General features: G+C 45.2%; 3 protein-coding genes across 4 annotated transcripts; 1 reads left to right on the top strand and 2 right to left on the bottom strand.

Moving 5' to 3' along the window:
• Nucleotides 1-1,193: 1,193 nt before the first annotated feature.
• LOC115125571 (leucine-rich repeat-containing protein 3-like) lies at nucleotides 1,194-2,285 on the top strand. Its single transcript, XM_029655086.2, has 2 exons — nucleotides 1,194-1,540; nucleotides 1,715-2,285. Exons 1-2 carry the CDS (start codon nucleotides 1,194-1,196, stop codon nucleotides 2,283-2,285), a joined length of 918 nt encoding a protein of 305 aa, XP_029510946.2.
• A 6,434-nt stretch (nucleotides 2,286-8,719) lies between these two features.
• Nucleotides 8,720-91,559, bottom strand: LOC115121638 (collagen alpha-1(II) chain). 2 transcript variants are annotated; one of them, XM_065004204.1, is made up of 51 exons: nucleotides 91,248-91,559; nucleotides 86,886-87,095; nucleotides 83,458-83,474; nucleotides 81,417-81,449; nucleotides 80,421-80,453; nucleotides 79,473-79,526; nucleotides 75,442-75,543; nucleotides 72,787-72,864; nucleotides 68,403-68,447; nucleotides 66,859-66,912; nucleotides 62,398-62,451; nucleotides 58,306-58,359; nucleotides 56,656-56,709; nucleotides 56,406-56,459; nucleotides 56,165-56,209; nucleotides 55,851-55,904; nucleotides 54,712-54,756; nucleotides 54,424-54,477; nucleotides 51,399-51,497; nucleotides 50,372-50,416; nucleotides 48,814-48,912; nucleotides 48,537-48,590; nucleotides 47,391-47,498; nucleotides 45,137-45,190; nucleotides 42,879-42,977; nucleotides 42,564-42,617; nucleotides 41,538-41,636; nucleotides 41,210-41,263; nucleotides 40,725-40,778; nucleotides 38,466-38,519; nucleotides 37,404-37,502; nucleotides 37,190-37,288; nucleotides 32,104-32,211; nucleotides 31,775-31,828; nucleotides 29,947-30,000; nucleotides 29,678-29,731; nucleotides 28,633-28,686; nucleotides 28,377-28,484; nucleotides 28,188-28,241; nucleotides 24,385-24,438; nucleotides 23,367-23,528; nucleotides 21,969-22,076; nucleotides 21,555-21,662; nucleotides 21,113-21,274; nucleotides 19,853-20,014; nucleotides 19,571-19,624; nucleotides 19,317-19,424; nucleotides 18,682-18,970; nucleotides 18,195-18,382; nucleotides 17,281-17,523; nucleotides 8,720-10,978 (listed from the first exon to the last, which is right to left on the bottom strand). In XM_065004204.1, the coding sequence occupies exons 1-51, from the start codon at nucleotides 91,336-91,338 to the stop codon at nucleotides 10,832-10,834; spliced, it is 4,473 nt and encodes a 1,490-aa protein (XP_064860276.1). In that variant the 5' UTR covers nucleotides 91,339-91,559; the 3' UTR covers nucleotides 8,720-10,831. The 2 variants fall into 2 exon arrangements, with proteins under 2 accessions (XP_064860276.1, XP_064860277.1); XM_065004205.1 differs by lacking the exon at nucleotides 86,886-87,095.
• Nucleotides 91,560-119,602: 28,043 nt separating this feature from the next.
• Nucleotides 119,603-122,913, bottom strand: LOC135572960 (uncharacterized). The gene is made up of 2 exons (XM_065021951.1): nucleotides 122,860-122,913; nucleotides 119,603-121,507 (listed from the first exon to the last, which is right to left on the bottom strand). Exons 1-2 carry the CDS (start codon nucleotides 122,911-122,913, stop codon nucleotides 119,603-119,605), a joined length of 1,959 nt encoding a protein of 652 aa, XP_064878023.1.
• Between the last annotated feature and the right edge of the window lie 21,266 nt (nucleotides 122,914-144,179).

Here is a 144,179-nt window from a genome sequence, read left to right on the forward strand (position 1 = left end):
CCATACCACCGTTGTTATTGTTTTTGTTGCAGAACTGAAGAGCATCGTGCAGCATGGTAAAAAAAATACTGTACATATTGTGCTCTTCTATAAAACAGTGTTCATTGTTTGCAGTAACTTCTTTTGTTGTTCTAATATCGCAGATGTGGCTGTTTCACCATTTTGGAATCCAGCTTTAAGTTGTTATGTTCTAAGTCCTAAGGTCTTACTGACCTAAGGGTCGATACGTTATAACCATATAGCCTGTTAGACCCTTGGGTCTTCATGAACCTAAGGTCTTAATAACCTGAGGGTTGAATCATTGCCATAACAAAGCCAATTGTTATTTCCCTGGGGAGTATTTACAGGACATTGATATCTAGCTCCTGTTTTTTCCCGTGGATGGTCTTTCAGTGTAATTTCCCTTCTCCACACGTGGATGTGGGTGTCCATGTACTGTGAGTCGTTTTCCCGTGGAGGTTCTTTCTGTGTGTTCCACTCACTGTGGCTGTGTCCTGTGTTGTTTCCCTTCACCACACGTGGATGTGGGTGTCCATGTACTGTGAGTCGTTTTCCCGTGGAGGTTCTTTCTGTGTGTTCCACTCACTGTGGCTGTGTCCTGTGTTGTTTCCCTTCACCACACGTGGATGTGGGTGTCCATGTACTGTGAGTCGTTTTCCCGCGGAGGTTCTTTCTGTGTGTTCCACTCACTGTGGCTGTGTCCTGTGTTGTTTCCCTTCACCACACGTGGATGTGGGTGTCCATGTACTGTGAGTCGTTTTCCCGTGGAGGTTCTTTCTGTGTGTTCCACTCACTGTGGCTGTGTCCTGTGTTGTTTCCCTTCACCACACGTGGATGTGGGTGTCCATGTGCTGTGAGTCGTTTTCCCGTGGAGGTTCTTTCTGTGTGTTCCACTCACTGTGGCTGTGTCCTGTGTTGTTTCCCTTCACCACACGTGGATGTGGGTGTCCATGTACTGTGAGTCGTTTTCCCGTGGAGGTTCTTTCTGTGTGTTCCACTCACTGTGGCTGTGTCCTGTGTTGTTTCCCTTCTCCACACGTGGATGTATTCTATAGTCTGTTCTCATCCCGTTTTCTATTCTGTTCCATCAGGCTCAGCTGGCCCTGTCGTCTCCCTCTGGATCTGGGGTGGGTCTGGGGCTATGGTGCCCCAGCGGAAGGACTGGATGTCATGGTGGTGCACCGGGGAGAGGGATGGAGATTACTAGGAGAGAGGGTTCACAGGGGAAATGGATGGGGACAGGGGAGTGGAGAGAGAGATGGCTGGAGCCGAGCCTGGGGAAAAGGCTGGGACCGAGCCTGGGTCGAGGCCTGCAGAGAGAGTTTGGAAGCTGGCTGTTCACCCTGCCTTTACTGCTCCTTCTCCTTCTCCCCCCGGTGTTCCCCCAGTGCCCTGACAGCTGCCACTGTGTGTGGGAGAGCAGCATGGTGCTGTGTACGGACGCTGGGCTCCATGAGTTCCCCCAGGGCCTTCCTCTGGACACCGTCATACTACACCTGGAGAGAAACTACATCCGCTCGCTCCCTGAGGGAGCCTTCAGGCAAGGAAGATAACAGTTGTGTTTTAATATGATTTTTTATTCACCCTGCATGATGTTATTGTCTTTTATTAATTCATTCATTAATTCATTACAATTCAAATCTGGCTCCCAGTTTGTCTTTAGTTCTGGGTAATTATGATGTTTCTAACACTTCCTCTTGTTATTTACCTTCAGGGAGCTGACCCACCTGAGGGAGCTGTATCTCTCCCACAACCACATCAACACCCTCTCCTCCGGGGCCCTGCGACACCTGAGCTCAGAGCTCCGTCTCCTGGACCTCTCCCACAACCTGTTACGCCAGGCCAGCCGGGACGAGTTTGGTTCCACGCGGGCCAAGACGCGCCTCTACAACAACCCGTGGCACTGCGACTGTACCCTGCAGGAGCTGATGGAGACGTTAAATCTAGAGCCGGAGACTGTCAACGGGATCATGTGCGAGAGCTCTGTGAGGAGCTCCGGGGAGGGGAGTCGCTGGGAGGATCCAGGAGGGGCAGCAGAGCACTCCGGTCAACCCCTGGTTAAGCTGCTTAACTCTGGGGTAAACTTCTGTAGTCTCCAGAGGAAGACAACGGATGTAGCCATGCTGGTGACCATGTTCGTGTGGTTCTTCATGGTCATTGTTTATGTGGTCTACTACGTGAGACAGAACCAGGCTGAGACCAGAAGACATCTGGAGTATCTGAAGAGTTTGCCCAGTCCGAGGAAAACACTCACGGAGACAGACACGATAAGCACTGGTCTCTGAACTATTTATTTATTGCCCTCATTTAACAAGGTAAGTTATTGAGAATACATTATTTTTAACAAAAACAACCAGACCAAGAGAAGACCCAAGAGAAGGCCTAAGAGAAGGCCCAAGATGAGGCCTAAGAGAAGACCTAAGAGAAGACCTAAGAGAAGGCCCAACAGGAGGCCTAAGAGAAGCCCTAAGAGAATGGCTAAGAGAAAGCTCAACATAAGGCCTATGAGAAGGCCTAACAGACTGCCTAAGAGAAGACCTAAGAGACTGCCCAAGAGAAGACCCAAGAGAAGGCCCAAGAGAAGGCCCAACAGAAGGGCCAACAGAAGGGCCAAGAGACTGCCTAAGAGACTGCCTAAGAGAAGGCCTAAGAGAAGGCCCAAGATAAGGCCTAAGAGAAGGCCCAAGAGAAGTCCTAAGATACTGCCCAAGAGAAGACCCAACAGAAGGCCCAAGAGAAGACCCAACAGAAGGCCCAAGAGAAAACCTAGGAGAATGCCTAAGAGAGCTCAACATAAGGCCTATGAGAAGGCCTAACAGACTGCCTAAGAGAAGACCTAAGAGAAGTCCCAAGAGAAGGCCAAACATAAGGCCTGAGAGAAGCCCAAGAGAAGGCCTAAGAGAAGACCCAACAGAAAGCCAAAGAAAAGGCCCAAGAGAAGGTCTAAGAGAAGCCCAAGAGAAGGCCCAAGAAGAAGAGAAGGCCCAAGAGAAGGCCCAAGAGAAGCCCTAAGAGAAGGCCCCAAGAGAAGGCCTAAGAGAAGGCCCAACAGAAGGCCCAAGAGAAGGCCTAAGAGAAGGTCTAAGAAAGCCCAACATAAGGCCTAAGAAAAGAGACAGCCAAGAGAAGGCCCAAGAGAAGGCTCAACATAAGGCCTAACCTAAGAAGGCCCAAGAAAGCCCAACATAAGGCCTAAGAGCCCAAGAGAAGGCCTAAGAGAAAGCCCAACATAAGGCCTAAGAGAAGGCCTAAGTGACAGCCTAAGAGAAAGCCCAAGAGAAGGCCCAAGAGAAAGCCCAAGAGAAGGCCTAAGAGAAAGCCCAACATAAGGCCCAAGAGAAGACCCAACAGAAGGCCCAAGAGAAAACCTAGGAGAATGCCTAAGAGAGCTCAACATAAGGCCTATGAGAAGGCCTAACAGACTGCCTAAGAGAAGACCTAAGAGAAGTCCCAAGAGAAGGCCAAACATAAGGCCTGAGAGAAGCCCAAGAGAAGGCCTAAGAGAAGACCCAACAGAAAGCCAAAGAAAAGGCCCAAGAGAAGGTCTAAGAGAAGGCCCAAGAGAAGGCCCAAGAGAAGACCCAAGAGAAGGCCCAAGAGAAGGCCCAAGAGAAGCCCTAAGAGAAGGCCTAAGAAAAGGCCCAAGAGAAGGCCTAAGAGAAGGCCCAACAGAAGGCCCAAGAGAAGGCCTAAGAGAAGGTCTAAAGAAAGCCCAACATAAGGCCTAAGAGAAGGCCTAAGAGACAGCCTAAGAGAAAGCCCAAGAGAAGGCTCAACATAAGGCCTATGAGAAGGCCTAAGAGAAGGCCCAACAGAAAGCCCAACATAAGGCCTAAGAGAAAGCCCAAGAGAAGGCCTAAGAGAAAGCCCAACATAAGGCCTAAGAGAAGGCCTAAGTGACAGCCTAAGAGAAAGCCCAAGAGAAGGCCCAAGAGAAAGCCCAAGAGAAGGCCTAAGAGAAAGCCCAACATAAGGCCTAAGAGAAGGCCTAAGAGAAAGCCCAAGAGAAGGCCTAAGAGAAAGCCCAACATAAGGCCTAAGAGAAGGCCTAAGAGACAGCCTAAGAGAAAGCCCAAGAGAAGGCCCAAGAGACTGCATTCCATTGCAACAATTTAGGGCTTCTGTCTGTGGAGAAATCAATATATTGCACGTCTCTGTATTGGATTGGAGATGGTTGTACTTACAATTGTTACTTTAAAATGGCCTCTCAATAACAACTCTGACTTGAATGAAATAATTACAACATCTTATTTTTGTAACTACTATCTCACTGAACAAAAAAATATAAACGCAACATACAACGATTTTTAACATTTCACAGTTCATATAAGGAAATCAGTCAATTTCAATAAATAAATTAGCCCCTAATCTATGGATTTCACATGACTGTTGGAGACAGATACGGTAAAAAAAAGGTAGGGGCATGGATCAGACAACCTGTCAGTATCTGGTGTGACCACCATTTGCCTCATGCAGCGTGACACATCTCCTTCCTATAGAGTTGATCAGGCTGCTGATTGTAACCTGTAGAATGTTGTCCTTCTCCTCTTCTATGTCTGTACGAAGTTGCTGGATATTGGCGGGAACTGGAACACGCTGTTGTACATGTTGATCCAGAGCATCCCAAACGTGCTCAATGGGTGACATGTCAGCTGAGTATACAGGCCATGGAAGAACTGGGATATTTTTAGCTTCCAGGAATTGTGTACAGATCCTTGTGACATGGGGCCGTGCATTATCATGCTGAACCATGAAGTGATGGCAGCGGATGAATGGCACGACAATGGGCCTCAGGATCTTGCCATTGATAAAATGCAATTGTGTTCGTTGCTCATAGCTTATGCCTACCCATACCAAATTCAAAAGAATCTCGCACATCTGAGCTATCTAATGTGCAGGTGCATGGCAACAATTGAACAAGATGAAGGAAGAAGGAAACCGCACACTGCTCTTGATAATATCACTGATATTTAATAAGCTTACGTATCAGCCTCACGGCCTTCGTCAGAGCTTTTACCCATACCATACTGCCACCATGGTCTTCGTCAGAGCTTTTACCCATTCCATACTGCCACCATGGTCTTTGTCAGAGCTTTTACCCATTCCATACTGCCACCATGGTCTTCGTCAGAGCTTTTACCCATTCCATACTGCCACCATGGTCTTCGTCAGAGCTTTTACCCATTCCATACTGCCACCATGGGGCACTCTGTTCACAATGTTGTTATCAGAAAACTGCTCGCTCACAAGACGCCATACAAGTTGTCTGCCATCTACCCGGTACAGACGAAACCAGGATTCATCCATGAAGAGGACACTTCTCCAGCGTGCCAGTGGCCATCCAAGGTGAACATTTTACCACTGAATTCGGTTACGACTCCAAACTGCAGTCATGTCAAGACCCTGGTGAAAGCATGTGGATGAGCTTCCCTAAAACGATTTATGACAGTTTGTGCAGAAATTCTTTAGTTGTCTCAGATGATCTCGCAGATGAAGAAGCTTTTTGTGCGTATGGAAATAAACTTTTGTGCGAATGGAACATTTCTGGGATCTTTTTTTTCACATCATGAAACATGGGATCAACACTTCACATGTCGTGTTTCTATTTTTGTTCAGTATACTTTCCAATACTTGAAATATATTTTTCATTTATTATTTAGAAATTACAAAAAAACACAGCTTTAACAGTGACACAAAGAAGAAAGAAGGAGCGAAATAGCGAATTGCAAAAAAAAAGTCAATATTTATTGGCACCTTTCATCGTCAAATAAAGGTTGGCATTCATATTCCATTAGACTCTTAACAGAGAAAACAGACCTTGACCTAATTAATTTTGAACGGCAGATAGCAGATCCTTACAAACCAAAAGGCTAATCAGACGGTCTGTTTCTACTCTATCCATCAGGTTCAAAGGGTATGTGATGTTGATTCATATTCTGGATCATTAGAACTAGCTATTCTACTCCAGGCTTTGAAGGGCAGTGAAGGCCGTTTTAACCCCCAAGCGACAAGGTCACTGAGTCCCAACCAGCTAGTCATCTATATTCTCAATCCCCACGTTGATTACTTTGTGCTGTTCTAAATTTACCCTGACTCTACGAAGTGGTGGCAAATCAGTTTCTGGTCATCAAGTACGCAGCAAGCAATCATTTCTAAATTGGCCGAGGGTATCAGCTGGCTCAGAAGCAGAGAGTAGAGTAGAGTATGACGGCAGGGTATCGGCAGGGTATCAGCTGGCTCGGCAGCAGAGAGTAGAGTATGACGGCAGGGTATCAGCTGGCTCGGAAGCAGAGAGTAGAGTATGACGACAGGGTATCAGCTGGCTCGGAAGCAGAGAGTAGAGTATGACGGCAGGGTATCAGCTGGCTCGGAAGCAGAGAGTAGAGTATGACGGCAGGGTATCAGCTGGCTCGGAAGCAGAGAATAGAGTATGACTGCAGGGTGTCAGCTGTCTCGGAAGCAGAGAGTAGAGTATGACAGCAGGGTATCAGCTGGCTCGGAAGCAGAGAGTAGAGTATGACTGCAGGGTATCAGCTGTCTCGGAAGCAGAGAGTAGAGTATGACTGCAGGGTATCAGCTGTCTCAGAAGCAGAGAATAGAGTATGACTGCAGGGTATCAGCTGTCTCGGAAGCAGAGAATAGAGTATAACGGCAGGGTATCAGCTGGCTCGGAAGCAGAGAATAGAGTATGACGGCAGGGTATCAGCTGGCTCGGAAGCAGAGAATAGAGTATGACTGCAGGGTATCAGCTGCGACCCGATTTAGAGTGGTTTAATAATTAACATGATCTTTGTCAAAAATTATCAGAGGAATGACACAAAATGGTTTTTCAGAACAGCTCGTTTCTGTGGATCCTAAATGGTCTTCTAAGTGCAATTTTAAAGCCTGTCTGTGGGGTTAAAGGGACACTTTGGGATTTTGACTTTGTCTCCTACCCCAAAGTCAGATGAACTCATGGATACCATTATGTCTCTGTGTGAAGTTTGAAGGAAGTTGATTAACTAGTGCTAGTGTAAGCCTATGGGTATCTGCTAGCATGCTAGTAGATACCCATAGACTTCCAGTCATTGTGCTAACGCTAGCTAGCATTGGCTCACTAAACTACCTCTAACTTCCTTCATACTGGATGAAGAGACAGAAAAAATGGTATCCACAAGTTCAATTGACTCTGTGGAAGTCAAGGGCCTCATTGCCAAATCCTGAAGTATCCTTTTAAAGTAATGGTCCTCTATTTTTCTCCTGGACTTTCAAATTGTGACTGAAGTGAGTTTAAGAGACAGTTGTCTTTGTGCACAGCGAGAGCAGGCCATTGTGACATGTGATGTAATAAGGCAAGTTTTTAGCCTCTCAAAGTTAGACATTCCTGGACCACATCATTGTTATAGCGATCAGAATAGGAAGTGTCTCATGAACAAACTGGAGTACATGTTCACCAGCCCATCTGTAATGAGTTTCCTGTGAATATCAAAACCTGATAGATATTTCTCTATTCCATTTGTCTCAGACACTGTGTAGCAACATTTTGTTGTGAAACCCTATATTACTTTGTATTGCATGTGTATATCGTTGTGATGTTCAGAGATCCATTCTAGTACAGGTTGTGGTGTTCAGGGATCCATTATAGTACTGTTTGTGCTGTTCAGAGTTCCATTATAGTACAGTTTGTGTGGTTCAGATTTCCATTATAGTACAGGTTGTGGTGTTCAGATCTTTATTCGAATGCAGTTTGTGTTGGTCAGAGATCCATTATAGTACAGGTTGTGCTGTTCAGAGTACCATTCTAGTACAGTGTGTGGTGGTCAGAGATCCATTATAGTACAGTTTGTGATGTTCAGAGTTCCATTCTAGTACAGTTTGTGGTGGTCAGAGATCCATTATAGTACAGTTTGTGGGGAAACTGTGAAAATTAACTAAGAAAATATTGAAATTAATTTTGTGATAATTGAACAAATTACAAAACTTGTTCCTTTAAATTATAGCAGTGCTCGTTTAATTGACACCCCTGTCCCTTTAAATCAGGGGTGGGCAAACTTTTGTCTCAAGGGCCACACTGAGATTTGGAAATTCGACGGAGGGCCACATAGATTTTTTTTAAACCAATTACTAGTTTGTCAAAAAAATGTGTGGCCCAGAAAAATGGCAGTTATTTAAAAATATATAGGTCCATTATAATTTATTTAAATATATAGTTCCATTATAATTTATAGAAATATATGTCCTTTATATTTTATATAAATATATAGTTCCATTATAATTTATAGAAATATAGTTCCATAATAATTTCGACATGCTTTCTATCTGGATTTTAGATGTTCAACTGTGTCCTGGAGTGTTTATTGTTTTACCCCAAATAATAGTTGACTCAAACCACCCGCGGTTTGATGATGATAACACAGCTCCTTTAATTGCTAGCACTGTACAATCATTAACTGTTCTGTGTCACAGGCTACAATGAATGTAGACCACAACCTGAGTGACAAAACCGATTCTGTGGAAATGCCAATGACCCAAACACAAGAACCAAGCATCCCTCCTTTTGTGTCATTTGTTTTATTTGTGATGTATTTTTGTTGATTTGTTTACCTGTTGTTCTTTATGTTAATAATTATTAAAACAAAGATTACATCATAGATTTGGAAACCAATACATTAAATATTAAATTTACTCTAAAACCAAGTTTAAGAAAAAAAATATATGTAAAAAATTAAACAAACGTGGCTCTGTGTTAAGAGAAATGCTTCTACCTTTTATTGCTATGGTGAAAGGTGACAGATGTAAAGTCAGGAAAGAAAATTAAATAAAAAGTACAGGATGACATAATAAACCCATACAGTTACTGATTATTGTGGTTGGAAATGTTTCCCATTCCTACTCTATCTACCATGCTTAAAAACGATCTGAAAATATTGCAAAACTATTTTACACATACAAAATAGTACATGATATGAACTTTCCACTTCCTCACTAAATTTAGCCTTTTCTCTCCCACAAATAAAACAAAAAGAAAATGGCCTCTCACCATCATCACCTCTCCACTGTATCTCCTTGTGTGTTCTGACTGCATCCCACCCCTCAATATGCATTTAGCCCAAACACACAGACCAAGGCAGAGTGCATACAGGACACAGGATCAATATTTGGTATTGCTTCTATCTCTGGGAACATAATAGCAACAGAAACGTTTTTCATCATACTTTCAGGGTACAGAAAAAAGACCTTCCCAGATAGTTCATGTACACTTTTCTCTGGAGCAATATGAGGATGAATAACAATCAAAATACCCCCAAAAATAAAATTAAAAAAGCGACTTCAGTCTGTTACTTGTTTTTCCTTTTATTTCCAATTTACATTAATCAAAACTGCAACAAAAACAAAATCATGATCATCATATTTAATAATAATAATAATAGTAATGCTATCATTATTAGCAATAATACTATTATTATTATTAATAATACAAAATATACACACCCTCAAAAATAAAAGCACCCTCTGCCCTGGTCGTAGGTGGTTTTCCTCTGTGTGTAAAGGAGGTCTGGATTGTCTAGTAGTGATATCACTGTGAGAAAGAACTCACTCAAGTCTAACAGCCCTGCCCTGTTCTTGTTCCTATGGGGGCATGGCCTGTTCCTATGGGGCGTGGCCAGGGCCAAGGTACTTCCTGCCAGGGTAGAGGGTATTTCCTGTGTGAGAGGACAGTGGGGGCATATGGGACAAAGTGGAGTGGGACAGGGCATGGGTTAAAGGCACCTTCTGGTGGTCTTCTCACAACATGGGGTCTCATGCACCAAAGATATGATCACCCAAAGCTGGATTTGTAAACTTGGATAACTTTGCTTAGTTGTTTCTTTATTTTTTAGCGTGAGGTAGCTTTTAATATAATTAAAACAAAACAAAAGAAGTTTAGATCTGAGATTGAAATCCCGAATTGAACATGTCTCTTACAAAAATGATAGACGCAGTTTCTGTTTCATTGGGCAGCCAATGAGGGGGATTGTGATCGGGGGTGGGAGGGGCAGCGACATTTACCACTCTGAAAACAAATCTCAGCGTGAAATGTACTCTCTGAAAACTGTAGATATATGTATACACACACATATACATATATACACATTATGAACATGTCACTAATACATCAGTATCTGGTTGTTAAAGAATACAGACTGGTTTTACAGCAATAGCACCATTTGAATATATTATAATACACAGTAACTTCCTGATACACACTGGGGCGGCGGTTGGAACTAGGAACACCTGCACCTATCACACTGCTCCGTTTTTGGTTTGGATTTGATATAATGTTTGAGAAGGTATGGAATAGGAGAAAGAAAAGAGGAGATTGGGGAGGTGGGGAACTGATTATGTATGTAGTTGTGCGTGGGGCCTTTTTACAGGGTAACACACTCAGTCCTAACACACCTGGGACCTACACCTGAACAATAAATAAATAACACCAAGTCGGCTCTCTTTCTGTCATGCTCTGACATACTCCCCCTTTCTCTCCTTCTCCTCTTCCTTTGTTCCTACTTGTTAGTGGGGAGGTGCTCCCAGGCTGGGGGGTGGAGTGGATGGGGGAATGGAGGGAGGGGTTGACGGAGGGAGACTGGAAGTCGATGAAATCACAGATGAATATTGCCGGTGCCATTCAGTGCAGATATCCTAGTTGGAAAAATCACTTTTTACTTAAAAAAAAAAAGTGACTTGATCTTTCTCTTTTCTCTCTTTCATTCATTTTGCTAGAAGTGTGTGTTCCTCTCTCTCTCTCTCTGTCTCTCTCTCCCTCATCTTTTATGGTTTTTTTCTCAGCTTTTCCTTTTTCATTCCTTTGTCTTTACAAGAAGCAGACTGCACCGACGTCGACTCCAAACTCTTGGTCCGCTCCTCCAATATCCATGGGAGCAATGTCCACGATGGGCAGCCGGCTGGTCTTCTGTGATCTGTAGTCAATCACTGTCTTGCCCCATGCTCCTGTGTGTTTCTGGGGACAGAGAGGCAGAGCTGATATTGTTAGAGGACAGGGCTGATATTGTTATAGGACAGGGCTGATATTGTTAGAGGACAGGGCTGATATTGTTAGAGGAGAGGGATGATATTGTTATAGAACAGGGCTGATATTGTTAGAGGAGAGGGCTGATATTGTTATAGAACAGGGCTGATATTGTTAGAGGAGAGGGCTGATATTGTTAGAGGAGAGGGCTGATATTGTTATAGAACAGGGCTGATACTGTTAGAGGAGAGGGCTGATATTGTTAGAGGACAGGGCTGATATTGTTATAGAACAGGGCTGATATTGTTGGAGGACAGGGCTGATATTGTTAGAGGACAGGGCTGATATTGTTAGAGGAGAGGGCTGATATTGTTAGAGGAGAAGGCTGATATTATTAGAGGACAGGGCTGATATTGTTAGAGGACAGGGCTGATACTGTTAGAGGACAGGGCTGATATTGTTAGAGGAGAGGGATGATACTGTTAGAGGAGAGGGCTGATACTGTTAGAGGAGAGGGATGATACTGTTAGAGGAGAGGGCTGATACTGTTAGAGGAGAGGGCTGATACTGTGAGAGGAGAGGGCTGATACTGTTAGAGGAGAGGGCTGATACTGTTAGAGGAGAGGGCTGATACTGTTAGAGGAGAGGGCTGATATTGTTATAGAACAGGGCTGATACTGTTAGAGGACAGGGCTGATATTGTTATAGAACAGGGCTGATACTGTTAGAGGAGAGGGCTGATACTGTTAGAGGAGAGGGCTGATATTGTTATAGAACAGGGCTGATACTGTTAGAGGAGAGGGCTGATATTGTTAGAAGAGAGGGCTGATATTGTTAGAGGACAGGGCTGATATTGTTTGAGGAGAGGGCTGATATTGTTAGAGGACAGGGCTGATATTGTTAGAGGAGAGGGCTGATACTGTTAGAGGAGAGGGCTGATATTGTTATAGAACAGGGCTGATACTGTTAGAGGACAGGGCTGATATTGTTAGAGCTGATATTTAGAGAGGAGAGGGCTGATATTGTTAGAGGCTGATATGATATTGTTAGAGGAGAGGGATGATATTGTTAGAGGACAGGGCTGATATTGTTATAGAACAGGGCTGATATTGTTAGAGGACAGGGCTGATATTGTTAGAGGAGAGGGCTGATATTGTTATAGGAGAGGGCTGATACTGTTAGAGGACAGGGCTGATATTGTTAGAGGACAGGGCTGATATTGTTAGAGGACAGGGCTGATATTGTTAGAGGACAGGGCTGATATTGTTAGAGGACAGGGCTGATATTGTTAGAGGACAGGGCTGATATTGTTAGAGGACAGGGCTGATATTGTTATAGAACAGGGCTGATATTGTTAGAGGAGAGGGCTGATATTGTTAGAGGACAGGGCTGATATTGTTATAGAACAGGGCTGATATTGTTGGAGGACAGGGCTGATATTGTTATAGAACAGGGCTGATATTGTTAGAGGAGAGGGCTGATATTGTTAGAGGATTGAAGGCTGATATTGTTAGAGGACAGGGCTGATATTGTTAGAGGACAGGGCTGATATTGTTAGAGGACAGGGCTGATACTGTTAGAGGACAGGGCTGATATTGTTAGAGGAGAGGGATGATACTGTTAGAGGAGAGGGCTGATACTGTTAGAGGAGAGGGATGATACTGTTAGAGGAGAGGGCTGATACTGTTAGAGGAGAGGGCTGATACTGTGAGAGGAGAGGGCTGATGCTGTTAGAGGGCTGATATTGTTAGAGGAGGGCTGATACTGTTAGAGGAGAGGGCTGATACTGTTAGAGGAGAGGGCTGATATTGTTATAGAACAGGGCTGATACTGTTAGAGGACAGGGCTGATATTGTTATAGAACAGGGCTGATACTGTTAGAGGAGAGGGCTGATATTGTTATAGAACAGGGCTGATACTGTTAGAGGAGAGGGCTGATATTGTTAGAGGAGAGGGCTGATATTGTTAGAGGAGATATTGGATGATATTGTTAGAGGACAGGGCTGATATTGTTATAGAACAGGGCTGATATTGTTAGAGGACAGGGCTGATATTGTTAGAGGACAGGGCTGATATTGTTAGAGGAGAGGGCTGATATTGTTAGAGGAGAGGGCTGATATTGTTAGAGGATATTGTTAGGCTGATATTGTTATAGAACAGGGCTGATATTGTTAGAGGACAGGGCTGATATTGTTATAGAACAGGGCTGATATTGTTAGAGGACAGGGCTGATATTGTTAGAGGACAGGGCTGATATTGTTATAGAACAGGGCTGATATTGTTAGAGGACAGGGCTGATATTGTTAGAGGACAGGGCTGATATTGTTATAGAACAGGGCTGATATTGTTAGAGGACAGGGCTGATATTGTTAGAGGAGAGGGCTGATATTGTTATAGAACAGGGCTGATATTGTTAGAGGACAGGGCTGATATTGTTAGAGGACAGGGCTGATATTGTTAGAGGACAGGGCTGATATTGTTAGAGAACAGGGCTGATATTGTTATAGAACAGGGCTGATATTGTTAGAGGAGAGGGCTGATATTGTTAGAGGAGAGGGCTGATATTGTTAGAGGAGAGGGATGATATTGTTAGAGGACAGGGCTGATATTGTTATAGAACAGGGCTGATATTGTTAGAGGACAGGGCTGATATTGTTAGAGGAGAGGGCTGATATTGTTAGAGGACAGGGCTGATATTGTTAGAGGAGAGGGCTGATATTGTTAGAGGACAGGGCTGATATTGTTATAGAACAGGGCTGATATTGTTAGAGGACAGGGCTGATATTGTTATAGAACAGGGCTGATATTGTTAGAGGACAGGGCTGATATTGTTAGAGGACAGGGCTGATATTGTTATAGAACAGGGCTGATATTGTTAGAGGACAGGGCTGATATTGTTAGAGGACAGGGCTGATATTGTTATAGAACAGGGCTGATATTGTTAGACAGGGCTGATATTGTTAGAGGAGAGGGCTGATATTGTTATAGAACAGGGCTGATATTGTTAGAGGACAGGGCTGATATTGTTATAGAACAGGGCTGATATTGTTAGAGGAGAGGGCTGATATTGTTAGAGGACAGGGCTTATATTGTTAGAGGACAGGGCTGATACTGTTAGAGGAGAGGGCTGATATTGTTATAGAACAGGGCTGATATTGTTATAGAACAGGGCTGATATTGTTAGAGGAGAGGGCTGATATTGTTAGAGGACAGGGCTGATATTGTTATAGAACAGGGCTGATATTGTTGGAGGACAGGGCTGATATTGTTATAGAACAGGGCTGATATTGTTAGAGGAGAGGGCTGATATTGTTAGAGGAGAAGGCTGATATTGTTAGAGGACAGGGCTGATATTGTTAGAGGACAGGGCTGATATTGTTAGAGGAGAGGGATGATACTGTTAGAGGAGAGGGCTGATATTGTTAGAGGAGAGGGATGATACTGTTAGAGGAGAGGGCTGATATTGTTATAGAACAGGGCTGATACTGTTAGAGGAGAGGGCTGATATTGTTATAGAACAGGGCTGATATTGTTAGAGGACAGGGCTGATATTGTTAGAGGAGAGGGCTGATATTGTTATAGAACAGGGCTGATATTGTTAGAGGACAGGGCTGATATTGTTAGAGGACAGGGCTGATATTGTTATAGAACAGGGCTGATATTGTTAGAGGAGAGGGCTGATAATGTTAGAGGACAGGGCTTATATTGTTAGAGGACAGGGCTGATATTGTTAGAGGACAGGGCTGATATTGTTAGAGGACAGGGCTGATATTGTTAGAGGAGAGGGCTGATATTGTTATAGAACAGGGCTGATATTGTTAGAGGAGAGGGATGATATTGTTAGAGGACAGGGATGATATTGTTAGAGGAGAGGGATGATACTGTTAGAGGAGAGGCCTGATACTGTTAGAGGAGAGGGCTGATACTGTGAGAGGAGAGGGCTGATACTGTGAGAGGAGAGGGCTGATACTGTTAGAGGAGAGGGGTGATACTGTTAGAGGAGAGGGCTGATACTGTTAGAGGAGAGGGCTGATATTGTTAGAGGACAGGGCTGATACTGTTAGAGGACAGGGCTGATATTGTTATCGAACAGGGCTGATACTGTTAGAGGAGAGGGCTGATACTGTTAGAGGAGAGGGCTGATATTGTTATAGAACAGGGCTGATACTGTTAGAGGAGAGGGCTGATAATGTTAGAGGACAGGGCTTATATTGTTAGAGGACAGGGCTGATATTGTTAGAGGACAGGGCTGATATTGTTAGAGGACAGGGCTGATATTGTTAGAGGAGAGGGCTGATACTGTTAGAGGAGAGGGCTGATATTGTTATAGAACAGGGCTGATACTGTTAGAGGAGAGGGCTGATATTGTTAGAGGAGAGGGCTGATACTGTTAGAGGAGAGGGCTGATATTGTTATAGAACAGGGCTGATACTGTTAGAGGACAGGGCTGATATTGTTATAGAACAGGGCTGATATTGTTAGAGGAGAGGGATGATACTGTTAGAGGAGAGGGCTGATACTGTTAGAGGAGAGGGATGATACTGTTAGAGGAGAGGGCTGATACTGTTAGAGGAGAGGGCTGATACTGTGAGAGGAGAGGGCTGATACTGTTAGAGGAGAGGGCTGATACTGTTAGAGGAGAGGGCTGATATTGTTATAGAACAGGGCTGATACTGTTAGAGGACAGGGCTGATATTGTTATAGAACAGGGCTGATACTGTTAGAGGAGAGGGCTGATACTGTTAGAGGAGAGGGCTGATATTGTTATAGAACAGGGCTGATACTGTTAGAGGAGAGGGCTGATATTGTTAGAGGAGAGGGCTGATATTGTTAGAGGAGAGGGCTGATATTGTTAGAGGACAGGGCTGATATTGTTATAGAACAGGGCTGATATTGTTAGAGGAGAGGGATGATACTGTGAGAGGAGAGGGCTGATATTGTTAGAGGAGAGGGATGATACTGTTAGAGGAGAGGGATGATATTGTTAGAGGAGAGGGATGATACTGTTAGAGGAGAGGGCTGATACTGTGAGAGGAGAGGGCTGATACTGTTAGAGGAGAGGGCTGATACTGTTAGAGGAGAGGGCTGATACTGTTAGAGGAGAGAGCTGATATTGTTATAGAACAGGGCTGCAACTGTTAGAGGACAGGGCTGATATTATTATAGAACAGGGCTGTTACTGTTAGAAGAGAGGGCTGATACTCTTAGAGGAGAGGGCTGATATTGTTATAGAACAGGGCTGATACTGTTAGAGGAGAGGGCTGATATTGTTAGAGGAGAGGGCTGATATTGTTAGAGGAGAGGGCTGATACTGTTAGAGGAGAGGGCTGATATTGTTAGAGGAGAGGGCTGATACTGTTAGAGGAGAGGGCTGATACTGTTAGAGGAGAGGGATGATACTGTTAGAGGAGAGGGATGATACTGTTAGAGGAGAGGGCTGATACTGTTAGAGGAGAGGGCTGATATTGTTAGAGAACAGGGCTGATATTGTTATAGAACAGGGCTGATATTGTTATAGAACAGGGCTGATATTGTTATAGAACAGGGCTGATATTGTTATAGAACAGGGCTGATACTGTTAGAGGAGAGGGCTGATATTGTTAGAGGAGAGGGCTGATATTGTTAGAGGAGAGGGCTGATATTGTTAGAGGAGAGGGCTGATACTGTTAGAGGAGAGGGCTGATATTGTTAGAGGAGAGGGCTGATACTGTTAGAGGAGAGGGCTGATACTGTTAGAGGAGAGGGCTGATACTGTTAGAGGAGAGGGATGATACTGTTAGAGGAGAGGGCTGATACTGTTAGAGGAGAGGGCTGATACTGTTAGAGGAGAGGGCTGATATTGTTATAGAAGAGGGCTGATATTGTTATAGAACAGGGCTGATATTGTTAGAGGAGAGGGCTGATATTGTTATAGAACAGGGCTGATATTGTTATAGAACAGGGCTGATATTGTTATAGAACAGGACTGATATTGTTATAGAACAGGACTGATATTGTTAGAGGAGAGGGCTGATATTGTTAGAGGAGAGGGATGATACTGTGAGAGGAGAGGGATGATACTGTTAGAGGAGAGGGATGATATTGTTAGAGGAGAGGGATGATACTGTTAGAGGAGAGGGCTGATACTGTGAGAGGAGAGGGCTGTCTGTCTGTCTGTCTGTCTGTCTGTCTGTCTGTCTGTCTGTCTGTCTGTCTGTCTGTCTGTCTGTCTGTCTGTCTGTCTGTCTGTCTGTCTGTCTGTCTGTATGTGTGTGTGTGTGTGTGTGTGTGTGTGTGTGTTTTCATCCTCTCACCGTGCAGCCGTCCTGCATAACGGTGTAGGTGAAGCGGCTGTTTCCCTCGGCCCTGATCTCCACATCGTTGGATCCCTGGAGCAGCACGGCCTTCTTCAGGTTGCCCGTGGCTCCGTCCATGTAAGCCACACTGTTCTTGCAGTGGTAGGTGAGGTTCTGGCTAGCCTCGGTGGACAGCAGCCGCAGGAAGGTCATCTGGATGCTGGCCGTGTTGGCAGCCAGGCTGTCATCGCCATAGCTGAACTGTAGAGGGCAGCGGAGAGAGAGGAGAGCCAGGAAGGTTACATCCAGTAAATGATGTGGAATTATAACATGTCTTTAGTTAAAACTAGTGAAAGAGGAGGGGGAGACAGGAAGGTTACATCCAGTACAATGATGTGGAATTATAACATGTCTTTTGTTAAAACTAGTGAAAGAGGAGGGGGAGACAGGAAGGTTACATCCAGTACAATGATGTGGAATTATAACATGTCTTTAGTTAAAACTAGTGAAAGAGGAGGGGAGCCAGGAAGGTTACATCCAGTACAATGATGTGGAATTATAACATGTCTTTAGTTAAAACTAGTGAAAGAGGAGGGGGAGACAGGAAGGTTACATCCAGTACAATGATGTGGAATTATAACATGTCTTTAGTTAAAACTAGTGAAAGAGGAGGGGGAGACAGGGAGGTTAGGACCAATGTGATAATTATATACTGTATGATGTCTGGTTAAAACTAGAACCAAAAATGAAGCAAACTTCTTCAGACTGGTGGCATCAATTGAGAATATAAAATTCACTGCCAGTTTAAAAAAAACACTTTACCAAAAGGCAAAGATTGAATCTGAGACTGAAGAGGAAATGTGTATTTTTGTATTTTCATTATAATCAAAATCATATAACGAGGATAGAAGAGGGATTGAATGGTGACTCACATGGAATCCTCCGTTCATGGTCTCTCCGAACCAGACGTGCTTGGCAGCCTTGCTCTTGCTGGACCACCAGTTCTTCTTGGGGATGCTGGCGGGCTTGGGGTAGACGCAGGACTCTCCGGTCTCCATGTTACAGTAGACCTTGATGGCGTCTATGGTGCAGCCCTGGTTAGGGTCGATCCAGTACTCTCCTGCAGACAGACGGAGGAGTCAGGTCACATTCAATCAGTAGTACTTCCTATGTAATTGTAATACACCTGGTCATATTTATTTTGTCTTTTGAACACTATAGAACCTTCCAGATTTCCTCATGAGCACATCGTTTTTTCCCGATCTAATCAGTAGGGGTAGGAGTTTAACCTCACAACATCACCTGACCATAGCAGGAGAAACTTTAGGACCCCAAGTCATTCCTGGTCAAGTCCTGTTGGTCTATTAAACTCTTGTCTCCTAACAAAGAGGCAATCGTCGCCCCTATCCCGTCACTCACCACTCTTCCAGTCTGGGTGGCACAGCTTCAGGTCTCTGCAAGTACGTGCAGGGTTCTTCTTGGAGCCCTCGGGGGAGCGGATGTTCTCAATCTGGTTGTTGAGAGACTTGAGCGTGGCGTCCACCTCGGCGTCGTGCGTCCTCAGGTTTCCGGAGGCCTGGTCGGCCCTCATGTACCTCAGGGGATCAGGGGATTTCTCAGGCTGAGACAGACCAGCGAAGGCAGACATGTCGATACCAGGGCCGGGAGGACCAGGAGGACCAGGGGGACCGGAGTTTCCAGGGGGACCCTGCGATACACAGATAGAAAGATAGAATACTTAATTGATTGAAGATATTGTAAAACCAAGATGCTAGACTACGAGGTACAGGTGATGTATTGCTACCAGCGCAGTGCCATAGGTATTACAGAGGAGGAAAAACACAGAGCAAAGAGGAGTTCAAGTACAGGTAGCATCAAGTGTTGCCGTCTCAAACGGCACCCTGCTCCCTAGGGCATTACTTTGACCAGAGCAAAGGGAGCGCACTGTATTGGAAATAGGGTGTCATTTGAGATTGGCACCAAGTCACCCACTGCTCTGTGAACTTTGATGATCCTTAAGATACAGTAAGTTGAGAGATGAGAGCGTTACTCACAGAGGGACCAGTCTCTCCAGAGCGACCACGGGGTCCGGGGGGTCCGATGGGGCCGGGCATACCGTTGGAACCATCCTTTCCATGTGGACCAATAGGTCCGGGAGGTCCCTAAACAGAACACACACAAGGATTCAGATGTACTGTTACTGTACACACTACAGCTCTGCCTGCCATGCTCTTTGGTTGAGTATGAATAAGACAGGTACCTCTCAAAACCCTGTGCTAGACTTTTTACTGCTTTTGTCTATACTCACTCTTGATCCACTTGGTCCGGCAGGTCCAGATGCACCCTGGTCTCCAGCTTGACCCTGTGGTGAGACACTGGTCAGACAATGTCTAGGATGTACACAACTTCAGATAAGAGGTACAATGAGATTTTTTAGAGTATAGAGATAATTTGAGATACTGGAAGATTAGGAGTACAGGAAGTTTAGGGGTACAGGAATATTAGGGGGTACAGGAAGTTTAAGGGGTACAGGAAGATTAGGGTTACAGGAGATTAGGGGTACAGGAAGATTTGGGGGGGGGGTACTTACGGGAGGTCCAGGCAGACCCTGCAGACCAGTGAATCCTCTGTGTCCTTTCTGTCCTCTCTCACCACCCTCTCCAGCCTCACCCTTGTCTCCACGGGGTCCTTGGGGTCCAGCCATTCCTCTGGCTCCAGCAGGCCCGGCAGGTCCAGCTGGTCCTTGAGCTCCCTAGAGAACAGCCAAGAGACAGACACAGGGTTAGGACGGGTTGCAATACATTAGTATCTGAGTGAACTCAATTACATGTCCTTTAAATCAAAGACAGTTAATGGATTAATGCATACATTAATATGCAAGTGGACTATCACATATCCAGCATATCCTGGAAATAGAAATGGAGTGAAAAACTCAACTTCATGTCCTGGTGTCCTGTATTATAGGGGTTCTACGAGGTGTAAACAGGGGTTCCATGAGGATGTTGAGGGGTGTTATAGGGGTTCTACGGGGTGTAAACAGGGGTTCCATGGGGATGTTGAGGGGTGTTATAGGGGTTCTACGAGGTGTAAACAGGGGTTCCATGAGGATGTTGAGGGGTGTTATAGGGGTTCTACGAGGTGTAAACAGGGGTTCCATGAGGATGTTGAGGGGTGTTATAGGGGTTCTACGGGTGTAAACAGGGGTTCCATGAGGATGTTGAGGGGTGTTATAGGGGTTCTACGGGGTGTAAACAGGGGTTCCATGGGGATGTTGAGGGGTGTTATAGGGGTTCTACGGGGTGTAAACAGGGGTTCCATGGGGATGTTGAGGGGTGTTATAGGGGTTCTATGGGGTGTAAACAGGGGTTCCATGGGGATGTTGAGGGGTGTTATAGGGGTTCTACCAGGTGTAAACAGGGGTTCCATGGGGATGTTGAGGGGTGTTATAGGGGTTCTACCAGGTGTAAACAGGGGTTCCATGGGGATGTTGAGGGGTGTTATAGGGGTTCCATGGGGATGTTGAGGGGTGTTATAGGGGTTCTACGGGGTGTAAACAGGGGTTCCATGGGGATGTTGAGGGGTGTTATAGGGGTTCCATGGGGATGTTGAGGGGTGTTATAGGGGTTCTACGGGGTGTAAACAGGGGTTCCATGGGGATGTTGAGGGGTGTTATAGGGGTTCTACGAGGTGTAAACAGGGGTTCCATGGGGATGTTGAGGGGTGTTATAGGGGTTCTACGGGGTGTAAATAGGGGTTCCATGGGGATGTTGAGGGGTGTTATAGGGGTTCTACCAGGTGTAAACAGGGGTTCCATGGGGATGTTGAGGGGTGTTATAGGGTGTATACTCACAGCCTCTCCCCTGTCTCCCTGCTTGCCGGTGGGGCCGACAGGGCCGGGGGAACCATTAGCCCCTGGGGAGCCAGGAGCACCAGCAGGACCGGTGTTACCACGGTCACCCTTGATTCCAGTGGCTCCATCTCTACCAGGGGGTCCATCAGAACCAGCGTTGCCCTGAGAGACAATTACACATTGTTTAATATCAGAAGTATCAAAAGCATAATTAGTGATTCACTTAATCATAACAGTGAGTTAACGTACTGTACTGCAGGTATAGAGTTGACAATGAGAGGACATATTGGGGACACTGTGCTGCATTGAATGGCACACTATTCCCTATGTAGTGCACAACATTTGACCAGAGCCCTATGTGGACCCTGTTCCAAAGTAGTGCACTATAGAAGAAATAGGATGCCATTTCAGACACAACCCATGTTATGGGACAGACACTGACCTCTCTACCGGGCTCTCCTGCGGGTCCAGTCAGTCCAGGGGGCCCCACAGGGCCAGGGGGCCCACGGTCTCCGCTTCCACCAGGAGATCCTTGTTTACCAGGCTCACCCTGGGGAGATGGATACAGGCTAGTTGGAGGACCACCGGCAGGGGTTGACACTCATCTAATCAATAGTCATATTTTCACTGATCATTTTCTTTGAATATCCATCTATCCATTCTTATTTGAAATTGGGTGGGGTGGGTACAAGGCAATTGACTGTAAAATATTATTTTGTAATGAATTAATAAATGGGTGTCAAGTCGCCTTTAGCAACCCATAGTCTACTGTATAATAATTAATCAATCATTTATTAATTAATCAATGTGTAAATGTATTCTAACTTTAATCTAATAGAATGTGAATGTGACTTACAGAGGGTCCTGGCAGGCCAGGGAAACCTCTCTCTCCACGTTGTCCTGGAAGACCAACAATACCACGCTGTCCAGCCAGACCTGAAGGGCCTGAAGGACCATCGGGACCCTGGGAGGAGAAAGAGAGGAAGATATGAGGAGAGGAGGCAGGCGGGAGGAGAGGAGGAAGACGGGAGGAGAGGAGGAAGGAGGAGAGGAGGAAGTGAAGGGGAGAGGAAGAAGAGAGGAAGTGAGAAGGAAGAGAGGAGGAAGAGAGGACGAGGCGGAGAGGATGAAGAGGAGGAAGAGAGGAGGACAGGAGAAAGTGAGGAGGAAGACAGGAAGTGAGGAGGAGAGGAGGAAGTGAGAAGGAGAGGAGGAAGAGAGGAAGTGAGAAGGAAGAGAGGAGGAAGAGAGGAAGAGGCGGAGAGGATGAAGAGGAGGAAGAGAGGAGGACAGGAGAAAGTGAGGAGGAAGACAGGAAGTGAGGAGGAGAGGAGGAAGTGAGGAGGAAGACAGAAAGTGAGGAGGAGAGGAGAAAGTGAGGAGGAGAGGAGGAAGACAGGAAGTGAGGAAGAGAGGAGGAAGAGAGGGGGACAGCGTGTTATTATCAAGAATCTCAACAAAAAAACGATCAACATTTTTTTTTACTGAAAAGCAAGAACAAATATTTTGTGTGCACTGCATCCTACTCTCCTCCACTTATGTGGTTCAGACCAGAGAGAAACAGTGTGTCTTATGTCTGCCTATCTAAATGCCTATCTAATTTTAGTAACTCTCAGCTGTCAGTTCAGTGTTACTCAAGGGATAATTGTAAGGTGTGTAAGTGCAAAGTAAAAGCCTTGGCCTCTCTGCCATCATGTCTCTGTCCAGGGGAAGCCTACAGGTGCTATTAAGGTCCCGGCAGACCACAGTGTGGTTAGTCTGGTTATTGGGTCAGTGATGAACACACACTTACAGCTAGGTGTTATGACGGGGATGGGGGAGTAGTGTTGTTGTCCGTTATAATGGGCCTTTCTTTCATTCCCTGGACTAATGTCTATGCCTGTGTGTTGGAAGTAAACAAGAAAGACTTTTTGGGAAATAAAGCCAGTCTGGTTTTATAGCTGCAAAATGTCAGATGTATTTCAGTGTTAACTGGGGTGATGAGGCTGTGCGGGGATTTGTCTGTAACATCACAATCTGTGGGAGTTCAGTGGACTAAATCACTTTTAAATGTTGAATAAAGCATAAAGCCTGCGGGACCTTCAGTTGAGGATGGTTTTGATGAAAGGTGAACCTACTGGGGACAGATATTTCAGCTTGTATTACCCCCTTTTGCTTAGTGGGGTGCTGGGCTGAATGAGAGTTATCAAGCCGTCCACTATGCCCCGGGTTGGTGCTTGACGACGGTACTGTAGTGATAAACAGGTGAACTTACAGAGGGACCATCCTCTCCAGCATCTCCCTTCTCTCCAGGGGATCCAGCGGCTCCACGCAGCCCAGCATCTCCCTGTCTGCCTGGGGGTCCACCGTCTCCACGCACACCTTTAGGGCCATCTTTACCAGCAGGGCCAGAGGGACCAGCAGCACCAGGGTTACCCTGCAGAGAGACACATCAATCAATCATTCAACAAATCAACCAATCAATCAATACATTGATCAACCAATCCATAAATCTGTAAATCAATCTACCAATCAACACTCAATCAATGAAACATCAATCAACCAAACAATAACCAATAAACCAATCTTAAAAAAAATAAAAAAATAAAAAAATAAAAGACAGACAGAGAGGAGACAGAGAGAGACAGGAGCAGGTCAATACTCTGTAGAATAACAACCATTCAGACTGAAACTGCCCATAGACAGACAAGAGCAGGTCACAACCATTCAGAGTGAAACTGCCCATAGACAGACAAGAACAGGTCACAACCATTCAGACTGAAACTGCCCATAGACAGACAAGAACAGGTCACAACCATTCAGACTGAAACTGCCCATAGACAGACAAGAGCAGGTTACAACCATTCAGACTGAAACTGCCCATAGACAGACAAGAGCAGGTCACAACCATTCAGACTGAAACACACTATAGTGCTGATGAATGATTCTGTGCCCGTCTGGTTATAGATCAAAGGTCAGTACTCATTTCACCTTCTGAATGACCATAAAAGTCATAAAATCAAAAGCATTACACCTGCTTGTACTGAAATATATCAGAAAACTATTGGAAAAACCTGGAATTACATAAAAGAGCTCATTCATTTTGGAAAATGTTAATAACCAACACTGTTACACCCACATTAAACTCATTCCTTTTCTATTCCAGTCAAATCCAACACTTTTTACTAAATGAACAGTGTAACGAATCAGTATGATTTATTCTTCGATGCTCAGGTAGGGTGACAGAAGATGTGAGTGTTTGAGTTGTATTGCTGACAGGTGGTTGTACTTACATTGGGACCAGGGGGCCCGACTCTGCCGGCAGCTCCAGGGAAACCAGTGGCACCCTGTTAGAGAGAGAGAGAGAGAGAGAGAGAGAGAGAGAGAGAGAGAGAGAGAGAGAGAGAGATTGTTGATGAAAATGGAAACATTAGAAATAGAGCAGAAATTAAATATACAATATGAGATGTGAATGAGATATGAGATGTGTATGAGATGTGTATGAGATATGGAATGTGTTTGAGATATGAGATGTGTATGAGATGTGAGATGTGTATGAGATATGAGATGTGTTTGAGATATGAGATGTGTATGAGATATGAGATATGAGATGTGTATGAGATGTGAAATGTGTATGAGATATGAGATGTGTATGAGATATGAGATATGAGATGTGTATGAGATGTGAAATGTGTATGAGATGTGAGATGTGTATGAGATGTGAGATGTGTATGAGATGTGAGATGTGTATGAGATGTGTATGAGATGTGTATGAGATATGAGATGTGTATGAGGTGTATGAGATATAAGATGTGTATGAGATATGAGATGTGTATGAGATATAAGATGTGTATGAGATATGAGATGTGTATGAGATATGAGATATGAGATGTGTATGAGATGTGTATGAGATATGAGATGTGTATGAGATATGAGATGTGTATGAGATATAAGATGTGTATGAAATGTGAGATGTGTATGAGATGTGAGATGTGTATGAGATGTGTATGAGATGTGTATGAGATGTGAGATGTGTATGAGATGTGAGATGTGTATGAGATGTGAGATGTGTATGAGATGTGTATGAGATGTGTATGAGATATGAGATGTGTATGAGATGTGTATGAGATATAAGATGTGTATGAGATATGAGATGTGTATGAGATATGAGATGTGTATGAGATATATGAGATGTGTATGAGATATGAGATGTGTATGAGATATAAGATGTGTATGAGATATGAGATGTGTATGAGATATGAGATGTGTATGAGATATGAGATATGAGATGTGTATGAGATGTGTATGAGATATGAGATGTGTATGAGATATGAGATGTGTATGAGATATAAGATGTGTATGAAATGTGAGATGTGTATGAGATGTGAGATGTGTATGAGATGTGTATGAGATGTGTATGAGATGTGAGATGTGTATGAGATGTGAGATGTGTATGAGATGTGTATGAGATGTGTATGAGATGTGTATGAGATATGAGATGTGTATGAGATATAAGATGTGTATGAGATATGAGATGTGTATGAGATATGAGATGTGTATGAGATATGAGATGTGTATGAGATATGAGATGTGTATGAGATATGAGATGTGTATGAGATATAAGATGTGTATGAAATGTGAGATGTGTATGAGATGTGAGATGTGTATGAGATGTGAGATGTGTATGAGATGTGTATGAGATATGAGATGTGTATGAGATGTGTATGAGATGTGTATGAGATATAAGATGTGTATGAGATATAAGATGTGTATGAGATGTGTATGAGATATAAGATGTGTATGAGATATAAGATGTGTATGAGATGTGAGATGTGTATGAGATGTGAGATGTGTATGAGATGTGAGATGTGTATGAGATGTGTATGAGATGTGTATGAGATGTGCATGAGATATAAGATGTGTATGAGATATGAGATGTGTATGAGATATAAGATGTGTATGAGATATGAGATGTGTATGAGATATGTATGAGATATGAGATGTGTATGAGATATGAGATGTGTATGAGATATAAGATGTGTATGAAATGTGAGATGTGTATGAGATATGAGAGGTGTATGAGATGTGTATGAGATGTGAGATGTGTATGAGATGTGTATGAGATATGAGATATGTATGAGATGTGTATGAGATATGAGATGTGTATGAGATATAAGATGTGTATGAAATGTGAGATGTGTATGAGATGTGAGATGTGTATGAGATGTGTATGAGATATAAGATGTGTATGAGATATAAGATGTGTATGAGATGTGAGATGTGTATGAGATGTGTATGAGATGTGAGATGTGTATGAGATGTGAGATGTGTATGAGATATGAGAGGTGTATGAGATGTGTATGAGATGAGATGTGTGTATGAGATGTGTATGAGATATGAGATGTGTATGAGATGTGTATGAGATGTGTATGAGATATGAGATGTGTATGAGATATAAGATGTGTATGAGATATGAGATGTGTATGAGATATGAGATGTGTATGAGATGTGAGATGTGTATGAGATGTGAGATGTGTATGAGATGTGAGATGTGTATGAGATATGAGATGTGTATGAGATGTGTATGAGATGTGTATGAGATATGAGATGTGTATGAGATGTGTATGAGATGTGCATGAGATATAAGATGTGTATGAGATATGAGATGTGTATGAGATATAAGATGTGTATGAGATATGAGATGTGTATGAGATATGAGATGTGTATGAGATATGTATGAGATATGAGATGTGTATGAGATATGAGATGTGTATGAGATATGAGATGTGTATGAGATATAAGATGTGTATGAAATGTGAGATGTGTATGAGATATGAGATGTGTATGAGATGTGTATGAGATGTGAGATGTGTATGAGATGTGTATGAGATATGAGATATGTATGAGATGTGTATGAGATATGAGATGTGTATGAGATATAAGATGTGTATGAAATGTGAGATGTGTATGAGATGTGTATGAGATGTATATGAGATATGAGATGTGTATGAGATGTGTATGAGATGTGCATGAGATATAAGATGTGTATGAGATATAAGATGTGTATGAGATATGAGATGTGTATGAGATATGTATGAGATATGAGATGTGTATGAGATATGAGATGTGTATGAGATATAAGATGTGTATGAAATGTGAGATGTGTATGAGATATGAGATGTGTATGAGATGTGTATGAGATATGAGATATGTATGAGATGTGTATGAGATATGAGATGTGTATGAAATGTGAGATGTGTATGAGATATGAGATGTGTTTGAGATGTGACATGTGTATGAAATATGAGATGTGAGATGTGTATGAGATATGATATGTGTATGAAATATGAGATGAGTATGAGATGTGTATGAGATATGAGATGTGTATGAGATATGAGATATGTATGAGATGTGAGATGTGTATGAGATATGAGATGTGTATGAGATATGAGACATGAAATGAGATGTGAGATGTGTATGAAATATGAGATGTGTATGAGATATGAGATATGAGATGTGTATGAGATGTGAGATGTGAATGAAATATGAGATGTGTATGAGATGTGAGATGTGTATGAGATGTGAGACGTGTATGAGATATGTATGAGATATGAGATATGTATGAGATGTGAGATGTGTATGAGAATGAGATGTGCATGAGATATGAGATGTGTATGAGATATGAGATGTGTTTGAGATATGAGATGTGTTTGAGATATGAGATATGTATGAGATATGAGATATGTATGAGATATGAGATATGTATGAGATATGAGATGTGTATGAGAATGAGATGTGTATGAGATATGAGATGTGTATGAGATGTGTATGCGATGTGAGATGTGTATGAGATGTGAGATGTGTATGAGATATGAGATGTGTATGAGATATGAGATGTGTATGAGATGTGAGATGTGAATGAAATATGAGATGTGTATGAGATGTGAGATGTGTATGAGATGTGAGACGTGTATGAGATATGTATGAGATATGAGATATGTATGAGATGTGAGATGTGTATGAGAATGAGATGTGTATGAGATGTGAAATGTGTATGAGATGTGAGATGTGTATGAGATGTGAGATGTGTACTTACAGAGGGTCCCTGAGCACCGCGAGCACCTTTAGGTCCAGAAACGCCAGTAGGTCCCTGAAATGAAGGAAATTGATAGTCAGTTTTATGAAGAAATATGAAGCAAGTAACTCCATTTGAATATTTCGTTCACAAAATAACTACTCTCTATATTTTTTTAATTTCAGGACAAAGTGAGTTATTGAAACGTACGGAAGGTCCAGGAGCTCCGGAGGGTCCCTGTGGTCCAGGGGCACCAGCGTCTCCCTTCTGTCCACCCTCTCCCTGCTCTCCCTTGACTCCGGGCTGACCATCAGATCCCTGGGGTGGGACACGGGGGAAAAGACTGCTCAGACAGCTGTTTGCTTCAACATACAACTAGCAGCTGGAGTTGGTCCTGGGCTGTTGACGGTAGCACTGATAGCGAGAGAAAGTGCACGGACAGTACTGTCCTTGGGGTGGTACTTACAGGAGGCCCAGCGAAGCCAGCAGGCCCAGGAGGTCCAGTCTCACCCCTGTCACCCTGTTAGGAGAGAAGAGGACAGAGAGGTCAAATTGAGCATCAACGACTTCCCTTGACATTTCCTTGTTCAAACAAGCATCATGTACTGTATCAAGTTCTGTGTTCACTTCATTGTTGATTCTGAGAGGTGGAGAGCATTCAAGGAAACAGCATTGCGAGTGAAAGTAATTCTCGCCTCTGGATCAATACAGTAGCCTAGAGATGGCAGTAATCAGATGGCAGTAATCAGATGGCAGTAATCAGATGGCAGTAATCTGATGGCAGTAATCAGATGGCAGTAATCTGATGGCAGTAATCTGATGGCAGTAATCAGATGGCAGTAATCTGATGGCAGTAATCTGATAGCAGTAATCTGATGGCAGTAATCTGATAGCAGTAATCAGATGGCAGTAATCTGATAGCAGTAATCTGATAGCAGTAATCTGATGGCAGTAATCTGATAGCAGTAATCTGATGGCAGTAATCAGATGGCAGTAATCAGATGGCAGTAATCAGATGGGAGTAATCAGATGGCAGTAATCTGATAGCAGTAATCAGATGGCAGTAATCTGATGGCAGTAATCTGATAGCAGTAATCTGATGGCAGTAATCTGATGGCAGTAATCAGATGGCAGTAATCAGATGGGAGTAATCAGATGGCAGTAATCTGATAGCAGTAATCAGATGGCAGTAATCAGATGGCAGTAATCTGATAGCAGTAATCAGATGGCAGTAATCTGATGGCAGTAATCTGATGGCAGTAATCAGATGGCAGTAATCTGATAGCAGTAATCAGATGGCAGTAATCTGATGGCAGTAATCAGATGGCAGTAATCAGATGGCAGTAATCTGATGGCAGTAATCAGATGGCAGTAATCAGATGGCAGTAGGCCCTAGTCAGGTAATTCAGGAAAAGGGAAAACATAGGGAAAACATTTCTTATGTAAATACAATCTTATCCTAATTGTTATGTGTGTATGTGTGTGTGTGTGTGTGTGTCTGTGGTACTTACAGGAGCACCTCGGGCACCAGCAGCACCGGAAGGTCCAGAGGGACCAGATTCACCCTATAGGAGGAAACACAGAGGTCAGTCACAGAGGTCAATCATACATCATACATATATCATACCTTATATAGACTGTTTAATAATACCTAGGGGATACAGTAACCTCATTACAGGTGATATGGCTGTATGTGTATTTTTCAGATGTATCTAATACAAACATTTATTTAATCACTTAACCAATTAACTGGTATAAAAGTTAAAATATAAACACACACCTTCTCTCCATTGGGACCAGCTGGGCCTGGAGGACCAATTGGACCAGTCAAACCCTAGACCATACAGAGAAAGAGAGGGAATAGAAGAGTAACAAAGAGAAGGTTCAGTATAGCTCTCCTTCTGCTGTTAACGTCCATGAGGAATTTAACATGTGTACAGCTCTCCTTCTGCTGTTAATGTCCATGAGGAATTTAACATGTGTACAGCTCTCCTTCTGCTGTTAATGTCCATGAGCAATTTAACATGTGTACAGCTCTCCTTCTGCTGTTAATGTCCATGAGGAATTTAACATGTGTACAGCTCTCCTTCTGCTGTTAATGTCCATGAGCAATGTAACATGTGTATAGCTCTCCTTCTGCTGTTAATGTCCATGAGGAATTTAACATGTGTACAGCTCTCCTTCTGCTGTTAACGTCCATGAGGAATTTAACACGTGTACAGCTCTCCTTCTGCTGTTAATGTCCATGAGCAATTTAACATGTGTACAGCTCTCCTTCTGCTGTTAATGTCCATGAGGAATTTAACATGTGTACAGCTCTCCTTCTGCTGTTAATGTCCATGAACAATTTAACATGTGTACAGCTCTCCTTCTGCTGTTAATGTCCATGAGGAATTTAACATGTGTACAGCTCTCCTTCTGCTGTTAATGTCCATGAGGAATTTAACATGTGTACAGCTCTCCTTCTGCTGTTAATGTCCTTGAGGAATTTAACATGTGTACAGCTCTCCTTCTGCTGTTAATGTCCATGAGGAATTTAACATGTGTACAGCTCTCCTTCTGCTGTTAATGTCCATCAACAATTTAACATGTGTACAGCTCTCCTTCTGCTGTTAATGTCCATGAGGAATTTAACATGTGTACAGCTCTCCTTCTGCTGTTAATGTCCATGAGGAATTTAACATGTGTACAGCTCTCCTTCTGCTGTTAATGTCCTTGAGGAATTTAACATGTGTACAGCTCTCCTTCTGCTGTTAATGTCCATGAGGAATGTAACATGTGTACAGCTCTCCTTCTGCTGTTAATGTCCATGAGGAATTTAACATGTGTACAGCTCTCCTTCTGCTGTTAATGTCCATGAGGAATTTAACATGTGTACAGCTCTCCTTCTGCTGTTAATGTCCATGAGGAATTTAACATGTGTACAGCTCTCCTTCTGCTGTTAACGTCCATGAGGAATTTAACACGTGTACAGCTCTCCTTCTGCTGTTAATGTCCATGAGGAATTTAACATGTGTACAGCTCTCCTTCTGCTGTTAATGTCCATGAGGAATTTAACATGTGTACAGCTCTCCTTCTGCTGTTAATGTCCATGAACAATTTAACATGTGTACAGCTCTCCTTCTGCTGTTAATGTCCATGAGGAATTTAACATGTGTACAGCTCTCCTTCTGCTGTTAATGTCCATGAACAATTTAACATGTGTACAGCTCTCCTTCTGCTGTTTAATGTCCATGAGCAATTTAACATGTGAGTGTATACATGATTGCTGAACTAATATTTAAATATGTTGAATGTTAAACAGTAGAGTGTTGACATCTTCAATGTGTTGGATATTAAATGGTAGAGTGGTTGACTGTATAAATGTCTTGGATATTAAATGGTAGAGTGGTTGACTGTATAAATTTCTTGGATATTAAATGGTAGAGTGGTTGACGTTATAAATGTCGTGGGTATTAAATGGTAGAGTGGTTGACGTTATAAATGTCTTGGATATTAAATGGTAGAGTGGTTGACGTTATACATGTCTTGGATATTAAATGGTAGCGTGGTTGACATTAAAAGGCTGGGGGATATAGTGGATGATGATGATGATGATGGTCACTCACTCTTGAACCGTCTTTGCCAGAAGCACCCTCAGGTCCCTTCTCTCCGTTGTCACCCTGTGGGACACAAACACAGTTATATTGTACTACATTATGATTAAAGGAATAGGGTAGGTTAACACATTATGAAATCACAACATCAATGAGCATGTACTGTAAATAGACCTACATCATGTGTTGCCAGTCCACATCATTACTGCTGTGCTGTGTGGCTTTACTCCAGTGGCTCTTGTTGCAAAGTTCATGGCTAGTGATCCCTTTCATGGCTTAGTACGATTACCATGACTATGATTTGAACTAATATTAGGATGCTTCTTTCAAGTGCCACTCACTCTGTCTCCCTTAGGTCCGGGGATGCCTGAGGCTCCTCTCTCTCCGGGCATACCTTGCAGACCGGGGGGTCCCTGGGCACCCGATGCACCACCTGGTCCGATCGCGCCCTACAACACAAGACACACAACAGCTACTGTCAGCAACTGAATACAGAACTAATAGCAACTCAGCAACTGGTAGAGGTTTTGATGGAAAACAACAGTAACAGCCTGTAGAATGCAACAGAATACAACAGAATAGAACAGACTAGAACAGAATAGAACAGAACAGAACTGAATAGAACTGACTAGAACTGACTAGAACAGAACTGAATAGAACAGAACTAAATAGAACAGAACAGAATAGAAGAGAACTGAATAGAACAGAATAGAAGAGAACTGAATAGAACTGAACTGAAGAGAACAGAACTGAAGAGAACTGAATAGAACTGAACAGAATAGAACTGAAGAGAACAGAATATAACTGAATAGAACAGAATAGAACAGAACAAATTAAAAAATCATTTCACAGAAGTTCTATCCCCACAATGAGGAAACTGGCCTCTTCACAGTGATATTATTCATCAAAACAAACCATATCAAATGCAAGGTGAACACTAACCAGTAGATAACTAGCTGAAAAGTATTTCCCAGCTTTGGCAACTGGGTATCAGCAGCACCTTCAAAGGTTTTCATTTTTCATAAGGACCTTCATTAAAAGCTTTAATTTTCAGTTTCCTTCAAGATATTGGGTGGTTTGAGAATATATATTTGAGAATGATCTGAAGACTAAATGAAGTTGTCCATTGCAACATGCATGCTCAAATTATGTATGAAGTTTATTTAGCAGGGACATTGTACAACAAAACCATAAGTCTCAGAGCATTGAGAAAACATTTGTCGCACCAGATTTAGTTAATAGCTCATTTCCATCTGTAGTCCCTAAAACATCTAGACATAGGTGAACATCTAGACATGGAAACATTATATACATCTAGACATGGAAACAGTATATACATCTAGACATGGAAACATTATATACATCTAGACATGGAAACATTATATACATCTAGACATGGAAACATTATATACATCGAGACAGGTGAACATCTAGACATGGAAACATTATATACATCTAGATATGGAAACATTATATATATCTAGACATGGAAACATTATATACATCTAGACATAGAAACATTATATACATCTAGACATAGGTTAACATCGAGGCATGGAAACATTATATACATTGAGTAATGGAAACATTATATACATCTAGACATGGAAACATTATATACATCTAGTCATGGAAACATTATATACATCTAGACATGGAAACATATACATCTAGACAGGTGAACATCTAGACATGGAAACATTATATACATCTAGACATAGAAACATGATATACATCTAGACATAGGTTAACATCTAGGCATGGAAACATTATATACATTGAGTAATGGAAACATTATATACATCTAGACATGGAAACATTATATACATCTAGTCATGGAAACATTATATACATCTAGACATGGAAACATTATATACATCTAGACATGGAAACATTATAAACATCTAGACATGGAAACATTATATACATGTAGACATGGAAACATTATATACATCTAGACATGGAAACATTATATACATCTAGACATGGAAACATTATATACATCTAGACATGGAAACATTATATACATCTAGACATAGAAACATTATATACATCTAGACATAGGTTAACATCTAGGCATGGAAACATTATATACATCTAGACATAGAAACATTATATACATCTAGACATAGGTTAACATCTCGGCATGGAAACATTATATACATCGAGTCATGGAAACATTATATACATCGAGTCATGGAAACATTATATACATCGAGTCATGGAAACATTATATACATCTAGACATGGAAACATTATATACATCTAGACATGGAAACATTATATACATCTAGAAATGGAAACATTATATACATCTAGACATGGAAACATTATATACATCTAGACATGGAAACATTATATACATCTAGACAGGTGAACATCTAGACATGGAAACATTATATATATCTAGACATGGAAACATTATATACATCTAGACACAGAAACATTATATACATCTAGACATAGGTTAACATCTAGGCATGGAAACATTATATACATCTAGACATAGAAATATTATATACATCTAGACATAGGTTAACATCTAAGCATGGAAACATTATATACATCGAGTCATGGAAACATTATATACATCGAGTCATGGAAACATTATATACATCTATACATGGAAACATTATATACATCTATACATGGAAACATTATATACATCTATACATGGAAACATTATATACATCTAGACATGGAAACATTATATAATTCTAGACATGGACACATTATATACATCTAGACAGGTGAACATCTAGACATGGAAACATTATATACATCTAGACATAGGTTAACATCTAGGCATGGAAACATTATATACATCTAGACATAGAAACATTATATACATCTAGACATAGGTTAACATATAGGCATGGAAACATTATATACATCGAGTCATGGAAACATTATATACATCGAGTCATGGAAACATTATATACATCTAGACATGGAAACATTAAATACATCTAGAAATGGAAACATTATATACATCTAGAAATGGAAACATTATATACATCTAGACATGGAAACATTATATACATCTAGACATGGAAAATTATATACATCTAGAAATGGAAACATTATATACATCTAGACATGGAAACATATACATCTAGACATGGAAACATTATATACATCTAGACATGGAAACATTATATACATCAAGACATGGAAACATGATATACATCTAGACATAGAAACATTATATACATCTAGACATACACTATGCCTCACAAGTCCTCAACTGGCAGCTTCATTAAATTGTACCCGCAAAGCACCTGTCTCAACGTCAACAGTGAAGAGGCGACTCCGGGATGCTGGCCTTCTAGGCAGAGTTCCTCTGTCCAGTGTCGGTATTCTTTTGCCCATCTTAATCTTTTATTTTTATTGGCCAGTCTGAGATATGGCGTTTTCTTTGCAACTCTGACTAGTCGCCTCTTCACTGTTGATGTTGAGACTGGTGTTTTGCAGGTACAATTTAATGAAGCTGCCAGTTGAGGACTTGTAAGGCATCTGTTTCTCAAACTAGACACTCTAATGTACTTGTCCTCTTGCTCAGTTGTGCACCGGGGTCTCCCACTCCTCTTTCTATTCTGGTTAGAGACAGTTTGTGCTGCTCTGTGAAGGGAGTAGTACACAGCATTGTACGAGATCTTTAGTTTCTTGGCAATTTCTCGCATGGAATAGCCTTCATTTCTCAGAACAAGAATAGACTGAATAGCAAACAAGAATAGCTAACACAACGTGCCAATGGAACACAGGAGTGCTGGTTGCTGATAATGGGCCTCTGTACGCCTATGTAGATATTCAATAAAAAAATCTGCTGTTTCCGGCTACAATAGTCATTTACAACATTAACAATGTCTACACTGTGATTTCTGATCAAATTTGATTTTCTTTCAAAAACAAGGACATTTCTAAGAGATCCCAAACTTTTGAACGGTGGTGTAGGTGAACATAGAAGTCAAAACATTGCTGATTGAAACACATTTCTATTGGATAGAACGTGTAATATTCCTATAAAAATACATCAGCCACATCAAGACACAGCTCCTGTACATTATCTGAAATTATTTCTAACAGTATCTGAACTCAGGTCTGAGCTGTTTATAGAGTTTACGTTGTTGTTTTTTTGTCTCCCTCTTCTGTATTACACTGACTTGGCCGTCTGGTAGCTCATTCTCATAAACGTTCTCTAAGCTTGTTCTCGGCCAATTTGCCAAATGTTCCTGCCGCGCGTAGCTCGAAGAGGAATGCTGTGTTTGTTCTCTCCTGCTGGCACTGCTGCCTCTGAATCCCCAGTTACATTCATCTGTCTGTTCATCCCTCCTGCTCCTCCTCCTCCTCCCTCCTATCATTAGCTTTAATCCCAGCCTCTTTCTATCATTTCCTCCTTGGCTGACAGTCAGAGGGGTTCTGAACTGAAATGGCCCCGAAGGCAAGCAGGCAGGTTCTTTCACCCCCTAGTCTCCTCAAATCTGCCCGAAGTCTGTTCCACTCATTACCAGTATTGAGAATTAAAAGTTGCATTGAGCCGTGGTTGACAGACAACGGAAATATCTGTGAATGTGGCACATTTCCTTAAATATAATAACCGTAAATCCCTTCTTCTATGTAGTGAAAAGGCTGTGTAGAATTTTCCCTTGGTGATAACGAGATGGTATTGCTGGCATGCTTTAAACAGATACTGGGTAGGATCAGGATGGGACTGTGCATTATGGTAATGAGCCTGTCTCATATATCAAAGACTACATGTTTTTCTGTGGGATATGGTGGAACCAAACAAGTGTCCTGACTCTCTGTGGTGACTAAAGATCCCATGGCACTTATGGTAAGAATAGGGGTGTTAACGCCGGTGTCCTGGTTAATTCCCAATCTGGCCCTCATACCATCATGGCCACCTAATCATCCCCAGCTTCCAATTGTTCACTCATTCAAATACTAGCTGCAAATTCTACTAGCTGCAAATTCTACTAGCTGCAAATTCTACTAGCTGCAAATTCTACTAGTTGCAAATTCTACTAGCAGCAAATTCTACTAGCAGCAAATTCTACTAGCTGCAAATTCTACGTCAAGTTCTACTAGCTGCAAATTCTACTAGCTGCTAATTCTACTAGTTGCAAATTCTACTAGTTGCAAATTCTACAAGCTGCAAATTCTACTAGTTGCAAATTCGACTAGTTGCAAATTCTACTAGCTGCAAATTCTACTGCAAATTCTACTAGCTGCAAATTCTACTAGCTGCAAATTCCACTAACTGCAAATTCTACTGCATATTCTACTGCAAATTCTACTAGTGGCAAATTCTACTGCAAATTATAATGGCTGCAAATTCTACTGCAACTTCTACTAACTGCAAATTGTACTAGCTTCATTTAGGTATATAAGAAGACTAAGTTCTCTACAGTAGTGTGTTTGTCTCACCTTAGGTCCGTCAGTTCCAGGAGTTCCAGGAAGACCACGGGGTCCCTGAAGCCCCTGAGGCCCAGCACCTCCTCTCTCTCCTGGGAAACCACGCTCACCCTACAAGGAGACAGGGACGGATGGTTAGCATTATTATCCTCCATACCTCCATAAGTGGAGTTAGCTATATGAACATCGTAGGTATGGAGATGATGGAGGAGGAAACTAAATTCACTCTTGGTCCAGTGGCACCAGCAGCTCCACCCTCTCCTGGAACTCCCATGTCACCGGGCTTGCCACCCTCACCAGGGGGGCCGGGAGGTCCTGGCAGACCCTGTTCAAAGGAAGCAAAACAACAATCAATCAATCACGTGGCTGTTGTTACTACTTGCGAAGTGTATAGTTGACTGATTTGCCAATGTGATTGGACAAATGTAGTGTATAATGGCTGCATTTACACAGGCAGCCTAATTTTTATATTTTTCCACTAATGTATTTTTTGACCAATCAGATCAGCTCCTTTGCCATTAATTGGGCAAAAGATCAGAATTGCGCTGCCTGTGTAAATGCTTACTAATATTTTTTAGGAGCATGCAGAGTACCAAAAGACAGGTATTCAATGAATGCAGACAGACAGACAGACAGACAGACAGACAGACAGACAGACAGACAGACAGACAGACAGACAGACAGACAGGCAGACATACAGACAGGTACACACAGAATGCAGAGTGACAGACAGACAGACAGACAGACAGACAGGTACACACAGAATGCAGAGTGACAGACAGACAGACAGACAGACAGACAGACAGACAGACAGACAGAATGCAGAGTGACAGACAGACAGACAGACAGGTACACAGTGAATGCAGAGTGACAGACAGGTACACAGTGAATGCAGAGTGACAGACAGGCAGACAGGTACACCGTGAATGCAGAGTGACAGACAGGCAGACAGGTACACCGTGAATGCAGAGTGACAGACAGACAGACAGACAGACAGACAGACAGAATGCAGAGTGACAGACAGACAGACAGGTACACAGTGAATGCAGAGTCACAGACAGACAGACAGACAGACAGACAGACAGACAGACAGACAGACAGACAGACAGACAGAATGCAGAGTGACAGACAGACAGACAGGTACACAGTGAATGCAGAGTGACAGACAGACAGGTACACAGTGAATGCAGAGTGAGAGAGAGAGAGGTACACAGTGAATGCAGAGTGAGAGAGAGAGAGGTACACAGTGAATGCAGAGTGAGAGAGAAAGAGGTGTACATCTACTGACCTGGAAGCCAGAAGGTCCAGGTTGTCCTTGCTCTCCTCTCTCTCCAGCAGGGCCCTGTGGTAAAGGAAGGCTTAACAGTGAGCATTATTCATTGACCTGTCAAAGCCACTGCTAATTCAGAGGCTTTCCTCAATTGGCCTAGACCAGGCTGCATGTAACTGGTTTAAAAATGACTTGACAGATAGAACTCAATGTGTGTCTACTGTTAAATCAGTTTTCCTGGATATTACGAAAGGTGTCCCGCAGAGGTTGATTCTGGGTCCTGTACTTTTTACTGATTACATTGTGAATATCGACCAGTCTGTAAAAATGTTTATCCTGCACTTGTATGCCGATGATACTGTTGTGTTGCTATTGTGCCCAAGGTTGACCAGGCTATATTTGAACTACAGTCTGCCTTCATTGTATTACAGTAAAACTTTGACCTGAAAATAGTATTGAATGCAGGTAATTTTGATTTATTTTACCTTTATTTAACTAGGCAAGTCAGTTAAGAACAAATTCTTATTTTCAATGACGGCCTAGGAACAGTGGGTTAACTGCCTGTTCAAGGGCAGAACGACAGATTTGTACCTTGTCAGCTCGGGGGTTTGAACTTGCAACCTAGAGTGCAACGCTCTAACCACTAGGCTACCCTGCCGCCCCAAAAAGGTAAAACTAAGTATATGTTATTATTCAGTCAACGTTTCTATCGGTTCTAGACTATGGCGACATCAACTCTATGAACTCCAATTCGTTAAAACCGTTAGATGCAGTTTATCATAGTGGACTGCGTTTTATTACAGGCAACAATTTTAGTACTCATCACTGCATTCTCTACCAGGAAGTTGGTTGGCCCTCTTTGATGGCACGTATGTTGATACATTACTATATTTTCATTTGAAAAGCCTCTAGGGTCATTCAGACAGCTGATTGAGGACCGTATTACTGATGAATGTGATGTTCTGGTGCCTCTTGGGTAATTCAGACAGCTGATTGAGGACCTTATTTCTGATGAATGTGATGTTCTGGTGCCTCTAGGTTCATTCAGACAGCTGATTGAGGACCTTATTACTGATGAATGTGATGTTCTGGTGCCTCTAGGGGTCATTCAGACAGCTGATTGAGGACCTTATTACTGATGAATGTGATGTTCTGGTGCCTCTAGGTTCATTCAGACAGCTGATTGAGGACCTTATTACTGATGAATGTGATGTTCTGGTGCCTCTTGGGTAATTCAGACAGCTGATTGAGGACCTTATTACTGATGAATGTGATGTTCTGGTGCCTCTAGGTTCATTCAGACAGCTGATTGAGGACCGTATTACTGATGAATGTGATGTTCTGGTGCCTCTAGGTTCATTCAGACAGCTGATTGAGGACCTTACTACTGATGAATGTGATGTTCTGGTGCCTCTAGGGGTCATTCAGACAGCTGATTGAGGACCTTATTACTGATGAATGTGATGTTCTGGTGCCTCTAGGTTCATTCAGACAGCTGATTGAGGACCTTATTACTGATGAATGTGATGTTCTGGTGCCTCTTGGGTAATTCAGACAGCTGATTGAGGACCTTATTACTGATGAATGTGATGTTCTGGTGCCTCTAGGTTCATTCAGACAGCTGATTGAGGACCGTATTACTGATGAATGTGATGTTCTGGTGCCTCTAGGTTCATTCAGACAGCTGATTGAGGACCGTATTACTGATGAATGTGATGTTCTGGTGCCTCTAGGTTCATTCAGACAGCTGATTGAGGACCGTATTACTAATGAATGTGTTTGTTTTTTTATGATCGTGTTTTTCTTTCTGTTTGCATTTTGTATCGATATTGATGTGTGCATTTTCTGTAATTTCTGTCATTCGGGGCTCATTTGTAGAATAGACCTTGTTCTCAGTACGACTCCCTAATAAAATAAAGGTTAAATAGAATTATAGGAAAACAAGGCATTGGGCTGCCGTTAAAAAAACAAAAACATTGTGCCTTTAAACTCAATCGGCGCTTCTAACATCAGGCCAAGTCATTGTGAAGAAATTGGTCTCATCTTGACGATACAGTGTAATAATCTTACCATCTTACAACCACAATGAAACTTGAATCAGAAAGGTTAGCTAGCAGCGAATTGACAACGATACACGTTGAACACATTGGAGTATATCCAGCCTGGGTGTGGTGGAGTTATCAGGTCGTTTTTAGAGAGTAAATTGAGAAAGGTGGATAAGAGCAGTGAGACAGACGTGACGGCAGCAGAGTGTGATGGAGAGATAGAGATACTCACAGCAGGGCCAGGGGGTCCAGCAGCTCCGGTCTCACCATCCTTACCAGGAAGACCCTATAGGGAGAGAGGGAGAAAAAAGAGAGAGGGTAGAGAAAGAGAGAGAGAGATGGAGAGAGAGAAGAGAGAGAGATAGAGAGAGGGGGGGGTAGAGAGAGAGAGAGAGAGAGAGAGAGAGTTAGAGGCCATGGGAGCCAGATGAAGACTGATAGATGTAATTACTACTATGGCAACTGAGTAGGGATAAACTGAGTATGTGGAATGGTTTCCTAACAACTTCATTAAAGTGTTTTCTGCGCATTTGAAATGACATATATTATCATCAAAAAGAAGATGGAAGGCTATTTATGATTTGTAACTCTGTTTGGTTTAATCTTAATGGATTCCTTTCTAGTCGGGCATAAGGTGTGTTTACCCCGGGATATTTCACATGGCTCTACTGAAAAGGCTGTCTGTGTCTGTCTGTCTGGGTGAGATAAATGACTTACTCTCAGACCTGGCGCACCGAGCAATCCCTTCTCTCCGCCCTTGCCAGGTTCGCCCTAGTCAGAAAACACACACAAAGCAGTCAGCCACCAATAATGTCCAGTTGTATGTAGAACAGACATACACTCTGTCCATGTAGATATGTAATCTCCCTATGTATATGTAAATCATCCAACACACCCAATCAACCAATCATCAATCATCCAAAACACCCAATCAACCAATCATCAATCATCCAAAACACCCAATCAACAAATCATCAATCATCCAAAACACCCAACCAACCAACCAAATCAATGAATCTACAATCAATCAAACAGTCACACTCACGTTGGCTCCCTTGGGTCCGGGGAATCCCATCACGCCAGGCTGACCGCGGGCTCCCATAGGGCCAGGGGGACCAGGGCGACCATCCTCACCAGCAGCACCCTACAGAGGGGAAACAGGAGGGTCAGTCAATCAATCAATCAATTATGCAAAATAAAAACTAGAAGTTATGCACCTGAGGGGGTTTCTACACTGTCAGAGTCAATGATGTACCCTATCAGTCATCTAGTGTCTATATAAATCAGTGGTCAGAGTCCTGTGAACATGCTGATTCATCTAGTGTCTATATAAATCATTGGTCAGAGTCCTGTGAACATGCTGATTCATCTAATGTCTATATAAATCAATGGTCAGAGTCCTGTGAACACGCTGATTCATCTAGTGTCTATATAAATCAGTGGTCAGAGTCCTGTGAACACGCTGATTCATCTAGTGTCTATATAAATCAGTGGTCAGAGTCCTGTGAACACGCTGATTCATCTCGTGTCTATATAAATCATTGGTCAGAGTCCCATGAACACGCTGATTCATCTAGTGTCTATATAAATCATTGGTCAGAGTCCTGTGAACACGCTGATTCATCTAGTGTCTATATAAATCAGTGGTCAGAGTCCTGTGAACATGCTGATTCATCTAGTGTCTATATAAATCAGTGGTCAGAGTCCTGTGAACATGCTGATTCATCTAGTGTCTATATAAATCATTGGTCAGAGTCCTGTGAACATGTTGATTCATCTAGTGTCTATATAAATCAGTGGTCAGAGTCCTGTGAACATGCGAATTCATCTAGTGTCTATATAAATCATTGGTCAGAGTCCTGTGAACATGTTGATTCATCTAGTGTCTATATAAATCAGTGGTCAGAGTCCTGTGAACATGCGGATTCATCTAGTGTCTATATAAATCATTGGTCAGAGTCCTGTGAACATGTTGATTCATCTAGTGAGCAAATGAATGTTTATTCTTTTTTTATACAAAAAAATGTTATTTTTACAGTCGTTGAACAAAACAGACAACAAGAGTACTTACACCGGGTCCAACTTTTCCTTGAGGACCTGCATCACCGGGACGACCAGTAAGACCCTGCAAGAGCACAGAGACACACACACATCACTGTATACTGTACAGTATGTGAGTTAAATCTACAGTGATTATTGTCCTGGCTTCGTAGTGTAGCCATTACCCTTAGTAGCCTACATACAATATTATTATGCGAGTCAAAATTACAAAGATAATGTATTGGCTACATTACGCAGCCATAGTTTGGAGAACTATTCCATCTTACCAGAGCATTTATACATACTACTGTTACAGATGGTAGAGAGATGTTGTAGTTGAACTTACTCTTGCACCAGGAAGACCGGGCTCGCCAGGGCGACCAGGGTCACCGCCGGCTCCCTTAGGGCCAGACACGCCGCCGACTCCACGCTCGCCAGGGGCTCCCTGGATTAGGAGGGGAAAAAATGTGTGTTACTCAATGGAGACGATCAATCAATCAAGTAATCAATCCAATAAATCAAATCAAATGTATTTATATAGCCCTTCGTACATCAGCTGATATCTCAAAGTGCTGTACAGAAACCCAGCCTAAAACCCCAAACAGCAAGCAATGCAGGTGTAGAAATCAATCAACCCAACAATCAATCAACCCATCAATCAATCAACAGATTAACACATCAATCAATCAACACATAAATCAATCAGCCAATCAACAAATCAATCAATCGATCAGACAAATCTATCTCCACAGCCACTTCATATGAGGCTACAGTAGTACTTGTAATGTATTAGGAGGCTAAATGAACTGACGACGCTCTGAGGGAAGTGTCTGACAGTGTGAAGCACTGAAATGTAAAGCCTGTCTGTTTGTCCCTAAACCTCCCAAACCTCAACAGATCATTACAGACATCTGTGTTCCTCTATCTTTTTGTGTCAGGGGGTAAGATAATTCACATCCTATTGACATCAATGCTTGACTAAGTGAACATTTGACTTGAGTGGAAGTGAGGATTCACCCCTATCGTGGGAAACATCCACTCCATCTGTCTCCACAGTCACTTCACATGAGGTTACCCTACGCAAACACCCTCAGGTGGCAGGTAGCCTGGAGGGCAGGAGGATTGGGCCAGTAACTGGAAGTTTGAGCAGAGGTCAAAATCTGTCATTCTGCCCTTGAGCAAGGCAGTTGTTCCCTGGGGGCTGATGACGAATGTGGAAGACACATATTGGTTGAATACATTCCGTTGGGCAACGGAAATCTCCCTTCTGAGGAGGGGGAAAAGACAAGGGTCTTGAAATTAGAAAAGATTCCTTCTGACACATTTACCCAATGTAACGAATACGGGTGAATAATATTTAATTTGGAATGTAATGAAACGCTTCCATTTGCAGTCTGAGACACTCTAGCTAGACTAGAGTTGGTGGTGAGGATGAGGTTGAGGTGACCTCTGGTGGTGAAATAGTAAAATTATAGATGACGCCAGTAGACAACACTGACACTAAGGCTTGTGTCCAGACTTGACTGTTCATGCAGCATTTGTACACCTACATGTAAATGTGTCTACCTTGTCCACAGTGTGTCCTGATTCCCTTTTCTCGCAGTATATTCAAATGCCAGTATGCATTCTACAAAAGGTGGAATAGGCTGATGGCAGTAGCTAACTACCGTAGCTAACTAGCCACCTAACCCCTGTAGCTAGCCAGGAAGCTAACCTCTGTAGCTAGCCAGCAAGCAAACCTCTGTAGCTAGCAAGCAAGTTAGCAAGCAACGCGAAAGAGAATGCATATAGTTCAGCAGAAATTCTAAAAATTCAAAATATTAGCTAGCTGGTTAGCTTTTATGAGGCCACCAAACAAGTTCCTCACACGCTAGGAATGTATTTGCTCCAACGTTATAATTAAAAGGTGCCTTTCGGTCCCAAAACACAAGTTTTCTGGAGACTTGTGGGAGGAGTGCTGATGAAGTCGACCACTTTATGGGCTTTCGGTAGCAATCAGAACAACAAAGCGATTTTTGTGCGTCTACACGTCTTTTCAATGCGATCCTCGTATTCTGATAGCAGAAGTCGCGTGTACGTGTCAAGTGTGGACATGACCTAATAGGGGCTCTGTCTTTCTTTCTCACATATCATTTTCTCTGTGATGCCTGGCTGTTCCACTATCGATGCGCTCCTAACAGAATATTCAGTCAGGTTGGATAGTAATTGCCTGAAGGACTCCAATAAATTCTTGTGTTCAGAAAACGATGATGGAATGTCTTCACTACTACTCTAGTACAGAAGGGTATTTTCACACCAACGCTTGGCTGTAGATATATAGATACATATAGTATATTACCCATGATCCTGTGGTGTTGAAATGTACAGATATGTCATTGCTGACCTTATGTCATAATAACCCAGAACCAATCCTGCGTGGTTAACGTTTATGTTAACAATCCGTCACTCAAGAGACTGCTGACACAGTCCTGCCAGTATTAGTGTAACCTATTCAGTTGATCTGAATGGACACTTCCTGTTCATTTCCTGTACCATAGCACTTAGTTTCCCCTCCTTTAACGATAAGCCCCTCCCCCGAGACCATATTGTCATGGTGACACTCACCTTGGGACCAGCCAGACCATCCTGACCTGGGAAACCACGGTTACCGGGGGCGCCCTAAACAAAGACAACAACAACAAAAGGGTTCAGGGTTAGAGGAAGAAGAAGAAAAAAAATCAACATTTAACGCTGGGAGCGAGACTACAGTGTGTGGTAAATGTAAAGTAACATGGACAGACCTCTCTGTGACAGCCCTCTCTGGGACAGTCCTCCCTGTGAGAGCCCTCTCTGTGACAGCCCTCTCTGGGACAGCCCTCTCTGTGACAGCCCACTCTGAGACAACCCTCTCTGTGACAGCCCTCTCTGTGACAGCCCTCTCTGAGACAGCCCTCTCTGAGACAGCCCTCTCTGGGACTCTGTGACAGCCCTCTCTGTGACAGCCCTCCCTGTGACAGCCCTCCCTGTGACAGCCCTCTCTGAGACAGCCCTCTCTGTGACAGCCCTCCCTGTGACAGCCCTCTCTGAGACAGCCCTCTCTGAGACAACCCTCGCTGTGACAGCCCTCTCTGAGACAGCCCTCTCTGAGACAGCCCTCTCTGAGACTCTGTGACAGCCCTCTCTGAGACAGCCCTCCCTGAGACAGCCCTCTCTGTGACAGCCCTCTCTGAGACAGCCTTCTCTGAGACAGCCCTCTCTGAGACAGCCCTCCCTGTGACAGCCCTCTCTGGGACAACCCTCCCTGTGATAGCCCTCTCTGAGACAACCCTCCCTGTTATAGCCCTCTCTGAGACAACCCTCCCTGTGATAGCCCTCTCTGAGACAACCCTCCCTGTGACAGCCCTCTCTGGGACAGCCCTCCCTGTGACAGCCCTCTCTGGGACAGCCCTCTCTGGGACTCTGTGACAGCCCTCTCTGTGACAGCCCTCTCTGAGACAGCCCTCTCTGTGACAGCCCTCTCTGTGACAGCCCTCTCTGAGACAGCCCTCTCTGGGACAGCCCTCTCTGGGACAGGCCTCTCTGAGACAACCCTCTCTGTGACAGACCACTCTGGGACAGCCCTCTCTGAGACAACCATCTCTGTGACAGCCCTCTTGGTGACAGCCCTCTATGTGACAGCCCTCTCTGGGACAGCCCTCTCTGAGACAACCCTCTCTGTGACAGACCTCTCTGGGACAGCCCTCTCTGAGACAACCATCTCTGTGACAGCCCTCTTGGTGACAGCCCTCTCTGTGACAGCCCTTTCTGGAACAGCCCTCTCTGTGACAGCCTTCTCTGGGACAGCCCTCTCTGGGACTCTGTGACAGCCCTCTCTGTGACAGCCCTCTCTGAGACAGCCCTCTCTGTGACAGCCCTCTCTGGGACAGCCCTCTCTGTGACAGCCCTCTCTGAGACAGCCCTCTCTGGGACAGCCCTCTCTGGGACAGCCCTCTTGGTGACAGCCCTCTCTGCGACAGCCCTCTCTGTGACAGCACTCCCTGTGACAGCCCTCTCTGGGACAGCCCTCTTGGTGACAGCCCTCTCTGTGACAGCCCTCTCTGTGACAGCCCTTTCTGGGACAGCCCTCTCTGTGACAGCCTTCTCTGGGACAGCCCTCTCCGAGACAACCCTCTCTGTGACAGCCCTCTCTGGGACAGCCCTCTCTGAGACAGCCCTCTCTGGGACAGCCCTCTCTGAGACAACCATCTCTGTGACAGCCCTCTTGGCGACAGCCCTCTCTGTGACAGCCCTCTTTGGGACAGCCCTCTCTGTGACAGCACTCCCTGTGACAGCCCTCTCTGGGACAGCCCTCTTGGTGACAGCCCTCTCTGTGACAGCCCTCTCTGTGACAGCCCTCTCTGTGACAGCCCTTTCTGGGACAGCCCTCTCTGTGACAGGCTTCTCTGGGACAGCCCTCTCTGAGATAGCCCTCTCTGTGACAGCACTCTCTGGGATAGCCCGCTCTGGGACAACCCTCTCTGGGACAGCCCTCTCTGGGACAGCCCTCTCTGGGACTCTGGGACAGCCCTCTTTGGGACAGCCCTCTCTGTGACAGCCCTCTCTGTGACAGCCCTCTCTGGGACAGCCCTCTCTGGGACTCTGGGACAGCCCTCTCTGTGATAGCCCTCTCTGGGACAGCCCTCTCTGGGACAGCCCTCTCTGTGATAGCCATCTCTGGGACAGCCCTCTCTGGGACAGCCCTCTCTGGGAGTGTAGCTGTCCATTTAATTTCCTCCTTTTTACGTGCAGGAAACATATTGTGCCTCAACAAGTGGTTGGAATGATAGGTAGCCTTGTACGCCGACGGGGTGACAAGACGGGTGTCATCGGTGGTACTCACTCTCTCTCCGGGAGGTCCGAGAGGTCCAGCAGCGCCGGGCTCTCCTCTGGGTCCCCTCTTCCCCTCCTCTCCTGCAGGGCCAAGGGCTCCTTGGGGACCCGCGGGTCCCTACACAAACACAACAGGATGTTAGTAATCACATGTAATATCCATCATCCAAAAATAGATTTAGTATATGCTGATGTTAGGTGAAGATCTGTTGTGTTATCATTTGCTTCCAGAAAGCATTTACCAAGCCGCAGACATCTTACTAAACTAATGATAACAGAACAGAACTTCACCTAACGAAGCAAAGTTGTCTCTCAATCTAATTTTTTATAATGAATGCTGAGGATAAATATGCATTCTTTACTTTATTTTTGAAACTACCATAACATTTTTTAAATTATGTTGCTTGCCTGGTCCTTAGTAGATCTAATGTTAGATTGTTGACAGATAACAATCCAACAGGGCCCCCATGTGGCTTAGTTACAAACTCTGTTACAATCTGGAAGCAATCTGGGATGCTCTCCATTCTGTCTATGAGTTTCATGGGGCATTATAAACTCTTGGACATTATCCAGTATTTTGAGGGATTAATTAGCTATGAGAGACTGAAAGAGAGAGAGAGGAGGAATAGAGAAAGAGAGAGAGAGAGAGAGAGCCTTGAGTATGTACAGACTCAGTGAGCATAGCCTTGCTATTGAGAAAGGCAGCCGTAGGCAGACCTGGCTCTCAAGAGAAGACAGGCTATGTGCACACTGCCCACAAAATGAGGTGGAAACTGAGCTGCACTTCCTAACCTCCTGCCAAATGTATTACCATATTTGAGACACATATTTCCCTCAGATTACACAACAAATCCATATCTATTGGGTGAAATACCACAGTGTGCCATCACAGCAGCCAGATGTGTGATCTGTTGCCACAGGAAAAGGGCAACCAGTGAAGAACAAACACCATTGTAAATACAACCCATATTTATGCTTATTTATTTTCCCTTTCGTACGTTAACTATTTGCACATCATTACAACACATAATATGACATTTACATTTACATTTAAGTCATTTAGCAGACGCTCATTTGAAATGTCTTCATTCTTTTGGAACTTGTGTGAGCGTTATATTTACTGTTCACTTTTTATTGTTTATTTAATAATACTCACAATCTCTCCCTTGGGTCCAGCCTCACCCTTGAAACCTGGGATACCAGGGTCACCCTAGAGAGAAAGACAAAAATACATGGGTCATTATTACAGACCTTCAACATTCTTAAGTCTTTTGACAATGAAGTCAGATTACAACCATTTCCTCCATTGGAGTTGCATATTACGAGCCTTTGAAATGCAAACGGAATCACGCTACATTACAATATATTATTATATTACAGATACCTCGTATCGTCCCTGACATTCATTATACATTGCAACAGTTTTGACGTACAGATGTTCCCTTTGGTCCGAGAGGCCCAGTGGCTCCCTGGGGTCCTGGAGGGCCCCGGGGTCCCGGGAAGCCAGGCGCGCCAGCGATACCAGGAGCACCCTATGGTAGAACGACAGATAGGACACAGGTCAATATCAATCCCGTACCAATCAATCATCACGCTGAAATGATCATGTGTGATAGTGGAAGGGAACACTAAACGTTCAATCAACACCGTGACATTAAGATCTGAAAAGAAGAAGTAGTGATATGTTTACTGTTGCTTGTAGATCAATGAGGGAAAGAAATCTATAACTTTATCTAAGGAGGTTTCTGGACTTAGATCAATGTCTTCAATTTTACATGAGTTAGAGGGTGGAGCAGGTGGGAGAGTCCCTGAAGCTAGAGACACGGCCTGGACATCCAGCACCAAGTACCAACTGCAGTCTGCTTGACTATTATGTAAGGGATAGGCGTGTGCATGTGTGTGTGTGTGTGTGTGTGTGTGTGTGTGTGTGTGTGTGTGTGTGTGTGTGTGTGTGTGTGTGTGTGTGTGTGTGTGTGTGCATGTCTGGCCCCAGATCTGGTCTACTCAGCCATAATTAACTCAAAGCGACATATATCACACCTGACTGATTCTCATCTAAATGATTTTAATGGGTTCTTGGTTGTGTTACAGGGAAAATGAAGACCAAGAGCTTTTCCTAACCACGTCACCTGACCAGATAAATAGAACAACTCGTGGTTAGGGCACACGGAAAAGAAATGCAAAAACTACTGACTCACAGTAATGGAGATGAGATCCACAATCTTTTTTTTTTCAGGGTCAAAGGTGGGTTTCATAATGTGACTAAATATTTGTATTTATTTAACTAGGCAAGTCAGTTAATTTACAATGACCGCCTACCCCGGCCAAACCCTAAACCGGACGACTCTGGGCCAATTGCGCGCCGCCCAATCACGGCTGGATGTGATACAGCTTGGATTTCGAACCAGGGACTGTAGTGACACACTGGGATGCAGTGCCTTAGACCACTGTGCCACTCGGGAGCTATTTCTCTTTAGTTCTCAGACTGAACTAGTGGACTAGGCTGGTCACAAGCATTTACATTTAGTTTGGAAATCATGTCTGTAACTCTTTACTTTTAGTCTGCAGGTGCATTATAATGCTTTATAACTTGTCATAGTAATATATGAGACTTTATAATGTCTTACATTTTGTAGATTTCATATAGTGTATGAAAACCCAGGGCCATCTCTGGTTATCTCTGTAGATATCCCAGTGGTTTAGATATGACCTCCATTCACCTTCCCTATTCAAGCTAGAAGCACTGACAGATGCCACACAACTCTATTCAACTCTAATAAAAACGTACTTCAGGCATAACATTTTATTAGACTTAATTGGAGATGACCCTCAAACCCTGCCTATACTGTGGACATGGACTATCTTAAGTTACACTGATAGAAGTCTGTAGGCATAGTGTGAGAACAGAGTGTAGGACTATAAGATACAGAGACAGAGGACAGAGGTAGGGAGGGAGACAGGAGAAGAGGAGAGGTTGTCCAGGAGACTCACAGCTGATCCTTTAGCTCCACCAATACCATCAGTACCAGGGTTACCCTGTAGGGAAGAACAGACTAGTTAGAATGATCATTACATCCTTGTATATAGCCATTGTTTTCATCTTACATCATAAGCCTATGACAAGGACACAGAGTGTTTCCTGTTCAAGTGACATTGTCAGGGAAAAATTCAGGTCCCTAGTCATATGACTTGGACCACTGACACAGAGGGGACACTGTTTTTCTGGACACTGTCATACTGGGACACTGTCATACTGGGACACTGTTTTGTGGGGACACTGTCATACTGGGACACTGTTTTGTGGGGACACTGTCATACTGGGACACTGTTTTGTGGGGACACTGTCATACTGGGACACTGTTTTGTGGGGACACTGTCATACTGGGACACTGTCATACTGGGACACTGTTTTGTGGGGACACTGTCATACTGGGACACTGTTTTGTGGGGACACTGTCATACTGGGACACTGTTTTGTGGGGACACTGTCATACTGGGACACTGTCATACTGGGACACTGTTTTGTGGGGACACTGTCATACTGGGACACTGTTTTGTGGGGACACTGTCATACTGGGACACTGTTTTGTGGGGACACTGTCATACTGGGACACTGTCATACTGGGACACTGTTTTGTGGGGACACTGTCATACTGGGACACTGTTTTGTGGGGGCACTGTCATACTGGGACACTGTTTTGTGGGGACACTGTCATACTGGGACACTGTTTTGTGGGGACACTGTCATACTGGGACACTGTTTTGTGGGGACACTGTCATACTGGGACACTGTTTTGTGGGGACACTGTCATACTGGGACACTGTCATACTGGGACACTGTTTTGTGGGGACACTGTCATACTGGGACACTGTTTTGTGGGGACACTGTCATACTGGGACACTGTTTTGTGGGGACACTGTCATACTGGGACACTGTTTTGTGGGGACACTGTCATACTGGGACACTGTCATACTGGGACACTGTTTTGTGGCGACACTGTTTTGTGGGGACACTCACAGAAGCGCCGGCGGGTCCGGGGGATCCGGGGGTTCCTGACTCTCCACGTGGTCCCTGGGCGCCCTCAGGTCCACGAGCACCGGTGGGGCCAGCTTCTCCCTGGAGAGAGACAATCAAACAATCAATCAAATGGTCTATAAAACATCAATAAATCAAACAATATATTCAATTGATCAATCAAGCAATCGATCAATAATCTTTTGAAGTGTACTGTTTTAATATTATCGTAAAGAGCCTAAAAACACAGAAACTATGTGCAAAATAAACTAGGTGCAGATTTGGTTTAGATGGTTAAGCATTTATTGTCAAATAAACACCTCCATAAGAATTAAAGTGTTGAAATCTTGTAAAATAAAGTTACAAGTGTTTATTCTTCATTTAATTTAGTAAAAGCCCAAGTAGGTCAATATTAATATTAAGAATGTATAAAGTCGAACAACATTTATTGGAAGACAAATTAAATTAAGAATCAAATATTGTCAGAATATAAAAAATAAATAAAATTGAAACCCTACTTATGATTGAACACTTGAACCGTTTCTACGTTTCTAGAGGAAACACTGTCGTTTACACACTAGGTAGTTTTTGTAACATTAGCCACCCACACACACAGTCACACATGCATGCAGACACGATTACTCGCGCGCACACACATGCAGGCAAGCACGTTCTCTGTCACACACACACACACACACACACACACACACACACACACACACACACACACACACACACACACACACACACATTACAAAGTGGGATTATATTGATTAAATTGTAATTTTTTTGTCAACAATCTACACAAAGAACTCTGTCAGAGGGGGTAAAAAATGATTTCCCCCCCCCAAAATTAAAATAATTGGTAAAACAATAATATATCTCGATTAAATAAGTATTTAACCCCCTGCGTCAATACATGTTAGAAACATCTTTGGCAACAACTACAGCTGTGAGTCTTTCTGGGTAATCTCTAAGAGCTTTGCACACCTGCATTGTACAATATTTGCCCATCATTTTTGTATTATTCAAGCTCTGTCAAGTTGGTTATTGATCATTGCTAGACAACCATTTTCAAGTCTTGCCATAGATTTTCAAGCAGATTTGAATCAAAACTGTAAGTAGGCCACTCAGGAACATTCAATGTCATATTGGTAAGCAACTCCAGTGTATATTTTAGGCTATTATCCTGCTGAAAGGTAAATTTGTCTTCCAGTGTCTGTTGGAAAGCACACTAAAACAGGATTTCCTCTAGGATTTTGCTGTGCGTATCTCTATTCCGTTTCTTTTTATCCTAAAAACCTTTTAGTCCTTGCCGATGACAAGCATACCCATAACAAGACGCAGTAGTACTCAGAGATGTGTTGTGCTGGATTTTCCCCAAATATAATGCAAACTTAATGAAGACAAAAAGTTTATTTCTTTGCAACATTCTTTGCAGTTTTACTTTAGTGCAGTATTACTTTAGTGCAGTATTTCTTTAGTGCAGTATTTCTTTAGTGCAGTATTACTTTAGTGCAGAATTACTTTAGTACAGTATTACTTTAGTACAGTATTACTTTAGTACAGTATTACTTTATTGCAGTATTACTTTAGTACAGTATTACTTTAGTGCAGTATTACTTTAGTACAGTATTACTTTAATGCAGTATTACTTTAGTGCAGTATTACTTTAGTACAGTATTACTTTAATGCAGTATTACTTTAGTGCAGTTTTACTTTAGTGCAGTATTACTTTAGTACAGTATTACTTTAGTGCAGTTTTACTTTAGTGCAGTATTACTTTAGTGCAGTATTACTTTAGTGCAGTTTTACTTTAGTGCAGTATTACTTTAGTACAGTATTACTTTAGTGCAGTATTACTTTAGTTCAGTGTTACTTTAGTGCAGTATTACTTTAGTACAGTATTACTTTAGTGCAGTTTTACTTTAGTGCAGTATTACTTTAGTGCAGTATTACTTTAGTACAGTATTACTTTAGTGCAGTTTTACTTTAGTACAGAATTACTTTAGTGCAGTATTACTTTAGTGCAGTTTTACTTTAGTACAGGGGTACTCAACTCTGACCCTGCGAGGTCCGGAGCCTGCTGGTTTTCTGTTCTACCTGATCATTAATTACACACACCTGGTGTCCCAGGTCTATAATCAGTTCCTGTTTAGAGGAGAACAATTAAAAAATGCAGCGGAAATGGCTTCAAGGTCCAGAGTTGAGTTTGAGGGCATTAGTGTGTTTTTGATCCATACTCAGGTTTCTCCTATCACAGCCATTAAACTGTGTAACCGTTTTAAAATGACTAATTCACCATTAGGGATATTCAGTGTCTGCTTTTTATTTAAAAAAAATACCAATATACCAATCTGTGCCCTTCTTTGCAAAGCATTGGAAAACCTCTGGTCTTTGTGGTTGAACATGTTCTTGAAATTCACTACTCGACTGAGGGACCTTACAGATAAGTCTTTGTGTGGGGTACCCAGAACAGTGCGTCCTATAGCTGCATCTTTAAAAGATGTTCCGTGACTGGGAGACTGAGAGGGACAACAGAGGAAAGTGAAACCAGTGGTAAAACACACACACACGTGCGCGCGCACGCACGCATGCACGCACACGCACACACACAGTCTGGCCTGTCGGCTCACCGTTCAGAAGGAATCAGTCCTTAGCAAGTGGACAGAAGGAAATAAAACAGCCCACCTCCCAAAATCCCTCTCTCAGATGGAGGAAAATAGGTTTTAGTTTCAGAGCACTTTTCTAACGCTGCCTTCTCCGGTTTCACCTCTTTCACTCTTTCTTCAGCTTATGTTTAAAAAAAAAAGAAAATATTTCTGAACTGAACTCCGCCATTTTCTCTCTAGCCCTTTTACACGAACAGTACACAATGTACAGTAGCATCTTAGTTTGTACCCATCCTTATACTCTAAAATAATGTATTTGTACAAAAGAGTCCTTCATTGACGTACCCCTGGGTTTATATGGCTAAGTTACAAAACTGGAACTTTCCAGACACAGAGATAAAAGGACAGTGACATACCTTAGAACCTGGAGAGCCGGGGAAGCCTGGAGCACCAGATGGACCAACTGGGCCCTACAGAGAGAGAAAGAGAGAGGAGAGAGTGGAGGGGGGCAGAGGAAAGAGGGCAAACAAAGGAGGGGTAGAGGGAGGAGAGGGGAGTGAGTCAACAAACACTAATGCCACAGTGAGGGCATTCAGGTGTATTGCAGCAACACTTAGATTTCTGCTGAAACGTACAGTGTACTATACAGTATATAGTGAAATGAAATGAAATAATGAATAAAACTACATTGCAATAATACTTACAGGAGGACCAGCAGGGCCGGGCAGACCGTCATTACCACGAGCACCCTAGACAGGAGAAAGACAAGATACTGTCACCACACATCAGAGAACCAGCTCCATAACGCATATTGTCAAGTACCGATCACTGGAATGACACTATGTTATTCTTCAGAGACAGAAAGTTCTAGACAGGTTGTAGTATGAGTTCTAGACATGGTTCTAGTATGTGTTCTAGTATGAGTTCTAGACATAGTTCTAGAATGGGTTCTAGTATGAGTTCTAGTATGAGTTCCAGACATTGTTCTAGTATGAGTTCTAGACATGGTTCGAGTATGAGTTCTAGACACAGTTCTAGTATGAGTTCTAGACATGGTTCTAGCATGAGATCTAGTGTGAGTTCTAGTATGAGTTCCAGACATGGTTCTAGAATGAGTTCTAGACATGGTTCTAGCATGAGTTCTAGTATGAGTTCTAGACATGGTTCTAGTATGAGTTCTAGCATGAGTTGTAGACATGGTTCTAGAATGAGTTCTAGACATGGTTTAAGTATGAGTTCTAGTATGTGTTCTAGACATGGTTATAGTATGAGTTCTAGCATGAGTTCTAGACATGGTTATAGTATGAGTTCTAGCATGAGTTCTAGACATGGTTCTAGTATGAGTTCTAGTGTGATTTCAAGTATAAATTCTAGACATGGTTCTAGTATGAGTTCTAGTATGAGTTCTAGACATGGTTATAGCATGAGTTCTAGGATGAGTTCTAGACATAGTTATATTATGAGTTCTAGTATGAGTTCTAGTATAAATTCTAGACATGGTTCTAGACATTTTTCTAGAAGGAGTTCTCGACATGGTTCTAGTATGAGTTCTGGTATGAGTTCTGGTATGAGTTCTAGTATGTGTTCTAGAAATGGTTCTAGTATGAGTTCTAGTATGAGTTCTAGAAATGGTTCTAGTATGAGTTCTAGTATGAGTTCTAGAAATGGTTCTAGTATGAGTTCTAGTATGAGTTCTAGTATGAATTCTAGTATGAATTCTAGAATGAGTTCTAGACATGGTTCTGGAATGAGTTCAAGACAGGGAGATCTAGTATGAGTTCTAGATATGGAGTTCAGGACAGGGCACTGCAATGAGTGTTCTAGGCCAGGGAAAGGTACTTACAGCAGCTCCAGAGGGACCGGGGCGACCTCTCTCACCAGGCAGACCACGTGGTCCCTTTAGAGAGGGAGAGAGAAAGAGCGGTGCAGAGGTTACAATCACAAACAGTCAACAGTACCACATGTAGATCTCATAGCCTATTTGCCATAGATATTCAATGTGTGGCAGATCTATTTCACAGTATTTCTACTCTACTACATCCACTACATATGATGTCACATTGTAATGTGTCTGACAGGTATGAGTTATCTGACAGGTATGAGTTATCTGACAGGTATCAGTTGTCTGACAGGTATCAGTTATCCATCTGTGCTCACCATGGGTCCGGGAGCGCCATTCTCACCGGGCGCACCAGACTCCCCCTAGAACAGAGAAGAGTCATTCAATTAGTAGGAGGAGACGGAGAGAAAAGGAGGAGGGGTTTGTGTTTTAGAGGTGGTCAGAATGGTAGGTAAACAGGCATCACAACATGACAGACAAAAAAGGCAATGATAGGATATCTGTGAGATTAGAATGACTTGAGAGAGATAGAGGATGCTGATGTTGAGTCCTTCCTACCTTAGAACCAGCAGCTCCACCCTCTCCCTTGAGTCCATCAAGACCTGGATAACCCTGGAAAGAAGAGATACAGACAGGACTGAGTACAGGACTGGGAACCAAGTCTTCACTGTCACATTGACTGGGCAATGCAGTTGCTCACAGCTGTATAACAACGACAAACATACACGTTCACTAAAAGCAGGTAAACAGGAAAGAACACATTTGAAGATGACATATTATATATTGTCACTACTATGACATCACTTACTCTATGCCCTTTGATTCCAGGCAGACCGGGAGTTCCTGGGAATCCACGAGCTCCCTGTTGTACAGAAGAGAAAACAAGAGACAGGGGAAGATAGAAAGAGGAGAGATAGGAGAGAATGGAATGGTTATTCAGTTTTTCTCCAGATATGCTTTCCTGCTCTGGTCTAGTCTGGTTTGGAGCCAGACATATGATGTTCAAGGGGCAGAAGGCCAGAGGGCCAGAGAGACAGATGACATGAGGGAGGATTTAGTAGAGACAGCTCTTCCTCTTCTGTCTGACTGAATCATCTTGGAGAGTCTTCTAACCGGACTGTATCTGACTGAATCATCTTGGAGAGTCTTCTAACCGGACTGTATCTGACTGAATCATCTTGGAGAGTCTTCTAACCGGACTGTATCTGACTGAATCATCTTCGAGAGTCTTCTAACTGGACTGTATCTGACTGAATCATCTTGGGGAGTCTTCTAAATGGACTGTATCTGACTGAATCATCTTCGAGAGTCTTCTAACTGGACTGTATCTGACTGAATCATCTTAGAGAGTCTTCTAACCGGACTGTATCTTACTGAATCATCTTGGAGAGCCTTCTAAGAGGACTGTATCTGACTGAATCATCTTGGAGATCCTTCTAACCGGACTGTATCTGACTGAATCATCTTGGAGAGCATTTTAACCAGACTGTATCTGACTGAATCATCTTAGAGAGTCTTCTAACTGGACTGTATCTGACTGAATCATCTTGGAGAGTCTTCTAACTGGACTGTATCTGACTGAATCATCTTAGAGAGTCTTCTAACTGGACTGTATCTGACTGAATCATCTTAGAGAGTCTTCTAACTGGACTGTATCTGACTGAATCATCTTAGAGAGTCTTTTAACCGGACTGTATCTGACTGAATCATCTTAGAGAGTCTTCTAACCGGACTGTATCTGACTGAATCATCTTAGGGAGTCTTCTAACCGGACTGTATCTGATTGAATCATCTTAGAGAGTCTTCTAACTGGACTGTATCTGACTGAATCATCTTAGAGAGTCTTCTAACTGGACTGTATCTGACTGAATCATCTTAGAGAGTCTTCTAACCGGACTGTATCTGACTGAATCATCTTAGAGAGTCTTCTAACTGGACTGTATCTGACTGAATCATCTTAGAGAGTCTTCTAACCGGACTGTATCTGACTGAATCATCTTAGAGAGTCTTCTAACCGGACTGTATCTGACTGAATCATCTTAGAGAGTCTTCTAACTGGACTGTATCTGACTGAATCATCTTAGAGAGTCTTCTAACTGGACTGTATCTGACTGAATCATCTTAGGGAGTCTTCTAACTGGACTGTATCTGACTGAATCATCTTAGAGAGTCTTCTAACTGGACTGTATACTTCCCTTGTCTGCTTGAATGATCATAAAATAAAATAAAATAAAATTGTATTAGTCACATGCACTGAATACAACAGGTGTAGACCTCACAGTGAAATGCTTACTTACAAGCCCCTAACCAACAATGCAGTTTAAATTAAAATTGTTGTGTGTACAACTGTAATAACTAAGTCAGCATGAATAGGAAGTGAGATCAATTGAGTGTAGATAAATGAACAGATAAATGAACAAATAAATGAAAAGAGAGTGAAGAGATAATGAAACCATACCTGAGGACCAGAAGGTCCACGATCACCACCTTTTCCGGGTTTGCCAGCCTCACCCTTTAGCAGAGAGAAAGAGACAGAGAGGAAGAGACAGAGAGGAAGAGACAGAGAGAACGAGACAGAGAGAACGAGACAGAGAGGAAGAGACAGAGAGGAAGAGACAGAGAGGGATAGACAGAGAGAACGAGACAGAGAGAACGAGACAGAGAGGAAGAGACAGAGAGGAAGAGACAGAGAGGGATAGACAGAGAGAACGAGACAGAGAGAACGAGACAGAGAGGAAGAGACAGAGAGGAAGAGACAGAGAGGGATAGACAGAGAGAACGAGACAGAGAGAACGAGACAGAGAGGAAGAGACAGAGAGGAAGAGACAGAGAGGGATAGACAGAGAGAACGAGACAGAGAGAACGAGACAGAGAGAAAGAGACAGAGAGGAAGAGACAGAGAAAAAGAGACAGAGAGGAAGAGACAGAGAGAAAGAGACAGAGATGAAGAGACAGAGAGAAAGAGACAGAGAGGAAGAGACAGAGAGAAAGAGACAGAGAGAAAGAGACAGAGAGGAAGAGACAGAGAGAAAGAGACAAAGAGGAAAGGACAGAGAGGAAGAGACAGAGGAAGGGAGGGAGAAGTCGGCTATTAGATCAGTTGGTTGTCTGTGATGTAAATAAAATAAAAAGGTTTTGATCATTCACCAATTTATTTTTATGCTAATATTTTTTTACAAGCCACTCACTTGAAATGAACATTTCAGATTGAAATCCAATTAACAAACAGTGCCTCCTGATGGACACTGATAAATGACTAGTGGGCCAGTCAGCTGCCACCCAGTGGCTGAATGGTGGAACTGCAGTTTCAATATTTATTTTTCACTTGTTTCAATCAAATCAAATCAAATGTTATATGTCACATATATATGGTTAGCAGATGTTAATTTGAGTGTAGCGAAATACTTGTGCCTCTAGTTCCAACAGTGCAGTAATATCTAACAAGTAATCTAAAAATTCCCAACAACTACCTAATACACACAAATCTAACAATTACCCAACAACTACCTAATACACACAAATCTAAAGGGGTGAATGAGGATATGTGGATGAGCGATGGCCAAGCGCCATAGGCAAGGTGCAGTAGATGGTATAAAATACATTATACACATGTGATAGGAGTAATGTAAGATATATAAACATGATTAAATCGTCTTTAATACGGCAGAGGATGATAGTGGGGATGATATACAGTACACGGGTACAGACCACTGGGTACAGACCACTGGGGACAGACCACTGGGTACAGACTACTGGGGACAGACCACTGGGTACAGACTACTGGGGACAGACCACTGGGTACAGACCACTGGGGACAGACCACTGGGAACAGACCACTGGGGACAGACCACTGGGGACAGACCACTGGGTACAGACTACTGGGTACAGACTACTGGGGACAGACCACTGGGGACAGACCACTGGGTACAGACCACTGGGGACAGACCACTGGGGACAGACCACTGGGGACAGACCACTGGGTACAGACCACTGGGGACAGACTACTGGGGACAGACCACTGGGGACAGACCACTGGGGACAGACCACTGGGTACAGACCACTGGGTACAGACTACTGGGGACAGACCACTGGGGACAGACCACTGGGTACAGACCACTGGGGACAGACTACTGGGGACAGACCACTGGGTACAGACCACTGGGGACAGACTACTGGGGACAGACCACTGGGGACAGACCACTGGGTACAGACCACTGGGGACAGACTACTGGGGACAGACCACTGGGGACAGACCACTGGGGACAGACTACTTAGTACAGACTACTGGGTACAGACTACTGGGGACAGACCACTGGGGACAGACCACTGGGGACAGACCACTGGGGACAGACTACTGGGGACAGACCACTGGGGACAGACCACTGGGGACAGACCACTGGGTACAGACCACTGGGTACAGACTACTGGGGACAGACCACTGGGGACAGACCACTGGGGACAGACTACTGGGGACAGACCACTGGGGACAGACTACTGGGGACAGACCACTGGGGACAGACCACTGGGGACAGACCATTGGGTACAGACCACTGGGGACAGACTACTGGGGACAGACCACTGGGTACAGACTACTGGGGACAGACCACTGGGGACAGACCACTGGGGACAGACCATTGGGTACAGACCACTGGGGACAGACTACTGGGGACAGACCACTGGGGACAGACTACTGGGGACAGACCACTGGGGACAGACCACTGGGGACAGACCACTGGGGACAGACCACTGGGGACAGACCATTGGGTACAGACCACTGGGGAAAGACCATTGGGTACAGACCACTGGGGACAGACCACTGGGTACAGACCACTGGGTACAGACTACTGGGGACAGACCACTGGGGACAGACCACTGGGGACAGACCATTGGGTACAGACCACTGGGGACAGACCACTGGGTACAGACTACTGGGTACAGACTACTGGGGACAGACCACTGGGGACAGACCATTGGATACAGACCACTGGGTACAGACTACTGGGGACAGACAACTGGGGACAGACCACTGGGGACAGACCACTGGGGACAGACCATTGGGTACAGACCACTGGGTACAGACTACTGGGGACAGACCACTGGGGACAGACCACTGGGGACAGACCATTGGGTACAGACCACTGGGGACAGACCATTGGGTACAGACCACTGGGTACAGACTACTGGGGACAGACCACTGGGGACAGACCACTGGGGACAGACCATTGGGTACAGACCACTGGGTACAGACTACTGGGGACAGACCACTGGGGACAGACCACTGGGGACAGTTCTGATTATAATATTCATATTATGACCATTTATCATCATGATCAAATGATAGAGTTTGTACATGTGGCTGTTAGAGGTGTGACAATATTGGTGTGGGAGTAGTGTGGACGGGTACAATATGGGCAATCGTGATTGGCTCACACATTAACTTTACATGAGGAGTGATTGGCCAGATGGACTGTAGACAAACCAATGGGGATAGGTAACTGTGACGGAACATGATGATGGGGGCCAGGAGATTTTCCTGACCCTGTGACATCATCACCAAGAAAAACTCCTGGCCCTAGTCACGAGGACATTTCTATGTGAGGGGTAATTATTTAGGACAGTGTATGAACCGTGAATGCTGTTCACTTCATAGTATTTTTGTATTATTATTTTATTGGTGTAAACGTACTGTCAACATTCTACCAACAGACACAGTCAGTGTGGATGGGTGGAGGGGAGATCAATGGAAACAGTGTGGATGGGTGGAGGGGAGATCAATGGAAACAGTGTGGATGGGTGGAGGGGAGATCAATGGAAACAGTGTGGATGGGTGGAGGGGAGATCAATGGAAACAGTGGATGGGTGGAGGGAGATCAATGGAAACAGTGTGGATGGGTGGAGGGAGATCAATGGAAACAGTGTGGATGGGTGGAGGGGAGATCAATGGAAACAGAGTGGATGGGTGGAGGGAGATCATTGGAAACAGTGTGGATGGGTGGAGGGGAGATCAGTGTGGATGGGTGGAGAGGAGATCATTGGAAAACAGTGATGGGTGGAGGGGAGATCAGTGTGGATGGGTGGAGGGGAGATCAATGGAAACAGTGTGGATGGGTGGAGGGGAGATCAGTGTGGATGGGTGGAGGGGAGATCAATGGAAACAGTGTGGATGGGTGGAGGGGAGATCAGTGTGGATGGGTGGAGGGGAGATCAATGGAAACAGTGTGGATGGGTGGAGGGGAGATCAATGGAAACAGTGTGGAGGGTGGAGGGGAGATCAATGGGTATAGTATAGATGGGTGGGGGAGATCTATGGATACAGTATGGATGTGTGGGGTGGGGGAGATCAATGGATACAGTATGGATGTGTGGGGGAGATAAATGGATACAGTATGGATGGGTGGAGAAGATCTATGAAAACAGTGTGTGTCATGTCATTTTGGCTCTGCTTTCTTTGACACTTGTGTTGGTCTCCTGCATCAGACACATCCTCAATAGCCTGCGGAGGTTACATTTCTGTGTGTGTGATAGTGAAAGCGGCAGTTGTTCTACTTACGTCATCTCCAGGTTTACCAGAGGGTCCAGGTGGACCACGGGGACCCAACGGGCCCTGTCAGGAGAGAACAGAGACAGTTAGTCAGATAGACAGACCATGAGGCCCTGTCAGGAGAGAAAAGAGACAGCTAGTCAGATAGACAGACCATGAGGCCCTGTCAGGAGAGAAGAGAACAGAGAGACAGTTAGTCAGGTAGACAGACCATGAGGCCCTGTCAGGAGAGAAGATAACAGAGAGACAGTTAGTCAGATAGACAGACCATGAGGCCCTGTCAGGAGGCAAGAGAACAGAGAGACAGTTATTCAGATAGACAGACCATGAGGCCCTGTCAGGAGGGAAGATAACAGAGAGACAGTTAGTCAGATAGACAGACCATGAGGCCCTGTCAGGAGGGAAGAGAACAGAGAGACAGTTATTCAGATAGACAGACCATGAGGCCCTGTCAGGAGGGAAGAGAACAGAGAGACAGTTAGTCAGATAGACAGACCATGAGGTCAGGAGGGAAGAGAACAGAGAGACAGTTAGTCAGGTAGACAGACCATGAGGCCCTGTCAGGAGGGAAGAGAACAGAGAGACAGTTAGTCAGGTAGACAGACCATGAGGCCCTGTCAGGAGGGAAGAGAACAGAGAGACAGTTAGTCAGGTAGACAGACCATGAGGCCCTGTCAGGAGGGAAGAGAACAGAGAGACAGTTAGTCAGATAGACAGACCATGAGGCCCTGTCAGGAGGGAAGATAACAGAGAGACAGTTAGTCAGGTAGACAGACCATGAGGCCCTGTCAGGAGGGAAGAGAACAGAGAGACAGTTAGTCAGGTAGACAGACCATGAGGCCCTGTCAGGAGAGAAGATAACAGAGAGACAGTTAGTCAGATAGACAGACCATGAGGTCAGGAAAGAAGAGAACAGAGAGACAGTTAGTCAGATAGACAGACCATGAGGCCCTGTCAGGAGGGAAGAGAACAGAGAGACAGTTAGTCAGATAGACAGACCATGAGGTCAGGAGGGAAGAGAACAGAGAGACAGTTAGTCAGATAGACAGACCATGAGGCCCTGTCAGGAGGACCTAAATAAATGGAGGGCAGCACTGTAGAGGTCATACAGGTAATACAGTGACAGGGTAGACGGAGTGTGTGTGTCTGTGTGTAAACGTGTGTCTGTGTGTGTGTGTGTGTGTGTGTGTGTGTGTGTGTGTGTGTGTGTGTGTGTGTGTGTGTCGTAAAGGCATTTCCCTCTCTAATTAACAAGCACCCCTGGCTGAGAACGTCCTCATGACAGCCACTCTCAGGTAACTCTGGGTCTTCCTTTCATGTGGTCGGTCCAGTTTCATCATAGAGCTTGATGGTTTTTGCTACTGCACTTGAAGAAACGTTAAAAGTTCTGGAAATTTTCCAGATTGACTGACCTTCATGTTTGAAAATAATGAGGGACTGTCATTTCTCTTTGCTTATTTGAGCTGTCCTTGCCATAATATGGATTTTTACCAAATAGGGCTATCTTCTGTATACCACCCCTACCTTGTCACAACACAACTGATTGGCTCAAACGCATTAAGAAGGAAAGAAATTCCACAAATGAACATTTAACAAGGCATGTTATGCCAGGACAGTGAATAACAGTGGAGGCAATTAATTGACAATGTATGGTTAAAAACAAGAGAATGTTACACTAAACTGTAATGTTTTTTTCCAGTCGTTTCACCTTTTCTGGCAACATTATGGACTCTTTCTATGGGTAGACTCTTTATCTGACTCTCTATGGGAAGACTGCAGAATCAACTGACTTTACAGGTAGATTAAGTTGAAGGAATACTTCAATATCCTCTGAGTGTATTGGCCAGCTGTTTCCTGGCCAAATCTTCAGTACTAGGGTTGTTTTTTGGGGACGTGTGTGTGTTCCATGTGTGTGTGTGTGTGTGTGTGTGTGTGTGTGTGTGTGTTTATGGGAACTGATGTGATTCATTCTGGCCTGCCAACAACAGACCCAGCAGGTCTGATTCTAATTGCAGGTGATGATGTATTAAACAGTGGACTCGAGGTGGGAGGTGAAAGGAGAAGGAGCCTGTCTGTCTGTCTGTCTGTCTGTCTGTCTGTCTGTCTGTCTGTCTGTCTGTCTGTCTGTCTGTCTGTCTGTCTGTCTGTCTGTCTGTCTGTCTGTCTGTCTGTCTGTCTGTCTGTCTGTCTGTCTGTGTCTGTCTGTCTGCCTGGTCAGGTGTCTGTCTGTCTGTCTGTCTGTCTGTCTGTCTGTCTGTCTGTCTGTCTGTCTGTCTGTCTGTCTGTCTGTCTGCCTGATCAGGCGTCAGTCTGTCTGTCAGTCTGTCTCGATGTCAGTCAATCTGTCTTTTCTCCCTGCCTGTCTGTCTGATCAGGCTTCTGAGTAACTGCTCTCAGCAGGAGGTTAACACAGTGGTGGTGGCTCTCATAATGCCCCCACATCACCTAGGTGTGTGTGTGTGTGTGTGTGTGTGTGTGTGTGTGTGTGTGTGTGTGTGTGTGTGTGTGTGTGTGTGTGTGTGTGTGTGTGTGTGTGTGTGCACACCTCTGTCGGTCCCTTTCAGTCGCTAACCCTGCACTGTTAGAAAAAATGGTTCCGAAAGCGTTAATCGTCTGTCCCCATAGGAGAACCCTTTTCGGTTCCAGGTAGAACCATTTTTGGTTCCAGATTGAACTCTTTTGGGTTCCATGTAGAACCCTCTATGAAAAGGGTTTAACATGGAACCAAAAAGGGTTCTACTTGGAACAAAAAGGGTTCCACCTGGATCCAAAAAGTGCTCTTCAATAGGTTATTCTATGGGGACTGCTGAATCATGTTTTTAGGATCTAGATAGCACTGAGGTTTTTTTCAGTGGGAGTTTTTATTAGGATGTTTTCTCCGTACATCCACGAATGAGCCAGTCACACTTTATATGTAATGTAGGCTATGGGATGGTAGCTATCTAAGTGCACACAACACTAAATACTTCCTCCAAGCTAGCACACCACAGTAGCTAGTACTGACATTATAAATAATGCACAATGGATTAGCCAGTTTCCATGAAACAGCTACCTGTGCTAGCTGCCGAGTTAGTGCAGTGTCCTTAGCTAGCTAGCTATGTTGTGCTAGCTAGCATATATGCTAACGTTAACTAGCTAGCTAAACATTTGGCTATGGGCTGTCACTGGCAGTATGGGATTTTGGATAGTGGATTATCCCCAGTTAGATAATGCTTTGTGACATTATGTTAGCTAGCTCTCCCCAGTTAGATAATCCTTTGTGACATTATGTTAGCTAGCTATCCCCAGTTAGATTAAGTGTTTTCACTTAGTCGGTAGTTTCTCATTTCTTTCGAGTGGCGCAGTGGTCTAAGGCACTGCATCATAGTGCTAGAGGCATCACTACAGACCTGGGTTTGATCCCTGGCTGTATCACAGCCAGCCGAGATCGGGAGCCCCATAGTGCAGCGCACAATTGGCCCAGCGTCATCCGGGTTTAGCCGGTGTAGGCCGTCATTGTAAATAAGAATTTGTTCTTAACAAACTTGCCTAGTTAAATATAGATGAAATGAAATGATTATATTCTCCCTGGTGCACTCGTTCATTAGTATATAGTATAATCTAATCTGTTCAGAACAGGGGCAGCATGTGCAGCAGTGGTCATTTGGATTATGACATGCAAAAGTGAAATAGGTGTATTTTACGTTGTTGTTTAAATACACAGGTTGATTTATATATCTTCTCAGAGAAACTAGCAGTTTGAAAACTTAGCATCATAATTCTGTCATGCTGCTTTGTTGACAACAACCACCTTGCGCCAGGGTATTCAGTCAATCAGCGGCCACATAGGATATAGTAACCTAGGCTACAGTAATTTAGGCTTCAGTAACCTAGGCTACAGTAATCTAGGCTTCAGAGGGGAGGGGCAGGTAGCCTACATGCACACCCACTGGTAAAGATTTCCAGTTGGCAGGCAGAAGCTGGAATAATGCCGTGTTCATGTGCTAGTCGGAACTCTGAAATGTTAGACTTGCTAACTGGTTGCAGTTATACACGTGCCGCAGTTCAACCAGTTAGCAAGTCAAACATTTTTGAGTTTCCTAATTCCGAATGGCACGTGAATGTGGCATAAGTCTCAGAGTGAGGGCTCTGCATAGGCGCTTTGTTGTGATTTTTGTGGGACTGGAAGAAAATGCTTGGAACATAAAATAACGTTCCTATGCTTTTAAAATAACGTTTATATTCCGGAACAGTATAGATGACTTTTGTTTTTCGGTTCCGGTTCTATTTCTCAAATAATTTAGTTATTTCACGGTTTTTGGTTCTGTTCCCTGAACTGGTTCCAACCCTAGGTTAGTTTCCGTGTGTGTGTGTGTTTGTGTGTGTGTGTGTGTGTGTGTGTGTGTGTGTGTCTGCTTTAGTGTGTGTGTATGAGGAAGAGGGTAGTTGAAAATGCCCTCACACTATGGGAAACTATTATGGGATACTTACAGCTGATCCAGGCTCTCCAGCCTCTCCGGGGTTGCCTTGGAAACCTTGTGGGCCCTGGGATAGAAGAGAAGAGAATAGAGAGGGCAGATTAGAGACGTCTGTGAAGTGAACCTGATGACCTTAGATGGCTATTGGTCTTTTATGTAATATGTAATATTTCCTTTGATTTCTTAGCTGATATTACTGTAAGGACTACAGGAGATTTAAAATATACACTATTGTTTTTGATAAACCTAAAAGTATGGTAAAAGTACAACAATAACTGATCTATGATGGGCTCACTAGTTTGAGTAGAGATAGCATGTGATATCCTCTACTACGTGTATGCTATCTTCTTACTCAGTTAACAAATAACCCAGCAATATCAAATCACACCAAATCCGAGTGTTTTCCTATCCCCCTCCAGGGGCCGTGACTCTACCAAGACGAGGGTGTGTGTGTGTGTGGGGGGGGGGATGCAGTGGTTCCCCAAATCATGGGCTTCATGCTGAGTCATGTCCCCTGGCTGGCAATACCTTCCACTTGAATGACTTTAGAGGAGAGGTAGGAGAGGAGCTGAGCTGAGGGGCTTTGGTTGGAGGGCTTTGGAACATACATGGGTTCAAATAGGATTTGACCTCTTCCAAGTACTTTAGCTACGATTGCCTGGAGCAATAGGACTAACTGAATAATCGCAAAACTGTAATCCCCATCCATCTGCCTCTCCAGGCAGACTCAAGCAAATGTTTACAGTATTTGAAACACTTTGAATACTATTTGAACCCAGTTCTGGCTGTGCTGAGGGGAATGTCCCACCGAGCTCTATGAAAGGTATATTGTCAGGTGCTGCGCTGCATGTCTGCCTGTCTGTCTGCGGTAGGATAAACCCCTGCAGTGTGCAGCTGGGACATGAAGGTATTCAATGCCATCTTCCTCCTCTGGAAGGGAATGCAGCACAGGAACAAATAAACCTACAGTGTGTGGAATAATGTCTACTCTGTGTTCTACATCTGCATTGCTTGCTGTTTGGGGTTTTAGGCTGGGTTTCTGTACAGCACTTTGACATCGGCTGATGTAAAAAGGACTTTGTAAATACATTTGATTGATTGCTATGCAGTAACCATAATCATTCTGCTGTGTGCAGTAACCATAGTAACCATATCTAATGTCTACTCTGTGTTTACGTTTATGCTATAGACTGTTTCTGTTTCCGTCATGTATTCATTCACTGCTTGATTCAAGACTTCATCTATACACATTCAGCATGAAGAGAACTAGACTACTGACTAATAATTCAACTCAATACAAAACTTTGTGAAGTTCTTTGAGGGAGCACTATGGGACAAACTACTGTAAAGAACCACATATCATAATGTACTGTATATCTGTATATGATTATATATTTATATATGGCTCTGGGCTGAACTAAAGGTGGTTGTGAACATCTACATTAAGAGCATCTACAGTACCCAGTGTTATATAAGGTTATAACTTTCAGGGCTTGTAGCCGGGAGTGTGTGTATGTGCGCATGTGTGTGTGTGTGTGTTTATTTGCAGGTACTTACAGGAGCTCCAGAGGGGCCAGGTGGCCCTCGAGGACCCATAGGGCCCTGGGGGAGAAAGAGAGACAGACGAGACGTTAGACAATAACAACATAATCACAACCTCAACCAATCTTCAAACAACTCAACATTAAAAAATATATTAGTTTCTCATTTTCATAATTCACTTTGTCATATTTCAGAATGGAGGGGGAAGAGATAGATTTTCCACATTAACTTCTCCTCCTGCCTGCCTCCTGCCTGCTACCTGCCTCCTTTTTGCCTCCTGCCTGCTGCCTGCTACCTGCCTCCTGTCTGCTTCATGTCTGCCTCCTGCCTGCTACCTGCCTCATGTCTCCCTCCTGCCTGTTACCTGCCTCCTGCCTGCCTCCTGTCTCCCTCCTGCCTGTTACCTGTCTCCTGCCTGCCTCCTGTCTCCCTCCTGCCTGTTACCTGCCTCCTGCCTGCCTCCTGTCTCCCTCCTGCCTGTTACATGTCTCCCTCCTGCCTGTTACCTGTCTCCTGCCTGCCTCCTGTCTCCCTCCTGCCTGCCTCCTGCCTGCCTCCTGTCTCCCTCCTGCCTGTTACCTGTCTCCTGCCTGCCTCCTGTCTCCCTCCTGCCTGTTACCTGCCTCCTGCCTGCCTCCTGTCTCCCTCCTGCCTGTTACCTGTCTCCTGCCTGCCTCCTGTCTCCCTCCTGCCTGTTACCTGCCTCCTGCCTGCCTCCTGTCTCCCTCCTGCCTGTTACATGTCTCCCTCCTGCCTGTTACCTGTCTCCTGCCTGCCTCCTGTCTCCCTCCTGCCTGCCTCCTGCCTGCCTCCTATCTCCCTCCTGCCTGTTACCTGTCTCCTGCCTGCCTCCTGTCCCCCTCCTGCCTGTTACCTGCCTCCTGCCTGCCTCCTGTCTCCCTCCTGCCTGTTACCTGCCTCCTGCCTGCCTCCTGTCTCCCTCCTGCCTGTTACATGTCTCCCTCCTGCCTGTTACCTGTCTCCTGCCTGCCTCCTGTCTCCCTCCTGCCTGCCTCCTGCCTGCCTCCTGTCTCCCTCCTGCCTGCCTCCTGCCTGCCTCCTGTCTCCCTCCTGCCTGCCTCCAGCCTGCTTCCTGTCTCCCTCCTGCCTGCCTCCTGTCTCCCTCCTGCCTGCCTCCTGTCTCCCTCCTGCCTGCCTCCTGCCTGCCTCCTGTCTCCCTCCTGCCTGCCTCCTGTCTCCCTCTTGCCTGCCTCCTGTCTCCCTCCTGCCTGCCTCTTGTCTCCCTCCTGCCTGCCTCCTGCCTGCCTCCTGTCTCCCTCCTGCCTGCCTCCTGTCTCCCTCCTGCCTGCCTCCTGTCTCCCTCCTGCCTGCCTCCTGCCTGCCTCCTGTCACCCTCCTGCCTGCCTCCTGTCTCCCTTCTGCGTCCTGCCTGTCAGAACCATAAATCATTTTGGAATTCCACATTCAGACTCTCTCTCTCTCATTCTCTCTCATTCTCTCTCTCTCTCCCTCTCTCATTCTCTCTCTTTCTCTCTCCCTCTCTGTTTTCTCTCTCTCGGTATCTCTCTCTCATTCTCTCTCTTTCTCTCATTCTCTCTCATTCTCTCTCTTTCTCTCATTCTCTCATTCTCTCTCTTTCTCTCCCTCTCTCATTCTCTCATTCTCTCATTCTCTCATTCTCTCTCTTTCTCTCCCTCTCTCATTCTCTCTCTTTCTCTCATTCTCTCTCATTCTCTCTCTCTCCCTCTCTCATTCTCTCTCTTTCTCTCCCTCTCTCATTCTCTCTCTTTCTCTCATTCTCTCTCCCTCTCTCATTCTCTCTCATTCTCTCTCTTTCTCTCCCTCTCTCATTCTCTCTCATTCTCTCATTCTCTCATTCTCTCATTCTCTCTCTTTCTCTCCCTCTCTCATTCTCTCTCTTTCTCTCATTCTCTCTCATTCTCTCTCTCTCCCTCTCTCATTCTCTCTCTCTCTCCCTCTCTCATTCTCTCTCTTTCTCTCATTCTCTCTCATTCTCTCTCTCTCTCCCTCTCTCATTCTCTCTCATTCTCTCTCTCTCTCCCTCTCTCATTCTCTCCCTTTCTCTCATTCTCTCTCATTCTCTCTCTCTCTCCCTCTCTCATTCTCTCTCTTTCTCTCATTCTCTCTCATTCTCTCTCTCTCTCCCTCTCTCATTCTCTCTCTTTCTCTCATTCTCTCTCATTCTCTCTCTCTCTCCCTCTCTCATTCTCTCTCATTCTCTCTCTCTCTCCCTCTCTCATTCTCTCTCATTCTCTCTCTCTCTCATTCTCTCTCTCTCACCCTCTCTCATTCTCTCTCATTCTCTCTCTCTCTCCCTCTCTCATTCTCTCTCTTTCTCTCTCCCTCTCTGTTTTCTCTCTCTCGGTCTCTCTCTCTCTCTCTGTATCTCTCTCTCTCTGTAGTTCAGAGGTCAGGGTCAGAAGTGTTGTACTCTGAATTGGAGTCTTGAACCCTACGTTAGCCACCTTGTTTCTTCATTAATAAGATCATAAATCTTCAAAGTAATCCTTGCGCTGCTCACTGATCTAACGTTAATCTCCTCTAACGTTAATCTCCTCCAGTTTATAAAGACTTGTCTTGTCAGTAGGTGTAATACTCTTGTCAGCTCAAAGTCATCGTGCATCGTTACTCAGAGCTCAGAGAGACGTTTCACATTCTATACAGGTGATGAGCCAAATCTGTCACACAGAGAAAATCATTACATGACCAAAGACAAGACGATGAGAAAATGTACCTGATCTGGAGTTCAGTGAGAATGTCGAGGGCTTGCATCTGAAATCACACCCTATTCCCTACATAGTGTACTACTTATGAACAGAGATCTATGGGTACTGGGCTAAAGCAGTGCACTAAGTAGGGGAGAAGTAGTCCCACTATAAAGGGAATAGGGAGGCATTTCAGTCGCAACCTAGACATTCTCGAAGACGTTAAAATAATAAAACATATGATTTCCACTCCTCCACTCATGAAAGGGCACTTGGACAACAGTAAGACAACCTTTTATGCTCTCTACAACACAGTATTCATCGTGTTGGTGTTTAGACTGATTATAGTAGAGAAATGCAGGGCAGCAGCCAAAGCAAACGTCCCCGAGGGACAGAGCAGTTACTGACAGAGGGGAGGGATACCAGATCAACAACAGATGGTAGAGGGGATGGATACCAGATCAACAGTAGATGGTAGAGGGGATGGATACCAGATCAACAGTAGATGGTAGAGGGGATGGATACCAGATCAACAGGAGATGGTAGAGGGGATGGATACCAGATCAACAGTAGATGGTAGAGGGGATGGATACCAGATCAACAGGAGATGGTAGAGGGGATGGATACCAGATCAACAGTAGATGGTAGAGGGGATGGATACCAGATCAACAGTAGATGGTAGAGGGGATGGATACCAGATCAACAACAGTAGGAAGGGAATGAAAGTAATCTTTTCAGCAGGGCGCAACGCGGACAAATCCACCACCGCAACGGTCTAGCGGCTTTTCAATGGTGCTCTATGTCCATTCGTAGGCGGAGTGTGGGTGAATGTTTGGAGTCTGTGTGTGTGTGTTTGGGGACTGTATGTGTGTGTGTTTGGGGACTGTATGTGTGTGTGTGTTTGGGTGGTGTGGCCCACTGCCTCTCAGTGTAGACACTGTGTTAGGGAACAGGTGGTGTAGGTAGAGACGTAGGGGGTTGACTCTCAGTGAAGAGTCAACCCCACCTTCCCTCTCCACAGGTCTCTAATGGGGTACAATCCACAGTGGTGACTGGGTCTCAGACTTCAGCTACACCAGCCAGCCAAAAGCTCGCTGTGGGAGCAGCCAGCCGAGCTCTGCTTGGTGGGTTTCCAAACCAAAATAGCTCCTAGTGAGTGTGCTCTTCTTTTCCCTCTGGCTGACAGACTGGAGGTGATGCCAGCTGGAGGTGATGCCAGCTGGATGTGATGCCAGCTGCCAGCCAGCTCGTTGGAGTTTTCAGTAAACTCAACAAACATTTTTTTATGAAGACCAAGTCTGTTTGCCCCAAACTAAACCCTGGTACACTCCATAGGAGGGTGTCGGCCCAAACCAAACCCTGGTACACTCCATAGGAGGGTGTCGGCCCATACCAAACCCTGGTACACTCCATAGGAGGGTGTTGGCCCAAACCAAACCCTGGTACACTCCATAGGAGGGTGTCGGCCCAAACCAAACCCTGGTACACTCTATAGAGGGGTGTTGAGTCAGTCTGATACCCATTCACCTAAGCTCGTCTCACGTAGGCATTAGTCAGAGCAGACCAGACGTGACATTCTTGCATTTGTTTTGCATCTCACAGGAGAACGTATAGAAACCTGGGAAATGATACTACTCCCAAGCCGATAGGAGGAAACTGGTAAAATGGCGCCAGGATTAAGGTGTTATGATGTTTCTCATAATCTCTCTCACCATTGGTCCTTGCATCACGCCCATCTGTGCTCCGCCAGCCTTCTCGTCAAATCCTCCAGCCATCTGAGCAGCAAAGTTCTGTTGGAAGAGAAATGGCATCAATAAGACACTGTAATATGACCACAAAAATATTTGAACGCTCTCGACATAACAGTCGGCATATATCTGTCATGGTAGTCTACTCTCAGACAGAACAGCATGACTAAACAGGATCAGTGTGTCTCTGTCTGTGTGACAACAGTAGATGGTAGAGGGGATGGATACCAGATCAACAGTAAATGGTAGAGGGGATGGATACCAAATCAACAGTAGATGGTAGAGGGGATGGATACCAGATCAACAGTAGATGGTAGAGGGGATGGATACCAGATCAACAGTAGATGGTAGAGGGGATGGATACCAGATCAACAGTAGATGGTAGAGGGGATGAATACCAGATCAACAGTAGATGGTAGAGGGGATGGATACCAGATCAACAGTAGATGGTAGAGGGGATGGATACCAGATCAACAGTAGATGGTAGAGGGGATGAATACCAGATCAACAGTAGATGGTATGGATACCAGATCAACAGTAGATGGTAGAATGGATACCAGATCAACAGTAGATGGTAGAGGGATGGATACCAGATCAACAGTAGATGGTAGATCAACAGGATGGATGGATACCAGATCAACAGTAGATGGTAGAGGGGATGGATACCAGATCAACAGTAGATGGTAGAGGGGATGGATACCAGATCAACAGTAGATGGTAGAGGGGATGGATACCAGATCAACAGTAGATGGTAGAGGGGATGGATACCAGATCAACAGTAGATGGTAGAGAGGATGGATACCAGATCAACAGTAGATGGTAGAGGGGATGGATACCATATCAACAGTAGATGGTAGAGGGGATGGATACCAGATCAACAGTAGATGGTAGAGGGGATGGATACCAGATCAACAGTAGATGGTAGAGGGGATGGATACCAGATCAACAGTAGATGGTAGAGGGGATGGATACCAGATCAACAGTAGATGGTAGAGGGGATGGATACCAGATCAACAGTAGATGGTAGAGGGGATAGATACCGGATCAACAGTAGATGGTAGAGGGGATGGATACCAGATCAACAGGAGATGGTAGAGGGGATGGATACCAGATCAACAGGAGATGGTAGAGGGGATGGATACCAGATCAACAGTAGATGGTAGAGTGGATGGATACCAGATCAACAGTAGATGGTAGAGGGGATGGATACCAGATCAACAGTAGATGGTAGAGGGGATGGATACCAGATCAACAGGAGATGGTAGAGGGGAGGGATACCAGATCAACAGTAGATGGTAGAGTGGATGGATACCAGATCAACAGTAGATGGTAGAGTGGATGGATACCAGATCAACAGGAGATGGTAGAGGGGATGGATACCAGATCAACAGTAGATGGTAGAGGGGATGGATACCAGATCAACAGTAGATGGTAGAGGGGATGGATACCAGATCAACAGTAGATGGTAGAGGGGATGGATACCAGATCAACAGTAGATGGTAGAGGGGATGGATACCAGATCAACAGTAGATGGTAGGGGGGATGGATACCAGATTAACATTAGATGGTAGAGGGGATGGATACCAGATCAACAGTAGATGGTAGAGGGGATGGATACCAGATCAACAGTAGATGGTATGGGGGATGGATACCAGATCAACAGTAGATGGTAGAGGGGATGGATACCAGATCAACAGTAGATGGTAGAGGGGATGGATACCAGATCAACAGTAGATGGTAGAGGGGATGGATACCAGATCAACAGTAGAGACAGGGAGTGGTGTACGATAACTATCTTCATCTTTCTCCTTCACCAAATATCTCCTTGTGTTTTCTTCAAAGCCCCTCCCCTCTTCACCCCTTTCCTTTACTCCTCTCTTCTCCCCTTCCCTCCTTCCTCTCCTCCCCACTTCTCCCCTTCCTCTCCTCCCTTTCGCCCTCTCTTCACCCCTTCCCTCCTTCCTCTCCTCCTCTCTCCTCCCCTCCTTCCTCTCCTCCCCTTCCCTCCTTCCTCTCCTCCTCTCTCCTCCCCTCCTTCCTCTCCTCCCCTTCCCTTCTTCCTCTCCTCCCCTCTTCTCCCCGTCCCCAAATATATCATGCTACCTCCTGTCTAGCCACCTCCCTCTTTCTCTCCCTCCTTCCTCCCTTCTTCTCTCACCAGGAATGAAAAGCATTCCACCGTGTCTCGCTCTATCCCAACATTCTACACTATACCTCCGTTTCTTTGCCTAGTTCTTCTGTGCAAAACATCTCACAATATTACACCCTTTCACTATTACACCCTTTCACTAGCAAACCCTTTCACTATCACACCCTTCCACTATTACACCCGTTCACTATCACACCCTTCCACTATTACACCCTTTCACTAGCACACCCTTTCACTATTTCACCCTTCCACTATTACACCCTTTCACTTCCCATTTTCAACCCCAAAGTCTTTATTGATAGAATTAGCTAGCCCACGCCTTGTTATTTTGAGATACACCTCCATGATCCATAAAGACGAAAGCATGTCCATTTTGCTCTCTGCATGTGCTTTCCCTTTTACACATTGATATATTTTGAGACTATAGCACCACAAACTGCTATTTCAGATTTTTCTGCAGAGATACTTACTCCTCCAAGGCCGGGAGGTCCGTTAGGTCCTGAGGGTCCGGGGGGGCCGGGGTTACCAGGGGTACCAGGCTCGCCATCTCTGCCACGGGGCCCGGGACTGCCCTGAGACGGGAGACAGAGAGAGGAGTTAGATGAATAATAGCATGTCATCTCAATAGGGTATCTTCCTCGATAGCTGAAAGCTTTTGTATTTCTTTCAAATTCTATCCCAAATGGACAATCAAAATACTGAACTTTGAACGCTATCACTTCAACATCAAATAAATCAATTTCTTTGGTAGTCACAGTAGAAATAAGTTGTTTCACAGGGGGAACTTCAAATATAATACAAACCCACAAAAGTTGTAAAGAAAAAAAAATGTGTGGTAATCCTAATACTTCAGATGAAACTGTCAAGTCAGGGACATGAAACTGCCCATCAGCAATGTGAGACAATAATAATATCCATTGACAGTTCTCTTAGAGAGGTACAGTAGGTGCCATTTTGTTTTCAAAATGACTATTTCCAGATATGTAGGTGCTGCTACTCTGTACAGGGTAGTCCCATGCTATCAGCTAAAACTAAAATCACCAGAAGAGAAAGGACATTCTAGGCTAATTGTACTTTACTGAGAAAAAGTCAGGATAAAGTCCAGAAGAATTCATATGCAGTGGATCAGATTCTGATCACTTAGGACACTGCAGTAATTATTTGGGCAACTTGTTTTCAAACTATCCCACATGGCAACTGAACACCAATTTGTATCGTTATTCATTCAAATTAAATTCCTTTAAAAAACTAAAAAACAGATTTTACATTTTTAAAAATGTTGAGAAAAAAAATGCAGAAATTCAGCATGTAAACAGCCTCTATTCCATGATGCAGCCTGCGGCATGTTACTACCTGGGATACATTATTACAACCTGGCCAGGCAGATATTGTTACAGCAACCTAATACCAACTGTGTCCTTTCCAAACACTTCCTGATAACAACATGAAATGAAGGGTTGGCAAACTATTCCCTCAGTCAACGGATGATGTCAACCAGCCCTTTGCTGTGAGTCATTGATGTCTGACTTTGCGTGTTACAGACAGTTCATGTCAAAGCGTGTGGTTGTTATGTCTATGTACTTAAAGTTGTATTAAAACTCAATAGTAGAATCTAAAGCGGTATGTTACTGGAGATGAGATGTTGCTCATTCAACAACCAGAGGAAAAAGTTGGCAGGTCAAAATGTTTGAAGCACACATGTCTGAGAAACCCAGCATACCACACTCCATGCTCTGACAAATGATCCTTCAAGGAATGTGTTCACAACACTGTGTGCGTTCCTATCCTCTTTCATTTTGGTGCAAACACAACACTGTGTGAGTTCATTCCTCTTTCATTTTGGTGCAAACAAAGACTTAATTGCAAATGTTTCTATAGTAGCAGGTACAAAATAATAATACAAAAATGCCAAATTGGAAAAGCAAATTATAGACTGAAAATGTGAATAAAAACAGTAATTGTAAAAGTAAAAAAAATCTCCATTATCAAAGATGAAAACATGCTGGACCTGACCTGAGGACAATATATCCAATGTTACAACCAGGGTTGGGGTCAATTCCATTTAAATTCTAGTCAATTTAGAAAGTCAAACCTATTCCAATTCCACATCTGGCACTAGCTAACCACTACCTGTTCCCCTGGCTGGGTCAGAGACTATTAGCTATTAGATAACTTGCCAGATTCACAGAGATCAGGTGCATTGTCCCTGTCAAATAAATCTACCAGAGTTATGTAAGTAAAATCATTGGCGGCATAAGCAAATACTGTGCACATGTCACTCAGAGACAACCATTTTAGCCAACCGAGCAAGAGACAAGTCTGTCACTATATCAGCAGCAGTTGGTGTGACGTCACCAATGGTGTGATGTCACCAATGTACTCCAGCCAACATGCTACGGGCCAGTTTCACTTTCACTACAGACACACAACCAACCAACGGGCCAGTTTCACTTCCACTACAGACACAACAACCAACCAACGGGCCAGTTTCACTTCCACTACAGACACAACAACCAACCAACGGGCCAGTTTCACTTCCACTACAGACACAACAACCAACCAACGGGCCAGTTTCACTTCCACTACAAACACCACAACCAACCAACGGGCCAGGTTCACTTCCACTACAGACACAACAACCAACCAACGGGCCAGTTTCACTTCCACTACAGACACAACAACCAACCAACGGGCCAGTTTCACTTCCACTACAGACACAACAACCAACCAACGGGCCAGTTTCACTTCCACTACAAACACCACAACCAACCAACGGGCCAGTTTCACTTCCACTACAGACACAACAACCAACCAACGGGCCAGTTTCACTTCCACTACAGACACAACAACCAACCAACCTTCTCTAATCTAGACTGTCCTTCAATAACAGAAACTGTATTCTTGTATCATATGATTTCCTGAAGGAAGAACATGTGAGAGACCTGTCTTCAACAAAATGTCTCATTAAACTAGTGTAGGCAGAGAAAATGGATTCACCTTCATACCTACCTACCTACCTACCTACCTCTAAAACCATTATGCACAAATACAACACTAAATAAAACCAAAGCTTGGGGCCAAACACAAGACTAAATTAAATCAAAGCTTGGACCCAAACACAAGACTAAATTAAACCAAAAACACAACATCTCTCATTAAAACTATTATATTAAATGAGAACCTGAAAGAACAACCTCCTCCACGGTGACAGACAGACATATAGCCTCATAGCCTGGTTCCTCTCTAGGTTTCTTCCTAGGTTCTGGCCTTTCTAGGGAGTTATTCCTAGCCACCGTGCTTCTACACCTGCATTTCTTGCTGTTTGGGGTTTTAGGCTGGGTTTGATTTGACATACAGACATACACAAGGTCTTCATAATCAGAACATTTCCTTAGAAAACTCTCATTAGACGACAGCCTGAACACACAAACTAACAGAACTGTGTGACAAATCTTTCTTCATAATCAGAACATCTCTTGTCAAAAAATCTTCCTTTCATACAACCTCAAGAATACATATTCATAACCTACGTACCGCCAAAATATTATGCCGAAACACATATTTAAACATCACAGAAGCCTGGCCTGGAGCTGTGACTGGGGCTGAGGCCATGATGTTGACATACTATTGGTGTTTAACACATATTACCACAATGATCAAAGTCATTACAGCCTCTCTCTCCCCATGCTAACATCACTGATTTATTACACACACGTGGCTGTGGGTTGGACTGTCGGTTCCCTGACAGCCACAGGTTTACGGCTTCACACACACACACACACACACACACACACACACACACACACACACACACACACACACACACACACACACACACACACACACACACACACACACACACACACACACACACACACACACCAGAGGAGGCTGGTGGGAGGAGCTATAGAAGGACTGGCTCATTGTAATGTTGGGAATGGAATCAATGGAATGGTACCAGACGTGTCAAACACATTGAAACTATGTGTTTGACTCCGTTCCAGTGATTCCATTCCAGACACTCCTATGAGCCCATCCCTCCTATAGCTCCTCCCACCAGCCTCACACATACACCTCCTCTTCTTTTTCATCTTCTTCTTCATCACACACATCTGCTAAACAACCCAGACCACAGACACGGCCTAATGGAAACTACACATGACAGCACTGAGCTGGATCTGCTTTGCTCCTCCAATGACAGCCTGCTGCCTCCAACTCTGCTCCTGCTGAGACCAGCAATGAGTCCAGCAGCTCCTCCTGACCAGAGCATTCTCTATCTATCAGACCAATAGGAAGAGTTTAGACTCTGAATTATGCCATTGTTTAGTCTTAGAGAGAGGGAGAAACAGATAGACGGGGAGAGAGAGAGAGAGAGAGAGAGAGAGAGAGAGAGAGAGAGAGAGAGAGAGGGAGAGAGAGAGAGAGAGAGAGAGAGAGAGAGAGAGAGAGAGAGAGAGAGAGAGAGAATGGCATGGAAAGGATCTCCTGCTATAAAACTCACCTTATCGCCTTTGTCTCCTCTGTCTCCGCGTGGTCCCTGCTCTCCTGGGGGGCCCTGAGGATGGAGGAGAGACTAGTGAGTATCCAGGTACATCCAAACACTAGATGTGCCCCCTATTGCCAATGTAGCGCACTATTTTTAATAAGGGACCCTAGGGATCTGGTCCAAGGTGGTGGAATAATTAAGGAACATGATGAAGGAAATTCACACTATCATATGTGGGAAAAACACACCTAATAAATGGGGGAAATTCACACCTAATAAATGGGGAAATTCACGCCTAATAAATGGCGAAATTCACACCTAATACATGGGGGAAATTCATACCTAATACATGTGGGAAATTCACACCTAATACATGGGGGAAATTCATACCTAATACATGTGGGAAATTCACACCTAATACATGGGGGAAATTTACACCTAATACATGGGGAAATTCACACCTAATAAATGGGGAAATTCACGCCTAATAAATGGGGAAATTCACACCTAATACATGGGGAAATTCACACCTAATACATGGGGACATTCACACCTAATACATGGGGGAAATTTACACCTAATACATGGGGAAATTCACACCTAATAAATGGGGAAATTCACACCTAATAAATGGGGAAATTCACACCTAATAAATGGGGAAATTCACACCTAATACATGGGGACATTTACACCTAATACATGGGGTAAATTCACACCTAATACATGGGGGAAATTCACACCTAATACATGGGGACATTCACACCTAATACATGGGGAAATTTACACCTAATACATGGGGAAATTCACACCTAATACATGGGGACATTTACACCTAATACATGGGGAAATTTACACCTAATACATGGGGAAATTTACACCTAATACATGGGGTAAATTCACACCTAATACATGGGGAAATTCACACCTATTACATAGTGGAAATTGTTGAAATGCTTTACATACCATAGGGCCTCCAGGTCCTCTTGGTCCTACGACCTGAGGAAGAGGAAAGATAAAAATAAAGTGTCAACAATGTTTTACTACCATTAAAAAAAGTGTGTTGATTGAAGTTAGATGATGAGTTTATGGATTGTTGTCAAAAAATGTACGTCTCAGTGTACAATTTCCTGGGATGACTGAGAGACAGAAAGAGAGAGAAAGAGAGAAACAGAGAGAGAGAGACAGACAGAGAGACAGAGAGAGGGAGACAGAAACAGAGAGAGAGACAGAGACAGAGAGAGAAAGAGAAAGAGAGAGAGAGAGAGAGAGCGAGAGAGAGAGAGAGCCCTGAGTCATTAATATGTCTCTAAGAGGAAATGAGGGAAGGACAGATGTGTTGTGTTTGGCTTTCTGCCTTCTGAGTGGGCTACACCCATATTGCCAGACCAAATAAACTGAAAATTAAAAAAGGTGCAGTGAAATGCATTGCTAACCCTATCCAAGCCTGACTATTAACTATGACCGGAATATGGGCCAGCCCTAACCAAGCCTAACAGACCGTGGGTTTAGCTTACCCTGGCCTAATTATCGTTTTAGGAGTTCATTTGATAAACACCATGTATTACATGAAAGGTGCTGAACAAATGTTTCTAATTGTTTTTATTGACATTAATAGACTGAAAAGCATTCCTGGCCCTGACCTCTGTTACTGTGTAATTAACAGAACAATCCACTTTCACAGCAGGGAGAATTAAATCAACCATGGTCCTGTCCAGTGTATTCTCACATTGGCACTAATACTGCACACTCATGGCGCATGCCTCTAGTAATACAGGCAGACACAAAACACTAATACTAATAATCCACATAGGCCTAGTGTGCTGACGCAACTTATTTCCTCAACCACTAAATAGGTGGGAAAAGAGAGACACGGAGGGGCTGCCTGCAAATGAAATAAAGACCTGCTATTAAGACATCAGACAGCAGTGCTGGGAAAGTGTTTTCAGAGATCAGACTTACATCTGTGATATCTCCTGGTTCCCCCTTCTGACCCTGTTGGGAAAGAAAGACAAGAAACAACAATATGAGTGATTCTTCAGCAATGGAAAAGTGATAGTACCTTCTTTCATTGTCTTCTTTCATTCCTGTCACCTACCCTTTTTGCTATCTGCTAGCACTGGTACGAGCTACAAGCAAGTCATTCTTATGGAGCACTGGTACGAGCTATAAGCAAGTCATTCTTATGGAGCACTGGTACGAGCTATAAGCAAGTCATTCTTATGGAGCACTGGTACGAGCTACAAGCAAGTCATTCTTATGGAGCACTGGTACGAGCTATAAGCAAGTCATTCCTATGGAGCACTGGTATGAGCTACAAGCAAGTCATTCTTATGGAGCACTGGTACGAGCTACAAGCAAGTCATTCTTATGGAGCACTGGTACGAGCTACAAGCAAGTCATTCCTATGGAGCACTGGTACGAGCTACAAGCAAGTCATTCTAATGGAGCACTGGTACGAGCTACAAGCAAGTCATTCCTATGGAGCACTGGTACGAGCTACAAGCAAGTCATTCTTATGGAGCACTGGTATGAGCTACAAGCAAGTCATTCCTATGGGGCACTGGTACGAGCTACAAGCAAGTCATTCCTATGGAGCACTGGTACGAGCTACAAGCAAGTCATTCTTATGGAGCACTGGTACAAGCTATAAGCAAGTCATTCGTATGGAGCACTGGTACGAGCTATAAGCAAGTCATTCCTATGGAGCACTGGTACGAGCTATAAGCAAGTCATTCTTATGGAGCACTGGTACGAGCTACAAGCAAGTCATTCTTATGGAGCACTGGTACGAGCTACAAGCAAGTCATTCTTATGGAGCACTGGTACGAGCTACAAGCAAGTCATTCTTATGGAGCACTGGTACAAGCTATAAGCAAGTCATTCGTATGGAGCACTGGTACAAGCTATAAGCAAGTCATTCGTATGGAGCACTGGTACGAGCTATAAGCAAGTCATTCGTATGGAGCACTGGTACGAGCTATAAGCAAGTAATTCGTATGGAGCACTGGTACGAGCTATAAGCAAGTCATTCGTATGGAGCACTGGTACAAGCTATAAGCAAGTCATTCGTATGGAGCACTGGTACGAGCTACAAGCAAGTCATTCCTATGGAGCACTGGTACAAGCTATAAGCAAGTCATTCGTATGGAGCACTGGTACAAGCTACAAGCAAGTCATTCTTATGGAGCACTGGTATGAGCTACAAGCAAGTCATTCCTATGGATGACAACACAAAGCTTTAGTATCTGTACTTTCCTATTTACATTTTTGACAACTTTTACTTTTACTTCACTACATTCCATAAGAAAATGATGTACTTTTTTCGGCATACATTTTCCCTGACACCTGCTAAGCATTTTGAATGCTTAGCAGGACAAGAAAATGGTCCAATTCACACACTTATCAAGAGAACATCCCTGGTCATCCCTACTGCCTCTGATCCGACAGACTCACTAAACACAAATGCTTAATTTGTAAATGATGTCTGAGTGTTGGAATGTGCTCCTGGCTATCCGTAAATAAAAAAAACAAGAAAATTCTACCTTCTGGTTTGCCTAATATAAGGAATTTGACATGTTATATACTTTTACTTTTACTTTTGACACTTAAGTATATTTTAGCAATTACATTTGCTTTTGATATTTAAGTATATTTAAAACCAAATACTTTAAGACTTTTACTCAGGTAGTATTATACCCAATAACTCACGTTTACTTGAGTCATTTTCTGTTAAGGTATCTTTACTTTTACTCAAGTACGACAAGTGTCTACTTTTCCCACCACTACTGCTTCTGTGTTTGAGGCTGGAGAAGACAATGTCATTAACTGTCTGTCTTCTGCGCACATCAAGTATCACCATCATCTATCAAAACACAGAGGTGAGTCCAGCTTTGGTATAAGTCGCCCTCATCACCTTCACACACACACACACACACACACACACACACACACACACACACACACACACACACACAACACACAAAGCCCAACATTGTCTCACCTTAGCTCCCGGGGCCCCTGTTGTTACGAAGGAAGAGAGGGATGAAAGGAGATGGAGAGAAAGAGATGGATGTTAAAATAACGCTGGAGACAAAACCCACTAGGTCTGTCCTCCCTCACTGCCAGTCAGACACAGACTACAGGGAACCAGTATTGTTTCATAACCTCAACTACTGAATTCTAAGTCTGCATCCCAAATGGTACCCTATTCCCATAGGGCGATCAAAAGTAGTGCACTATATAGGGATCGGGGTGCCATTTGGGTCGCAGAGGAATGGAATAGCGTTGGCAGACCACCACCAAATAACAGTGGAGATACCCATAGAACCAAAGAACCAATGAGGATTCAGGCAACGTGTTGGTTGAAGCACCATCTCAGGAGGTAAAAGCAGGGGACTGAAGCAAAGCAGGGGGAGGGCCAGGGAGGGAGGGAGGGAGGAAGGAAGGAAGGAAGGAAGGAAGGAAGGAAGGAAGGAAGGAAGGAAGGAAGGGAGGGAGGGAGGGAGGGAGGGAGGGAGGGAGGGAGGGAGGGAGGGAGGAAGGAAGGAAGGAAGGGAGGGAGGGAGGGAGGGAGGGAGGGAGGAAGGAAGGAAGGAAGGAAGGAAGGAAGGAAGGAAGGAAGGAAGGAAGGAAGGAAGGAAGGAAGGAAGGAAGGAAGGAAGGAAGGAAGGAAGGAAGGAAGGAAGGAAGGAAGGAAGGAAGGAGTAATATAGAGCAAGATAAAAATAAAGTGTAGTTTCCTTGCCATAAGTTACTTAGCCATAAGTTACTTAGCAATAAGTTACCTTGACATAAGTGACTTAGCCATAAGTTACCTTGACATAAGTTACCTTGACATAAGTTACTTAGCCATAAGTTACTTAGCAATAAGTTACCTTGACATAAGTTACCTTGACATAAGTGACTTAGCCATAAGTTACTTAGCAATAAGTTACCTTGACAAGTGACTTAGCCATAAGTTACCTTGACATAAGTGACCTAGCCATAAGTTGCATGGCTAGTGTTAGCATCTTGCAGTAATTGCTTACAGTATGTCAAAAATACAGTACTTAAATACAGTACAGTTGGAAAGGCAATAGCAGAAGTTAACTTGCCTTTTAGTCTGTTGATATTAAAATGAATGACAGAAAGCCCTTAGTTAATATCATATTGAATCAAGTAAAATAAAGCATGAATCATTATGTATCATGTTTAAAGCATGATAAAGCATGTATAAAATTGCATTTTTCTTCAGACAACACTTCTGATTTCAAAGATGCTCTTCAAATGCATTTGTTGACAAAACTTTGAATGCTCAGTTCAGATCAAAAGAGCTGAGACGAATGCAAATTATGGCCACATCTTTTTTCAATTCCATCTCAAAACAGGCCCCTTATTGTTAGGATATTAACCCAGGATGTAAACCCTGCCAGTCTCTAGACGCAGCAGAGTTAATGCTATTGTTGTCCCAGAGGGTTATAGCCCTGCTCCACCTACCATAGACCATGTCACTGCTCTCTCTCTCTCTCTCTCTCTCTCTCTCTCTCTCTCTCTCTCTCTCCACTCTTTTGCCTCTCCCTCTCCCCTCTCTCTTCCCTCCTCTCTCTTTCTCTCCCTCTAACCACCTTTCATAGACCATATCGCCCTCTTCCTCTCTCTCTCTCTCTCCTCTCTCCTCTCTCTCTCCACTCTTTCGCCTCTCCCCCCTCCCCTCTCTCTTCCCTCCTCTCTCTTTCTCTCTCTCTAACCACCTTTCATAGACCATATCGCCCTCTCCCTCTCTCTCTCTCCACTCTTTCGCCTCTCCCCCCTCCCCTCTCTCTTCCCTCCTCTCTCTTTCTCTCCCTCTAACCACCTTTCATAGACCATATCGCCCTCTCACTCTCTCTCTCTCCTCTCTCTCTCCACTCTTTCGCCTCTCCCCCCTCCCCTCTCTCTTCCCTCCTCTCTCTTTCTCTCCCTCTAACCACCTTTCATAGACCATATCGCCCTCTCCCTCCCTCTCTCTCTCTCACTCCTCCTCTCTCTGTCAAATCATATTAGCTGGATTCTGCGTGGAGAGAGAGTCTGCAGCAGTAGTCCGTATGCTAGGCCATGTCTGTTAAAGTGAGGTATTTCTGTAATGACTCCCACATGTCTTCGTGATACTGGGGATGGTAGACTGGCTGAAGTAATATCCAAACAAGAGGAGGCCTAAGGTGAGTTGAACCAACTGTTGAAAAATAACATTGAATCTTTGAAATAAATCATACAGAAGTGTCATTCTGATTTTGTTATTATAGTTTTTTTTCTTCATTTGTTTTTAGGACAAGAACAGCATATAGGGCCAAATGATGACATTATATAGGGCCAAATGATGACATTATATAGGGCCAAATGATGACATTATATAGGGCCAAATGATGACATTATATAGGGCCAAATGATGACATTATATAGGGCCAAATGATGACATTATATAGGGCCAAATGATGACATTATATAGGGCCAAATGATGACATTGATAGGGCCAAATGATGACATTATATAGGGCCAAATGATGACATTATATAGGGCCAAATGATGACATTATATAGGGCCAAATGATGACATTATATAGGGCCAAATGATGACATTATATAGGGCCAACTGATGACATTATATAGGGCCAAATGATGACATTATATAGGGCCAAATGATGACATTATATAGGGCCAAATGATGACATTATATAGGGATGACATTATATAGGGCAAATGATGACATTATATAGGGCCAAATGATGACATTATATAGGGCCAAATGATGACATTATATAGGGCCAAATGATGACATTATATAGGGCCAAATGATGACATTATATAGGGCCAAATGATGACATTATATAGGGCCAAATGATGACATTATATAGGGCCAAATGATGACATTATATAGGGCCAACTGATGACATTATATAGGGCCAAATTATGACATTATATAGGGCCAAATGATGACATTATATAGGGCCAAATGATGACATTATATAGGGCCAAATTATGACATTATATAGGGCCAAATTATGACATTATATAGGGCCAAATGATGACATTATATAGGGCCAAATGATGACATTATATAGGGCCAAATGATGACATTATATAGGGCCAAATGATGACATTATATAGGGCCAACTGATGACATTATATAGGGCCAAATGATGACATTATATAGGGCCAAATGATGACATTATATAGGGCCAACATCAATGACATTATATAGGGCCAAATGATGACATTATATAGGGCCAACATCAATGACATTATATAGGGTCAGGTGATGACATTCTATGACATAGCAACAGGTCGAGGTACAGGTCTACAGTATTAGCCACCCTTATTCCTTATGCTGTTTCTCTCCCAAAAGTAACAATATGAATTCCACAGACAGACAGTAATTTATTTATGTGTGATAAGTAAATAAATAAATTACGACCACTTGGGGGGGCTTCCCCGTCCCGCACGCAGATGGGGCAACACTCTCCGAATGGGATCTCAGGTTTGGGGCAGTCTTTAATCTCCTCGCAGATTATTTCATCACACAGGACAGTTCCCGTGTCGCACACACAAATACGACACGGCTCTGGTTTCCATACGTCCTTGTCACTATAGCTCTGTCCGTCCTGCATACAGCTGCCTGGGTCCTCTATGAGTGTGTGTGAGTGTGTGTGTGTGTGTGTGTGTGTGTGTGTGTGTGTGTGTGTGTGTGTGTGTGTGTGTGTGTGTGTGCGTGTGTGTGTGTGGTAGGAAGAGAGACAGTAATGCATCACTCATCAATCACCCAAGCACCTAGGGATAAAATGTGAGTTAATCAAATTGTATTTGTCACCTTACCGTGAAATGCTTACTTACAAGCTCTTAACCAACAATGCGTTTAGTGGTTTTACATTACACAACAGCATGTATAACAGACAACAGACTAAGCAAGACCAAAAACAAAGAAAATCCATTATTTAAAACTATTTGTACCTTTACCATGTTCCAGGTCAACGTCATCACTTTTAAAAACATCAGTCGATTCAAAGGCACACAGACACATTCACCTATAGGTCCATAATCAACCACTAGGGGGCAGCACCAACTCACAAAACAGCTGGAGTTCTCCACTTCCCTGCTGTGACATCTATCTTCAAGAACGTCCTGGGAAGTGTCTCAATCATTTTGGATCAGTGGACCATGTCTCGTGCCTGAACCTCTCCCCTCTAATTGACTATTTAAGGTAAATATAACTGATAATGTCCTACAGAGACTAAGACATTGAAAACACAGGCCTAGGCTACTGCACGTGAAACACACAATTTTGTTCCCTTATGTAAAAGTTATAGGCGGAAATTATGTTCTCACCTGAAGCGACGATTGACAACGTTCTCACCTACACTCAGAAAAAAAGTGTTCCAAAAGTGTTCTCTGCCTGTCCCCACAGGAGAACCCTTTATGGTTACAGGTACAGTAGAACCCTTTTGGGTTCCATGTAGAACCCTCTTGTAGGCCAATCAGGCTCTTCCATTAGGCATGGAATGTACTGTATGTACAGTAGATATTTTTTTACCTTTAAAGGCGTGGGGACTGGTCAGCTCTTGGTAACCCAATGGACCTGAGTAGGCCATGAATGAGGCTATTTCTTAAAGGGACAGAGAGGGCAATTCACAAGCTACTGCCTTGTACAAACAAAACACAGGGCCCTTTTAACACCCACCTGGAAGCCATAACTGCCTTGTCAGATGCCAGCTCACACACGTTAAGGAATGGAGAAAGGACACCTTTCATTCACATACCTGTTGGCCTACTTTCATTCACATACCTGTTGGCCTACTTGATATTGGTTTCTAAGAGGTTCATTAATATCTAAGAGGTCAACTGTGCATCACAGGCTCAAATGTAAGGCCTATTGAAGCTCTGATTAATCAAAAATGTTCAATATCTGTAGAAAAACATTTCAATAAAGTATCTATTCTAGTCTGTTCTATTCTGTTCTAATTTATTATATTTGGCCTTAATGAATGCATGGGACAAGTGGTAATCATAACCTATGGTTCTTTATTGAAAACATATGGCCTAATCTGTGCTGCACTCTTCATGTGTTGGCTACAGCCAACTGTTTCCTCTAGGAAGAGAAAAATGGAGGATGGACCATGTTAAAGTGAAGACGGGTGTGTGGCAGAGGAGCATATTGGACTTAAAGGAATTCCACACTAACAAAATATATATTTTGGTATTTGTGTCATTAGTCCATTGTTGATACAGTCCCAAAATGTTTTGTATCATTTTGGGACTGTATCAACAATGGACTAATGAATCAAATATCAAAATATTGTTTTTGGGGTGGAGTTTATGTTTAAACTGTGCTTCCCAGCTGAATGAGTTCATTGAAACGTGCTGGTGGACTATAGGATACCTCCACAGCCATCCAACCCTGCATATGCCTCTCCTTCATGGCATGGGGATATAGGTAGCCCTGCATCTGAAATGGCACTCTAGTCCTTATTTAGGGTACTACTTTTGACCAGGGCCCAACACCCTATTGACTATTTCCTGCACTACGTTTGACCACTAAATAGGGAACAGTGTGCAATCGAAGCCCACCATTGATTTACCTCCTCACTCCGCTCAGCTCTCTCCACATAGGCCTATTATTCCATGGCACGGACAGGGACTGAGAGGTGAAGGTAGAGGTTTGACCTCCTCCACCTTGCAGTGACTTGATGCCAACCAGGTACTTGGAGCTACTGCTCCCATTTGAGCCTGTTAGTCTTGTGGACTCTAGCCGCTCCGAACTCTTTAGGACTTCCTAGCATGTCCAAGTCAGGCGCTTTTCCTCCAGTAGCTCTCTCCCTCTCTCTCTCCCTCTCTCTCCCTCTCTCTCTTCCTCTCTCTCTCCCTCTCTCAGCAGAACAACAACTTGCATTATATTCCAGGGGTCTCAGTCTTCTCCGAGAGTTAACTTGTTAACTTGACTGTCTCGTGTTTTTTGGGGGCCAGCACATTTTTCCTTTTCTCTTTCTATATTTTTCAAACCACTACCATATCTTCTCTGATTCAGAGGGGTTGGGTTAAATGCAGAAGACACATTTCAGTTGAATGCATTCAGTTGTACAACTGACTAGGCATGCCTCTTACCCTTTCCTTTCCCCCTCTCCTCTCTGCTACTCTACTATTGTCATTGTGTTGCCTTATTTCGTCTGAGTTCTTACCCTGAAACAATGCGCCTTAGTTGAAAAAATACTAACAAACCTCTCTATTTAATTATATTGTTTTCCAGTAGTTCTCGTACCAGACTATCGTTCGTTCTCCCTCTTACTGTCACTGCCGTTGGCTGGGTTATTCCTCGATCAAAATCTGCTGAAATACATTTTGCAAATATATGCGCGATTTGAATGTGAGTGTTTGGATTTGTCAAATGTATGCATCAAATTGTATCCGTAGACTTGACAGAAACAGTAGTAAAATGTGAATATCGAACTTTTGTTGCAGACATATCTAGTAAAAAATGTTGTATTGGATCATACTTTTTATTTATTTTTTTACATCAAAACGTATTACAGAGTATTAATACCAACCCAGTCGGTCTGATCGACGCGTTAATCTAGGAACCAGATGGAAACACTCAAATCATATGGATGGACCATTCTTCCTGGCCTCCGTTCACCATCATACTCTCTCAACTGCCCCCATAAATAGCCGGTACAGTTTTTAGGGATGAAATCATAATTTCAAATTGTTACATTTTATCGATTGAATTTATTGCAAAGCCAGACACATCTCAATAACGCTTCGTCAATGTGGCCAATGTTATAGGGAGGGATTCAAGTGGGGTTTCAAGTGGCATAGAATCAGGATTTCAGAATATCACGGCCTTGTGTACGAGTATGTGCATTTTATGACGAGGCTGGTTGGGATATTCATATAATAATTCGCAGGTTTTGGCATAGAAAGATATTCGATATAGTCCAGCAATCCGCTTCAACACGCCTGGATTCGCCTTGGTGCTCTCAGAGAGCAAAGGAATGTTAACGCGTTTTCACCCAAAGGCCTTTAAGCCGGAGCACTTTTGCTTCGTTTCAAAATTAATGAAGTTGGTGTCACATTTAAAAAATAATCTCTGTCAAAGCGCTTTTGGAATGTCTCCAAAGTACCCGCAGGTGTCCGGTCCAGCAGTAGCGCAACTGGTCAGAGTTCACGGCTCGATATATGTGGCATATAGTGGAATTTCTGTACAACTTATCTGTTTTTGCAATCACTCTCGTACTGAACGTACAATCAGTGACACGTTTTAGAATGTCCAATAACCCAGAGTTTTAGACAGCACATTATTCAATCATATTACCGTATTGCACTTGAACCAACTAAATGAAAACTGTTAGCAACTCAAGATTAAGTCCATCACTTTTACGCAAATCATTGAAATTCTATTGATCTTTGATATTGAAAATTGGTTAAAATAGTAATTATGCTCCCCAAACACCTTTCCTTTATCCATCCACCTTTTCATGCCGCGGTGGAATGGGAATAATTGCGCATACCCCACGCTTAACCGTGAATATACAGATCCTACAATTACATCGCCTCAAGCAGAAAAACAATTAACAACAATTACAAATCAAATAAATATCATATCCACAATGGACAAGTATCCCAAATATATGCGACTTATTGCCAGGGATTTACGAAACTTTCCGCACAAGTAAAGTTATAAACGTCCTCAACCTTGACATTCTGTTTCAGTTAATTTAGCATTTCAATAAAATCCACTCGCTTTCTTTCAAATCAATTTTTTAGAGAAAAAAAAACTGCCACTTACGGTCTTCTTCCTGACATTTGACAACTGCTAATAGAACGACTTGGGTTGCTACAAGTAGCAGTACAGTCCTCGAATCCACAAAGCTGAACATGTCTAAATATTAGACATGCAGTGCCTTTGGGGGAGAAGCAGAAGAACGGACGAAGTTGGTGGACGGAGACTTCTCTCTCTCTTTTTGTGTTTCAAGTTACAGAGCCGAACCATACATTCAACCACCTTCCAAAAAACGATGGGGAAACCAGACCCAGACCCCTGCAGAAATGTAGTACCGGCACGCGTCAGATCAGGCACTGCAGTTTTATGTGTCCGTTGCCTTCAATGAATCTTTGTATATTCCCAAATATCAGTCCAGCCCCTTACCCCCAGTCAAGCTGAAATCCGAGCCCCCTTCCCTCCCATTCTGTCTGTCCTGAAGTACTATTATTCCACCCGGCTCAGACCCCTCCTTCTTCCATGTGCTACTGAAAAGGGGACCCAAAAAGTGAGGAAAAAATCTATCCCAACTTGTCTAGCTCCCCTCCCCCTCACTATATGCCTAGGCTGAAAGGTGCTTGCTGTTCAGTGTGAGCTTGGTGCGACTACACATAAATGCATAGATTTTGCCGAATATCGGACCCCCCCCCACCCAACAACAGTGTGTCCTAGTGAGGGTGTAGTTCACAGAATTATTTTAGGAACGTGAGCTGTTAAGAGCAGTGACATGTGTGCTTGGTCTCCATGGATTCTGTTGACATTACTACATGTTAAAATATGACATCAAAATAATGCATTCATTAAGCAACTTATGTGTATAGTTAGCAATCTTTCTCACATTATCACCATGGGCAATGGACATTTAGGCCTTTCGTGTAACTATTAAAAGTGGTTCAGATATTAACCACAACATTTCTCTTCCACATTTAATTCCCATCACTCCACTATTTTATCCAATATCAGTTTGGGGGGCAGGATATAAACAGAGCTTTTGATTGGCTCAAGGCACAAGGAAGTTGGGTGCAGAGCCAGGTTACCTCACCTGGTTTGTCTGGTGGGTTGTCATTCTGCAGAGGGAGATAAGCAGGGTCTGGGCTGGCTCTATAAAGCCAGGTCTGGAGACCAGAGGGAAGGAGAATGGGTCCTCTGAAGCCGTGACTAGCAGAGTGGAAGGGAATGGGGCCTGGACAAGAGGGGAGGGTCTTCTACAGCATAAACCAGAGGGGAGGGAACGTTGGCTGGGAATGGGACCTGGGATCTGGGTTCTTGGAGGGAATGATGGGATGGAAGGGGGAGAAAGAGTGGCCGGAAGGAATGAGCCCCTGCTCCTTGGCCTGGGACGAGTGAAGGGTGAAGGGGACAGGAACCGGAGGCTGAGGGGGCCCAGGAATCTGACACAAAGGTGTTGCTCTTCAAGATGGAGAGAGAAGATGTTGGTGACATCAACATGGTATTTAGGCTTCTCAAACATGGCATTTAGGCTTCATGGCATTTAGGCTTCTCAAACATGGCATTTAGGCTTCTCAAACATGGCATTTAGGCTTCATGGCATTTAGGCTTCTTAAACATGGCATTTAGGCTACTCAAACATGGCATTTGTCTACGTAACTCAGAATCAACTGTAGGATGTTTTTTATGAAAAGCTTCATTTGCGCCACTTGAGAGCCCAATTGAGAGCAATGTATCAAATAAACCCATATTTCCTTATTAGAGATGTTCAAACACACACACACACACACACACACACACACACACACACACACACACACACACACACACACACACACACACACACATACACACAGAGAGAACAACTTGGACCAGCAACTAACACTTCACAGCAGTAATCCCACACACTGACCCCAGATAAGAGCCAAGATGTCGCACTACAACTACTGTGGCTTTCAACCCTACAACCCTGGCCATCTGATGTGGCTCAGGTCTATTTAACAAATGACTAGAGCTGATTAGCTCTCGAAGATGCATGACACGGGCCATTAGAACCCTTGTTGTACGTTGCTGACTAGCCACTGAGGGGCTATATTTAGTGGTATCCACTCCTCAGGGCCATCACCCCACTGTGCCCAGGGCGCTGGCCCCTAATCCCTGGCCTCTGGACCTTAACCTTTCACAACTTTACTGGCAACATGAGCAGCTGCAGCCAATTGTATTGGATGAGAATGGAGAGACTATTCTTTGCTGGAAAAAAAAACGGTTTGCATGATTAATGCCTAAACAAATGAATGTCTATGTGTCATAACGGTATTTGTGATTAGAGTAAAACGTTTTTAAAAAGTTAACCCCAAATAAACTAGCAGTGTTTTTTAAAGTCTTATTGGAAAACATTCAGTCAAAGTTTTAAGGAAGTTATTCAAAAACCTCCAGATAACCTTTCCATTTCGTTCTTAGTGTTCAATTTTCAATAAAATAAAATGTCACTTATTTTCTCAGAATGTATAAAAACCAAACGTTCAGTTTTACTGGTCAGGGAACTTATGTCTTTGTTCCGACAACCAATGTGAAAACAAAAATATATGTTCCCACAACTTCAAAGGAACCAAATGAGCTAGCTGGGAATACTACTGTATGTTTTAGCAGTAGTTTAAATGTAGGCTAATCCCTATGTTTTACATATATTATTTTGTAGTGAGTCGAGATATAACACTAAATTGCTGGGGTAAGCCTATGTTATATATTTCATTGTATTATGTCCAATACAGTAATTGAGTCAGAGTAGTTCAACAAACTACTACCAGAAATGTTATACCAGATTTTATCCCAGAAACTGACCTGAGTTGACTCACAAAACAATGTGTATATTCTTGTTGACGTTGTGTCATAAAAAAGATCTAGGAATAACTATTCCTGTCTCAAAGTTCATTTCAGCGTTTCAGTGCGTTGTGAATTGAACCACTTTGTAATTTGACGTTCTCTTCGCCAACTCATGTTTTCAGAGGTAGAGAAACACTCCATGCCTATCTATAGCACACGGCACAGTCAGGGATATAGACATTGCTTCTCTGTTGTGACATCGTGGCCTTGTTCTTCAATCAAACATCCTGAATGGAGCCCTATCATTTAGTCTGTTCCAACATTCTAGAATGCCTTGAAACCCAACCGAGGTAGTTTCTCGTTTAGTGTTGGCAGTCAGTACAGGGAGGGACAGTAATACATTTTATGATGGACCCAAACTTGTCACAGTCCCAAAAACTAGCCAAAAGTCAGCCCGTGTGTGTGCGTGTCTCCTCTCTTGAAGAGTTTTTTGAAGCCCAGGCCATTTCCTTCTATGAGGTCTTTGAAAAGTGTTCATATTTCTGACTCCTCTCCTGAACATCAATAAATAAAAAGATGTGTGTTTGTTTCTCTGTCTATATGTGTGTCAGTGTATGTGTGTCCCCGTTTCTTTTTCTCCGTGTGTTCAACTGTGTGTGTGTGTATATGTGTACAGGCCATCAAGGGAACCGTCCTGAAACAAGCCACCTCTTTGTTACTGAGAGCCTGAGAGACTTGGCTCATAGCTGGATGTGATTTTGATCAGAGTGTGTGTGTGTGTGTGTGTGTGTGTGTGTGTGTGTGTGTGTGTGTGTGTGTGTGTGTGTGTGTGTGTGTGTGTGTGTGTGTGTGTGTGTGTGTGTGTGTGTGTGCGAGAGACAGACGTGATCCCCTTCAACAGGGTGAGAGGTAGGGCGTGAGAGGGTCCATGATGGTTTCAAAATTCCTTCATGAAAATAATCACTCAATAAATAAATAAACAGTCAAAAGTGTGTCAGTCAAGTAGACCTTCGAGTTCTGTTACAATTTTCCTAATAATCCTAAAATAGAATAGCTTCATTTAAAAAAATAAAATATGTTTGAATAGTATGCGGGTTCATAGGATCGGTTTGTAGAGTAATTTACATCAGGAAGGAAAATACGTTTTTAGAGCAAGAATGTGTTTCTGTAGTCTTGATGATTGTACCCGTACCCTTTATCAGAACCCTATAACTGAGAGGGGTAATTGTACCTCTATCAGAACCCTATAACTGAGAGGGGTAATTGTACCTCTATAGAACCCTATAAATGAGATGGGTAATTGTACCTCTATAAGAACCCTATAACTGAGAGGGGTAATTGTACCTCTATCAGAACCCTATAACTGAGAGGGGTAATTGTACCTCTATCAGAACCCTATAACTGAGAGGGGTAATTGTACCTCTATAAGAACCCTATAACTGAGAGGGGTAATTGTACCTCTATAAGAACCCTATAACTGAGAGGGGTAATTGTACCTCTACCAGAACCATATAACTGAGAGGGGTAATTGTACCTCTATAAGAACCCTATAACTGAGAGGGGTAATTGTACCTCTATAAGAACCCTATAACTGAGAGGGGTAATTGTACCTCTACCAGAACCATATAACTGAGAGGGGTAATTGTACCTCTATCAGAACCTTATAACTGAGAGGGGTAATTGTACCTCTATCAGAACCATATAACTGAGAGGGGTAATTGTACCTCTATCAGAACCCTATAACTGAGAGGGGTAATTGTACCTCTATCAGAACCATATAACTGAAAGGGATAATTGTACCTCTATAAGAACCCTATAACTGAGAGGGGTAATTGTACCTCTACCAGAACCATATAACTGAGAGGGGTAATTGTACCTCTATCAGAACCTTATAACTGAGAGGGGTAATTGTACCTCTATCAGAACCATATAACTGAGAGGGGTAATTGTACCTCTATCAGAACCCTATAACTGAGAGGGGTAATTGTACCTCTATCAGAACCATATAACTGAAAGGGATAATTGTACCTCTATCTGTAACAATACAGAGGCGGATGCAAGATGCAAGCAACAATGGTTTAATGAATACAGTTTACAGCAGCAAAAGGACAGACAGACTGTACTCAGACGGAATCCGACCCAGGGACTAGGGCGCATCCTCCTATGATAGCGTGCTGAGAAATCCAGGGGAGAGTGTCCGGATGGGTAGGAAGGAGCACAGCATATAATCCACACAAGGGCGGCGAGAGATGAGCACGGACACACGACACAACATTTACATTTACATTTAAGTCATTTAGCAGACGCTCTTATCCAGAGCGACTTACAAATTGGTGCATTCACCTTATGACCTCCAGTGGAACAGTAGTGCATCTAAATCTTTTCAGGGGGGTGAGAAGGATTACTTTATCCTATCCTAGGTATTCCTTAAAGAGGTGGGGTTTCAGGTGTCTCCGGAAGGTGGTGATTGACTCCGCTGTCCTGGCGTCGTGAGGGAGTTTGTTCCACCATTGGGGGGCCAGAGCAGCGAACAGTTTTGACTGGGCTGAGCGGGAACTGTACTTCCTCAGTGGTAGGGAGGCGAGCAGGCCAGAGGTGGATGAACGCAGTGCCCTTGTTTGGGTGTAGGGCCTGATCAGAGCCTGGAGGTACTGAGGTGCCGTTCCCCTCACAGCTCCGTAGGCAAGCACCATGGTCTTGTAGCGGATGCGAGCTTCAACTGGAAGCCAGTGGAGGGAGCGGAGGAGCGGGGTGACGTGAGAGAACTTGGGAAGGTTGAACACCAGACGGGCTGCGGCGTTCTGGATGAGTTGTAGGGTTTAATGGCACAGGCAGGGAGCCCAGCCAACAGCGAGTTGCAGTAATCCAGACGGGAGATGACAAGTGCCTGGATTAGGACCTGCGCCGCTTCCTGTGTGAGGCAGGGTCGTACTCTGCGGATGTTGTAGAGCATGAACCTACAGGAACGGGCCACCGCCTTGATGTTAGTTGAGAACGACAGGGTGTTGTCCAGGATCACGCCAAGGTTCTTAGCGCTCTGGGAGGAGGACACAATGGAGTTGTCAACCGTGATGGCGAGATCATGGAACGGGCAGTCCTTCCCCGGGAGGAAGAGCAGCTCCGTCTTGCCGAGGTTCAGCTTGAGGTGGTGATCCGTCATCCACACGGATATGTCTGCCAGACATGCAGAGATGCGATTCGCCACCTGGTCATCAGAAGGGGGAAAGGAGAAGATGAATTGTGTGTCGTCTGCATAGCAATGATAGGAGAGACCATGTGAGGTTATGACAGAGCCAAGTGACTTGGTGTATAGCGAGAATAGGAGAGGGCCTAGAACAGAGCCCTGGGGGACACCAGTGGTGAGAGCACGTGGTGTGGAGACGGATTCTCGCCACGCCACCTGGTAGGAGCGACCTGTCAGGTAGGACGCAATCAAGCGTGGGCCGCGCCGGAGATGCCCAACTCGGAGAGGGTGGAGAGGAGGATCTGATGGTTCACAGTATCGAAGGCAGCCGATAGGTCTAGAAGGATGAGAGCAGAGGAGAGAGAGTTAGCTTTAGCAGTGCGGAGCGCCTCCGTGATACAGAGAAGAGCAGTCTCAGTTGAATGACTAGTCTTGAAACCTGACTGATTTGGATCAAGAAGGTCATTCTGAGAGAGATAGCGGGAGAGCTGGCCAAGGACGGCACGTTCAAGAGTTTTGGAGAGAAAAGAAAGAAGGGATACTGGTCTGTAGTTGTTGACATCGGAGGGATCGAGTGTAGGTTTTTTCAGAAGGGGTGCAACTCTCGCTCTCTTGAAGACGGAAGGGACGTAGCCAGCGGTCAGGGATGAGTTGATGAGCGAGGTGAGGTAAGGGAGGAGGTCTCCGGAAATGGTCTGGAGAAGAGAGGAGGGGATAGGGTCAAGCGGGCAGGTTGTAGGGGCGGCCGGCCGTCACAAGACGCGAGATTTCATCTGGAGAGAGAGGGAGAAAGAGGTCAGAGCACAGGGTAGGGCAGTGTGAGCAGAACCAGCGGTGTCGTTTGACTTAGCAAACGAGGATCGGATGTCGTCGACCTTCTTTTCAAAATGGTTGACGAAGTCATCTGCAGAGAGGGAGGGGGGAGGGGAGGAGGATTCAGGAGGGAGGAGAAGGTTGCAAAGAGCTTCCTAGGGTTAGAGGCAGATGCTTGGAATTTAGAGTGGTAGAAAGTGGCTTTAGCAGCAGAGAGAGAAGAGGAAAATGTAGAGAGGAGGGAGTGAAAGGATGTCAGGTCCGCAGGGAGGCGAGTTTTCCTCCATTTCCGCTCGGCTGCCCGGAGCCCTGTTCTGTGAGCTCGCAATGAGTCGTCGAGCCACGGAGCGGGAGGGGAGGACCGAGCCGGCCTGGAGGATAGGGGACATAGAGAGTCAAAGGATGCAGAAAGGGAGGAGAGGAGGGTTGAGGAGGCAGAATCAGGAGATAGGTTGGAGAAGGTTTGAGCAGAGGGAAGAGATGATAGGATGGAAGAGGAGAGAGTAGCGGGGAGAGAGAGCGAAGGTTGGGACGGCGCGATACCATCCGAGTAGGGGCAGTGTGGGAAGTGTTGGATGAGAGCGAGAGGGAGAAGGATACAAGGTAGTGGTCGGAGACTTGGAGGGGAGTTGCAACGAGGTTAGTGGAAGAACAGCATCTAGTAAAGATGAGGTCGAGCGTATTTCCTGCCTTGTGAGTAGGGGGAAGGTGAGAGGGTGAGGTCAAAAGAGGAGAGGAGTGGAAAGAAGGAGGCAGAGAGGAATGAGTCAAAGGTAGGCGTGGGGAGGTTAAAGTCGCCCAGAACTGTGAGAGGTGAGCCGTCCTCAGGAAAGGAGCTTATCAAGGCATCAAGCTCATTGATGAACTCTCCGAGGGAACCTGGAGGGCGATAAATGATAAGGATGTTAAGCTTGAAAGGGCTGGTAACTGTGACAGCATGGAATTCAAAGGAGGCGATAGACAGATGGGTAAGGGAGAAAGAGAGAATGACCACTTGGGAGAGATGAGGATCCCGGTGCCACCACCCCGCTGACCAGAAGCTCTCGGGGTGTGCGAGAACACGTGGGCAGACGAAGAGAGAGCAGTAGGAGTAGCAGTGTTGTCTGTGGTGATCCATGTTTCCGTCAGTGCCAAGAAGTCGAGGGACTGGAGGGAGACATAGGCGGAGATGAACTCTGCCTTGTTGGCCGCAGATCGGCAGTTCCAGAGGCTACCGGAGACCTGGAACTCCACGTGGGTCGTGCGCGCTGGGACCACCAGATTAGGGTGGCCGCGGCCACGCGGTGTGGAGCGTTTGTATGGTCTGTGCAGAGAGGAGAGAACAGGGATAGACAGACACATAGTTGACAGGCTACACAAGAGGCTACGCTAATGCAAAGGAGATTGGAATGACAAGTGGACTACACGTCACGAGTGTTCAGAGAGTTAAGCTTACGTAGCAAGAATCTTATTGACTAAAATGATTAAAATGATACAGTACTGCTGAAGTAGGCTAGCTGGCAGAGGCTGCGTTGTTGACTAAGTAGGCTAGCTGGCATTGGCTGCGTTGTTGACACTACACTAATCAAGTCGTTCCGTTGAGTGTAATAGTTTCTACTGTGCTGCTATTCGGGGCTAGCTGGCTAGCTAGCAGTGTTGATTACGTTACGTTGCGTTAAAAGAACGACAATAGCTGGCTAGCTAACCTAGGAAATCGCTCTAGACTACACAATTATCTTTGATACAAAGACGGCTATGTAGCTAGCTATGTAGCTAGCTACGATCAAACAAATCAAGCCGGTGTACTGTAATGGGAAGTAACAACGATCTGACAACAAGAAACACTGGTTACAGAACATATAAAGGGAAGATAAGTGATTCCAGCTGGCGCAGACAATCAGGCCGAGATTGGGAACCACGCCCACACAAACACGGGAGAGAGAGAGAGAGAGAGAGAGAGAGAGAAAAGGAGGCAGTGGATTCATGAATGAATGAATGAATTCATTCGTGTGTGTTCCGGAGTTCCAAATTGAGCAGCTGCTGAAAAATGAGCTCCTGTATATATTGAGATTTAAATGTTTTTTTAGAGTGAAGTACATCGAAAAAATCAAGAGAAAACTGCAAGACTCAATAGACAAAACAAGGAACAAACCAAAAAGACAGGCTTTTGAAGAAGTAACTATTTTTCATAAAATTGTACAGTTATCTTAGCTAGCTGAATTGCTAGCTGAATTGTTTACATGTTGCTAAGCAGTTGCTAGGGACTCTCCTGGAAGAAGCTAGCTAGCTTACAAAGAATAACAACAAAAAATATCTAGTTAACAGAAGAAAGGAAGACAAAATAAGGACAGAAGAAAAAGGAAAAGAAAAAGGACAACAAAGTGAAACCTCTAAAGAAACAAGAGACCATAATACAAGAAACAGCACTATAGAGAGATAGAACAACAACAACGCAGCCACTGCCAGCTAGCCTACTTCAGCAGTACTGTATCATTTGAATTATTTTAGTCAATAAGATTCCTGCTACGTAAGCTTAACTTTCTGAACATTCGAGACGTGTAGTCCACTTGTCATTCCAATCTCCTTTGCATTAGCGTAGCCTCTTCTGTAGCCTGTCAACTATGTGTCTGTCTATCCCTGTTCTCTCCTCTCTGCACAGACCATACAAACGCTCCACACCGCGTGGCCGCGGCCACTCTAATCTGGTGGTCCCAGCGCGCACGACCCACGTGGAGTTCCAGGTCTCCGGTAGCCTCTGGAACTGCCGATCTGCGGCCAACAAGGCAGAGTTCATCTCAGCCTATGCCCCTCCAGTCCCTCGACTTCTTGGCACTGACGGAAACATGGATCACCACAGATAACACTGCTACTCCTACTGCTCTCTCTTCGTCCGCCCACGTGTTCTCGCACACCCCGAGAGCTTCTGGTCAGCGGGGTGGTGGCACCGGGATCCTCATCTCTCCCAAGTGGTCATTCTCTCTTTCTCCCCTTACCCATCTGTCTATCGCCTCCTTTGAATTCCATGCTGTCACAGTTACCAGCCCTTTCAAGCTTAACATCCTTATCATTTATCGCCCTCCAGGTTCCCTCGGAGAGTTCATCAATGAGCTTGATGCCTTGATAAGCTCCTTTCCTGAGGACGGCTCACCTCTCACAGTTCTGGGCGACTTTAACCTCCCCACGTCTACCTTTGACTCATTCCTCTCTGCCTCCTTCTTTCCACTCCTCTCCTCTTTTGACCTCACCCTCTCACCTTCCCCCTCTACTCACAAGGCAGGCAATACGCTCGACCTCATCTTTACTAGATGCTGTTCTTCCACTAACCTCACTGCAACTCCCCTCCAAGTCTCCGACCACTGACTTGTATCCTTTTCCCTCTTGCTCTCATCCAACACTTCCCACACTGCCCCTACTCGGATGGTATCGCGCCGTCCCAATCTTCGCTCTCTCTCACCCGCTACTCTCTCCTCTTCCATCCTATCATCTCTTCCCTCTGCTCAAACCTTCTCCAACCTATCTCCTGATTCTGCCTCCTCAACCCTCCTCTCCTCCCTTTCTGCATCCCTTGATTCTCTATGTCCCCTATCCTCCAGGCCGGCTCGGTCCTTCCCTCCTGCTCCGTGGCTCGACGACTCATTGCGAGCTCACAGAACAGGGCTCCGGGCAGCCGAGCGGAAATGGAGGAAAACTCGCCTCCCTGCGGACCTGGCATCCTTTCACTCCCTCCTCTCTACATTTTCCTCTTCTGTCTCTGCTGCTAAAGCCACTTTCTACCACTCTAAAGTCCAAGCATCTGCCTCTAACCCTAGGAAGCTCTTTGCCACCTTCTCCTCCCTCCTGAATCCTCCTCCCCCTCCCCCTCCTCCCTCTCTGCAGATGACTTCGTCAACCATTTTGAAAAGAAGGTCGACGACATCCGATCCTCGTTTGCTAAGTCAAACGACACCGCTGGTTCTGCTCACACTGCCCTACCCTGTGCTCTGACCTCTTTCTCCCCTCTCTCCAGATGAAATCTCGCGTCTTGTGACGGCCGGCCGCCCAACAACCTGCCCGCTTGACCCTATTCCCTCCTCTCTTCTCCAGACCATTTCCGGAGACCTCCCTTACCTCACCTCGCTCATCAACTCATCCCTGACCGCTGGCTACGTCCCTTCTGTCTTCAAGAGAGCGAGAGTTGCACCCCTTCTGAAAAAACCTACACTCGATCCCTCCGATGTCAACAACTACAGACCAGTATCCCTTCTTTCTTTTCTCTCCAAAACTCTTGAACGTGCCGTCCTTGGCCAGCTCTCCCGCTATCTCTCTCAGAATGACCTTCTTGATCCAAATCAGTCAGGTTTCAAGACTAGTCATTCAACTGAGACTGCTCTTCTCTGTATCACGGAGGCCCTCCGCACTGCTAAAGCTAACTCTCTCTCCTCTGCTCTCATCCTTCTAGACCTATCGGCTGCCTTCGATACTGTGAACCATCAGATCCTCCTCTCCACCCTCTCCGAGTTGGGCATCTCCGGCGCGGCCCACGCTTGGATTGCGTCCTACCTGACAGGTCGCTCCTACCAGGTGGCGTGGCGAGAATCTGTCTCCTCACCACGCGCTCTCACCACTGGCGTCCCCAGGGCTCTGTTCTAGGCCCTCTCCTATTCTCGCTATACACCAAGTCACTTGGCTCTGTCATAACCTCACATGGTCTCTCCTATCATTGCTATGCAGACGACAGACAATTAATCTTCTCCTTTCCCCCTTCTGATGACCAGGTGGCGAATCGCATCTCTGCATGTCTGGCAGACATATCAGTGTGGATGACGGATCACCACCTCAAGCTGAACCTCGGCAAGACGGAGCTGCTCTTCCTCCCGGGGAAGGACTGCCCGTTCCATGATCTCGCCATCACGGTTGACAACTCCATTGTGTCCTCCTCCCAGAGCGCTAAGAACCTTGGCGTGATCCTGGACAACACCCTGTCGTTCTCAACTAACATCAAGGCGGTGGCCCGTTCTTGTAGGTTCATGCTCTACAACATCCGCAGAGTACGACCCTGCCTCACACAGGAAGCAGCGCAGGTCCTAATCCAGGCACTTGTCATCTCCCGTCTGGATTACTGCAACTCGCTGTTGGCTGGGCTCCCTGCCTGTGCCATTAAACCCCTACAACTCATCCAGAACGCCGCAGCCCGTCTGGTGTTCAACCTTCCCAAGTTCTCTCACGTCACCCCGCTCCTCCGCTCTCTCCACTGGCTTCCAGTTGAAGCTTGCATCCGCTACAAGACCATGGTGCTTGCCTACGGAGCTGTGAGGGGAACGACACCTCAGTACCTCCAGGCTCTGTTCAGGCTCTACACCCAAACAAGGGCACTGCGTTCATCCACCTTTGGCCTGCTCGCCTCCCTACCACTGAGGAAGTACAGTTCCCGCGCAGCCCAGTCAAAACTGTTCGCTGCTCTGGCCCCCCAATGTTGGAACAAACTCCCTCACGACGCCAGGACAGCGGAGTCAATCACCACCTTCCGGAGACACCTGAAACCCCACCTCTTTCAGGAATACCTAGGATAGGATAAAGTAATCCTTCTCACCCCCCTTAAAAGATTTAGATGCACTATTGTAAAGTGGCTGTTCCACTGGATGTCTTAAGGTGAACGCACCAATTTGTAAGTCGCTCTGGATAAGAGCGTCTGCTAAATGACTTAAATGTAAATGTAAATGAACCGTGACACTATCAGAACCCTATAACTGTGAGGGGTAATTGTACCTCTATCAGAACCCTATAACTGAGAGGGGTAATTGTACCTATACCTCTGTCAGAACCCTACAACTGAGAGGGGTAATTGTACCTCTATAAGAACCCTATATCTGAGAGGGGTAAATGTACCTCTATAAGAACCCTATAACTGAGAGGGGTAAATGTACCTCTATCAGAACCCTATATCTGAGAGGGGAAATTGTTAAAATTTTCTCCATAAGTGTCTCTCCATCTTAGATGGCAATTTGTCATTGATCTTTAGAAGCCTTCACCATAACATACAGCTGCATTGTCACGATCTTTTTATTCTCTATGTTTGGTTGGTCAGGGTGTGACTCGGGTGGGAAACCCTATGTTCTTTGTTTCTATGTTTTGGCCGGGTATGGTTCTCAATCAGGGACAGCTGTCTATCATTGTCTCTGATTGGGAATCATACTTAGGCAGCCTTTTTTCCTTTTGTATTTGTGGGTAGTTGTCTTTGTTAGGGGCATTATAGTCTAAGTAAGCTCTATGGTCGTTTCCTTGTTCTTTGTTTTGTTGCCGACATTTATCAATAAAAGAAATGTACAATCACCATGCTGCACCTTGGTCCAGTCATTTCCACGACGAAGGCGATCGCGACATGCATTGTATTTATGTGGGCCGTTTAGTAGTTCAAATGGATATAATACTTCCATGTCTTAATTTAGACCTCTGTTTGAACGAGAGAGCAGGGAGAGAGATCAAGGAAAGATATGATGAATCTAGTTTTAGTTGGAATAGAGTCTGTCTGGAAAGGCAATCAGAGGTTCTGGACAGAGAGAGAGAGAGAGAGAGAGAGAGAGAGGGGAGAGAGAAGGTTGAAAGGGAGGGAATAGAGGGAGGAGGGAAGGGATAATTGAAAGTGAGGGAGAGGGTGGGAACCCAAAAGAGAGTGGAGGACAAAGAGAGGATGAGGGAGAGAGAAAAGGAGATAGAATGTACTGTACAAGACACAGATTAGGAAAGGCCTGAACTCTCACCATATGGAATTGCCACTGAAATAACAAGAGCCTATGACATCACCCGTTGGGTTGAAGCAGAATGAGGTGGTGTGTCAGTAATCAGATGTGGGGTTTACCTTTGGTCCTAAAAACACTACTCTCCCCTGTCAAACCTTCCATATTACCATGAAGTCATACGCCTGGCTCAGTGTTCATGAAGAGTGCTGATCTAGGTTCAGCCCCCCCCCCCCCGTGAATATAATTGCATTCGTTATGATCTAAAAAAATACTACTAGGATCAGCACTAGGACCAAACTTATTTGACCAGTTCCAATAACCCCTAATAATGAGTTAACCCCCTGCATATAGCCTCGTTATTGTTATTTTATTTTGTTACTTTTTATTTTATGTTTTACTTTAGTTTATTTAGTAAAGATTTTCATAACTCTATTTCTTCAACTGCATTGCTGCCTTGTAACTAAGCATTGCATGGTAAAGTCTGTCAGCACAAGAGAGTAAAATGTGTGTAGGGGGACTGTCTAGACTACAGGAACTGTCTAGGGGAACTGTCTAGACAACATGAACTGTCTAGGGGAACTGTCTAGACAACTGGAACTGTCTAGGGGAACTGTCTAGGCTACATGAACTGTCTAGGAGAACTATCTTGGGGGACTGTCTAGGAGAACTGTCTAGACTACAGGAACTGTCTAGGGGAACTGTCTAGGGGAACTGTCTAGACTACAGGAACTGTCTAGGGGGACTGTCTAGACTACAGGAACTGTCTATGGGGACTGTCTAGACTACAGGAACTGTCTAGACAACAGGAACTGTCTAGGGGAACTTTCTAGACTACAGGAACTGTCTAGGGGAACTGTCTAGACTACAGGAACTGTCTAGGGGGACTGTCCAGACTACAGGAACTGTCTATGGGAACTGTCTTGGTGGACTGTTTAGGAGAACTGTCTAGACTGCAGGAACTGTCTAGGGGAACTGTCTAGGAGAACTGTCTAGACTACAGGAACTGTCTAGGGGAACTGTCTAGGGGAACTGTCTAAAGGAACTGTCTAAAGGAACTGTCTAGGAGAACTGTCTAGACTACAGGAACTGTCTAGGGGAACTGTCTAAAGGAACTGTCTAAAGGAACTGTCTAGGAGAACTGTCTAGACTACAGTAACTGTCTAGGGGGACTGTCTAGACTACAGGAACTGTCTAGCTTCTTTGGGACTGAGGGGCAGTATTACAGAAAAAACCTGTGAAAAAAAAATCTTACCAGGAAATATGAGGTTTGTAGGTTTTCAAGTCTTAGTTATCCAATATACAGTGTCTATGGGGTCATATTGCACTTCCTAAGTATTCCACTAGATGTCAACAGTCTTTGGAACGCTGTTTCAGGCTTCTACTGCGAAGGGGGAGCGAATAAGAGCTGTTTGAGTCAGTGATCTGGCAGAAGGCCATGAGCTAAGTCAGGTGCGCGGCGTGAGAGCGAGCTCTGTTCCTTTTCATTTCTAAAGATAAAGGAATTGTCCGGTTGAAACATTATTGAAGATTTATGATAAAAACATCATAAAGATTGATTCTATACATCGTTTGACATGTTTCTACGAACTGTAATATAACTTTTTTGACATTGTCTGGACCTAGTGGCTACGCATTTGGATTACTGGACTAAACACGCGAACAAAAAGGACATAAAAGGACATTGGACATAAATAATGGACTTTATCGAACAAAACTAACATTTATTGTGGAACGGGGATTCCTGGGAGTGCAATCCGATGAAGATCATCAAAGGTAAGTGAATACTTATAATCTATTTCTGACTTTTGTTGACTCCACAACATGGTGGGTATCTGTATGGCTTGTTTTGGTGCCTGAGCGCTGTACTCAGATTATTCCATGGAGATCTTTCGCTGTAAAGCTTTTTTGAAAAATGTACTCTAGGGGCAGTATTTCATTTTTGGATAAAAAGACGTGCCCGTTTTAAGCGCAATATTTTGTCACGAAAAGATGCTCGAATATGCTTGGAATTGATAGTTTTGGAAAGAAGAGAGTCTTACGTTTCCAGAACTGCAAAGATTTTCACTGTGAGTCCCTTAGAACAAATGCTTCGGGCAAAACCAAGATGTATGACCGACCAGGAAATGAACAGGATTTTTGAGGCTACATTTTCCATGATCGCCTTATATGGCTGTGAATGCGACAGGAATCAACGGACACTTTATCTTGTTTCCCCAAGGTCTCTGCAGCATTGTGACGTATTTGTAGGCATATCATTGGAAGATTGACCATAAGAGACTACAATTGCCAAGTGTCCCTCTTGGTGTCTGCGTGGCATTTGGTGCGCAAAAGTCAGCTCCCAGTGTTTTCCATTCGAATCAGACAACAAAGCAGGCTTCAAGGACGGTGCTTTCAATGGAGAGATATATGAGAAACCACCTTCAGGATTGATTCAAACAACGTTTTCCATGTTTCAGTCGATATTATGGAGTTAATTCGGAAAAAGTTCGACGTGTAGGTGACTGAATTTTCGGTTAGTTTCGGTAGCCAAATGCATAGTAACAAAAGGGAACGATGTGTCCTACACAAGAATCTTTCAGGAAAAACTGGACATCTGCTATGTAACTGAGAGTCTCCTCATTGAAACATCTGAAGTTCTTCAAAGGTAAATTATTTTATTTGATTCCTTGGCTGGTTTTTGTGAATATGTTGCGTGCTAAATGCTAATGCTAAATGCTAAGCTAGCTATCACCACTCTTACACAAATTATTGATTTTCTCTGGTTCTAAAGCATATTTTGAAAATCTGAGACGACAGGATTGTTAAGAAAAGGATAAGCTTGAGAGCAGGCATATTTATTTCATTTCATTTGCGATTTTTAGAAATCGCTAACGTTGCGTTATGGTAATGAGCTTGAGGCTGTAGTAACGATACCGCATGCGGGATGGGGCGGACTATGAGGTTAAGGAGAAGTATATCTTTAATTCCATGCATAACACTTGTATTTTCATCAACATTTATGATTAGTATTTCTGTAAATTGATGTGGCTCTCTGCAAAATCACAGGATGTTTTGGAGGCAAAACATTACTGAACATAACACGCCAATGTAAACTGCAATTTTTGGATATAAATAAGAACTTTATCGAACAAAACATACATGTATTTTGTAACATGAAGTCCTATGAGTGCCATCTGATGAAGATCATCAAAGGTTAGTGATTAATTTTATCTCTATTTCTGCTTTTTGTGACTTCTCTCTTTGGCTGGAAAATTGCTGTTTTTTTTGTAACTAGATGCTGACCTAACATAATCACATGGTATGCTTTCGTCGTAAAGCCTTTTTGAAATCGGACACTGTGTTGGGATTAACAACAAGTTTATCGTTAAAATGGTGGATAATACTTGTATGGTTGAGGAATTTTAATTATGAGATTTCTGTTGTTTGAATTTGGTGCCTTGCAGTTTCACTGGCTGTTGTCAAATCGATACCGTTAACAGGATTTGAGCCAAAAGAAGCCAGTGGAACTGTCTAGACTACATGAGCTGTGTAGAGGAACTGTCTAGACTACAATAACTGTCTAGGGGACCATCTAGGGGAACTGTCTAGACTACAGGAACTGTCTAGAAGAACTGTCTAGGTCTTGGGGAACTGTGTAGAGGGACTGTCTAGACTGCAGGAACTGTCTAGGGGGACTGTCTAGACTACAGGAACTGTGTAGGGGAACTGCCTAGACTACATGAACTGTCTAGGGGAACTGTCTAGGGGGACTGTCTAGGGGAACTGTCTAGACTACAAGAACTGTCTAGGGGACCGTCTAGGGGAACTGTCTAGACTACAGGAACTGTCTAGGAGAACTGTCTAGGTCTAGGGGAACTGTGTAGAGGGACTGTCTAGACTGCAGGAACTGTCTAGGGGGACTGTCTAGACTACAGGAACTGTGTAGGGGAACTGCCTAGACTACATGAACTGTCTAGGGGAACTGTCTAGGGGGACTGTCTAGGGGAACTGTCTAGACTACAAGAACTGTCTAGGGGGCCGTCTAGGGGAATTGTCTAGACTACAGGAATTGTCTAGGAGAACTGTCTAGGTCTAGGGGAACTGTCTAGACTACAGGAACTGTCTAGGGGGACTGTCTAGACTACAGGAACTGTCTAGGGGAACTGTCTAGATTACATGAGCTGTGTAGAGGAACTGTCTAGACTACAAAAACTGTCTAGGGGACCATCTAGGGGAACTGTCTAGACTACAGGAACTGTCTAGGAGAACTATCTAGGTCTTGGGGAACTGTGTAGAGGGACTGTCTAGACTGCAGGAACTGTCTAGGGGGACTGTCTAAACTACAGGAACTGTGTAGGGGAACTGCCTAGACTACATGAACTGTCTAGGGGAACTGTCTAGGGGAACTGTCTAGACTACAAGAACTGTCTAGGGGACTGTCTAGGGGAACTGTCTAGACTACAGGAACTGTCTATGAGAACTGTCTAGGTCTAGGGGAACTGTCTAGACTACAGGAACTGTCTAGGAGAACTGTCTAGGTCTAGGGGAACTGTCTAGAACACAGGAACTGTCTATGGGGACTGTCTAGACTACAGGAACTGTCTAGGGGAACTGTCTAGGGGGGCTGTCTAGGGGAACTGTCTAGACTACAAGAACTGTCTAGGGGACCGTCTAGGGGAACTGTCTAGGGGAACTGTGTAGACTACAATAACTGTCTAGGGGACTGTCTAGGGGAACTGTCTAGACTACAGGAACTGTCTAGGAGAACTGTCTAGGTCTAGGGGAACTGTCTAGGACACAGGAACTGTCTAGGGGGACTGTCTAGACTACAGGAACTGTCTAGGGGAACTGTCTAGGGGGACTGTCTAGGGGAACTGTCTAGACTACAATAACTGTCTAGGGGACTGTCTAGACTACAGGAACTATCTAGGGGAACTGTGTAGAGGGACTGTCTAGACTACAGGAACTGTCTAGGGGGACTGTCTAGGGGAACTGTCTAGACTACAATAACTGTCTAGGAGAACTGTCTAGGTCTAGGGGAACTGTCTAGACTACAGGAACTGTCTAGGGGGACTGTCTAGGAGAACTGTCTAGGTCTAGGGGAACTGTCTAGACTACAGGAACTGTCTAGAGGGACTGTCTAGGGGAACTGTCTAGACTACAATAACTGTCTAGGATAACTTTCTAGGTCTAGGGGAACTGTTTCTTGACTACAGGAACTGTCTATGGGGACTGTCTAGACTACATGAACTGTGTAGGGGAACTGACTAGACTACATGAACTGTCTAGGGGAACTGTCTAGGGGGACTCTCTAGGGGAACTGTCTAGACTACAAGAACTGTCTAGGGGACCGTCTAGGGGAACTGTCTAGACTACAATAACTGTCTAGGAGAACTGTCTAGGTCTAGGGGAACTGTCTAGACTACAGGAACTGTCTAGGGGGACTGTCTAGGAGAACTGTCTAGGTCTAGGGGAACTGTCTAGACTACAGGAACTGTCTAGGGGGACTGTCTATTTTTGACTGTCTAGACTACAGGAACTGTCTAGGGGGACTGTCTAGGGGAACTGTCTAGACTACAGGAACTGTCTAGGAGAACATTCTAGGTCTATGGGAACTGTGTAGGGGGACTGTCTAGACTGCAGGAACTGTCTAGGGGGACTGTCTAGAGGGACTGCCTAGGGGAACTGTGTAGGGGGACTGTCTAGACTACAGGAACTGTCTAGGGGGACTGTCTAGAGGAACTGTCTAGGGGAACTGTCTAGTGGACTGTCTAGGGGGACTGTCTAGGTGAACTATGTAGGGGAACTGTCTAGGGGGACTGTCTAGGTGAACTGTGTAGGGGAGCTGTCTAGGGGAACTGTTTAAGGGACCGTCTAGGGCAGGGGTGGGCAATTCCAGTTCTCGAGGCCCTGATTGGTGTCACAGTTTTGCCCCAGCGCCATCGAACACACCTGACTTTCGTAATCACCTAATCATGATCTTCAGTTAAGAATGCAATTTGATTAATCAACTGTGTTTGCTTGTGAAGAGGAAAAAGTGTGACTCAAATTAGGCCCTCGAGGACTGGAGTTGCCCAACCCTAGTCTAGGGGAGCTGTGTTGGGGAACTGTTTAGGGGACCATCTAGGGGAACTGTCTATGGGACTGTATTTGTATTTATTATGGACCCCCATTAGTTCCTGCCAAAGCAGCAGCTACTCTTCCTGGGGTCAGCAAAATGAAGGCAGTTATACAATTTTAAAAACATTACATTCATTTTTTAAATATTTTTGTATATATTTTTTCTCCCCTATAGGTGGTTACAGGGGACTGTCTAGGGGATTTGGCTCTAACTTGTCAACAACAAACTAGCCATCCAACTGACCACTGTAATGACTACAATACATACAGTGCATCACTGTGTTACATAGGGACTGTAGAGATAAGGAGACAGGCCTTTAGAAATAGGCACGTGTGTGTGTGCACGTGTGCGTGCTTGTGCGTGCGTGTGTGTGTGTAAGGCATCTTTCTTTCCACCTCTGTCTAAGCTCATCAGCCAATAACAGACCAGTGTCATATTTATATTGGTTAATGGCTGTCTCCCAATAACACTGGCTGTTTGAACGGCTGTCTCCCACTAACAGTGTACCCAAACCGGCCACGCACGTGCGCCATTGTGCGCCAATTGATTTTGTCCACCCACACCAAACGCTATCACGACACGCAGGTTGAAATATCAAAACAAACTCTGAACCAATTATATTAATTTGGGGACAGGTCGAAAAGCATTAAACATTTTGGCAATTTAGCTAGCTAGCTTGCAGTTGATCGTTAACTTGTCCTATTTAGTTACCTTGCTGTTGCTAGCTAATTTGTCCTGGGATATTTTACCTGAAATGCAGGTCCTCTACTCCGACAATTAATCCACACATAAAATGGTCAACCTGAATCGTTTCTAGTCGTCTCCCCTCCTGCCAAGCTTTTTCTTCTTTGGACTTTATATGGCGATTGGCATCTAAATTTCATAGTTAACAGGACAACCAACCGAACTCAGTTCATCTTTCAATCACCCATGTGGGTATAACCAATGAGGAGATGGCACGTGGGTATCTGCTTCTATGAACCAATGAGGAGATGGGAGAGGCAGGACTTGCACCATGTTCAGCGTCACAAATAGAACTGACTTCTATTTTAGCCCTTGGCAACGCAGACGCTCGTTGGAGCATGCGAGCAGTGTGGGTGAAATAATTGAATAACATGTATGTTTCAATTTATTTTGCAACGCGCACGCGACGCGAGCGGGGTGTTCAGCGTGTAACACTGGAGGACTGAGCTTTTTGAAAAGCTGTCTCGAACTAACACTGGAGGACTGGGCTGTTCGAATGGCTGTTTCCCACGAACACTGGAGGACTGGGCTGTTCGAATGGCTGTCTCCCACGAACACTGGAGGAATGGGCTGGTTGAATGGCTGTCTCCCACTAACACTGGGCTGATTGAATGGCTGTCTCCCACTGACACTGGGCTGTTTGAATGGCTGTCTCCCACTAACACTGGGCTGATTGAATGGCTGTCTCCCACTGACACTGGGCTGATTGAATGGCTGTCTCCCACTGACACTGGGCTGATTGAATGGCTGTCTCCCACGAACACTGGAGGAATGGGCTGGTTGAATGGCTGTCTCCCACTAACACTGGGCTGATTGAATGGCTGTCTCCCACTGACACTGGGCTGTTTGAATGGCTGTCTCCCACTAACACTGGGCTGATTGAATGGCTGTCTCCCACTGACACTGGGCTGATTGAATGGCTGTCTCCCACTGACACTGGGCTGATTGAATGGCTGTCTCCAACTGACACTGGGCTGTTTGAATGGCTGTCTCCCACTGACACTGGGCTGGTTGAATGGCTGTCTCCCACTGACACTGGGCTGTTTGAATGGCTGTCTCCCACTGACACTGGGCTGGTTGAATGGCTGTCTCCCACTGACACTGCGCTGGTTGAATGGCTGTCTCCCACTGACACTGGGCTGTTTGAATGGCTGTCTCCCACGAACACTGGAGGACTGAGCTTTTTGAATAGCTGTCTCCAACTGACACTGGAGGACTGGGCTGTTCGAATGGCTGTTTCCCACGAACACTGGAGAACTGGGCTGTTTGAATGGCTGTCTCCCACTAACACTGGGCTGATTGAATTGCTGTCTCCAATTAACACTGGAGGACTGCGCTGGTTGAATGGCTGTCTCCCACTGACACTGGGCTGGTTGAATGGCTGTCTCCCACTGACACTGGGCTGTTTTGAATGGCTGTCTCCCACTGACACTGGGCTGTTTTGAATGGCTGTCTCCCACTGACACTGGGCTGTTTGAATAGGTGTCTCCCACTGACACTGGGCTGTTTTGAATAGGTGTCTCCCACTGACACTGGGCTGTTTTGAATAGGTGTCTCCCACTGCCACTGGGCTGTTTTGAATAGGTGTCTCCCACTGACACTGGGCTGTTTGAATAGGTGTCTCCCACTGACACTGGGCTGTTTGAATAGGTGTCTCCCACTGACACTGGGCTGATTGAATGGCTGTCTCCCACTGACACTGGGCTGTTTGAATGGCTGTCTCCCACTGACACTGGGGTGTTTGAATGGCTGTCTCCCACTGACACTGGGCTGTTTGAATGGCTGTCTCCCACTGACACTGGGCTGATTGAATGGCTGTCTCCCACTGACACTGGGCTGTTTTGAATAGGTGTCTCCCACTAACACTGGGCTGATTGAATTGCTGTCTCCCACTGACACTGGAGGACTGCGCTGGTTGAATGGCTGAAACACTGGGCTGATTGAATTGCTGTCTCCAATTAACACTGGAGGACTGCGCTGGTTGAATGGCTGTCTCCCACTGACACAGGGCTGTTTTGAATGGCTGTCTCCCACTGACACTGGGCTGTTTTGAATGGCTGTCTCCCACTGACACTGGGCTGTTTGAATAGGTGTCTCCCACTGACACTGGGCTGTTTTGAATAGGTGTCTCCCACTGACACTGGGCTGTTTTGAATAGGTGTCTCCCACTGACACTGGGCTGTTTTGAATAGGTGTCTCCCACTGACACTGGGCTGTTTTGAATAGGTGTCTCCCACTGACACTGGGCTGTTTTGAATAGGTGTCTCCCACTGACACTGGGCTGTTTTGAATAGGTGTCTCCCACTAACACTGGGCTGTTTGAATAGGTGTCTCCCACTGACACTGGGCTGTTTGAATGGCTGTCTCCCACGAACACTGGAGGACTGAGCTTTTTGAATAGCTGTCTCCAACTGACACTGGAGGACTGGGCTGTTCGAATGGCTGTTTCCCACGAACACTGGAGAACTGGGCTGTTTGAATGGCTGTCTCCCACTAACACTGGGCTGATTGAATTGCTGTCTCCAATTAACACTGGAGGACTGCGCTGGTTGAATGGCTGTCTCCCACTGACACTGGGCTGGTTGAATGGCTGTCTCCCACTGACACTGGGCTGTTTTGAATGGCTGTCTCCCACTGACACTGGGCTGTTTTGAATGGCTGTCTCCCACTGACACTGGGCTGTTTGAATAGGTGTCTCCCACTGACACTGGGCTGTTTTGAATAGGTGTCTCCCACTGACACTGGGCTGTTTTGAATAGGTGTCTCCCACTGCCACTGGGCTGTTTTGAATAGGTGTCTCTCACTGACACTGGGCTGTTTGAATAGGTGTCTCCCACTGACACTGGGCTGTTTGAATAGGTGTCTCCCACTGACACTGGGCTGATTGAATGGCTGTCTCCCACTGACACTGGGCTGTTTGAATGGCTGTCTCCCACTGACACTGGGGTGTTTGAATGGCTGTCTCCCACTGACACTGGGCTGTTTGAATGGCTGTCTCCCACTGACACTGGGCTGATTGAATGGCTGTCTCCCACTGACACTGGGCTGTTTTGAATAGGTGTCTCCCACTAACACTGGGCTGATTGAATTGCTGTCTCCCAATGACACTGGAGGACTGCGCTGGTTGAATGGCTGTCTCCCACTAACACTGGGCTGATTGAATTGCTGTCTCCAATTAACACTGGAGGACTGCGCTGGTTGAATGGCTGTCTCCCACTGACACTGGGCTGGTTGAATGGCTGTCTCCCACTGACACTGGGCTGTTTTGAATGGCTGTCTCCCACTGACACTGGGCTGTTTTGAATGGCTGTCTCCCACTGACACTGGGCTGTTTGAATAGGTGTCTCCCACTGACACTGGGCTGTTTTGAATAGGTGTCTCCCACTGACACTGGGCTGTTTTGAATAGGTGTCTCCCACTGACACTGGGCTGTTTTGAATAGGTGTCTCCCACTGACACTGGGCTGTTTTGAATAGGTGTCTCCCACTGACACTGGTCTGTTTTGAATAGGTGTCTCCCACTGACACTGGGCTGTTTTGAATAGGTGTCTCCCACTAACACTGGGCTGTTTGAATAGGTGTCTCCCACTGACACTGGGCTGTTTGAATAGGTGTCTCCCACTGACACTGGGCTGATTGAATGGCTGTCTCCCACTGACACTGGGCTGTTTTGAATAGGTGTCTCCCACTGACACTGGGCTGTTTTGAATAGGTGTCTCCCACTGACACTGGGCTGTTTGAATGGCTGTCTCCCACTGACACTGGGCTGATTGAATGGCTGTCTCCCACTGACACTGGGCTGATTGAATGGCTGTCTCCCACTGACACTGGGCTGTTTTGAATAGGTGTCTCCCACTGACACTGGGCTGATTGAATTGCTGTCTCCAATTAACACTGGAGGACTGAGCTTTTTGAATAGCTGTCTCCAACTAACACTGGAGGACTGGGCTGTTCGAATGGCTGTCTCCCACTGACACTGGGCTGGTTGAATGGCTGTCTCCCACTGACACTGGGCTGGTTGAATGGCTGTCTCCCACTGACACTGGGCTGGTTGAATGGCTGTCTCCCACTGACACTGGGCTGGTTGAATGGCTGTCTCCCACTGACACTGGGCTGGTTGAATGGCTGTCTCCCACTGACACTGGGCTGTTTGAATGGCTGTCTCCCACTGACACTGGGCTGGTTGAATAGCTGTCTCCCACTGACACTGGGCTGGTTGAATGGCTGTCTCCCACTGACACTGGGCTGTTTGAATGGCTGTCTCCCACTGACACTGGGCTGGTTGAATGGCCTGCAGTTAATCTTTGAGGCTACAGTAAAAAGACAGAAAGCCCTTCTTTACAGTAATGTACTGAAGTTTCTTTGGAATTTACAGAAACGTACTGTACTTTTTTTTACAGAAACTTACAGGTGACTGGCTGCCAGTAAGTTACCGTAAAAAACAAGTTTCAGTTTTTACAGTGTAACACATACAGCTCTGTTTGTACTAAGGAGGGAGAGAAGGATTTCAACGGGAGAATGTGGAGGTTCTCTCAAGCTGCTGGGCTCTTGGCGATGGAAATAAATATCCACAAAAGTGGGGGTGGGGAGAGCCCTCCCTCTCTCTCTCTCTCTCTCTCTCTCTCTCTCTCTCTCTCTTTCTCTATTCTCTCTCCTTCCTTCCCTCCCTCTCTCTTTGACTCTCTCTCTTCTTCCCTCCCTCTCTCTTTGACTCTCTCTCTCTTCTTCCCTCCCTCTCTCTTTGACTCTCTCTCTCTCTACTCTCTCTTCTTCCCTCCCTCTCTCTTTGACTCTCTCTCTTCCCTCCCTCTCTCTCTCTACTCTCTCTTCTTCCCTCCCTCTCTCTTTGACTCTCTATCTTCTTCCCTCCCTCTCTCTTTGACTCTCTCTCCTTCCCTCCTTCTCTCTTTGACTCTCTCTCTCTACTCTCTCTTCATCCCTCCCTCTCCCTTTGACTCTCTCTTCCCTCCCTCTCTCTCTACTCTCTCTCCTTCCCTCCTTCTCTCTTTGACTCTCTCTCTCTCTTCAAAGTATTCCAAATCTCTGTAAGAGTTTGGTTTCACTGTTCCAAGCACATTGTTATTGTGACTCTTGTAGACTGTTCAGGAGAGAGAGGGAGATGGAAGGAAGAGAGGGAATGACGGATGAGGATGAGAGGAGAGAGGGCAAAAAGAGAGGGGAGGGAAGAGGAATAGAGAGAGAGGTTGGGAGAGAGATGAAATAGGAAGTGAGGGAGAGAGTGGAGGGAGATAGAGAAATGGGGGGGGAGGGAAGAGGGAATAGAGAGAGAGAGGGTGTGAGAGAGAGAGAGGTTGTGAGAAAGAGAGAGGGTAGGAAGGAGAGGAGGGAGAGTTAGAGAGAAAGAGAGAAAGGGTAGGAGGGAGAGAAGGAGGGAGATATAAAACTGTGGGAGAGGGGAGGGAAGGGGGGGAGAGAGAGAGAGGGTAGGAGGGAGAGAAAGAAAGAGAGAGAGGGGAGGGGAAGCAATGGAAAATTCATGTGCATTATGTGAATGCTGACGTAGAGATTTTAACTCTTGCCTATCTTCTGAGACTTCCAAAGGAATATGAAGTATTTATGATGACCTGTCAATTGTTATGACAATACTCACAGCCCACCCCTCTTCATCATAGCACAAACTTTATACTTGAATTCTACTAACCTATATTCCGTTAAAATCTTCTCATGAAGTGTTGTAGTACCAGGTACCTCTGTAACAAGGCACAAGAGGCACAACATATGTAAAAAGTTAGATAAAATATGATTGATCATTTTTATCTCTCTGGGACTGTGTTTGTGTGTGTGTGTGTGTGTGTGTGTGTGTGTGTGTGTGTGTGTGTGTGTGTGTGTGTGTGTGTGTGTATGTGTGTGTGTGTGTGTGTGTGTGTGTGTGTGTGTGTGTGTGTGTGTGTGTGTGTGTGTGTGTGTGTGTGTGTGTGTGTGTGTGTGTGTGTGTCTGGTAAGGCCATCAGCATGCATGCAGGCCTGTGAGACTGGCTCTGACTGTGTGGATTTGAGAAGGGCTGTGTTACCACTGGCTGGGCTGGCTGGTTTCTGGGTAGCTGTTTTCAATACAATGTTCATATCCAACAGTCTTCCAGGTATGTCACCAGAAACTAACCGAACATCGATTATTTGAGTCTGTGTGTATCAGGCAGCTGAGCAGATCACTATAGCAGAGGCAAATACCTGATATGCTACCCTGAGTAAAGTGATGTGTGTGTGTGTGTGTGTGTGTGTGTGTGTGTCCGTGAGTAAATGTGTTTGTGCTTACTTGAATGACTATGTGTGTATCCCTGTCCCTGTCCCTGTGTTTGTGTGTCTCTGAGCAAGGAACCAAGGTTAGGGTCTGTTAAGGCACTGTCTAGGGTTAGGGCTGTTAAGGAACTGTCTAGAGTTAGGGTTGTAAAGTGATGTGTTGTGTGTCTCTGAGTATATGTTGGCCTATTGATAAATCAGAATCTCTGAAGATCTTTTCCTCTCTTTGTTGTTAGTCTGATTAATGGCTATGACCCTTCCTACATACTGTACATGTGGTAAACCGGAGCAACATGTTGTGTGCTCACAGACATTGTCACAGACCTTTATAAACACTAGGCCCTTTGATTCTGAGAAACGAGTTCAGTGGTCCGAATAAAAACAGACGGTACATGGTGAACGTAGAAGAATCACCTGACCTGCCTTGTTACGGCATTCAGGCTCCTGTTTCCTGCCTGTCACCTGCACAATGTGCTGTCACCAGCTGTCCACTCCAGTCTGAAACAAGGAGAAAGCACGGCCTGGCACGGCCTGGCACGGCCTGGCACGGCCTGGGCTCACGTTACTGGACCATTAGTGAGAGAGGAATGTGAGGTTTCAGGGAAAGGTCTGGATGGGGGTTTAGAAGGTTCCGGAGGGAGGACTGGGGGTAGGGTTAGTCCAGTAGGGAACTATTGTGACAGCGCAGGCCTTTATTGATACAGCTGGGCTCAGCCAGTTGACATGGCAGAGAGCTGAGAAGCGCTATGGACTCTAGGACGTCTGGGACAGGGAATAGAGGAGAAGGGGTACCACATCCACTTCATTTACAGCTAGCCGAGCTCCCTCTTGTGCAAACAACCACTGTGTATGGTGGAGAGGGGCATGGCTGTGAAATTCTCCCAGACGTCGTTTCTCAGTGTCATCTTTGTGTGTTTGTGTGTGTATTGACCGCACTGAGAAGCAGAGAAAAAAGGTTAGGGATGTCTTGTTTGAGAGTCAGAAGTTATATTTCTTCTTATTGTTCACCAGTCACTAGCCACTTTCCCTTATTTGTTTCCATCTACACTGACCTTTCAACCTTCCAGAGGGTTTTGTCTGAGGCTGACCTAAACACATCCTAAAAGGAACAGAGCTAACCCTAAGTAACTATTTAGAAAATGTAGGAAGAGAATTTGATAATTTTGAGCGTAGCAGATGTACTGAGCATAGAGGATTCTACTAGTGGGTTCTAGAGCGTTAGAGGAGGACAATCTTCTCAGAATGATTCCAGATGGGACTCCAAATGTAGTTTTAGGATCTCCTCCCTCATACTCTCACTGTTTTTCAAAGGGATTCTACTGTACACGTCAAGGAGAACCAGGTTCCCCCCGCCCTCCTTAAGCATTGTTAAATGTGTGTGTAGCGGTTTATGACACCGCGTCTCAGTGCTAAAGGCGTCACTACAGACACCATGGTTCGAATCCAGGCTGTATCACAACCGGCCGTGATTGGGAGTCCCATAGGTCGTCGCCCAATTGGCCCAGCTTAGTCCGGGTTTGGCTGGTGTAGGCCGTCATTGTAATTAAGAATTTGTTCTTAACCGGCTTGCCAAGATAAAAATAAATGTTCAATAAATAAAAAAATGTAAGCATCTCATAAGATGTAAGATTCTGATTCAGCAAAAAGCCAACATATACTCAGAGACACACAAACAAATCACTTTACAACCCTATCTCCAGACTCTTCCCTCCACATTTACCCTAGACTCTTCCCTAGACAGTTCCCCTAGACGGCCTTCAAAACTGGCCACTAGGGGCAACAGTGAGCGCTATTGCCAAATCGAATCATGAAGTAGATTAGGGTTTTGCTAGGGTGTTGTGGATGTGGGTGGTGGAGGGGTGGAGGGTGATGTGGACGGGGGTGGTGGAGGGGCGTGGGGTGATGTGGATGGGTGTGGTGGAGGGGTGTAGGGTGATGTGGACGGGGGTGGTGGAGGGGTGTGGGGTGATGTGGACGGTGTGGTGGAGGGGTGTAGGGTGATGTGGACGGGTGTGGTGGAGGGGTGGAGGGGTGGAGGGTGATGTGGACGGGGGGTGGTGGAGGGGTGGAGGGTGATGTGGACGGGTGTGGTGGAGGGTGTAGGGTGATGTGGACGGGGGGTGGTGGAGGGGCGTGGGGTGATGTGGACGGGTGTGGTGGAGGGGTGGAGGGGTGGAGGGTGATGTGGACGGGGTGGTGTAGGGGTGTAGGGTGATGTGGACGGGGTGGTGGAGGGTGTAGGGTGATGTGGACGGGGGGTGGTGGAGGGGTGTAGGGTGATGTGGACGGGGTGGTGGAGGGGTGTAGGGTGATGTGGACGGGGGTGGTGGAGGGGTGTAGGGTGATGTGGACGGGGGTGGTGGGGGCGTGGGGGTGATGTGGACGGGTGTGGTGGAGGGGTGGAGGGTGATGTGGACGGGGGTGGTGGAGGGGTGTAGGGTGATGTGGACGGGGTGGTGGAGGGGCGTGGGGTGATGTGGACGGGTGTGGTGGAGGGGTGGAGGGTGATGTGGACGGGGGTGGTGGAGGGGCGTGGGGTGATGTGGACGGGTGTGGTGGAGGGTGATGTGGACGGGGTGGTGGAGGGGCGTGGGGTGATGTGGACGGGTGTGGTGGAGGGGTGTAGGGTGATGTGGACGGGGGGTGGTGGAGGGGTGTGGGGTGATGTGGACGGTGTGGTGGAGGGGTGTAGGGTGATGTGGACGGGTGTGGTGGAGGGGTGGAGGGGTGTAGGGTGATGTGGACGGGGGTGGTGGAGGGGTGGAGGGTGATGTGGACGGGTGTGGTGGAGGGGTGTAGGGTGATGTGGACGGGGGGTGGTGGAGGGCGTGGGGGTGATGTGGACGGGTGTGGTGGAGGGGTGGAGGGGTGGAGGGTGATGTGGACGGGGGTGGTGTAGGGGTGTAGGGTGATGTGGACGGGGTGGTGGAGGGGTGTAGGGTGATGTGGACGGGGTGGTGGAGGGGTGTAGGGTGATGTGGACGGGGGGTGGTGGGGGCGTGGGGTGATGTGGACGGGTGTGGTGGAGGGGTGGAGGGTGATGTGGACGGGGTGGTGGAGGGGTGTAGGGTGATGTGGACGGGGGTGGTGGAGGGGTGTAGGGTGATGTGGACGGGGTGGTGGAGGGGCGTGGGGTGATGTGGACGGGTGTGGTGGAGGGGTGGAGGGTGATGTGGACGGGGGGTGGTGGAGGGGCGTGGGGTGATGTGGACGGTGGTGGAGGGGTGTAGGGTGATGTGGACGGGGGTGGTGGAGGGGCGTGGGGTGATGTGGGCAGTGTGGTGGAGGGGTGTAGGGTGATGTGGACGGGTGTGGTGGAGGGGTGGAGGGGTGGAGGGTGATGTGGATGGGGGTGGTGGAGGGGTGTAGGGTGATGTGGACGGGAGTGGTGGAGGGGTGTAGGGTGATGTGGACGGGGGTGGTGGAGGGGTGTAGGCTGATGTGGATGGGGGTGGTGGAGGGGTGTAGGGTGATGTGGACGGGGTGGTGGAGGGTGTAGGGTGATGTGGACGGGGTGGTGGAGGGGTGTAGGGTGATGTGGACGGGGGTGGTGGAGGGCGTAGGATGTTGTGGACAGGGGTGGTGGAGGGGCGTGGGGTAATGTGGACGGGTGTGGTGGAGGGGCGTGGGGTAATGTGGACGGGTGTGGTGGAGGGGCGTGGGGTGATGTGGACGGGGGTGGTGGAGAGGTGTAGGGTGATGTGGACGGGGTGGTGAGGGGTCTAGGGTGATGTGGACGGGGTGGTGGAGGGGTGTAGGGTGATGTGGACAGGGTGGTGGAGGGGTGTAGTAGGGTGATCTGGACGGGGTGGTGGAGTGGTGTAGGGTGATGTGGACGGGGGTGGTGGAGGGGCTTAGGATGTTGTGGACAGGGGTGGTGGAGGGGCGTAGGATGTTGTGGACAGGGGTGGTGGAGGGGTGTAGGGTGATGTGGACAGGGGTGGTGGAGGGGTGTAGGGTGATGTGGAAGGGGGTGGTGGAGGGGTGTAGGGTGATGTGGACAGGGGTGGTGGAGAGGAGTAAATCTGCAGTGATCCTGTCAGAGTTTGTGTGATATGTCTGGTTTCCTAACAGCTCAACACTACAGCGTATGGTTCTACAGATATCCTCTCTCTCTCCTTCCATCTCTCTCTCTCATTCCTTCTCTCTCTATCTCCTTCCCTCTTTCTCTCTCTCTCTCTCTCTCTCTCTCTCTCTCCTTCTCTCTCATTCTCTCTCCCTGTCCTTCTGTCTCTCTCCTTTTCTCTCTCCTCTCTCTTTGTCTATATCCCTCTCTCCTTCTCTCTCTCTCATTTTCTCTCTCATTCTCTCTCTCTCTCTCCTTCTCTTTCCTTCTCTCTCTTATTATCTCTCTCTCTCTTTCCTTCTCTCTCTTCCCTTTTCTCTCTCCTTCTCTCTCTCTCTCCTTCTCTCCTTTTTTCTTTCTCTCTCTCTCCTTCGCTCTCCCCTTACGCTCTCTCTCCTTCTCTCTCTCTGTCTCTCTCAGTCTCTCTCCTTCTCTCTCTCCACCCTCTCTCTCTCTCCTTCTGTTTCTCGTTACCCATAAGGTTACCTTCTTCCTTTCTCCTCTTATACACTGCAGCCTGTTTGAGGATCTAGGAATCAGCATGTGTTTTTGCAAACAGACACAGACACTACCACTGTGTGTCACTGATTTTCCAAAAGAGGAATCCTTCCATCTTCTCCTGGAGTATATTTATCTTGGCCTGTCTCTGTTTGTCCCTGACTCCAGTTCAAAACTATCAATGGCCTCCTCTCTTTTTCCTCAAGACTTGGAGCTTCCACCCTTTGTTTTTTTCCCCAAACACCTTTCGACTCTGAGAGAAGAAATGATGGTTGTATTTTCCTGGGTGTATGTTTCTGACACACACACACACACACACACACACACACACACACACACACACGCACACATGCACACATGCACACACCCAAACACGCACACACACACACACACACACACACACACACACACACACACACACACACACACACACACACACACACACACACACACACACACACACACAATTCATGGTTCATGGTCCTGGCAGCTGAGAAGTGAAACAGTTACGTAGTTATAAGCGGAACATTCCACCAGCCAGAAGAAGCAGACACTGCCTGCCATGGATTATGCAATGTCAATTCTATTCATCACGACATTCTCGGATGAAATACTCGGCCTAATTGTGGCGTTTTCTCTGTGAAAAGAGATTGAAACTATGACAGGGCAAAAAAAAAAGAAAAAAAAGGATAACAAAAAAAGAAGGATATCAGAGCCCTTTATACAGCACTAACACAAGGGGTTTTATACAAGCATGTGGGTTGAATGTCACTTTAATGTTATGGGAGGAACAATGACTTCTCTTTGCAACAGTTTGTTCGCTAAGCTAACGGTCTCCAGGGATATGAATGGGAACAGTCATTTATTGCTTCATGACGGCAGGGGCTTTGTCCTTAAGTATGATTTAAAGTTCTTAACACAGAGAGATGACAGTTATTCAATTCTACTTCTTGAGGATTCAAGACACAATCAAATTAAATAATAATAAATATTTCAAAGTACTTGGAGACATTTTATAAAAAATAAAAAATAAATATCGATAGCAGCTGTCATTTTCTCTGCTTGGCTCTTGGTTAGTATTTTCCTGATTCAGAAGTTCTTTGCTTTTGTCCAAGTTAGACTCACTTTGTAATAAGTACACTTCATTTAGAGATGATTGTACAACGAGCCCAAAAATAATTTGTCAGTCAGTGAGTACAATCTTCCTGTTTAGCTGAACGCTGAATGGTTGAATGGCAGGCAGAAGACACGCCCTGCACACAGTAACTTCAAGGAAACAGCCAGGTTCTTTTCAACTTAATGGTTTCTGTTTTCAGTCAGAATGTCTGTCATCTACTACACTGGAAGACTTTAACCCTTGTGGGAATTTGCCTTCAGAAAGCATTCATACCCCTTATTCCAAATGTCGTTGTGTTACAGCATTAATTCAAAATGGATAAAACATATATATATATATATAGTTCTCACCTACACACAATACCCCATAAAGACAATGTGAATAAATGTTTTTAGAAATTTGTGCACATAAAAAAAAAAACAGAAATACAGAAATAGTTGTCACGAGTCCGACCGAGGGTGTTTCCCCTTCCCGGGCGGGTGGCGCTCGGCGGTCGTCGTCACCGGCCTATTAGCTGCCACTGATTGTTTTTCCTCCCCCTCCTTGTATGTTTAGTGGTAGCACCTGTTCATGTTTAATTAGTTTGTCTTTATTAGACAGCCGGCCCGCCTGGTTGTTGTGCGGGATTATTTCTATGTAACCTTCGGCTCTGTTGTAGAGGTACGTGTTAGTGCCTAGTCGTGATTTTTTCCATTGTACTTTTTGATTCCCTGTGGTTGGGAACGTAACTTTTGTGAGCACCCTGTGGTGCGTTGGTGCTATTAAAAGACGCACAGCATTGAACTCTGTCTCCTGCATTTGACTCCACACCCACGACACCCGGAGCATTACAGAATCCCGCACCTATCAGATTGAATGGAGTCAGCAGGAGCAGCAGCCAACCCTCTCCCATCGATGGAGGAACGGGTTCTCCACCACACCACCGTCCTCCATCGGATCGGATCCGCGATGGATCAAGTGATGGAGAGAATGGACAAATGGGAGAGGAGTGGTCTCCTCTCTCCACCTTCGGCACCCACGGTTCCGGACTCCCCATCTCCCGACTCCAGCACCCTCCGTCTGACGCTACTGAGGGCTTATGATGGAGCGGCGGCGGGTTGCCAGGGGTTTCTGCTTCAGCTGGAGCTATACCTGGCCACCATCAGACCCACTCCCTCAGGAGCAGAGAGGGTGAGTGTCCTCATCTCCTGCCTCACGGGTCGTGCTCTGGAGTGGGCGAACGCAGTCTGGAATGGCCCAGACTCAGTGCGTGAGCACTACACAGAGTTTTCCTGCCGCTTCCGTGCCGTGTTTGATCACCCTCTAGACGGCCGAGCGGTGGGAGAACGACTATTTCATCTCAGGCAGGAGAGGAGGAGCGCCCAGGATTACGCGCTGGAGTTCCGGACCTTGGCAGCCGGATCTGGGTGGAACGACAGGGCCCTTATGGACCACTACAGGTGTAGTCTCCGAGAGGACGTCCGCTGGGAGTTAGCGTGTCGGGACACCACTCTGTCACTGGATCAGCTGATCGACATGTCCATTCGACTGGATAATCTGCTGGCTGCCCGCGGGCGTTCAGAGAGGGTTCTGTGCTTTCCACCACCCAGTCCCTCCGCTCCCATTCCAATGGAGTTGGGAGGGGCTACGCCGAGGGGTACCGGAGGAGGAGGCCTTCCCTGCACCAACTGTGGTCGGAGAGGACACACGTCTGATTGGTGCTGGGGGGGTCCGTCTGGGAGTAGAGATGGCAGGCGGAACGCTTCTCGGTCACCCCAGGTGAGTCAGCATCACACTCACCCAGAACCCCTTGTTGGCCACATGTTTGTCTTAACCTCTTTCCTTCATTTTTTTCCCTCTTCCCAGCATAGGGCGCTAGTCGATTCAGGCGCAGCTGGGAACTTTATGGATCGCGGACTCGCCCTTAAGTTAGGGGTTCCGCTGGTGCCGATAGATTCTCCTTTCCCCGTGCACTCCCTAGATAGCCAGCCATTAGGGTCAGGGATGGTCAGGGAGACCACGGTCCCACTGGACATAGTGACGCAGGGGAATCATAGGGAGCGTATCAGTTTTTTTATTATTGATTCGCCTGCGTTTCCAGTGGTGCTGGGGACTCCCTGGCTGGCCCGGCACAATCCTAAAATTTCGTGGAGACAGGGGGTTCTCCAGGGGTGGTCAGAGGAGTGTTCTGGAAGGTGTTTGGGAGTTTCCATCGGTGCCACGCCGGTGGAGAGTCCAGACCAGGGTTCCACAGTGTGCATTCCCCCGAGTATGCCGATTTGGCAATCGCTTTCAGTAAAGTGAAAGCGACTAAATTACCACCTTATCGACCGGGAAGAGATTGTACGATAGATCTCCAGGTAGACGCTGCGCTTCCCAAGAGTCACGTGTACCCGCTGTCCCAGGAGGAGACGTTGGCAATGGAGACATATGTCACGGAGTCGCTGGGACAGGGGTACATTCGGCCCTCCATTTCACCCGTCTCCTCGAGTTTCTTTTTTGTGAGGAAAAAGGAGGGAGGTTTGCGTCCGTGTATCGATTATAGAGGTCTAAACGCCATCACAGTGGGGTATAGTTACCCTCTACCTCTCATCGCTACGGCGGTGGAATCGTTCCACGGAGCGCAGTTCTTCACAAAACTGGATCTCAGGAGCGCGTATAGTCTGGTGCGTATTCGGAAGGGAGACGAGTGGAAAACCCCATTTAGTACTACATCCGGCCACTATGAGTACCTCGTCATGCCGTATGGGTTAAAAAATGCTCCAGCCGTTTTTCAATCCTTTGTAGACGATATTCTCAGGGACCTGTGCGGGCAGGGAGGGGTTGTTTATATCGATGACATTCTGATCTACTCGGCCACTCACACCGCGCATGTGTCTCTGGTGCGCAAGGTGCTTGGTAGACTGCTGGAGCATGACCTATACGTCAAGGCTGAGAAATGCGTGTTCTCTAAACGAGCCGTCTCTTTTCTGGGATATCGCATTTCCACCTCGGGGGTAGTGATGGAGGGTGACCGCATTAGGGCCGTGCGTAATTGGCCGACTCCAACCACGGTAAAGGAGGTGCAGCGGTTTTTGGGTTTTGCCAACTACTACCGGAGGTTTATCCGGGGTTTTGGCCAGATAGCAGCTCCCATCACCTCACTGCTGAAGGGGGGCCCGGTGCGGTTGCAGTGGTCAGCAGAGGCGGACAGAGCATTCAACAAGTTGAAGGCGCTGTTCACTGATGCGCCCGTGTTGGCGCATCCGGACCCCTCTCTAACATTCATAGTGGAGGTGGACGCGTCCGAGGCTGGGGTGGGTGCCGTGCTATCACAGCGCTTGGGTACGCCACCAAAACTTCGCCCCTGCGCTTTCTTCTCAAGGAAGCTCAGCCCAACGGAGCGTAACTATGATGTGGGGGACCGGGAGTTGCTAGCGGTGGTTAGAGCTCTGAAGGTGTGGAGACACTGGCTTGAGGGGGCTAAGCACCCTTTTCTCATCTGGACCGACCACCAGAATCTGGAGTATATTCGGGCAGCTAGGAGACTTAACCCACGTCAGGCAAGGTGGGCCATATTCTTCACCCGGTTCCGGTTTACTTTGTCTTTTAGACCGGGCTCCCAGAACGTGAAGGCTGACGCACTGTCCCGCCTTTACGACACGGAGGATGGGTCCACCGAACCTACACCCATCCTTCCCGCCTCAAAGCTGGTAGCCCCAGTGGTACAGGCTGAACCCGCGCCTCCTCAATGTCCAGCGGGGCGAAGGTACGTGCCGCTTGGTGTTCGGGACAAACTGATTCGGTGGGCTCACGTCCTACCCTCCTCGGGTCACCCTGGGGTGACGAGGACAGTGGGGAGCCTTCAGGGGAGGTATTGGTGGCCTACGTTGGCTAAGGACGTTAAGGGTTATGTCTCCTCCTGTTCAGTGTGCGCTCAGAGTAAGGCTCCTAGGCACCTTCCTAGAGGGAAGCTACAACCCCTCCCCGTTCCACAGCGGCCATGGTCACATCTGTCCATAGATTTCCTGACCGATCTTCCGCCGTCTCAGGGGAACACCACGGTTCTAGTGATTGTGGATCGGTTCTCTAAGTCCTGCCGTCTCCTCCCGTTGCCCGGTATCCCTACAGCCCTACAGACTGCGGAGGCATTATTCACCCATGTCTTTCGGCACTACGGGGTGCCGGAGGACATCGTTTCTGATCGGGGCCCCCAATTCACGTCTCGGGTATGGAGAGCGTTCATGGAACGCTTGGGGGGTCTCTGTCAGCCTGACCTCCGGTTATCACCCGAGAGTAATGGGCAGGTGGAGAGAATGAACCAGGAGGTGGGTAGGTTTCTGCGGTCGTATTGCCAGGATCGGCCAGGGGAGTGGGCACGATACATTCCCTGGGCTGAAATGGCTCAGAACTCACTACGCCACTCCTCTACTAACGTGTCCCCTTTTCAGTGTGTGTTGGGGTACCAGCCGGTCCTGGCACCATGGCATCCGAGCCAGACCGAGGCTCCTGCGGTGGAGGAATGGGTACAGCGCTCCAAGGAGACCTGGAGGGCCGTCCAGGAATCACTACGACAAGCGAGTGGACGGCAGAAGAGGAGTGCTGACCGCCACCGCAGTGAGGCCCCAGTGTTTGTACCGGGGGACAGGGTCTGGTTCTCGACCCGAAACCTACCTCTCCGCTTGCCCTGCTGGAAGCTGGGTCCGCAGTGTGTAGGGCCCTTTAAAGTCCTGAGGAGAATAAACGAGGTGTGTTATCGATTACAACTCCCTTCCTATTATCGTATTAACCCCTCGTTTCATGTGTCTCTCCTCAGGCCGTTGGTAGCTGGTCCCCTGCAGGACAGTGAGGTACCGGAGTTCCCTCCCCCGCCTCTGGACATCGAGGGGTCCCCGGCGTACACGATCCGGGCCATTCTGGACTCAAGAAGTCGTGTGAGGGGCCTGCAGTACCTCGTGGACTGGGAGGGGTACGGTCCGGAGGAGAGGTGCTGGGTACCGGTGGGGGACATCTTGGATCCATCCATGTTGAGGGATTTCCATCGCCTCCATCCGGATCGCCCTGCACCTCGTCCTCCGGGGCGACCTCGAGGCCGGTGTCGGCGCGCTGCGGGAGCCGCGCGTCAGGGGGGTACTGTCACGAGTCCGACCGAGGGTGTTTCCCCTTCCCGGGCGGGTGGCGCTCGGCGGTCGTCGTCACCGGCCTATTAGCTGCCACTGATTGTTTTTCCTCCCCCTCCTTGTATGTTTAGTGGTAGCACCTGTTCATGTTTAATTAGTTTGTCTTTATTAGACAGCCGGCCCGCCTGGTTGTTGTGCGGGATTATTTCTATGTAACCTTCGGCTCTGTTGTAGAGGTACGTGTTAGTGCCTAGTCGTGATTTTTTCCATTGTACTTTTTGATTCCCTGTGGTTGGGAACGTAACTTTTGTGAGCACCCTGTGGTGCGTTGGTGCTATTAAAAGACGCACAGCATTGAACTCTGTCTCCTGCATTTGACTCCACACCCACGACACCCGGAGCATTACAATAGTATTCACACCCCTTTGCTTTGACAACTCCAAATTGAGGTCAGGTGCATACAATTTCCTTTGATCATCCTGGAGATCCTTGAGTGTTTAAAGGTCCCACAGTTGACTGTGCGTGTCAGAACAGAACCTATACCATGACGTCCGAGACAGAATTGGGATGAGGCGTATGTCTGGGGAAGGGTATAAAACAATTACTAAGAGTGTTCAAACCAGAGTGGTCTCCATTATTGGGGAATTGAAAAAAAAATTGAGCTATCCAGACACTGCCTAGAGCTGGCCGTCCAACCAAACTGAGCAACCGGGCAAGAAGGACCTTGGTCAGTGAGGTGACCCAGAACCCAATGACATCTCTGACAGAACCACAGAGTTTCTTGGCTGAGATGAAAGAACCTGCCAGAAGGACAACAGTGTCTACAGCACTTCACCAATCTGGGCTTTATGGGAGAGTGGCCAGATGGAAACTACTCCTGAGAAAGAGGCACATGACAGCATGCCTGGAGTTTACTTAAAGTCTCATGACAGCACGCCTGGAGTTGACTTAAAGTCACATGACAGCACGCCTGGAGTTGACTTAAAGTCACATGACAGCATGCCTGGAGTTGACTTAAAGTCACATGACAGCATGCCTGGAGTTGACTTAAAGTCACATGACAGCATGCCTGGAGTTGACTTAAAGTCACATGACAGCACGCCTGGAGTTGACTTAAAGTCACATGACAGCATGCCTGGAGTTGACAAAGTCACATGACAGCCGCCTGGAGTGACAAAGTCACGACCTGCCTGAGTTGAAAAGGCCCATGAAGCACGCCTCACATGACAGCACGCCTGGAGTTGACTTAAAGTCACATGACAGCACGCCTGGAGTTGACTTAAAGTCACATGACAGCACACCTGGAGTTAACAAAAAGGCCCATGACAGCACACCTGAAGTTGACTTAAAGTCACATGACAGCACACCTGGAGTTGACTTAATTTCACATGACAGCACACCTGGAGTTGACTTAATGTCACATGACAGCACACCTGGAGTTGACTTAATGTCACATGACAGCACACCTGGAGTAAACAAAAAGGCACATGACAGCACGCCTGTTGGTGACAGCATCATGCTATGGGGATGCTTTTCAGCCGCAGGGACAGGGAGACTGGTAAAGATAGAGGGAACACACCACCTAATTCCAAATTGTATTTATTTAGACTATGTTATACATTGTAGAATAATAGTGAAGACATCAAAACGATGAAATAACACATATAGAATCATGTAGTAAGCAAAAAAGTGTTAAACAAATCAAAATATATTTGCCAGGACTATAGTGCTACAGGACTACAAGACTACAGGACCATAGTGCTACAGGGCTACAGGACTACAGGGCTAAGGGACTACAGGGCTACAGGACTACAGGGCTAAGGGACTACAGGGCTACAGGGCTACAGGACTACAGGGCTAAGGGACTACAGGGCTACAAGACTACAGGACCATAGTGCTACAGGGCTACAGGACTACAGGACTATAGTGCTACAGGGCTACAGGACTACAGGGCAAAGGGACTACAGGGCTACAGGACTACAGGACTACAGGACTATAGGACTATAGTGCTACAGGACTACAGGACTATAGTGCTACAGGGCTACAGGACTACAGGACTATAGTGCTACAGGGCTACAGGACTACAGGACTATAGTGCTACAGGGCTACAGGACTACAGGGCTAAGGGACTACAGGGCTACAGGGCTACAGGACTATAGGGCTACAGGGCTACAGGACTATAGTGCTACAGGGCTACAGGACTACAGGACTATAGTGCTACAGGGCTACAGGACTACAGGGCTACAGGGCTACAGGACTACAGGACTATAGGGCTACAGGACTAAAGGGGTACAGGACTATAGGGCTACAGGGCTACAGGACTACAGGACTATAGGGCTACAGGGCTACAGGACTATAGGGCTACAGGGCTACAGGACTATAGGGCTACAGGACTATAAGGCTACATGACTATAGGACTACAAGACTATAGGGCTACATGACTACAGGACTACAAGACTATTGGGCTACAGGGCTACAGGGCTATAGTGCTACAGGGTTACAGGGCTACATGACTATAGGGCTACAGGACTACACGGCTACAGGACTATAGGGCTACAGGACTATAGTGCTACATGGCTACAGGGCTACGGGGCTACAGGGCTAAGGGACTACAGGACTACAGGGCTACAGGACTACAGTACTACAGGGCTACAGGACTACAGGTCTACATGACTACAGGGCTAAGGGACTACAGGACTAAGGGACTACAGGACTACAGCGCTACAGGACTATAGGACTACAGGACTACAGGGCTACAGGACTACATGGCTACAGGACTATAGGGCTACAGGACTATAGGACTACAGGACTACATGGCTACAGGACTATAGTGCTACAGGACTATAGGACTACAGGACTACAGGGCTACAGGACTACATGGCTACAGGACTATAGTGCTACAGGACTATAGGACTAAAGGACTACAGTGCTACAGGTCTACAGGACTACAGGACTATAGGGCTACAGGACTACAGGGCTACAGGACTACAGGACTATAGTGCTACAGGGCTACAGGACTACAGGACTATAGTGCTACAGGGCTACAGGACTACAGGACTATAGTGCTACAGGGCTACAGGACTACAGGGCTAAGGGACTACAGGGCTACAGGGCTACAGGACTACAGGACTATAGGGCTACAGGACTATAGGGGTACAGGGCTACAGGACTATAGGGCTACAGGACTATAAGGCTACATGACTATAGGACTACAATACTATAGGGCTACATGACTACAGGACTACAAGACTATTGGGCTACAGGGCTACAGGGCTATAGTGCTACAGGGTTACAGGGCTACATGACTATAGGGCTACAGGACTACAAGGCTACAGGACTATAGGGCTACAGGACTATAGTGCTACATGGCTACAGGGCTACGGGACTACAGGACTATAGGGCTACAGGACTATAGGACTACAGGACTACAGCGCTACAGGTCTACAGGACTACAGGACTATAGGGCTACAGGACTACAGGGCTACAGGACTACAGGACTATAGGGCTGCAGGACTACAGGGCTATAGGGCTATAGGGCTACAGGACTACAGGGCTACAGGACTATAGGGCTACAGGACTACAGGACTACAGCACTACAGGACTACAGGATTACAGGGCTTACAGGACTATAGGGCTACAGTACTATGGGGCAACAGGACTACATGGCTACAGGACTATAGTGCTACAGGACTATAGGACTACAGGACTACAGCGCTACAGGTCTACAGGTCTACAGGACTATAGGGCTACAGGACTACAGGGCTACAGGACTACATGGCTACAGGACTATAGTGCTACAGGACTATAGGACTACAGGACTACAGTGCTAAAGGTCTACAGGACTACAGGACTATAGTGCTACAGGACTACAGGGCTACAGGACTACAGGACTATAGTGCTACAGGGCTACAGGACTACAGGACTATAGTGCTACAGGGCTACAGGACTACAGGACTATAGTGCTACAGGGCTACAGGACTACAGGGCTAAGGGACTACAGGGCTACAGGGCTACAGGACTACAGGACTATAGGGCTACAGGACTATAGGGCTACAGGACTATAGGGGTACAGGTCTACAGGACTATAGGGCTACAGGACTATAAGGCTACATGACTATAGGACTACAATACTATAGGGCTACATGACTACAGGACTACAAGACTATTGGGCTACAGGGCTACAGGGCTATAGTGCTACAGGGTTACAGGGCTACATGACTATAGGGCTACAGGGCTACAGGACTATAGGGCTACAGGACTATAAGGCTACATGACTATAGGACTACAATACTATAGGGCTACATGACTACAGGACTAAGGGACTACAGGACTACAGCGCTACAGGACTATAGGACTACAGGACTACAGGGCTACAGGACTACATGGCTACAGGACTATAGGGCTACAGGACTATAGGACTACAGGACTACATGGCTACAGGACTATAGTGCTACAGGACTATAGGACTACAGGACTACAGGACTACATGGCTACAGGACTATAGTGCTACAGGACTATAGGACTACAGGACTACAGCGCTACAGGTCTACAGGACTACAGGACTATAGGGCTACAGGACTACAGGGCTACAGGACTACAGGACTATAGGGCTGCAGGACTACAGGGCTATAGGGCTATAGGGCTACAGGACTACAGGGCTACAGGACTATAGGGCTACAGGACTACAGGACTACAGCACTACAGGACTACAGGATTACAGGGCTTACAGGACTATAGGGCTACAGTACTATGGGGCAACAGGACTACATGGCTACAGGACTATAGTGCTACAGGACTATAGGACTACAGGACTACAGCGCTACAGGTCTACAGGTCTACAGGACTATAGGGCTACAGGACTACAGGGCTACAGGACTACAGGACTATAGGGCTGCAGGACTACAGGGCTATAGGGCTATAGGCCTACAGGACTACAGGGCTACAGGACTATAGGGCTACAGGACTACAGGACTACAGCACTACAGGACTACATGATTACAGGGCTTACAGGACTATAGGGCTACAGTACTATGGGGCAACAGGACTACAGGGCTACAGGACTATAGGGCTACAGGACTACAGCACTACAGGACTACAGCACTACATGACTACAGGACTACAGGACTACAGGGCTACAGGGCTATAGGGCTACAGGACTACAGCACTACAGGACTACAGCACTACATGACTACAGGACTACAGGGCTACAGGACTATAGGGCTGCAGGACAACAGGACTACAGCACTACAGGACTACAGGATTACAGGGCTTACAGGATTACAGGGCTTACAGGACTATAGGGCTACAGGACTACAGGGCTACAGGACTATAGGGCTACAGGACTACAGGGCTACAGGGTTACAGGGCTACAGGACTATAGGGCTACAGGACTACAGGGCTACAGGACTACAGGGCTACAGGACTATAGGGCTACAGGACTACAGGACTACAGCACTACAGGACTACAGGATTACAGGGCTTACAGGACTATAGGGCTACAGGACTACAGGACTACAGGGCTACATGACTACAGGATTATACAGGGGAACTGGAATACACTATTCCTCGCAGCATAACACTGAGCTCCTCAAAAAGTTCTACAGCTGCACCATTGAGAACATCTTGACTGGCTGCATCACCGCTTGGTATGGCAACTGTTGGGCATCTGACCGTAAGGCAGTACAGAGGGTAGTGCGCATGGCCTAGTACCTCACTGTGGCTGAACTCCCGGCCATCCAGGACCTCTATACCAGGTGGTGTCAGAAGAAGGAACTAACAAAATGACAAAGACTCCAGCCACCCGTCATAGACTGTTCTCTCTGCGACCACACGGCGAATAGTTTCCTGATCTGTCTTATATCTCTCAGATAAAGGACAGACACTTCAGAACAAACTTACTTCAGATTTTTGGGGACTATCTGTTGTTCCATGTAGTGAATCTGTTATTCAATGTATTTCTATTGGCTAATAGCGGTAATGCTAAATGCAATCTTTAATACAATAATATTTTATATATATTTATTTATACCCTAAGGTGTCTTAAAATTCAAAACCAAATAGCTATATGATCCTTGGTTTGACAATATTAAAACAATTCCCTATGGCTCTGTCTCTGTCTCTGTCTCTGTCTCTGTCTGTCTGTCTGTCTGTCTGTCTGTCTGTCTGTCTGTCTGTCTGTCTGTCTGTCTGTCTGTCTGTCTGTCTGTCTCTCTCTCTCTCTCTCTCTATCTCTCTCTCTCCTTAGTTCTTATTGGGGATTCTGCTTCCCAGAGTTGCTGGTCTTCATTATCCTCTGAATGTAGATTTCCGTTTCAGTGTCAGAAGTGTGTGTGCGTGTGCACGTGTGCGTGTGCCTGGCTAGAGGACCCAAGGGGAGAAGGATTCAGGGACGCCTACACAAACTGCTCAGTGTTATGAAGGGAAGTCAAGAACTCAAGTCCATACACTGAGTTGTGTCCCTGGCAGTGAAAGTTCCTGAAGGCAAATGTGTGTAATCATGCTGTGGAATGCATCAAAGATTTGGCAGCTTCTATGGCTTTCTGATACCCCAGATACATACAGTATTTCCAATCTCCAGCTGTGAACAGGTTATTCTTAATTATATTGTATTATATTCAAATATGGGTATACTGGACTAAAGAGGAAATAATATTACAAATGAAATTCAACAACAATGAGAAAATGTATTTTCCCAAAGCAATCATCTATTGTGTTATCCATCTAGAAGTATTGTGGGTGTGTGAGAGATAGCTTACAGTGCTGCTAAACAGCAAGTCTGCAAACTTTACAATGCTATTGGAAAAGTTAAGAGGCCATAGAGAGCAGATGTGATGGGTGGGAAGGAAGGAAGGAACAGAGCAGGTGTGAGAGCCAGGGCCATCATGGTCAGTTTCAATGTAAAGTGCTACTCTCTCTGTCTCTCCATATAGGTATTTCAATTTGAATTGTTTTTTTTAATGGCATGGAATGCCCTGCGTGTTTTCTCTCTTAGTTAATTCACTGCCTCATTAAGGTGTTGAGTTTACTTTTAAATCTAAGTAATTGTAGTGTGTGCAGTATTCTATATATTTTGTACCAATTGAGAACTTTGGTCTAATTCCCTGAGATCTGGATAATCTTTTTGGGGTTTACTGCCATGGCCCAGGTCTGGCAGTACTGCTCTAATAGGTCCAGGCTCTGCTGTAGGCCATGTGCTGTGGGTGACAGCAGGCATAGGTAATCTGCAAAGAGTAGGCATTTAATCTCTGAATTGTGGAGACTAACACCAGGGGCTGAGGATTTTTCTAGAATAGTGGCCAATTCATTGATGTAAATTTTGAAGAGTGCAGGGCTCAGATTGCAACCCTGGCCAAGGCCCCTCCCCTGGTTAAAGAATTATGTTCTTGCCAATTTTGGTATTATTTTTGTGGACATGTTTATCTATCAGGATGTGTATGGTGTAAATATGATCAGTCGCGCAATGTTTTTGTCACGTTCTGACCTTAGTTCCTTTGTTTTGTCTTTGCTTTTGTATGGTCAGGGCATGAGTTGGGGTGAGCAGTCTATGTTTGTTTTTCTATGTTGGTTTTTGTGTTCGGCCTAGTATGGTTCTCAATCAGAGGCAGGTGTCGTTAGTTGTCTCTGATTGAGAATCATACTTAGGTAGCCTTTTTCCACCTGGGTTTTGTGGGTGTTTATTTTCTGTCTTTGTGTTACGTGTGTATGTCACCAGACAGGACTGTTTCGTTCGTTCGTTCGTTCGTTCGTTCGTTCATTTTGTTATTTTTGTATTGATTCAGTGTTCAGTGCTTTCTTTAATTAAAATTATGAACACCTACCACGCTGCACTTTGGTCCTCCTCTCTTTCTCCCGAAGACGATCGTTACAGTTTTGGTATATATCCAATTTGGCTTTTACTCAACACATTGTGCTTTTTAAGGAAGTTTAGAACTCTTACATTTATAATACTACAGAAAACCTTCCCCAGGTTACTGTTCACACAAATGCCTCTGTAATTGTTAGGGTCAAATTTGTCTCTGTTCTTAAAGATTGGGGTTATGAGTCCTTGATTCCACATGTCAAGGAAATAACCTACACTCAGGATCAAATTAAAGAGTTGTAATATTTTGAAATTGAAATTTTGCACTAGTGAGTTTGAGCATCTCATTTAGGATGCCATCAGGTCCGCAGGATTTTTTAAATTTGAGAGCCTGAAGTTTCTTTTAGAGCTCCTGGTCAGTAATTGGGGAGTCCAATGGATTTGATTGTCCTTTATAGCTTTTTGTAATCCATTCAACTTCTCATGAATTTGACGTTGTTCTGCGTTTGTGTCAATTTGAACGGTGTTGTAGAGTGTTTTAAAATGGGTTGTCCATGTCACCATTTTGTATCGCTAATTCCTATTGTTTCGATTTATTTATTTTTCTTCCAATTTTGCCAGAATTTTTTTGTGTCAGCTGCCTGCTGTTGTACTGTGCTTTTTTTGGTTCTGAGTGTACGTTTATAGAGTTTTAAAGTCTCACAGTAATGAAGGCGTAATTCACCATTATTTGGGTCTCTGTGCTTTTGGTTGGATAGTGTTCTAAGTTTTTTCCTTGTCATTTTACAATCTGCATCAAACCAGTTGTCATCTGTGGTCTTTTTTGTTTTGTTTTTTAATCAATTTCAGTTGTGCTTCTTTTGCGGTTTGCCTGAATATATAGTTGATGTTTTGTACTGTTAGATTGATGCCTTCTTTACTGTGAGTGAATGTGGTATCCAGAAAGTTATCTAAGAGTGTCTGGATATTTTGGTTCCAGGTTGCTTTCTGGTTTTCTTCTGTGCTGTTTTGGGCCCATCTGTATTAATTTCTGATGCTGTGCAGCATACTGGGCTGTGAATGTGTGGTTGTTTCCATGTCTGTTGTTTTGGGGAACAATGTTATTTGGCTGTGATCAGACAGAGGTGTTAGTGGCTTGACAGTGAATGAGCTGAGAGAGAAAGGGTCAATGTCTGTAATCATATAGTCTACTGTGCTGTGGCCAAGAGGTTAGCAGTAGGTGAATCTCCCCAAAGAATCCTCCGTAACCTACCATTGACAAAGTACAGACCCAGGCATCTACAGAGCTGCAACAGAACCCTTACATTTTTGTTGACGGTGCTGTCACTGTTGTTTCTATGGGGGAGATTAAGGCAGTTAGAAACAGTATGGCGTGTAATAAAGCTGTCTCCTCGTGTGGTCGTTAGATCAGGTAGTGTCCCTATGCGCGCATTTGTGTCCCCACAGATGAGCACATTTCCCTGGGCCTGGGAAATCTGTCTGTCTGTCTGTCTGTCTGTCTGTCTGTCTGTCTGTCTGTCTGTCTGTCTGTCTGTCTGTCTGTCTGTCTGTCTGTCTGTCTGTCTGTCGGTCTCTCGGTCTCTCGCTCTCTCGCTCTCTCGCTCTCTTACTGATACACACAAGGTTGTATTTATTTACTGTATGGTCAGTAATGGCTATTCTTTCTCCCTAAAAACAGAGGAGTCTGCATTTCCATTAGTTGTGTGTGTGTGTGTGTGTGTGTGTGTGTGTGTGTGTGTGTGTGTGTGTGTGTGTGTGTGTGTGTGTGTGTGTGTGTGTGTGTGTGTGTGTGTGTGTGTGTGTGTGTGTGTGTGTGTGTGTGTGTGTGTGTGAGTGAGTGAGTGAGTGACAGGGGATGACAAAGTTGTTGTTGTTAGACTGATGAATGAGTCTAGCTTTATTACACTGTGAGGAAGAGGGCATCTTAGAATAAGACATGGTAACAGTATACCCTTTTCAGGAACACAGCACTCATGGGGATGGTGTGTTTTAACTTAAGAAAGATGGTCTGTTTAGACTTGATAGTATCTTGATTTCAGATTTGATTGAGTAATTTGTGTTTTATTACAAGGACAAAACATACAACTGTGTAGGACATGCCTGAGACAACATATTGAAGCATGTCACACTACAACATTTCATTCTGTGTATGTAGAAAGCTGTCACTAAGGTATTCTCTCTCTCTCTCACTCTCTCTCTCTGTCTCTGTCTCTGTCTCTGTCTCTCTGTCTCTGTCTCTGTCTCTGTCTCTCTCTCTCTCTCTCTCTCTCTCTGTGTCTCTGTCTCTCTGTCTCTGTCTCTCTCTGTCTCTCTATCTTTCTGTCTCTGTCTCTGTCTCTCTCTGTCTCTCTGTCTCTGTCTCTCAATCTCATTCCAATTTGCTTTATTGGCATGACGTAACAATGTACATATTGCCAAAGCTTATTTTGGATATTTACAATATAAAAATGAGAATCAAAATTGTCAACGGGACAACAGTAACAACAGTAACCAAGGGTCAAAATAACCATACATTCAACAATAACAATAAGCATACAGACACTGTCCCTCATCTTATGGTAGGCAGCTCTCTGTGTCCTCCCCCAACAGGACGGGTATCCTTCTCTCATCAGAGAGGTCTCTCTGCGTCCTCCCCCAACAGGACGGGTAGCCTTCTCTCATCAGAGAGGTCTCTCTGCGTCCTCCCCCAACAGGACGGGTAGCCTTCTCTCATCAGAGAGGTCTCTCTGCGTCCTCCCCCAACAGCACGGGTAGCCTTCTCTCATCAGAGAGGTCTCTCTGCGTCCTCCCCCAACAGGACGGGTAGCCTTCTCTCATCAGAGAGGTCTCTCTGCGTCCTCCCCCAACAGGACAGGTAGCCTTCTCTCATCAGAGAGGTCTCTCTGCGTCCTCCCCCAACAGGACGGGTAGCCTTCTCTCATCAGAGAGGTCTCTCTGCGTCCTCCCCCAACAGGACAGGTAGCCTTCTCTCATCAGAGATGTCCTTGAAACCTTGAGGGTTTCAAATTTGGGGAAATGACACTCTCTAATTGTTTGATATTTTTTACATTTTGTCATGAAATGCAGCTCCGTCTCAGGTTCTGCTGTTGTGCAGTGGCTGCACAGCCTTTCCTCTACAGGGAGCCAGGTTTTCCTGTGTCTACCCTTCTCAATGGCAAGGCTGTGCTCACAGAGCCTGTATTTTGTCAAGGTTTTTCTAAGGTTTTGATCAGTATCCATGGTCAAATATTTAGCCTCTCTCTCTCTCTCTCTCTCTCTCTCTCTCTCTCTCTCTCTCTGAGTGCGTTCCTAATGACACCCTATCCCCTATGAGACCTGGTCAAAAGTAGTGCAGTATATAGGGACTAGGGTTCCACTTGAAACTCAGCATGGGGGTCAGACTCAGTAATCTGTCGCCGTATCTGGTGAGGAGGTCCCTGTGAATGCCTTCTACTCTAGGTCGTATTCACCAGCCTATAAACCCCTAAGGAATGCCAAACTCTACCTACCTCAGAAGGAGAGTGTGAGAGGGCTGAGAGAGAGAGAGGGTATGTGTGTGTGAGAGGCAGAGGAAGAGAGGGAGACAGAGTGCGTGTGTGCGTGCGTGTGTGCGTGGTCTCAGGCCATGTGTTGTTGATGAAGTATGCAGCGTGGTTCAGGCCCTCTTGACCTGCAGTGCCATGGAGTGAGTCCCATGATCATATTTAGATATCACTAAAGGCCTGGTTAGTGGCTATGAGATCTACAGTAGCTAAACAACAGTAGCACCGACATTATGGCACTTTGCTTCGCAGTTTGTTGGCCCTTGGAATAATGTTATTTTATTAACAAGGTTTCAATGGCATGTCTTAGTATTTAGTATTTATTAGGCATCAACTCTTCCTGGGGTCCAAACAAGGTTAAAACAGTTACATCACAACAAAACACTACAATAGCTGACATACAAAACATTATTACATCATACAAGACATTATTACATCATACAAGACGTTGTTACATCATACAAAACATTATTACATCATACAAGACATTATTACATCATACAAGACATTATTACATCATACAACACATTATTACATCATACAACACATTATTACATCATACAAGACGTTGTTACATCATACAAAACATTATTACATCATACAACACATTATTACATCATACAACACATTATTACATCATTACTCTAATATTGCACATTTACAATATAAAATTACAATGTGTGTGTGTAGAGATGCATGTGTTAGAGTGCGTGTGTGTTCAGTCCACTTTGTGTCCTGACGTGTTGTTTTATCAGTGTTTTTGATCAGATTTTACTGTTCGCTTACTTGATCTGGAAGCGAGTTCCATGTAGTTATGACTCTATGTAGTACTGTGTGTTTCCCATAGTCTGTTCTGGACTTGGGGACTGTGAAGAGACCCCTGGTGGCATGTATTGTGGGGTATGTATGGATGTCTGAGCTGTCTGTTAGCTGTTTGAACAGACAGTTTGATGCTTTTTTTAAGGGCCAGCCGTACTGCTCTGTTCTGGGCCAACTACAATTTCCTTATGTTTTACTTTGTGGCATTTGACCATATAACTGGCCAGGTGTGATAAAACGAAGGCCTGTGTAGGACTTGTTTAGTTGATTGTGATGTCAAGAAATCAGAGCAGCGCTTTATCGCGGACAGATTTCTCCCCATCTTAGCTACCATTGCATCAATATGTTTTGACCATGTCAGTTTACAATCCAGGATCCCAGTTTAGTATCCTCAATTTGTTAAATTGCCACATTACTCACTATAAGATTTAGATGAGGGTTAGAATTTAGTGTATGATTTGTCCCATTTTTTATATATTTAAGACTAGCTTATTAATTGCCACCCATTCTAAAACTGACTGCAGCTCTTTGTGATTTCACCTGCTGTGGTAGCTGACATATTACATGTTGAGTCCTCAGCATACATAGACACACAGGCTTTACTCAATGCTAGTGGTGCAGTAATCATTAGTTTAAAAAAAAAAGTAAAGGGCCAAGACAGCTCACTTGAGGTATGCCAGACTCTACCTGGTTTATGGTAGAGAGGCTTCCATTAAAACCCCTAGAGTCGAATGATGCACAGTGGCGTCATTTTGAATATTGAATAGCTCCCTGTGTGTTTATGCTAGAGAGTACCGTTTCTTGTTGTGGCTGCAGCTCAATCCCCTCTTGCCACCGATACAATATTTATGCCTATTCCATAACATGCCCTTTTCTACACATGAGCGGACCTGGACCAAAAAAAATGGTCACGAAATCGTCAATAAAACCCAAACTACAGCCGAATATGTAACCCATTCCAGGAAGCTAGGCATATGTCGCACGTCCCTACTTCACAGGAGAGGCATTTGAACATAAACTTTTTTTTTTTCTTCATCAAAATGTGTTTTTTTTTGCAGAATTTTCTTCTGGAACATATGAACTTTCATGTGACTTTAATAACAAACGTGTATGCCTGTCATGAATCACTCCTGAACTTTCATTACTCACACCGGGACCCTATTCCCAGTGTTTAGTAATTGTATAAGTGTGCCCTTGGTACACTATTGTCTTGTCGATTATTGTTACTATGTCCGTTGGTTGTGTGAGTCCCTGTGTTGTGTGTTTTGGTTTTTGTGCCATTGTGGATTGAGCAGATGATTGCGGGTCTTGTCCCGTGTGATAATCATTGTGCGCTCGTGTTATTCATTCAAGGTACTCCTCACTATTTTGTTTGGGTTTCAACCCTGTGTGTTGTATATGTGTTTGTTTGGTCTCCGTCCCTGTGCCTTTACATGGCACGCTGTAATTTGGGGTAATAAAAAACCCTATTACGCATTCCTGCGCCTGTCTCCCAAATCATTTCATACCAACCTGACAATGCCATTGGTAAATAGAAATAAAATTGTTAAATTATTAGTTGGGTTAGTCGCGTACAAAGTCAGAAACCTCCCCGCTAGCCATGATTGTGTGAGATAATGGATGGGCTGGACATGCTGTTAGATGAGTTCTGATTGGTCTGCCATATAGCATGCTTCTATCTATAACATGAGCTACTCAGTATGTGTAAACAATCCTTTCTACCGTGGCTTTTTTGAAAGATGTCACGAAGAACTGCGAAAGTGTTGCTACTGCTCACAACTGAATTTAACAGACGCTATCGACAAATATCAGTGGGAAAAAGTTGTGACAGACTTCTTTCTAGGGGACGATCGTGTCATGCTGACTCTCTCTGACTCGATGTGATGTGGAAGAAACTCTGATCAACAATGTTGTTGTCACGGAGGACGTTAACTGAGTTTTGAAATCAGTGGAATGAAGCAGAGTGATTGCAAAATGCGGTGTGAGTCTCAAAGAGGACATAGACAGCTGTTGTATAAAACACCTGGAGTCTCAAAGAGGACATAGACAGCTGTTGTATAAAACACCTGGAGTCTCAAAGAGGACATAGACAGCTGTTGTATAAAACACCTGGAGTCTCAAAGAGGACATAGACAGCTGTTGTATAAAACACCTGGAGTCTCAAAGAGGACACCTGGAGACAGCTGTTGTATAAAACACCTGGAGTCTCAAAGAGGACATAGACAGCTGTTGTATAAAACACCTGGAGTCTCAAAGAGGACATAGACAGCTGTTGTATAAAACACCTGGAGTCTCAAAGAGGACATAGACAGCTGTTGTATAAAACACCTGGAGTGTCAAAGAGGACATAGACAGCTGTTGTATAAAACACCTGGAGTCTCAAAGAGGACATAGACAGCTGTTGTATAAAACACCTGGAGTCTCAAAGAGGACATAGACAGCTGTTGTATAAAACACCTGGAGTCTCAAAGAGGACATAGACAGCTGTTGTATAAAACACCTGGAGTCTCAAAGAGGACATAGACAGCTGTTGTATAAAACACCTGGAGTCTCAAAGAGGACATAGACAGCTGTTGTATAAAACACCTGGAGTCTCAAAGAGGACATAGACAGCTGTTGTATAAAACACCTGGAGTCTCAAAGAGGACATAGACAGCTGTTGTATAAAACACCTGGAGTCTCAAAGAGGACATAGACAGCTGTTGTATAAAACACCTGGAGTCTCAAAGAGGACATAGACAGCTGTTGTATAAAACACCTGGAGTCTCAAAGAGGACATAGACAGCTGTTGTATAAAACACCTGGAGTCTCAAAGAGGACATAGACAGCTGTTGTATAAAACACCTGGAGTCTCAAAGAGGACATAGACAGCTGTTGTATAAAACACCTGGAGTCTCAAAGAGGACATAGACAGCTGTTGTATAAAACACCTGGAGTCTCAAAGAGGACATAGACAGCTGTTGTATAAAACACCTGGAGTCTCAAAGAGGACATAGACAGCTGTTGTATAAAACACCTGGAGTCTCAACGAGGACATAGACAGCTGTTGTATAAAACACCTGGAGTCTCAAAGAGGACATAGACAGCTGTTGTATAAAACACCTGGAGTCTCAAAGAGGACATAGACAGCTGTTGTATAAAACACCTGGAGTCTCTGGCTGTTGTAGTCTCAAAGAGGACATAGACAGCTGTTGTATAAAACACCTGGAGTCTCAAAGAGGACATAGACAGCTGTTGTATAAAACACCTGGAGTCTCAAAGAGGACATAAAGCTGTTGTATAAAACACCTGGAGTCTCAAAGAGGACATAGACAGCTGTTGTATAAAACACCTGGAGTCTCAAAGAGGACATAGACAGCTGTTGTATAAAACACCTGGAGTCTCAAAGAGGACATAGACAGCTGTTGTATAAAACACCTGGAGTCTCAAAGAGGACATAGACAGCTGTTGTATAAAACACCTGGAGTCTCAAAGAGGACATAGACAGCTGTTGTATA

This window comes from Oncorhynchus nerka, linkage group LG2 (genome assembly GCF_034236695.1).
Source record: "Oncorhynchus nerka isolate Pitt River linkage group LG2, Oner_Uvic_2.0, whole genome shotgun sequence".
Lineage (NCBI taxonomy): Eukaryota > Metazoa > Chordata > Actinopteri > Salmoniformes > Salmonidae > Oncorhynchus > Oncorhynchus nerka.

What these genes read in the sequence shown, in the direction of transcription:
- LOC135572960 (XM_065021951.1), bottom strand. Translation starts at nt 122,913, where the DNA reads ATGGCAGGCAGTGTCTGCTTCTTCTGGCTGGTGGAATGTTCCGCTTAT. An exon ending in AATGTTCCGCTTATAACTAC is followed by an intron (nt 121,508 to 122,859) that starts GTAACTGTTTCA and finishes ACATCACCCTAG; the next exon opens with ACCCCTCACCACCCCGTCCA.
- LOC115125571 (XM_029655086.2), top strand. Translation starts at nt 1,194, where the DNA reads ATGGAGATTACTAGGAGAGAGGGTTCACAGGGGAAATGGATGGGGACA. An exon ending in CTCCCTGAGGGAGCCTTCAG is followed by an intron (nt 1,541 to 1,714) that starts GCAAGGAAGATA and finishes ATTTACCTTCAG; the next exon opens with GGAGCTGACCCACCTGAGGG.
- LOC115121638 (XM_065004204.1), bottom strand. Translation starts at nt 91,338, where the DNA reads ATGTTCAGCTTTGTGGATTCGAGGACTGTACTGCTACTTGTAGCAACC. An exon ending in GCGTGATGCAAGGACCAATG is followed by an intron (nt 68,448 to 72,786) that starts GTGAGAGAGATT and finishes TTTCTCCCCCAG; the next exon opens with GGCCCTATGGGTCCTCGAGG. An exon ending in AAGGAAAAGTTGGACCCGGT is followed by an intron (nt 41,637 to 42,563) that starts GTAAGTACTCTT and finishes TCCCCTCTGTAG; the next exon opens with GGTGCTGCTGGTGAGGATGG.